A 144179-nucleotide genomic window follows, 5' to 3' on the forward strand; every position below is an offset into this window, starting at 1 on the left:
TTGTAATTGTCAACAGCAGTTAGTATTTTATTTGGATTTATTTTAAAATTTACCACGTAAGTTATCTACTAGCATGCCCGGTTATTCCACACATTTCGTTTATGGAATGACTTTCTCGTCTTCTACTTCACGCATTATGTTTTTCACGCTTGTTTTCGAATCAAATTCAATGAATTCAAAATTTCAAATGGATCGTCAGTTCTATCATAACATTAAAAACTGAATGAATAACGAATGCGTTCGGGCACAACGGTCAGACAGAAACATGACGAAGAGCAATTCGTCAAAAGCGGCTGGTGTCATTGCTCGGTGGCATGCCACTATTTGCAGGGGAAATGTATGAAATGAAAACAGGGATCGTGTTCATCGATCTAGAAAAATCATACAATAATGTCAAAACAAAAACCCTGATTGGAAAAATGATAGAATCAAATGTCCCATCAGAAATTACAAATTGGACAAACGCTTTCCTAAAAAACAGAACCACAACATTAGAATGCAACAACACAATCCTCAAAAAACTTATCACAGACGGACTACCACAAGGTGACGTCATGTCCCCAGCGCTTTTCAATATATATATATGTATACCAAAGTCATACACTACCAAATTAACAACCACAACACAACTTAGGTTAGTAAAATGTTGCAACCATTCGACGAGGCACCTTCGGCTTGCTCTTTTTTACGACGGAACACTTGAAGGTCGCTCATTTCGCTCATGGGTAAACCCGTCTCTGATTGTGAATTTTTATGTGTGCTGTTGCATCTGAATATTTGTGGTTAGTACTAGTTGAAGACACGACAAATTCAGAACATATTGGTCATACATCATACATATTGGTCATATGTAACTGTTGAATAAAAAATAAACATATTTTATTCGTAAAGAACGGCCTGATCGCGTTGCTAAATATACATTCTATGTTATGTTATTATTTTCCAACATAATCTATAATTTAGTTTTTATCGGTAAAAATGTTCGACAAACATTTCCTAAGCCGTTTTTCTCCATTGAACAACCACAAAGTTCCGTAAAGTACCATGTGCTGCTTAAGAAACCTTACAGTTCCATTAAGTACCATGCTTCGTTTATAAACAAGCCTCATAGTTCCATCGAATTCTAAGTGCAAGTAGAAAAGCTTCATAGTTCCATCGGGTTCCACGCTTTTTTTTAAACAAGCTTCAAAGTTCAACCGTAGTTCGATTTTTCCTGAAGCAGCCTACAAACAGCTAGAAGGCTCGAATCGAAGATGTGAACACATATAAATATTTAGGTACAATAATAGACAATAAAAAGCATATAGAACACATTAAAATCAATGCAAGCAAAAGACTACACGTACTCAAAATACGATGCGCCAGAAAAAATAACACATATTCTCCATAAGCCCCAACCATCTACAGAGCAAACATTAGAGAAGCATCATAGAAGCTGGAAGCTCGTTTATAAACAACAGCAATAAAAAAAACTTCAAATTCAAGTTTATTTTACAGCTACTGGCCGTAGTGAAATGAACGGAGTGAAATGAACAAAGGTTTCATTCAACCATAATCGAAATGTATCGTATCACGAAGTTCGAACAACTGCACCTACCCGTTCCTGACCTAATCCAAGCTTTAGTACATAAATATAATTCACCCATTCATTCCTCTATCAAATATACTCCGTACGAAGTGATCCTACCATCCACTCGTTCCTCCACAATCTGCGAACAAGTCTACAAAAATTTCAAATAAAAACAAGCAAATGATCTTTTGGCCTACAGCAAGGGAATAAAGTAGAAAACAATTCCAACAGACAGAAAAAAATTTGAAAAAAAAACGAGAGCTAGATTAAAATACAAACCAAGATACAAGAAAATGAAAATCAAGCAGATTAATAGAAGTACCGTAATTACTGACAACACTCGAAAAATCCATAAAAATGATTTGAAAATCCGATAAAAATACTATGAATAAAACTAATTACAAAAAAAAACATTTTCCTCGTTACAGTCTGTTAGGGTTTAGTATGTTCGATGAACGGCCAAAGGACAACCATACAAATTAGCCTCAACACCTGAGTTGGCAGATTTGGTCAATAGGATGCACATGGCCGATAATTCAACCGAAGAGCTACCAACCAAGCGGCAGACAATCGTAAATGTCAAATGAAATAAGACGTTTTAAAATACATCAAACTCGATTATTCAAGGTTAACCCTTAAATAGGCAACAAAAAAACTCGTGTATTTTTTTCAACATAAAACTACAATAAGTTTTGATTCATTACTTGTATTGATATTGAATTTTCAAAAGTCACCCAACTTTTTTATTTCCAAGTTTTTGGAGCAATTGTGGATTGTAATTGTCAACAGCAGTTAGTATTTTATTTGGATTTATTTTAAAATTTACCACGTAAGTTATCTACTAGCATGCCCGGTTATTCCACACATTTCGTTTATGGAATGACTTTCCCGTCTTCTACTTCACGCATTATGTTTTTCACGCTTGTTTTCGAATCAAATTCAATGAATTCAAAATTTCAAATGGATCGTCAGTTCTATCATAACATTAAAAACTGAATGAATAACGAATGCGTTCGGGCACAACGGTCAGACAGAAACATGACGAAGAGCAATTCGTCAAAAGCGGCTGGTGTCATTGCTCGGTGGCATGCCACTAGTTGCAGGGGAAATGTATGAAATGAAAACAGCGATCGTGTTCATCGATTTAGAAAAATCATACAATAATGTCAAAACAAAAACCCTGATTGGAAAAATGATAGAATCAAATGTCCCATCAGAAATTACAAATTGGACAAACGCTTTCCTAAAAAACAGAACCACAACATTAGAATGCAACAACACAATCCTCAAAAAACTTATCACAGACGGACTACCACAAGGTGACGTCATGTCCCCAGCCCTTTTCAATATATATATACCAAAGTCATACACTACCAAATTAATAACCACAACACAACTTAGGTTAGTAAAATGTTGCAACCATTCGACGAGGCACCTTCGGCTTGCTCTTTTTTACGACGGAACACTTGAAGGTCGCTCATTTCGCTCATGGGTAAACCCGTCTCTGATTGTGAATTTTTATGTGTGCTGTTGCATCTGAATATTTGTGGTTAGCACTAGTTGAAGACACGACAAATTCAGAACATATTGGTCATACATCATACATATTGGTCATATGTAACTGTTGAATAAAAAATAAACATATTTTATTCGTAAGGAACGGCCTGATCGCGTTGCTAAATATACATTCTATGTTATGTTATTATTTTCCAACATAATCTATAATTTAGTTTTTATCGGTAAAAATGTTCGACAAACATTTCCTAAGCCGTTTTTCTCCATTGAACAATCAAAAAGTTCCGTAAAGTACCATGTGCTGCTTAAGAAACCTTACAGTTCCATTAAGTACCATGCTTCGTTTATAAACAAGCCTCATAGTTCCATCGAATTCTAAGTGCAAGTAGAAAAGCTTCATAGTTCCATCGGGTTCCACGCTTTTTTTTTAACAAGCTTCAAAGTTCAACCGTAGTTCGATTTTTCCTGAAGCAGCCTACAAACAGCTAGAAGGCTCGAATCGAAGATGTGAACACATATAAATATTTAGGTACAATAATAGACAATAAAAAGCATATAGAACACATTAAAATCAATGCAAGCAAAAGACTAAACGTACTCAAAATACGATGCGCCAGAAAAAATAACACATATTCTCCATAAGCCCCAACCATCTACAGAGCAAACATTAGAGAAGCATCATAGAAGCTGGAAGCTCGTTTATAAACAACAGCAATAACAAAAACTTCAAATTCAAGTTTATTTTACAGCTACTGGCCGTAGTGAAATGAACGGAGTGATACAAAGGTTTCATTCAACCATAATCGAAATGTATCGTATCACGAAGTTCGAACAACTGCACCTACCCGTTCCTGACCTAATCCAAGCTTTAGTACATAAATATAATTCACCCATTCATTCCTCTATCAAATATACTCCGTACGAAGTGATCCTACCATCCACTCGTTCCTCCACAATCTGCGAACAAGTCTACAAAAATTTCAAATAAAAACAAGCAAATGATCTTTTGGCCTACAGCAAGGGAATAAAGGAGAAAACAATTCCAACAGACAGAAACAAATTTGAAAAAAAACGAGAGCTAGATTAAAATACAAACCAAGATACAAGAAAATGAAAATCAAGCAGATTAATAGAAGTACCGTAATTACTGACAACACTCGAAAAATCCATAAAAATGATTTGAAAATCCGATAAAAATACTATGAATAAAACTAATTACAAAAAAAAAAAAAAAACATTTTCCTCGTTACAGTCTGTTAGGGTTTAGTATGTTCGATGAACGGCCAAAGGACAACCATAGACAGGGTACCACCAATAGTAGGTATCGATTTAGGCCCAGCTAGGATCGACAGTTACAATTACATCTATCATTATAATATTACAGCATACAAAATTTAAACGGAATCGATAAGAATCGATTTAAAAAAAAAAAATAGAAACCAATCAGCTGATCATCATTATACAAAATCAGTTACAACATTTAAATTCATTGTTTAGGAAACTTCTGCCCAATAAACGTTTCAAACGTTGGGACTCAGAAGGAATTGGTTGGATATATTTAGTAGGAATTTCCTAAGCTAACGACCTACGACTAATCAATAGCTTGCTTATCGGCTTAGTTGATAATAATAATAAACAAATAACCATCAATACACGGATCAATATTAAAATAACAGATTTAGCTTCCAGTACATCCAAAGTAATGAAACAATTCCGATCAGAATCAGTTGAAATTTTTCCTATTAACATTTACATACGCCTGGAAAAAATCAACAGAGTGATAGTTTTGCTGATTAAGATCCCGAAGCTTGACCTCAGAATATTGAGAAAAATCTGACTCCATCCTGTGTTGGGAACCAAGGGAAAGTTCATTTGGCTCACAACACATGTATAGTCCACAAGAACAATAGTTACAGGGTTGGCAATCTGATCCCATACATTTTCCCGAATAGCTCCATAGAGTTGGACGAGTCTGAGTGTCTACCCAAGTAAGCATTTGTTGCCGTATCGCCGCTCACCACCGTCGTCAGCAGTTCGGGTCAATGCATGAAATTGCCCCAATTATTCCAGTCGGTTCAATGTCTGCGGTTCAAAGTAACAGAAATAAAGCAATTTGGCAATCGATCGTCTAACACCTTCTTTCCTACAAGAAAGAAAAGGTTAACTCGCGTAACACGAACAGCATTAGGAACCAATCACACGATCTAATGGGTATTCTTCTCGATTACATTCTTAAACATTACATACTCACTGTGCGATACTGTGCCATAGCTTCCTAGCACATACTCCATTTATCGATATTACCATAACCTGCAAAATATAATGATGGTAAGTTAATGCAAGCAAATGATGATACTTCGAACGTACCAAGCAACTTACGCCCCGGTATTTTCTTACTTCATATCACTACTGAGCTTCCAAGCCAGTTGCAATGTTCTATTTTGCATCCTCAAAAGAACAAATGAAAATAGTGACAATCTGCGTAATAAAAGCTTCGACACAAAACGACTTGATTCTCATTAGGCACAACACAAACTCAAAACCACACAAAAACACACCACAATACCGAACGAATTTCCATACACATAGCACAAGCACAACGATTGGTAATTGATTTTTCACATTCACTTCACTACAATGCACCAATTTGCTCAAATTGCTTATCCGATATAATATACCGGTGCAACACTGTCGTCCAAAACCTGGCTCTAGCAAAATGGCTGCCTTTTGTTCTCTCTTCTATGAGCGTTTAGATAAATACCCTGTTGACAAAATCGCCTTAACAACCACTAATAAGGGAGTTTTCGATACAAATTAGCCTCAACACCTGAGTTGGCAGATTTGGTCAATAGGATGCACATGGCCGATAATTCAACCGAAGAGCTACCAACCAAGCGGCAGACAATCGTAAACGTCAAATGAAATAAGACGTTTTAAAATACATCAAACTCGATTATTCAAGGTTAACCCTTAAATAGGCAACAAAAAAACTCGTGTATTTTTTTCAACATAAAACTACAATAAGTTTTGATTCATTACTTGTATTGATATTGAATTTTCAAAAGTCACCAAACTTTTTTATTTCCAAGTTTTTGGAGCAATTGTGGATTGTAATTGTCAACAGCAGTTAGTATTTTATTTGGATTTATTTTAAAATTTACCACGTAAGTTATCTACTAGCATGCTCGGTTATTCCACACATTTCGTTTATGGAATGACTTTCTCGTCTTCTACTTCACGCATTATGTTTTTCACGCTTGTTTTCGAATCAAATTCAATGAATTCAAAATTTCAAATGAATCGTCAGTTCTATCATAACATTAAAAACTGAATGAATAACGAATGCGTTCGGGCACAACGGTCAGACAGAAACATGACGAAGAGCAATTCGTCAAAAGCGGCTGGTGTCATTGCTCGGTGGCATGCCACTATTTGCAGGGGAAATGTATGAAATGAAAACAGGGATCGTGTTCATCGATCTAGAAAAATCATACAATAATGTCAAAACAAAAACCCTGATTGGAAAAATGATAGAATCAAATGTCCCATCAGAAATTACAAATTGGACAAACGCTTTCCTAAAAAACAGAACCACAACATTAGAATGCAACAACACAATCCTCAAAAAACTTATCACAGACGGACTACCACAAGGTGACGTCATGTCCCCAGCGCTTTTCAGTATATATATATATATATATATATATATATATATATATATATATATATATATATATATATATATATATATATATATATATATATATATATACAAAAGTCATACACTACCAAATTAACAACCACAACACAACTTAGGTTAGTAAAATGTTGCAACCATTCGACGAGGCACCTTCGGCTTGCTCTTTTTTACGACGGAACACTTGAAGGTCGCTCATTTCGCTCATGGGTAAACCCGTCTCTGATTGTGAATTTTTATGTGTGCTGTTGCATCTGAATATTTGTGGTTAGCACTAGTTGAAGACACGACAAATTCAGAACATATTGGTCATACATCATACATATTGGTCATATGTAACTGTTGAATAAAAAATAAACATATTTTATTCGTAAGGAACGGCCTGATCGCGTTGCTAAATATACATTCTATGTTATGTTATTATTTTCCAACATAATCTATAATTTAGTTTTTACCGGTAAAAATGTTCGACAAACATTTCCTAAGCCGTTTTTCTCCATTGAACAATCAAAAAGTTCCGTAAAGTACCATGTGCTGCTTAAGAAACCTTACAGTTCCATTAAGTACCATGCTTCGTTTATAAACAAGCCTCATAGTTCCATCGAATTCTAAGTGCAAGTAGAAAAGCTTCATAGTTCCATCGGGTTCCACGCTTTTTTTTTAACAAGCTTCAAAGTTCAACCGTAGTTCGATTTTTCCTGAAGCAGCCTACAAACAGCTAGAAGGCTCGAATCGAAGATGTGAACACATATAAATATTTAGGTACAATAATAGACAATAAAAAGCATATAGAACACATTAAAATCAATGCAAGCAAAAGACTAAACATACTCAGAATACGATGCGCCAGAAAAAATAACACATATCCTCCATAAGCCCCAACCATCTACAGAGCAAACATTAGAGAAGCATCATAGAAGCTGGAAGCTCGTTTATAAACAACAGCAATAAAAAAACTTCAAATTCAAGTTTATTTTACAGCTACTGGCCGTAGTGAAATGAACGGAGTGATACAAAGGTTTCATTCAACCATAATCGAAATGTATCGTATCACGAAGTTCGAACAACTGCACCTACCCGTTCCTGACCTAATCCAAGCTTTAGTACATAAATATAATTCACCCATTCATTCCTCTATCAAATATACTCCGTACAAAGTGATCCTACCATCCACTCGTTCCTCCACAATCTGCGAACAAGTCTACAAAAATTTCAAATAAAAACAAGCAAATGATCTTTTGGCCTACAGCAAGGGAATAAAGGAGAAAACAATTCCAACAGACAGAAAAAAATTTGAAAAAAAAACGAGAGCTAGATTAAAATACAAACCAAGATACAAGAAAATTAAAATCAAGCAGATTAATAGAAGTACCGTAATTACTGACAACACTCGAAAAATCCATAAAAATGATTTGAAAATCCGATAAAAATACTATGAATAAAACTAATTACAAAAAAAAAAAACATTTTCCTCGTTACAGTCTGTTAGGGTTTAGTATGTTCGATGAACGGCCAAAGGACAACCATACAAATTAGCCTCAACACCTGAGTTGGCAGATTTGGTCAATAGGATGCACATGGCCGATAATTCAACCGAAGAGCTACCAACCAAGCGGCAGACAATCGTAAACGTCAAATGAAATAAGACGTTTTAAAATACATCAAACTCGATTATTCAAGGTTAACCCTTAAATAGGCAACAAAAAAACTCGTGTATTTTTTTCAACATAAAACTACAATAAGTTTTGATTCATTACTTGTATTGATATTGAATTTTCAAAAGTCACCCAACTTTTTTATTTCCAAGTTTTTGGAGCAATTGTGGATTGTAATTGTCAACAGCAGTTAGTATTTGATTTGGATTTATTTTAAAATTTACCACGTAAGTTATCTACTAGCATGCCCGGTTATTCCACACATTTCGTTTATGGAATGACTTTCCCGTCTTCTACTTCACGCATTATGTTTTTCACGCTTGTTTTCGAATCAAATTCAATGAATTCAAAATTTCAAATGGATCGTCAGTTCTATCATAACATTAAAAACTGAATGAATAACGAATGCGTTCGGGCACAACGGTCAGACAGAAACATGACGAAGAGCAATTCGTCAAAAGCGGCTGGTGTCATTGCTCGGTGGCATGCCACTAGTTGCAGGGGAAATGTATGAAATGAAAACAGGGATCGTGTTCATCGATTTAGAAAAATCATACAATAATGTCAAAACAAAAACCCTGATTGGAAAAATGATAGAATCAAATGTCCCATCAGAAATTACAAATTGGACAAACGCTTTCCTAAAAAACAGAACCACAACATTAGAATGCAACAACACAATCCTCAAAAAACTTATCACAGACGGACTACCACAAGGTGACGTCATGTCCCCAGCCCTTTTCAATATATATATATACCAAAGTCATACACTACCAAATTAATAACCACAACACAACTTAGGTTAGTAAAATGTTGCAACCATTCGACGAGGCACCTTCGGCTTGCTCTTTTTTACGACGGAACACTTGAAGGTCGCTCATTTCGCTCATGGGTAAACCCGTCTCTGATTGTGAATTTTTATGTGTGCTGTTGCATCTGAATATTTGTGGTTAGCACTAGTTGAAGACACGACAAATTCAGAACATATTGGTCATACATCATACATATTGGTCATATGTAACTGTTGAATAAAAAATAAACATATTTTATTCGTAAGGAACGGCCTGATCGCGTTGCTAAATATACATTCTATGTTATGTTATTATTTTCCAACATAATCTATAATTTAGTTTTTATCGGTAAAAATGTTCGACAAACATTTCCTAAGCCGTTTTTCTCCATTGAACAACCACAAAGTTCCGTAAAGTACCATGTGCTGCTTAAGAAACCTTACAGTTCCATTAAGTACCATGCTTCGTTTATAAACAAGCCTCATAGTTCCATCGAATTCTAAGTGCAAGTAGAAAAGCTTCATAGTTCCATCGGGTTCCACGCTTTTTTTTAAACAAGCTTCAAAGTTCAACCGTAGTTCGATTTTTCCTGTAGCAGCCTACAAACAGCTAGAAGGCTCGAATCGAAGATGTGAACACATATAAATATTTAGGTACAATAATAGACAATAAAAAGCATATAGAACACATTAAAATCAATGCAAGCAAAAGACTACACGTACTCAAAATACGATGCGCCAGAAAAAATAACACATATCCTCCATAAGCCCCAACCATCTACAGAGCAAACATTAGAGAAGCATCATAGAAGCTGGAAGCTCGTTTATAAACAACAGCAATAAAAAAAACTTCAAATTCAAGTTTATTTTACAGCTACTGGCCGTAGTGAAATGAACGGAGTGATACAAAGGATTCATTCAACCATAATCGAAATGTATCGTATCACGAAGTTCGAACAACTGCACCTACCCGTTCCTGACCTAATCCAAGCTTTAGTACATAAATATAATTCACCCATTCATTCCTCTATCAAATATACTCCGTACGAAGTGATCCTACCATCCACTCGTTCCTCCACAATCTGCGAACAAGTCTACAAAAATTTCAAATAAAAACAAGCAAATGATCTTTTGGCCTACAGCAAGGGAATAAAGGAGAAAACAATTCCAACAGACAGAAAAAAATTTGAAAAAAAACGAGAGCTAGATTAAAATACAAACCAAGATACAAGAAAATGAAAATCAAGCAGATTAATAGAAGTACCGTAATTACTGACAACACTCGAAAAATCCATAAAAATGATTTGAAAATCCGATAAAAATACTATGAATAAAACTAATTACAAAAAAAAAAACATTTTCCTCGTTACAGTCTGTTAGGGTTTAGTATGTTCGATGAACGGCCAAAGGACAACCATACAAATTAGCCTCAACACCTGAGTTGGCAGATTTGGTCAATAGGATGCACATGGCCGATAATTCAACCGAAGAGCTACCAACCAAGCGGCAGACAATCGTAAACGTCAAATGAAATAAGACGTTTTAAAATACATCAAACTCGATTATTCAAGGTTAACCCTTAAATAGGCAACAAAAAAACTCGTGTATTTTTTTCAACATAAAACTACAATAAGTTTTGATTCATTACTTGTATTGATATTGAATTTTCAAAAGTCACCCAACTTTTTTATTTCCAAGTTTTTGGAGCAATTGTGGATTGTAATTGTCAACAGCAGTTAGTATTTGATTTGGATTTATTTTAAAATTTACCACGTAAGTTATCTACTAGCATGCCCGGTTATTCCACACATTTCGTTTATGGAATGACTTTCCCGTCTTCTACTTCACGCATTATGTTTTTCACGCTTGTTTTCGAATCAAATTCAATGAATTCAAAATTTCAAATGGATCGTCAGTTCTATCATAACATTAAAAACTGAATGAATAACGAATGCGTTCGGGCACAACGGTCAGACAGAAACATGACGAAGAGCAATTCGTCAAAAGCGGCTGGTGTCATTGCTCGGTGGCATGCCACTAGTTGCAGGGGAAATGTATGAAATGAAAACAGGGATCGTGTTCATCGATTTAGAAAAATCATACAATAATGTCAAAACAAAAACCCTGATTGGAAAAATGATAGAATCAAATGTCCCATCAGAAATTACAAATTGGACAAACGCTTTCCTAAAAAACAGAACCACAACATTAGAATGCAACAACACAATCCTCAAAAAACTTATCACAGACGGACTACCACAAGGTGACGTCATGTCCCCAGCCCTTTTCAATATATATATATACCAAAGTCATACACTACCAAATTAATAACCACAACACAACTTAGGTTAGTAAAATGTTGCAACCATTCGACGAGGCACCTTCGGCTTGCTCTTTTTTACGACGGAACACTTGAAGGTCGCTCATTTCGCTCATGGGTAAACCCGTCTCTGATTGTGAATTTTTATGTGTGCTGTTGCATCTGAATATTTGTGGTTAGCACTAGTTGAAGACACGACAAATTCAGAACATATTGGTCATACATCATACATATTGGTCATATGTAACTGTTGAATAAAAAATAAACATATTTTATTCGTAAGGAACGGCCTGATCGCGTTGCTAAATATACATTCTATGTTATGTTATTATTTTCCAACATAATCTATAATTTAGTTTTTATCGGTAAAAATGTTCGACAAACATTTCCTAAGCCGTTTTTCTCCATTGAACAATCAAAAAGTTCCGTAAAGTACCATGTGCTGCTTAAGAAACCTTACAGTTCCATTAAGTACCATGCTTCGTTTATAAACAAGCCTCATAGTTCCATCGAATTCTAAGTGCAAGTAGAAAAGCTTCATAGTTCCATCGGGTTCCACGCTTTTTTTTAACAAGCTTCAAAGTTCAACCGTAGTTCGATTTTTCCTGAAGCAGCCTACAAACAGCTAGAAGGCTCGAATCGAAGATGTGAACACATATAAATATTTAGGTACAATAATAGACAATAAAAAGCATATAGAACACATTAAAATCAATGCAAGCAAAAGACTACACGTACTCAAAATACGATGCGCCAGAAAAAATAACACATATCATCCATAAGCCCCAACCATCTACAGAGCAAACATTAGAGAAGCATCATAGAAGCTGGAAGCTCGTTTATAAACAACAGCAATAAAAAAAACTTCAAATTCAAGTTTATTTTACAGCTACTGGCCGTAGTGAAATGAACGGAGTGATACAAAGGTTTCATTCAACCATAATCGAAATGTATCGTATCACGAAGTTCGAACAACTGCACCTACCCGTTCCTGACCTAATCCAAGCTTTAGTACATAAATATAATTCACCCATTCATTCCTCTATCAAATATACTCCGTACGAAGTGATCCTACCATCCACTCGTTCCTCCACAATCTGCGAACAAGTCTACAAAAATTTCAAATAAAAACAAGCAAATGATCTTTTGGCCTACAGCAAGGGAATAAAGGAGAAAACAATTCCAACAGACAGAAAAAAATTTGAAAAAAAAACGAGAGCTAGATTAAAATACAAACCAAGATACAAGAAAATGAAAATCAAGCAGATTAATAGAAGTACCGTAATTACTGACAACACTCGAAAAATCCATAAAAATGATTTGAAAATCCGATAAAAATACTATGAATAAAACTAATTACAAAAAAAAAAAAAACATTTTCCTCGTTACAGTCTGTTAGGGTTTAGTATGTTCGATGAACGGCCAAAGGACAACCATAGACAGGGTACCACCAATAGTAGGTATCGATTTAGGCCCAGCTAGGATCGACAGTTACAATTACATCTATCATTATAATATTACAGCATACAAAATTTAAACGGCATCGATAAGAATCGATTTAAAAAAAAAATAGAAACCAATCAGCTGATCATCATTATACAAAATCAGTTAGAACATTTAAATTCATTGTTTAGGAAACTTCTGCCCAATAAACGTTTCAAACGTTGGGACTCAGAAGGAATTTCTTGGATATATTTAGTAGGAATTTCCTAAGCTAACGACCTACGACTAATCAATAGCTTGCTTATCGGCTTAGTTGATAATAATAATAAACAAATAACCATCAATACACGGATCAATATTAAAATAACAGATTTAGCTTCCAGTACATCCAAAGTAATGAAACAATTCCGATCAGAATCAGTTGAAATTTTTCCTATTAACATTTACATACGCCTGGAAAAAATCAACAGAGTGATAGTTTTGCTGATTAAGATCCCGAAGCTTGACCTCAGAATATTGAGAAAAATCTGACTCCATCCTGTGTTGGGAACCAAGGGAAAGTTCATTTGGCTCACAACACATGTATAGTCCACAAGAACAATAGTTACAGGGTTGGCAATCTGATCCCATACATTTTCCCGATTAGCTCCATAGAGTTGGACGAGTCTGAGTGTCTACCCAAGTAAGCATTTGTTGCCGTATCGCCGCTCACCACCGTCGTCAGCAGTTCGGGTCAATGCATGAAATTGCCCCAATTATTCCAGTCGGTTCAATGTCTGCGGTTCAAAGTAACAGAAATAAAGCAATTTGGCAATCGATCGTCTAACACCTTCTTTCCTACAAGAAAGAAAAGGTTAACTCGCGTAACACGAACAGCATTAGGAACCAATCACACGATCTAATGGGTATTCTTCTCGATTACATTCTTAACCATTACATACTCACTGTGCGATACTGTGTCATAGCTTCCTAGCACATACTCCATTTATCGATATTACCATAACCTGCAAAATATAATGATGGTAAGTTAATGCAAGCAAATGATGATACTTCGAACGTACCAAGCAACTTACGCCCCGGTATTTGCTTACTCCATGATATCACTACTGAGCTTCCAAGCCAGTTGGAATGTTCTATTTTGCATCCTCAAAAGAACAAATGAAAATAGTGACAATCTGCGTAATAAAAGCTTCGACACAAAACGACTTGATTCTCATTTGGCACAACACAAACTCAAAACCACACAAAAACACACCACAATACCGAACGAATTTCCATACACATATCACAAGCACAACGATTGGTAATTGATTTTTCACATTCACTTCACTACAATGCACCAATTTGCTCAAATTGCTTATCCGATATAATATACCGGTGCAACACTGTCGTCCAAAACCTGGCTCTAGCAAAATGGCTGCCTTTTGTTCTCTCTTCTATGAGCGTCTAGATAAATACCCTGTTGACAAAATCGCCTTAACAACCACTAATAAGGGAGTTTTCGATACAAATTAGCCTCAACACCTGAGTTGGCAGATTTGGTCAATAGGATGCACATGGCCGATAATTCAACCGAAGAGCTACCAACCAAGCGGCAGACAATCGTAAACGTCAAATGAAATAAGACGTTTTAAAATACATCAAACTCGATTATTCAAGGTTAACCCTTAAATAGGCAACAAAAAAACTCGTGTATTTTTTTCAACATAAAACTACAATAAGTTTTGATTCATTACTTGTATTTATATTGAATTTTCAAAAGTCACCCAACTTTTTTATTTCCAAGTTTTTGGAGCAATTGTGGATTGTAATTGTCAACAGCAGTTAGTATTTTATTTGGATTTATTTTAAAATTTACCACGTAAGTTATCTACTAGCATGCTCGGTTATTCCACACGTTTCGTTTATGGAATGACTTTCTCGTCTTCTACTTCACGCATTATGTTTTTCACGCTTGTTTTCGAATCAAATTCAATGAATTCAAAATTTCAAATGGATCGTCAGTTCTATCATAACATTAAAAACTGAATGAATAACGAATGCGTTCGGGCACAACGGTCAGACAGAAACATGACGAAGAGCAATTCGTCAAAAGCGGCTGGTGTCATTGCTCGGTGGCATGCCACTATTTGCAGGGGAAATGTATGAAATGAAAACAGGGATCGTGTTCATCGATCTAGAAAAATCATACAATAATGTCAAAACAAAAACCCTGATTGGAAAAATGATAGAATCAAATGTCCCATCAGAAATTACAAATTGGACAAACGCTTTCCTAAAAAACAGAACCACAACATTAGAATGCAACAACACAATCCTCAAAAAACTTATCACAGACGGACTACCACAAGGTGACGTCATGTCCCCAGCCCTTTTCAATATATATATATACCAAAGTCATACACTACCAAATTAATAACCACAACACAACTTAGGTTAGTAAAATGTTGCAACGATTCGACGAGGCACCTTCGGCTTGCTCTTTTTTACGACGGAACACTTGAAGGTCGCTCATTTCGCTCATGGGTAAACCCGTCTCTGATTGTGAATTTTTATGTGTGCTGTTGCATCTGAATATTTGTGGTTAGCACTAGTTGAAGACACGACAAATTCAGAACATATTGGTCATACATCATACATATTGGTCATATGTAACTGTTGAATAAAAAATAAACATATTTTATTCGTAAGGAACGGCCTGATCGCGTTGCTAAATATACATTCTATGTTATGTTATTATTTTCCAACATAATCTATAATTTAGTTTTTATCGGTAAAAATGTTCGACAAACATTTCCTAAGCCGTTTTTCTCCATTGAACAATCAAAAAGTTCCGTAAAGTACCATGTGCTGCTTAAGAAACCTTACAGTTCCATTAAGTACCATGCTTCGTTTATAAACAAGCCTCAAAGTTCCATCGAATTCTAAGTGCAAGTAGAAAAGCTTCATAGTTCCATCGGGTTCCACGCTTTTTTTTAACAAGCTTCAAAGTTCAACCGTAGTTCGATTTTTCCTGAAGCAGCCTACAAACAGCTAGAAGGCTCGAATCGAAGATGTGAACACATATAAATATTTAGGTACAATAATAGACAATAAAAAGCATATAGAACACATTAAAATCAATGCAAGCAAAAGACTAAACGTACTCAAAATACGATGCGCCAGAAAAAATAACACATATTCTCCATAAGCCCCAACCATCTACAGAGCAAACATTAGAGAAGCATCATAGAAGCTGGAAGCTCGTTTATAAACAACAGCAATAACAAAAACTTCAAATTCAAGTTTATTTTACAGCTACTGGCCGTAGTGAAATGAACGGAGTGATACAAAGGTTTCATTCAACCATAATCGAAATGTATCGTATCACGAAGTTCGAACAACTGCACCTACCCGTTCCTGACCTAATCCAAGCTTTAGTACATAAATATAATTCACCCATTCATTCCTCTATCAAATATACTCCGTACGAAGTGATCCTACCATCCACTCGTTCCTCCACAATCTGCGAACAAGTCTACAAAAATTTCAAATAAAAACAAGCAAATGATCTTTTGGCCTACAGCAAGGGAATAAAGGAGAAAACAATTCCAACAGACAGAAACAAATTTGAAAAAAAACGAGAGCTAGATTAAAATACAAACCAAGATACAAGAAAATGAAAATCAAGCAGATTAATAGAAGTACCGTAATTACTGACAACACTCGAAAAATCCATAAAAATGATTTGAAAATCCGATAAAAATACTATGAATAAAACTAATTACAAAAAAAAAAAAACATTTTCCTCGTTACAGTCTGTTAGGGTTTAGTATGTTCGATGAACGGCCAAAGGACAACCATAGACAGGGTACCACCAATAGTAGGTATCGATTTAGGCCCAGCTAGGATCGACAGTTACAATTACATCTATCATTATAATATTACAGCATACAAAATTTAAACGGAATCGATAAGAATCGATTTAAAAAAAAAATAGAAACCAATCAGCTGATCATCATTATACAAAATCAGTTAGAACATTTAAATTCATTGTTTAGGAAACTTCTGCCCAATAAACGTTTCAAACGTTGGGACTCAGAAGGAATTTCTTGGATATATTTAGTAGGAATTTCCTAAGCTAACGACCTACGACTAATCAATAGCTTGCTTATCGGCTTAGTTGATAATAATAATAAACAAATAACCATCAATACACGGATCAATATTAAAATAACAGATTTAGCTTCCAGTACATCCAAAGTAATGAAACAATTCCGATCAGAATCAGTTGAAATTTTTCCTATTAACATTTACATACGCCTGGAAAAAATCAACAGAGTGATAGTTTTGCTGATTAAGATCCCGAAGCTTGACCTCAGAATATTGAGAAAAATCTGACTCCATCCTGTGTTGGGAACCAAGGGAAAGTTCATTTGGCTCACAACACATGTATAGTCCACAAGAACAATAGTTACAGGGTTGGCAATCTGATCCCATACATTTTCCCGAATAGCTCCATAGAGTTGGACGAGTCTGAGTGTCTACCCAAGTAAGCATTTGTTGCCGTATCGCCGCTCACCACCGTCGTCAGCAGTTCGGGTCAATGCATGAAATTGCCCCAATTATTCCAGTCGGTTCAATGTCTGCGGTTCAAAGTAACAGAAATAAAGCAATTTGGCAATCGATCGTCTAACACCTTCTTTCCTACAAGAAAGAAAAGGTTAACTCGCGTAACACGAACAGCATTAGGAACCAATCACACGATCTAATGGGTATTCTTCTCGATTACATTCTTAACCATTACATACTCACTGTGCGATACTGTGTCATAGCTTCCTAGCACATACTCCATTTATCGATATTACCATAACCTGCAAAATATAATGATGGTAAGTTAATGCAAGCAAATGATGATACTTCGAACGTACCAAGCAACTTACGCCCCGGTATTTTCTTACTTGATATCACTACTGAGCTTCCAAGCCAGTTGCAATGTTCTATTTTGCATCCTCAAAAGAACAAATGAAAATAGTGACAATCTGCGTAATAAAAGCTTCGACACAAAACGACTTGATTCTCATTTGGCACAACACAAACTCAAAACCACACAAAAACACACCACAATACCGAACGAATTTCCATACACATATCACAAGCACAACGATTGGTAATTGATTTTTCACATTCACTTCACTACAATGCACCAATTTGCTCAAATTGCTTATCCGATATAATATACCGGTGCAACACTGTCGTCCAAAACCTGGCTCTAGCAAAATGGCTGCCTTTTGTTCTCTCTTCTATGAGCGTTTAGATAAATACCCTGTTGACAAAATCGCCTTAACAACCACTAATAAGGGAGTTTTCGATACAAATTAGCCTCAACACCTGAGTTGGCAGATTTGGTCAATAGGATGCACATGGCCGATAATTCAACCGAAGAGCTACCAACCAAGCGGCAGACAATCGTAAACGTCAAATGAAATAAGACGTTTTAAAATACATCAAACTCGATTATTCAAGGTTAACCCTTAAATAGGCAACAAAAAAACTCGTGTATTTTTTTCAACATAAAACTACAATAAGTTTTGATTCATTACTTGTATTGATATTGAATTTTCAAAAGTCACCCAACTTTTTTATTTCCAAGTTTTTGGAGCAATTGTGGATTGTAATTGTCAACAGCAGTTAGTATTTTATTTGGATTTATTTTAAAATTTACCACGTAAGTTATCTACTAGCATGCTCGGTTATTCCACACATTTCGTTTATGGAATGACTTTCTCGTCTTCTACTTCACGCATTATGTTTTTCACGCTTGTTTTCGAATCAAATTCAATGAATTCAAAATTTCAAATGGATCGTCAGTTCTATCATAACATTAAAAACTGAATGAATAACGAATGCGTTCGGGCACAACGGTCAGACAGAAACATGACGAAGAGCAATTCGTCAAAAGCGGCTGGTGTCATTGCTCGGTGGCATGCCACTATTTGCAGGGGAAATGTATGAAATGAAAACAGGGATCGTGTTCATCGATCTAGAAAAATCATACAATAATGTCAAAACAAAAACCCTGATTGGAAAAATGATAGAATCAAATGTCCCATCAGAAATTACAAATTGGACAAACGCTTTCCTAAAAAACAGAACCACAACATTAGAATGCAACAACACAATCCTCAAAAAACTTATCACAGACGGACTACCACAAGGTGACGTCATGTCCCCAGCGCTTTTCAATATATATATATATATATATATATATATATATATATATATATATATATATATATATATATATATAAATATATATATATATATATATAAATATATATATATATATATATATATATATATATATATATATATATATATATATATATATATATATATATATATATATATATATATATATATATATATATATATATATATATATATATATATATATATATATATATATATATATATATATATATATATATATATATATACCAAAGTCATACACTACCAAATTAACAACCACAACACAACTTAGGTTAGTAAAATGTTGCAACCATTCGACGAGGCACCTTCGGCTTGCTCTTTTTTACGACGGAACACTTGAAGGTCGCTCATTTCGCTCATGGGTAAACCCGTCTCTGATTGTGAATTTTTATGTGTGCTGTTGCATCTGAATATTTGTGGTTAGCACTAGTTGAAGACACGACAAATTCAGAACATATTGGTCATACATCATACATATTGGTCATATGTAACTGTTGAATAAAAAATAAACATATTTTATTCGTAAGGAACGGCCTGATCGCGTTGCTAAATATACATTCTATGTTATGTTATTATTTTCCAACATAATCTATAATTTAGTTTTTATCGGTAAAAATGTTCGACAAACATTTCCTAAGCCGTTTTTCTCCATTGAACAATCAAAAAGTTCCGTAAAGTACCATGTGCTGCTTAAGAAACCTTACAGTTCCATTAAGTACCATGCTTCGTTTATAAACAAGCCTCATAGTTCCATCGAATTCTAAGTGCAAGTAGAAAAGCTTCATAGTTCCATCGGGTTCCACGCTTTTTTTTTAACAAGCTTCAAAGTTAAACCGTAGTTCGATTTTTCCTGAAGCAGCCTACAAACAGCTAGAAGGCTCGAATCGAAGATGTGAACACATATAAATATTTAGGTACAATAATAGACAATAAAAAGCATATAGAACACATTAAAATCAATGCAAGCAAAAGACTAAACATACTCAAAATACGATGCGCCAGAAAAAATAACACATATCCTCCATAAGCCCCAACCATCTACAGAGCAAACATTAGAGAAGCATCATAGAAGCTGGAAGCTCGTTTATAAACAACAGCAATAAAAAAACTTCAAATTCAAGTTTATTTTACAGCTACTGGCCGTAGTGAAATGAACGGAGTGATACAAAGGTTTCATTCAACCATAATCGAAATGTATCGTATCACGAAGTTCGAACAACTGCACCTACCCGTTCCTGACCTAATCCAAGCTTTAGTACATAAATATAATTCACCCATTCATTCCTCTATCAAATATACTCCGTACGAAGTGATCCTACCATCCACTCGTTCCTCCACAATTTGCGAACAAGTCTACAAAAATTTCAAATAAAAACAAGCAAATGATCTTTTGGCCTACAGCAAGGGAATAAAGGAGAAAACAATTCCAACAGACAGAAAAAAAATTGAAAAAAAAACGAGAGCTAGATTAAAATACAAACCAAGATACAAGAAAATGAAAATCAAGCAGATTAATAGAAGTACCGTAATTACTGACAACACTCGAAAAATCCATAAAAATTATTTGAAAATCCGATAAAAATACTATGAATAAAACTAATTACAAAAAAAAAAAACATTTTCCTCGTTACAGTCTGTTAGGGTTTAGTATGTTCGATGAACGGCCAAAGGACAACCATACAAATTAGCCTCAACACCTGAGTTGGCAGATTTGGTCAATAGGATGCACATGGCCGATAATTCAACCGAAGAGCTACCAACCAAGCGGCAGACAATCGTAAACGTCAAATGAAATAAGACGTTTTAAAATACATCAAACTCGATTATTCAAGGTTAACCCTTAAATAGGCAACAAAAAAACTCGTGTATTTTTTTCAACATAAAACTACAATAAGTTTTGATTCATTACTTGTATTGATATTGAATTTTCAAAAGTCACCCAACTTTTTTATTTCCAAGTTTTTGGAGCAATTGTGGATTGTAATTGTCAACAGCAGTTAGTATTTTATTTGGATTTATTTTAAAATTTACCACGTAAGTTATCTACTAGCATGCCCGGTTATTCCACACATTTCGTTTATGGAATGACTTTCCCGTCTTCTACTTCACGCATTATGTTTTTCACGCTTGTTTTCGAATCAAATTCAATGAATTCAAAATTTCAAATGGATCGTCAGTTCTATCATAACATTAAAAACTGAATGAATAACGAATGCGTTCGGGCACAACGGTCAGACAGAAACATGACGAAGAGCAATTCGTCAAAAGCGGCTGGTGTCATTGCTCGGTGGCATGCCACTAGTTGCAGGGGAAATGTATGAAATGAAAACAGCGATCGTGTTCATCGATTTAGAAAAATCATACAATAATGTCAAAACAAAAACCCTGATTGGAAAAATGATAGAATCAAATGTCCCATCAGAAATTACAAATTGGACAAACGCTTTCCTAAAAAACAGAACCACAACATTAGAATGCAACAACACAATCCTCAAAAAACTTATCACAGACGGACTACCACAAGGTGACGTCATGTCCCCAGCCCTTTTCAATATATATATATACCAAAGTCATACACTACCAAATTAATAACCACAACACAACTTAGGTTAGTAAAATGTTGCAACGATTCGACGAGGCACCTTCGGCTTGCTCTTTTTTACGACGGAACACTTGAAGGTCGCTCATTTCGCTCATGGGTAAACCCGTCTCTGATTGTGAATTTTTATGTGTGCTGTTGCATCTGAATATTTGTGGTTAGCACTAGTTGAAGACACGACAAATTCAGAACATATTGGTCATACATCATACATATTGGTCATATGTAACTGTTGAATAAAAAATAAACATATTTTATTCGTAAGGAACGGCCTGATCGCGTTGCTAAATATACATTCTATGTTATGTTATTATTTTCCAACATAATCTATAATTTAGTTTTTATCGGTAAAAATGTTCGACAAACATTTCCTAAGCCGTTTTTCTCCATTGAACAATCAAAAAGTTCCGTAAAGTACCATGTGCTGCTTAAGAAACCTTACAGTTCCATTAAGTACCATGCTTCGTTTATAAACAAGCCTCAAAGTTCCATCGAATTCTAAGTGCAAGTAGAAAAGCTTCATAGTTCCATCGGGTTCCACGCTTTTTTTTAACAAGCTTCAAAGTTCAACCGTAGTTCGATTTTTCCTGAAGCAGCCTACAAACAGCTAGAAGGCTCGAATCGAAGATGTGAACACATATAAATATTTAGGTACAATAATAGACAATAAAAAGCATATAGAACACATTAAAATCAATGCAAGCAAAAGACTAAACGTACTCAAAATACGATGCGCCAGAAAAAATAACACATATTCTCCATAAGCCCCAACCATCTACAGAGCAAACATTAGAGAAGCATCATAGAAGCTGGAAGCTCGTTTATAAACAACAGCAATAACAAAAACTTCAAATTCAAGTTTATTTTACAGCTACTGGCCGTAGTGAAATGAACGGAGTGATACAAAGGTTTCATTCAACCATAATCGAAATGTATCGTATCACGAAGTTCGAACAACTGCACCTACCCGTTCCTGACCTAATCCAAGCTTTAGTACATAAATATAATTCACCCATTCATTCCTCTATCAAATATACTCCGTACGAAGTGATCCTACCATCCACTCGTTCCTCCACAATCTGCGAACAAGTCTACAAAAATTTCAAATAAAAACAAGCAAATGATCTTTTGGCCTACAGCAAGGGAATAAAGGAGAAAACAATTCCAACAGACAGAAACAAATTTGAAAAAAAACGAGAGCTAGATTAAAATACAAACCAAGATACAAGAAAATGAAAATCAAGCAGATTAATAGAAGTACCGTAATTACTGACAACACTCGAAAAATCCATAAAAATGATTTGAAAATCCGATAAAAATACTATGAATAAAACTAATTACAAAAAAAAAAAAAACATTTTCCTCGTTACAGTCTGTTAGGGTTTAGTATGTTCGATGAACGGCCAAAGGACAACCATAGACAGGGTACCACCAATAGTAGGTATCGATTTAGGCCCAGCTAGGATCGACAGTTACAATTACATCTATCATTATAATATTACAGCATACAAAATTTAAACGGAATCGATAAGAATCGATTTAAAAAAAAAATAGAAACCAATCAGCTGATCATCATTATACAAAATCAGTTAGAACATTTAAATTCATTGTTTAGGAAACTTCTGCCCAATAAACGTTTCAAACGTTGGGACTCAGAAGGAATTTCTTGGATATATTTAGTAGGAATTTCCTAAGCTAACGACCTACGACTAATCAATAGCTTGCTTATCGGCTTAGTTGATAATAATAATAAACAAATAACCATCAATACACGGATCAATATTAAAATAACAGATTTAGCTTCCAGTACATCCAAAGTAATGAAACAATTCCGATCAGAATCAGTTGAAATTTTTCCTATTAACATTTACATACGCCTGGAAAAAATCAACAGAGTGATAGTTTTGCTGATTAAGATCCCGAAGCTTGACCTCAGAATATTGAGAAAAATCTGACTCCATCCTGTGTTGGGAACCAAGGGAAAGTTCATTTGGCTCACAACACATGTATAGTCCACAAGAACAATAGTTACAGGGTTGGCAATCTGATCCCATACATTTTCCCGAATAGCTCCATAGAGTTGGACGAGTCTGAGTGTCTACCCAAGTAAGCATTTGTTGCCGTATCGCCGCTCACCACCGTCGTCAGCAGTTCGGGTCAATGCATGAAATTGCCCCAATTATTCCAGTCGGTTCAATGTCTGCGGTTCAAAGTAACAGAAATAAAGCAATTTGGCAATCGATCGTCTAACACCTTCTTTCCTACAAGAAAGAAAAGGTTAACTCGCGTAACACGAACAGCATTAGGAACCAATCACACGATCTAATGGGTATTCTTCTCGATTACATTCTTAACCATTACATACTCACTGTGCGATACTGTGTCATAGCTTCCTAGCACATACTCCATTTATCGATATTACCATAACCTGCAAAATATAATGATGGTAAGTTAATGCAAGCAAATGATGATACTTCGAACGTACCAAGCAACTTACGCCCCGGTATTTTCTTACTTCATATCACTACTGAGCTTCCAAGCCAGTTGCAATGTTCTATTTTGCATCCTCAAAAGAACAAATGAAAATAGTGACAATCTGCGTAATAAAAGCTTCGACACAAAACGACTTGATTCTCATTTGGCACAACACAAACTCAAAACCACACAAAAACACACCACAATACCGAACGAATTTCCATACACATATCACAAGCACAACGATTGGTAATTGATTTTTCACATTCACTTCACTACAATGCACCAATTTGCTCAAATTGCTTATCCGATATAATATACCGGTGCAACACTGTCGTCCAAAACCTGGCTCTAGCAAAATGGCTGCCTTTTGTTCTCTCTTCTATGAGCGTTTAGATAAATACCCTGTTGACAAAATCGCCTTAACAACCACTAATAAGGGAGTTTTCGATACAAATTAGCCTCAACACCTGAGTTGGCAGATTTGGTCAATAGGATGCACATGGCCGATAATTCAACCGAAGAGCTACCAACCAAGCGGCAGACAATCGTAAACGTCAAATGAAATAAGACGTTTTAAAATACATCAAACTCGATTATTCAAGGTTAACCCTTAAATAGGCAACAAAAAAACTCGTGTATTTTTTTCAACATAAAACTACAATAAGTTTTGATTCATTACTTGTATTGATATTGAATTTTCAAAAGTCACCCAACTTTTTTATTTCCAAGTTTTTGGAGCAATTGTGGATTGTAATTGTCAACAGCAGTTAGTATTTTATTTGGATTTATTTTAAAATTTACCACGTAAGTTATCTACTAGCATGCTCGGTTATTCCACACATTTCGTTTATGGAATGACTTTCTCGTCTTCTACTTCACGCATTATGTTTTTCACGCTTGTTTTCGAATCAAATTCAATGAATTCAAAATTTCAAATGGATCGTCAGTTCTATCATAACATTAAAAACTGAATGAATAACGAATGCGTTCGGGCACAACGGTCAGACAGAAACATGACGAAGAGCAATTCGTCAAAAGCGGCTGGTGTCATTGCTCGGTGGCATGCCACTATTTGCAGGGGAAATGTATGAAATGAAAACAGGGATCGTGTTCATCGATCTAGAAAAATCATACAATAATGTCAAAACAAAAACCCTGATTGGAAAAATGATAGAATCAAATGTCCCATCAGAAATTACAAATTGGACAAACGCTTTCCTAAAAAACAGAACCACAACATTAGAATGCAACAACACAATCCTCAAAAAACTTATCACAGACGGACTACCACAAGGTGACGTCATGTCCCCAGCGCTTTTCAATATATATATATATATATATATATATATATATATATATATATATATATATATATATATATATATATATATATATATATATATATATATATATATATATATATATATATATATATATATATATATATATATATATATATATATATATACCAAAGTCATACACTACCAAATTAACAACCACAACACAACTTAGGTTAGTAAAATGTTGCAACCATTCGACGAGGCACCTTCGGCTTGCTCTTTTTTACGACGGAACACTTGAAGGTCGCTCATTTCGCTCATGGGTAAACCCGTCTCTGATTGTGAATTTTTATGTGTGCTGTTGCATCTGAATATTTGTGGTTAGCACTAGTTGAAGACACGACAAATTCAGAACATATTGGTCATACATCATACATATTGGTCATATGTAACTGTTGAATAAAAAATAAACATATTTTATTCGTAAGGAACGGCCTGATCGCGTTGCTAAATATACATTCTATGTTATGTTATTATTTTCCAACATAATCTATAATTTAGTTTTTATCGGTAAAAATGTTCGACAAACATTTCCTAAGCCGTTTTTCTCCATTGAACAATCAAAAAGTTCCGTAAAGTACCATGTGCTGCTTAAGAAACCTTACAGTTCCATTAAGTACCATGCTTCGTTTATAAACAAGCCTCATAGTTCCATCGAATTCTAAGTGCAAGTAGAAAAGCTTCATAGTTCCATCGGGTTCCACGCTTTTTTTTTAACAAGCTTCAAAGTTAAACCGTAGTTCGATTTTTCCTGAAGCAGCCTACAAACAGCTAGAAGGCTCGAATCGAAGATGTGAACACATATAAATATTTAGGTACAATAATAGACAATAAAAAGCATATAGAACACATTAAAATCAATGCAAGCAAAAGACTAAACATACTCAAAATACGATGCGCCAGAAAAAATAACACATATCCTCCATAAGCCCCAACCATCTACAGAGCAAACATTAGAGAAGCATCATAGAAGCTGGAAGCTCGTTTATAAACAACAGCAATAAAAAAACTTCAAATTCAAGTTTATTTTACAGCTACTGGCCGTAGTGAAATGAACGGAGTGATACAAAGGTTTCATTCAACCATAATCGAAATGTATCGTATCACGAAGTTCGAACAACTGCACCTACCCGTTCCTGACCTAATCCAAGCTTTAGTACATAAATATAATTCACCCATTCATTCCTCTATCAAATATACTCCGTACGAAGTGATCCTACCATCCACTCGTTCCTCCACAATTTGCGAACAAGTCTACAAAAATTTCAAATAAAAACAAGCAAATGATCTTTTGGCCTACAGCAAGGGAATAAAGGAGAAAACAATTCCAACAGACAGAAAAAAAATTGAAAAAAAAACGAGAGCTAGATTAAAATACAAACCAAGATACAAGAAAATGAAAATCAAGCAGATTAATAGAAGTACCGTAATTACTGACAACACTCGAAAAATCCATAAAAATGATTTGAAAATCCGATAAAAATACTATGAATAAAACTAATTACAAAAAAAAAAACATTTTCCTCGTTTCAGTCTGTTAGGGTTTAGTATGTTCGATGAACGGCCAAAGGACAACCATACAAATTAGCCTCAACACCTGAGTTGGCAGATTTGGTCAATAGGATGCACATGGCCGATAATTCAACCGAAGAGCTACCAACCAAGCGGCAGACAATCGTAAACGTCAAATGAAATAAGACGTTTTAAAATACATCAAACTCGATTATTCAAGGTTAACCCTTAAATAGGCAACAAAAAAACTCGTGTATTTTTTTCAACATAAAACTACAATAAGTTTTGATTCATTACTTGTATTGATATTGAATTTTCAAAAGTCACCCAACTTTTTTATTTCCAAGTTTTTGGAGCAATTGTGGATTGTAATTGTCAACAGCAGTTAGTATTTTATTTGGATTTATTTTAAAATTTACCACGTAAGTTATCTACTAGCATGCCCGGTTATTCCACACATTTCGTTTATGGAATGACTTTCCCGTCTTCTACTTCACGCATTATGTTTTTCACGCTTGTTTTCGAATCAAATTCAATGAATTCAAAATTTCAAATGGATCGTCAGTTCTATCATAACATTAAAAACTGAATGAATAACGAATGCGTTCGGGCACAACGGTCAGACAGAAACATGACGAAGAGCAATTCGTCAAAAGCGGCTGGTGTCATTGCTCGGTGGCATGCCACTAGTTGCAGGGGAAATGTATGAAATGAAAACAGCGATCGTGTTCATCGATTTAGAAAAATCATACAATAATGTCAAAACAAAAACCCTGATTGGAAAAATGATAGAATCAAATGTCCCATCAGAAATTACAAATTGGACAAACGCTTTCCTAAAAAACAGAACCACAACATTAGAATGCAACAACACAATCCTCAAAAAACTTATCACAGACGGACTACCACAAGGTGACGTCATGTCCCCAGCCCTTTTCAATATATATATATACCAAAGTCATACACTACCAAATTAATAACCACAACACAACTTAGGTTAGTAAAATGTTGCAACGATTCGACGAGGCACCTTCGGCTTGCTCTTTTTTACGACGGAACACTTGAAGGTCGCTCATTTCGCTCATGGGTAAACCCGTCTCTGATTGTGAATTTTTATGTGTGCTGTTGCATCTGAATATTTGTGGTTAGTACTAGTTGAAGACACGACAAATTCAGAACATATTGGTCATACATCATACATATTGGTCATATGTAACTGTTGAATAAAAAATAAACATATTTTATTCGTAAGGAACGGCCTGATCGCGTTGCTAAATATACATTCTATGTTATGTTATTATTTTCCAACATAATCTATAATTTAGTTTTTATCGGTAAAAATGTTCGACAAACATTTCCTAAGCCGTTTTTCTCCATTGAACAATCAAAAAGTTCCGTAAAGTACCATGTGCTGCTTAAGAAACCTTACAGTTCCATTAAGTACCATGCTTCGTTTATAAACAAGCCTCAAAGTTCCATCGAATTCTAAGTGCAAGTAGAAAAGCTTCATAGTTCCATCGGGTTCCACGCTTTTTTTTAACAAGCTTCAAAGTTCAACCGTAGTTCGATTTTTCCTGAAGCAGCCTACAAACAGCTAGAAGGCTCGAATCGAAGATGTGAACACATATAAATATTTAGGTACAATAATAGACAATAAAAAGCATATAGAACACATTAAAATCAATGCAAGCAAAAGACTACACGTACTCAAAATACGATGCGCCAGAAAAAATAACACATATTCTCCATAAGCCCCAACCATCTACAGAGCAAACATTAGAGAAGCATCATAGAAGCTGGAAGCTCGTTTATAAACAACAGCAATAAAAAAACTTCAAATTCAAGTTTATTTTACAGCTACTGGCCGTAGTGAAATGAACGGAGTGATACAAAGGTTTCATTCAACCATAATCGAAATGTATCGTATCACGAAGTTCGAACAACTGCACCTACCCGTTCCTGACCTAATCCAAGCTTTAGTACATAAATATAATTCACCCATTCATTCCTCTATCAAATATACTCCGTACGAAGTGATCCTACCATCCACTCGTTCCTCCACAATCTGCGAACAAGTCTACAAAAATTTCAAATAAAAACAAGCAAATGATCTTTTGGCCTACAGCAAGGGAATAAAGGAGAAAACAATTCCAACAGACAGAAAAAAATTTGAAAAAAAAAAACGAGAGCTAGATTAAAATACAAACCAAGATACAAGAAAATGAAAATCAAGCAGATTAATAGAAGTACCGTAATTACTGACAACACTCGAAAAATCCATAAAAATGATTTGAAAATCCGATAAAAATACTATGAATAAAACTAATTACAAAAAAAAAAAAAAAACATTTTCCTCGTTACAGTCTGTTAGGGTTTAGTATGTTCGATGAACGGCCAAAGGACAACCATAGACAGGGTACCACCAATAGTAGGTATCGATTTAGGCCCAGCTAGGATCGACAGTTACAATTACATCTATCATTATAATATTACAGCATACAAAATTTAAACGGAATCGATAAGAATCGATTTAAAAAAAAAATAGAAACCAATCAGCTGATCATCATTATACAAAATCAGTTAGAACATTTAAATTCATTGTTTAGGAAACTTCTGCCCAATAAACGTTTCAAACGTTGGGACTCAGAAGGAATTTCTTGGATATATTTAGTAGGAATTTCCTAAGCTAACGACCTACGACTAATCAATAGCTTGCTTATCGGCTTAGTTGATAATAATAATAAACAAATAACCATCAATACACGGATCAATATTAAAATAACAGATTTAGCTTCCAGTACATCCAAAGTAATGAAACAATTCCGATCAGAATCAGTTGAAATTTTTCCTATTAACATTTACATACGCCTGGAAAAAATCAACAGAGTGATAGTTTTGCTGATTAAGATCCCGAAGCTTGACCTCAGAATATTGAGAAAAATCTGACTCCATCCTGTGTTGGGAACCAAGGGAAAGTTCATTTGGCTCACAACACATGTATAGTCCACAAGAACAATAGTTACAGGGTTGGCAATCTGATCCCATACATTTTCCCGAATAGCTCCATAGAGTTGGACGAGTCTGAGTGTCTACCCAAGTAAGCATTTGTTGCCGTATCGCCGCTCACCACCGTCGTCAGCAGTTCGGGTCAATGCATGAAATTGCCCCAATTATTCCAGTCGGTTCAATGTCTGCGGTTCAAAGTAACAGAAATAAAGCAATTTGGCAATCGATCGTCTAACACCTTCTTTCCTACAAGAAAGAAAAGGTTAACTCGCGTAACACGAACAGCATTAGGAACCAATCACACGATCTAATGGGTATTCTTCTCGATTACATTCTTAACCATTACATACTCACTGTGCGATACTGTGTCATAGCTTCCTAGCACATACTCCATTTATCGATATTACCATAACCTGCAAAATATAATGATGGTAAGTTAATGCAAGCAAATGATGATACTTCGAACGTACCAAGCAACTTACGCCCCGGTATTTTCTTACTTCATATCACTACTGAGCTTCCAAGCCAGTTGCAATGTTCTATTTTGCATCCTCAAAAGAACAAATGAAAATAGTGACAATCTGCGTAATAAAAGCTTCGACACAAAACGACTTGATTCTCATTTGGCACAACACAAACTCAAAACCACACAAAAACACACCACAATACCGAACGAATTTCCATACACATATCACAAGCACAACGATTGGTAATTGATTTTTCACATTCACTTCACTACAATGCACCAATTTGCTCAAATTGCTTATCCGATATAATATACCGGTGCAACACTGTCGTCCAAAACCTGGCTCTAGCAAAATGGCTGCCTTTTGTTCTCTCTTCTATGAGCGTTTAGATAAATACCCTGTTGACAAAATCGCCTTAACAACCACTAATAAGGGAGTTTTCGATACAAATTAGCCTCAACACCTGAGTTGGCAGATTTGGTCAATAGGATGCACATGGCCGATAATTCAACCGAAGAGCTACCAACCAAGCGGCAGACAATCGTAAACGTCAAATGAAATAAGACGTTTTAAAATACATCAAACTCGATTATTCAAGGTTAACCCTTAAATAGGCAACAAAAAAACTCGTGTATTTTTTTCAACATAAAACTACAATAAGTTTTGATTCATTACTTGTATTGATATTGAATTTTCAAAAGTCACCCAACTTTTTTATTTCCAAGTTTTTGGAGCAATTGTGGATTGTAATTGTCAACAGCAGTTAGTATTTTATTTGGATTTATTTTAAAATTTACCACGTAAGTTATCTACTAGCATGCTCGGTTATTCCACACATTTCGTTTATGGAATGACTTTCTCGTCTTCTACTTCACGCATTATGTTTTTCACGCTTGTTTTCGAATCAAATTCAATGAATTCAAAATTTCAAATGGATCGTCAGTTCTATCATAACATTAAAAACTGAATGAATAACGAATGCGTTCGGGCACAACGGTCAGACAGAAACATGACGAAGAGCAATTCGTCAAAAGCGGCTGGTGTCATTGCTCGGTGGCATGCCACTATTTGCAGGGGAAATGTATGAAATGAAAACAGGGATCGTGTTCATCGATCTAGAAAAATCATACAATAATGTCAAAACAAAAACCCTGATTGGAAAAATGATAGAATCAAATGTCCCATCAGAAATTACAAATTGGACAAACGCTTTCCTAAAAAACAGAACCACAACATTAGAATGCAACAACACAATCCTCAAAAAACTTATCACAGACGGACTACCACAAGGTGACGTCATGTCCCCAGCGCTTTTCAATATATATATATATATATATATATATATATATATATATATATATATATATATATATACCAAAGTCATACACTACCAAATTAACAACCACAACACAACTTAGGTTAGTAAAATGTTGCAACCATTCGACGAGGCACCTTCGGCTTGCTCTTTTTTACGACGGAACACTTGAAGGTCGCTCATTTCGCTCATGGGTAAACCCGTCTCTGATTGTGAATTTTTATGTGTGCTGTTGCATCTGAATATTTGTGGTTAGCACTAGTTGAAGACACGACAAATTCAGAACATATTGGTCATACATCATACATATTGGTCATATGTAACTGTTGAATAAAAAATAAACATATTTTATTCGTAAGGAACGGCCTGATCGCGTTGCTAAATATACATTCTATGTTATGTTATTATTTTCCAACATAATCTATAATTTAGTTTTTATCGGTAAAAATGTTCGACAAACATTTCCTAAGCCGTTTTTCTCCATTGAACAATCAAAAAGTTCCGTAAAGTACCATGTGCTGCTTAAGAAACCTTACAGTTCCATTAAGTACCATGCTTCGTTTATAAACAAGCCTCATAGTTCCATCGAATTCTAAGTGCAAGTAGAAAAGCTTCATAGTTCCATCGGGTTCCACGCTTTTTTTTTAACAAGCTTCAAAGTTAAACCGTAGTTCGATTTTTCCTGAAGCAGCCTACAAACAGCTAGAAGGCTCGAATCGAAGATGTGAACACATATAAATATTTAGGTACAATAATAGACAATAAAAAGCATATAGAACACATTAAAATCAATGCAAGCAAAAGACTAAACATACTCAAAATACGATGCGCCAGAAAAAATAACACATATCCTCCATAAGCCCCAACCATCTACAGAGCAAACATTAGAGAAGCATCATAGAAGCTGGAAGCTCGTTTATAAACAACAGCAATAAAAAAACTTCAAATTCAAGTTTATTTTACAGCTACTGGCCGTAGTGAAATGAACGGAGTGATACAAAGGTTTCATTCAACCATAATCGAAATGTATCGTATCACGAAGTTCGAACAACTGCACCTACCCGTTCCTGACCTAATCCAAGCTTTAGTACATAAATATAATTCACCCATTCATTCCTCTATCAAATATACTCCGTAAGAAGTGATCCTACCATCCACTCGTTCCTCCACAATTTGCGAACAAGTCTACAAAAATTTCAAATAAAAACAAGCAAATGATCTTTTGGCCTACAGCAAGGGAATAAAGGAGAAAACAATTCCAACAGACAGAAAAAAATTTGAAAAAAAAACGAGAGCTAGATTAAAATACAAACCAAGATACAAGAAAATGAAAATCAAGCAGATTAATAGAAGTACCGTAATTACTGACAACACTCGAAAAATCCATAAAAATGATTTGAAAATCCGATAAAAATACTATGAATAAAACTAATTACAAAAAAAAAACATTTTCCTCGTTACAGTCTGTTAGGGTTTAGTATGTTCGATGAACGGCCAAAGGACAACCATACAAATTAGCCTCAACACCTGAGTTGGCAGATTTGGTCAATAGGATGCACATGGCCGATAATTCAACCGAAGAGCTACCAACCAAGCGGCAGACAATCGTAAACGTCAAATGAAATAAGACGTTTTAAAATACATCAAACTCGATTATTCAAGGTTAACCCTTAAATAGGCAACAAAAAAACTCGTGTATTTTTTTCAACATAAAACTACAATAAGTTTTGATTCATTACTTGTATTGATATTGAATTTTCAAAAGTCACCCAACTTTTTTATTTCCAAGTTTTTGGAGCAATTGTGGATTGTAATTGTCAACAGCAGTTAGTATTTTATTTGGATTTATTTTAAAATTTACCACGTAAGTTATCTACTAGCATGCCCGGTTATTCCACACATTTCGTTTATGGAATGACTTTCCCGTCTTCTACTTCACGCATTATGTTTTTCACGCTTGTTTTCGAATCAAATTCAATGAATTCAAAATTTCAAATGGATCGTCAGTTCTATCATAACATTAAAAACTGAATGAATAACGAATGCGTTCGGGCACAACGGTCAGACAGAAACATGACGAAGAGCAATTCGTCAAAAGCGGCTGGTGTCATTGCTCGGTGGCATGCCACTAGTTGCAGGGGAAATGTATGAAATGAAAACAGCGATCGTGTTCATCGATTTAGAAAAATCATACAATAATGTCAAAACAAAAACCCTGATTGGAAAAATGATAGAATCAAATGTCCCATCAGAAATTACAAATTGGACAAACGCTTTCCTAAAAAACAGAACCACAACATTAGAATGCAACAACACAATCCTCAAAAAACTTATCACAGACGGACTACCACAAGGTGACGTCATGTCCCCAGCCCTTTTCAATATATATATACCAAAGTCATACACTACCAAATTAATAACCACAACACAACTTAGGTTAGTAAAATGTTGCAACCATTCGACGAGGCACCTTCGGCTTGCTCTTTTTTACGACGGAACACTTGAAGGTCGCTCATTTCGCTCATGGGTAAACCCGTCTCTGATTGTGAATTTTTATGTGTGCTGTTGCATCTGAATATTTGTGGTTAGCACTAGTTGAAGACACGACAAATTCAGAACATATTGGTCATACATCATACATATTGGTCATATGTAACTGTTGAATAAAAAATAAACATATTTTATTCGTAAGGAACGGCCTGATCGCGTTGCTAAATATACATTCTATGTTATGTTATTATTTTCCAACATAATCTATAATTTAGTTTTTATCGGTAAAAATGTTCGACAAACATTTCCTAAGCCGTTTTTCTCCATTGAACAATCAAAAAGTTCCGTAAAGTACCATGTGCTGCTTAAGAAACCTTACAGTTCCATTAAGTGCCATGCTTCGTTTATAAACAAGCCTCATAGTTCCATCGAATTCTAAGTGCAAGTAGAAAAGCTTCATAGTTCCATCGGGTTCCACGCTTTTTTTTTTAACAAGCTTCAAAGTTCAACCGTAGTTCGATTTTTCCTGAAGCAGCCTACAAACAGCTAGAAGGCTCGAATCGAAGATGTGAACACATATAAATATTTAGGTACAATAATAGACAATAAAAAGCATATAGAACACATTAAAATCAATGCAAGCAAAAGACTAAACGTACTCAAAATACGATGCGCCAGAAAAAATAACACATATTCTCCATAAGCCCCAACCATCTACAGAGCAAACATTAGAGAAGCATCATAGAAGCTGGAAGCTCGTTTATAAACAACAGCAATAAAAAAACTTCAAATTCAAGTTTATTTTACAGCTACTGGCCGTAGTGAAATGAACGGAGTGATACAAAGGTTTCATTCAACCATAATCGAAATGTATCGTATCACGAAGTTCGAACAACTGCACCTACCCGTTCCTGACCTAATCCAAGCTTTAGTACATAAATATAATTCACCCATTCATTCCTCTATCAAATATACTCCGTACGAAGTGATCCTACCATCCACTCGTTCCTCCACAATCTGCGAACAAGTCTACAAAAATTTTAAATAAAAACAAGCAAATGATCTTTTGGCCTACAGCAAGGGAATAAAGGAGAAAACAATTCCAACAGACAGAAACAAATTTGAAAAAAAACGAGAGCTAGATTAAAATACAAACCAAGATACAAGAAAATGAAAATCAAGCAGATTAATAGAAGTACCGTAATTACTGACAACACTCGAAAAATCCATAAAAATGATTTGAAAATCCGATAAAAATACTATGAATAAAACTAATTACAAAAAAAAAAAAACATTTTCCTCGTTACAGTCTGTTAGGGTTTAGTATGTTCGATGAACGGCCAAAGGACAACCATAGACAGGTTACCACCAATAGTAGGTATCGATTTAGGCCCAGCTAATATCGACAGTTACAATTACATCTATCATTATAATATTACAGCATACAAAATTTAAACGGAATCGATAAGAATCGATTTAAAAAAAAAATAGAAACCAATCAGCTGATCATCATTATACAAAATCAGTTAGAACATTTAAATTCATTGTTTAGGAAACTTCTGCCCAATAAACGTTTCAAACGTTGGGACTCAGAAGGAATTTCTTGGATATATTTAGTAGGAATTTCCTAAGCTAACGACCTACGACTAATCAATAGCTTGCTTATCGGCTTAGTTGATAATAATAATAAACAAATAACCATCAATACACGGATCAATATTAAAATAACAGATTTAGCTTCCAGTACATCCAAAGTAATGAAACAATTCCGATCAGAATCAGTTGAAATTTTTCCTTTTAACATTTACATACACCTGGAAAAAATCAACAGAGTGATAGTTTTGCTGATTAAGATCCCGAAGCTTGACCTCAGAATATTGAGAAAAATCTGACTCCATCCTGTGTTGGGAACCAAGGGAAAGTTCATTTGGCTCACAACACATGTATAGTCCACAAGAACAATAGTTACAGGGTTGGCAATCTGATCCCATACATTTTCCCGAATAGCTCCATAGAGTTGGACGAGTCTGAGTGTCTACCCAAGTAAGCATTTGTTGCCGTATCGCCGCTCACCACCGTCGTCAGCAGTTCGGGTCAATGCATGAAATTGCCCCAATTATTCCAGTCGGTTCAATGTCTGCGGTTCAAAGTAACAGAAATAAAGCAATTTGGCAATCGATCGTCTAACACCTTCTTTCCTACAAGAAAGAAAAGGTTAACTCGCGTAACACGAACAGCATTAGGAACCAATCACACGATCTAATGGGTATTCTTCTCGATTACATTCTTAACCATTACATACTCACTGTGCGATACTGTGTCATAGCTTCCTAGCACATACTCCATTTATCGATATTACCATAACCTGCAAAATATAATGATGGTAAGTTAATGCAAGCAAATGATGATACTTCGAACGTACCAAGCAACTTACGCCCCGGTATTTTCTTACTTCATATCACTACTGAGCTTCCAAGCCAGTTGCAATGTTCTATTTTGCATCCTCAAAAGAACAAATGAAAATAGTGACAATCTGCGTAATAAAAGCTTCGACACAAAACGACTTGATTCTCATTTGGCACAACACAAACTCAAAACCACACAAAAACACACCACAATACCGAACGAATTTCCATACACATATCACAAGCACAACGATTGGTAATTGATTTTTCACATTCACTTCACTACAATGCACCAATTTGCTCAAATTGCTTATCCGATATAATATACCGGTGCAACACTGTCGTCCAAAACCTGGCTCTAGCAAAATGGCTGCCTTTTGTTCTCTCTTCTATGAGCGTCTAGATAAATACCCTGTTGACAAAATCGCCTTAACAACCACTAATAAGGGAGTTTTCGATACAAATTAGCCTCAACACCTGAGTTGGCAGATTTGGTCAATAGGATGCACATGGCCGATAATTCAACCGAAGAGCTACCAACCAAGCGGCAGACAATCGTAAACGTCAAATGAAATAAGACGTTTTAAAATACATCAAACTCGATTATTCAAGGTTAACCCTTAAATAGGCAACAAAAAACTCGTGTATTTCTTTCAACATAAAACTACAATAAGTTTTGATTCATTGCTTGTATTGATATGGAATTTTCAAAAGTCACCCAACTGTTTTATTTCCAAGTTTTTGGAGCAAAGATTGTAATTGTCAACAGCAGTTAGTATTTTATTTGGATTTATTTTAAAATTTACCACGTAAGTTATCTACTAGCATGCCCGGTTATTCCACACATTTCGTTTATGGAATGACTTTCCCGTCTTCTACTTCACGCATTATGTTTTTCACGCTTGTTTTCGAATCAAATTCAATGAATTCAAAATTTCAAATGGATCGTCAGTTCTATCATAACATTAAAAACTGAATGAATAACGAATGCGTTCGGGCACAACGGTCAGACAGAAACATGACGAAGAGCAATTCGTCAAAAGCGGCTGGTGTCATTGCTCGGTGGCATGCCACTATTTGCAGGGGAAATGTATGAAATGAAAACAGGGATCGTGTTCATCGATCTAGAAAAATCATACAATAATGTCAAAACAAAAACCCTGATTGGAAAAATGATAGAATCAAATGTCCCATCAGAAATTACAAATTGGACAAACGCTTTCCTAAAAAACAGAACCACAACATTAGAATGCAACAACACAATCCTCAAAAAACTTATCACAGACGGACTACCACAAGGTGACGTCATGTCCCCAGCGCTTTTCAATATATATATATATATATATATATATATATATATATATATATATATATATATATATATATATATATATATATATATATATATATATATATATATATATATATATATATATATATATATATATATATATATATATATATATATATATATATATATATATACCAAAGTCATACACTACCAAATTAACAACCACAACACAACTTAGGTTAGTAAAATGTTGCAACCATTCGACGAGGCACCTTCGGCTTGCTCTTTTTTACGACGGAACACTTGAAGGTCGCTCATTTCGCTCATGGGTAAACCCGTCTCTGATTGTGAATTTTTATGTGTGCTGTTGCATCTGAATATTTGTGGTTAGCACTAGTTGAAGACACGACAAATTCAGAACATATTGGTCATACATCATACATATTGGTCATATGTAACTGTTGAATAAAAAATAAACATATTTTATTCGTAAGGAACGGCCTGATCGCGTTGCTAAATATACATTCTATGTTATGTTATTATTTTCCAACATAATCTATAATTTAGTTTTTATCGGTAAAAATGTTCGACAAACATTTCCTAAGCCGTTTTTCTCCATTGAACAATCAAAAAGTTCCGTAAAGTACCATGTGCTGCTTAAGAAACCTTACAGTTCCATTAAGTACCATGCTTCGTTTATAAACAAGCCTCATAGTTCCATCGAATTCTAAGTGCAAGTAGAAAAGCTTCATAGTTCCATCGGGTTCCACGCTTTTTTTTTAACAAGCTTCAAAGTTAAACCGTAGTTCGATTTTTCCTGAAGCAGCCTACAAACAGCTAGAAGGCTCGAATCGAAGATGTGAACACATATAAATATTTAGGTACAATAATAGACAATAAAAAGCATATAGAACACATTAAAATCAATGCAAGCAAAAGACTAAACATACTCAAAATACGATGCGCCAGAAAAAATAACACATATCCTCCATAAGCCCCAACCATCTACAGAGCAAACATTAGAGAAGCATCATAGAAGCTGGAAGCTCGTTTATAAACAACAGCAATAAAAAAACTTCAAATTCAAGTTTATTTTACAGCTACTGGCCGTAGTGAAATGAACGGAGTGATACAAAGGTTTCATTCAACCATAATCGAAATGTATCGTATCACGAAGTTCGAACAACTGCACCTACCCGTTCCTGACCTAATCCAAGCTTTAGTACATAAATATAATTCACCCATTCATTCCTCTATCAAATATACTCCGTACGAAGTGATCCTACCATCCACTCGTTCCTCCACAATTTGCGAACAAGTCTACAAAAATTTCAAATAAAAACAAGCAAATGATCTTTTGGCCTACAGCAAGGGAATAAAGGAGAAAACAATTCCAACAGACAGAAAAAAATTTGAAAAAAAAACGAGAGCTAGATTAAAATACAAACCAAGATACAAGAAAATGAAAATCAAGCAGATTAATAGAAGTACCGTAATTACTGACAACACTCGAAAAATCCATAAAAATGATTTGAAAATCCGATAAAAATACTATGAATAAAACTAATTACAAAAAAAAAAACATTTTCCTCGTTACAGTCTGTTAGGGTTTAGTATGTTCGATGAACGGCCAAAGGACAACCATACAAATTAGCCTCAACACCTGAGTTGGCAGATTTGGTCAATAGGATGCACATGGCCGATAATTCAACCGAAGAGCTACCAACCAAGCGGCAGACAATCGTAAACGTCAAATGAAATAAGACGTTTTAAAATACATCAAACTCGATTATTCAAGGTTAACCCTTAAATAGGCAACAAAAAAACTCGTGTATTTTTTTCAACATAAAACTACAATAAGTTTTGATTCATTACTTGTATTGATATTGAATTTTCAAAAGTCACCCAACTTTTTTATTTCCAAGTTTTTGGAGCAATTGTGGATTGTAATTGTCAACAGCAGTTAGTATTTTATTTGGATTTATTTTAAAATTTACCACGTAAGTTATCTACTAGCATGCCCGGTTATTCCACACATTTCGTTTATGGAATGACTTTCCCGTCTTCTACTTCACGCATTATGTTTTTCACGCTTGTTTTCGAATCAAATTCAATGAATTCAAAATTTCAAATGGATCGTCAGTTCTATCATAACATTAAAAACTGAATGAATAACGAATGCGTTCGGGCACAACGGTCAGACAGAAACATGACGAAGAGCAATTCGTCAAAAGCGGCTGGTGTCATTGCTCGGTGGCATGCCACTAGTTGCAGGGGAAATGTATGAAATGAAAACAGCGATCGTGTTCATCGATTTAGAAAAATCATACAATAATGTCAAAACAAAAACCCTGATTGGAAAAATGATAGAATCAAATGTCCCATCAGAAATTACAAATTGGACAAACGCTTTCCTAAAAAACAGAACCACAACATTAGAATGCAACAACACAATCCTCAAAAAACTTATCACAGACGGACTACCACAAGGTGACGTCATGTCCCCAGCCCTTTTCAATATATATATACCAAAGTCATACACTACCAAATTAATAACCACAACACAACTTAGGTTAGTAAAATGTTGCAACCATTCGACGAGGCACCTTCGGCTTGCTCTTTTTTACGACGGAACACTTGAAGGTCGCTCATTTCGCTCATGGGTAAACCCGTCTCTGATTGTGAATTTTTATGTGTGCTGTTGCATCTGAATATTTGTGGTTAGCACTAGTTGAAGACACGACAAATTCAGAACATATTGGTCATACATCATACATATTGGTCATATGTAACTGTTGAATAAAAAATAAACATATTTTATTCGTAAGGAACGGCCTGATCGCGTTGCTAAATATACATTCTATGTTATGTTATTATTTTCCAACATAATCTATAATTTAGTTTTTATCGGTAAAAATGTTCGACAAACATTTCCTAAGCCGTTTTTCTCCATTGAACAATCAAAAAGTTCCGTAAAGTACCATGTGCTGCTTAAGAAACCTTACAGTTCCATTAAGTACCATGCTTCGTTTATAAACAAGCCTCATAGTTCCATCGAATTCTAAGTGCAAGTAGAAAAGCTTCATAGTTCCATCGGGTTCCACGCTTTTTTTTAAACAAGCTTCAAAGTTCAACCGTAGTTCGATTTTTCCTGAAGCAGCCTACAAACAGCTAGAAGGCTCGAATCGAAGATGTGAACACATATAAATATTTAGGTACAATAATAGACAATAAAAAGCATATAGAACACATTAAAATCAATGCAAGCAAAAGACTAAACATACTCAAAATACGATGCGCCAGAAAAAATAACACATATCCTCCATAAGCCCCAACCATCTACAGAGCAAACATTAGAGAAGCATCATAGAAGCTGGAAGCTCGTTTATAAACAACAGCAATAAAAAAACTTCAAATTCAAGTTTATTTTACAGCTACTGGCCGTAGTGAAATGAACGGAGTGATACAAAGGTTTCATTCAACCATAATCGAAATGTATCGTATCACGAAGTTCGAACAACTGCACCTACCCGTTCCTGACCTAATCCAAGCTTTAGTACATAAATATAATTCACCCATTCATTCCTCTATCAAATATACTCCGTACGAAGTGATCCTACCATCCACTCGTTCCTCCACAATCTGCGAACAAGTCTACAAAAATTTCAAATAAAAACAATCAAATGATCTTTTGGCCTACAGCAAGGGAATAAAGGAGAAAACAATTCCAACAGACAGAAAAAAATTTGAAAAAAAAACGAGAGCTAGATTAAAATACAAACCAAGATACAAGAAAATTAAAATCAAGCAGATTAATAGAAGTACCGTAATTACTGACAACACTCGAAAAATCCATAAAAATGATTTGAAAATCCGATAAAAATACTATGAATAAAACTAATTACAAAAAAAAAAAACATTTTCCTCGTTACAGTCTGTTAGGGTTTAGTATGTTCGATGAACGGCCAAAGGACAACCATACAAATTAGCCTCAACACCTGAGTTGGCAGATTTGGTCAATAGGATGCACATGGCCGATAATTCAACCGAAGAGCTACCAACCAAGCGGCAGACAATCGTAAACGTCAAATGAAATAAGACGTTTTAAAATACATCAAACTCGATTATTCAAGGTTAACCCTTAAATAGGCAACAAAAAAACTCGTGTATTTTTTTCAACATAAAACTACAATAAGTTTTGATTCATTACTTGTATTGATATTGAATTTTCAAAAGTCACCCAACTTTTTTATTTCCAAGTTTTTGGAGCAATTGTGGATTGTAATTGTCAACAGCAGTTAGTATTTTATTTGGATTTATTTTAAAATTTACCACGTAAGTTATCTACTAGCATGCCCGGTTATTCCACACATTTCGTTTATGGAATGACTTTCCCGTCTTCTACTTCACGCATTATGTTTTTCACGCTTGTTTTCGAATCAAATTCAATGAATTCAAAATTTCAAATGGATCGTCAGTTCTATCATAACATTAAAAACTGAATGAATAACGAATGCGTTCGGGCACAACGGTCAGACAGAAACATGACGAAGAGCAATTCGTCAAAAGCGGCTGGTGTCATTGCTCGGTGGCATGCCACTAGTTGCAGGGGAAATGTATGAAATGAAAACAGGGATCGTGTTCATCGATTTAGAAAAATCATACAATAATGTCAAAACAAAAACCCTGATTGGAAAAATGATAGAATCAAATGTCCCATCAGAAATTACAAATTGGACAAACGCTTTCCTAAAAAACAGAACCACAACATTAGAATGCAACAACACAATCCTCAAAAAACTTATCACAGACGGACTACCACAAGGTGACGTCATGTCCCCAGCCCTTTTCAATATATATATACCAAAGTCATACACTACCAAATTAATAACCACAACACAACTTAGGTTAGTAAAATGTTGCAACCATTCGACGAGGCACCTTCGGCTTGCTCTTTTTTACGACGGAACACTTGAAGGTCGCTCATTTCGCTCATGGGTAAACCCGTCTCTGATTGTGAATTTTTATGTGTGCTGTTGCATCTGAATATTTGTGGTTAGCACTAGTTGAAGACACGACAAATTCAGAACATATTGGTCATACATCATACATATTGGTCATATGTAACTGTTGAATAAAAAATAAACATATTTTATTCGTAAGGAACGGCCTGATCGCGTTGCTAAATATACATTCTATGTTATGTTATTATTTTCCAACATAATCTATAATTTAGTTTTTATCGGTAAAAATGTTCGACAAACATTTCCTAAGCCGTTTTTCTCCATTGAACAATCAAAAAGTTCCGTAAAGTACCATGTGCTGCTTAAGAAACCTTACAGTTCCATTAAGTACCATGCTTCGTTTATAAACAAGCCTCATAGTTCCATCGAATTCTAAGTGCAAGTAGAAAAGCTTCATAGTTCCATCGGGTTCCACGCTTTTTTTTAACAAGCTTCAAAGTTCAACCGTAGTTCGATTTTTCCTGAAGCAGCCTACAAACAGCTAGAAGGCTCGAATCGAAGATGTGAACACATATAAATATTTAGGTACAATAATAGACAATAAAAAGCATATAGAACACATTAAAATCAATGCAAGCAAAAGACTAAACATACTCAAAATACGATGCGCCAGAAAAAATAACACATATCCTCCATAAGCCCCAACCATCTACAGAGCAAACATTAGAGAAGCATCATAGAAGCTGGAAGCTCGTTTATAAACAACAGCAATAAAAAAACTTCAAATTCAAGTTTATTTTACAGCTACTGGCCGTAGTGAAATGAACGGAGTGATACAAAGGTTTCATTCAACCATAATCGAAATGTATCGTATCACGAAGTTCGAACAACTGCACCTACCCGTTCCTGACCTAATCCAAGCTTTAGTACATAAATATAATTCACCCATTCATTCCTCTATCAAATATACTCCGTACGAAGTGATCCTACCATCCACTCGTTCCTCCACAATCTGCGAACAAGTCTACAAAAATTTCAAATAAAAACAAGCAAATGATCTTTTGGCCTACAGCAAGGGAATAAAGGAGAAAACAATTCCAACAGACAGAAAAAAATTTGAAAAAAAAACGAGAGCTAGATTAAAATACAAACCAAGATACAAGAAAATTAAAATCAAGCAGATTAATAGAAGTACCGTAATTACTGACAACACTCGAAAAATCCATAAAAATGATTTGAAAATCCGATAAAAATACTATGAATAAAACTAATTACAAAAAAAAAAACATTTTCCTCGTTACAGTCTGTTAGGGTTTAGTATGTTCGATGAACGGCCAAAGGACAACCATACAAATTAGCCTCAACACCTGAGTTGGCAGATTTGGTCAATAGGATGCACATGGCCGATAATTCAACCGAAGAGCTACCAACCAAGCGGCAGACAATCGTAAACGTCAAATGAAATAAGACGTTTTAAAATACATCAAACTCGATTATTCAAGGTTAACCCTTAAATAGGCAACAAAAAAACTCGTGTATTTTTTTCAACATAAAACTACAATAAGTTTTGATTCATTACTTGTATTGATATTGAATTTTCAAAAGTCACCCAACTTTTTTATTTCCAAGTTTTTGGAGCAATTGTGGATTGTAATTGTCAACAGCAGTTAGTATTTTATTTGGATTTATTTTAAAATTTACCACGTAAGTTATCTACTAGCATGCCCGGTTATTCCACACATTTCGTTTATGGAATGACTTTCCCGTCTTCTACTTCACGCATTATGTTTTTCACGCTTGTTTTCGAATCAAATTCAATGAATTCAAAATTTCAAATGGATCGTCAGTTCTATCATAACATTAAAAACTGAATGAATAACGAATGCGTTCGGGCACAACGGTCAGACAGAAACATGACGAAGAGCAATTCGTCAAAAGCGGCTGGTGTCATTGCTCGGTGGCATGCCACTAGTTGCAGGGGAAATGTATGAAATGAAAACAGGGATCGTGTTCATCGATTTAGAAAAATCATACAATAATGTCAAAACAAAAACCCTGATTGGAAAAATGATAGAATCAAATGTCCCATCAGAAATTACAAATTGGACAAACGCTTTCCTAAAAAACAGAACCACAACATTAGAATGCAACAACACAATCCTCAAAAAACTTATCACAGACGGACTACCACAAGGTGACGTCATGTCCCCAGCCCTTTTCAATATATATATACCAAAGTCATACACTACCAAATTAACAACCACAACACAACTTAGGTTAGTAAAATGTTGCAACCATTCGACGAGGCACCTTCGGCTTGCTCTTTTTTACGACGGAACACTTGAAGGTCGCTCATTTCGCTCATGGGTAAACCCGTCTCTGATTGTGAATTTTTATGTGTGCTGTTGCATCTGAATATTTGTGGTTAGCACTAGTTGAAGACACGACAAATTCAGAACATATTGGTCATACATCATACATATTGGACATATGTAACTGTTGAATAAAAAATAAACATATTTTATTCGTAAGGAACGGCCTGATCGCGTTGCTAAATATACATTCTATGTTATGTTATTATTTTCCAACATAATCTATAATTTAGTTTTTATCGGTAAAAATGTTCGACAAACATTTCCTAAGCCGTTTTTCTCCATTGAACAATCAAAAAGTTCCGTAAAGTACCATGTGCTGCTTAAGAAACCTTACAGTTCCATTAAGTACCATGCTTCGTTTATAAACAAGCCTCATAGTTCCATCGAATTCTAAGTGCAAGTAGAAAAGCTTCATAGTTCCATCGGGTTCCACGCTTTTTTTTAACAAGCTTCAAAGTTCAACCGTAGTTCGATTTTTCCTGAAGCAGCCTACAAACAGCTAGAAGGCTCGAATCGAAGATGTGAACACATATAAATATTTAGGTACAATAATAGACAATAAAAAGCATATAGAACACATTAAAATCAATGCAAGCAAAAGACTAAACGTACTCAAAATACGATGCGCCAGAAAAAATAACACATATTCTCCATAAGCCCCAACCATCTACAGAGCAAACATTAGAGAAGCATCATAGAAGCTGGAAGCTCGTTTATAAACAACAGCAATAACAAAAACTTCAAATTCAAGTTTATTTTACAGCTACTGGCCGTAGTGAAATGAACGGAGTGATACAAAGGTTTCTTTCAACCATAATCGAAATGTATCGTATCACGAAGTTCGAACAACTGCACCTACCCGTTCCTGACCTAATCCAAGCTTTAGTACATAAATATAATTCACCCATTCATTCCTCTATCAAATATACTCCGTACGAAGTGATCCTACCATCCACTCGTTCCTCCACAATCTGCGAACAAGTCTACAAAAATTTCAAATAAAAACAAGCAAATGATCTTTTGGCCTACAGCAAGGGAATAAAGGAGAAAACAATTCCAACAGACAGAAAAAAATTTGAAAAAAAAACGAGAGCTAGATTAAAATACAAACCAAGATACAAGAAAATGAAAATCAAGCAGATTAATAGAAGTACCGTAATTACTGACAACACTCGAAAAATCCATAAAAATGATTTGAAAATCCGATAAAAATACTATGAATAAAACTAATTACAAAAAAAAAACATTTTCCTCGTTACAGTCTGTTAGGGTTTAGTATGTTCGATGAACGGCCAAAGGACAACCATACAAATTAGCCTCAACACCTGAGTTGGCAGATTTGGTCAATAGGATGCACATGGCCGATAATTCAACCGAAGAGCTACCAACCAAGCGGCAGACAATCGTAAACGTCAAATGAAATAAGACGTTTTAAAATACATCAAACTCGATTATTCAAGGTTAACCCTTAAATAGGCAACAAAAAAACTCGTGTATTTTTTTCAACATAAAACTACAATAAGTTTTGATTCATTACTTGTATTGATATTGAATTTTCAAAAATCACCCAACTTTTTTATTTCCAAGTTTTTGGAGCAATTGTGGATTGTAATTGTCAACAGCAGTTAGTATTTTATTTGGATTTATTTTAAAATTTACCACGTAAGTTATCTACTAGCATGCCCGGTTATTCCACACATTTCGTTTATGGAATGACTTTCCCGTCTTCTACTTCACGCATTATGTTTTTCACGCTTGTTTTCGAATCAAATTCAATGAATTCAAAATTTCAAATGGATCGTCAGTTCTATCATAACATTAAAAACTGAATGAATAACGAATGCGTTCGGGCACAACGGTCAGACAGAAACATGACGAAGAGCAATTCGTCAAAAGCGGCTGGTGTCATTGCTCGGTGGCATGCCACTAGTTGCAGGGGAAATGTATGAAATGAAAACAGGGATCGTGTTCATCGATTTAGAAAAATCATACAATAATGTCAAAACAAAAACCCTGATTGGAAAAATGATAGAATCAAATGTCCCATCAGAAATTACAAATTGGACAAACGCTTTCCTAAAAAACAGAACCACAACATTAGAATGCAACAACACAATCCTCAAAAAACTTATCACAGACGGACTACCACAAGGTGACGTCATGTCCCCAGCCCTTTTCAATATATATATACCAAAGTCATACACTACCAAATTAATAACCACAACACAACTTAGGTTAGTAAAATGTTGCAACCATTCGACGAGGCACCTTCGGCTTGCTCTTTTTTACGACGGAACACTTGAAGGTCGCTCATTTCGCTCATGGGTAAACCCGTCTCTGATTGTGAATTTTTATGTGTGCTGTTGCATCTGAATATTTGTGGTTAGCACTAGTTGAAGACACGACAAATTCAGAACATATTGGTCATACATCATACATATTGGTCATATGTAACTGTTGAATAAAAAATAAACATATTTTATTCGTAAGGAACGGCCTGATCGCGTTGCTAAATATACATTCTATGTTATGTTATTATTTTCCAACATAATCTATAATTTAGTTTTTATCGGTAAAAATGTTCGACAAACATTTCCTAAGCCGTTTTTCTCCATTGAACAATCAAAAAGTTCCGTAAAGTACCATGTGCTGCTTAAGAAACCTTACAGTTCCATTAAGTACCATGCTTCGTTTATAAACAAGCCTCATAGTTCCATCGAATTCTAAGTGCAAGTAGAAAAGCTTCATAGTTCCATCGGGTTCCACGCTTTTTTTTTTAACAAGCTTCAAAGTTCAACCGTAGTTCGATTTTTCCTGAAGCAGCCTACAAACAGCTAGAAGGCTCGAATCGAAGATGTGAACACATATAAATATTTAGGTACAATAATAGACAATAAAAAGCATATAGAACACATTAAAATCAATGCAAGCAAAAGACTACACGTACTCAAAATACGATGCGCCAGAAAAAATAACACATATCCTCCATAAGCCCCAACCATCTACAGAGCAAACATTAGAGAAGCATCATAGAAGCTGGAAGCTCGTTTATAAACAACAGCAATAAAAAAACTTCAAATTCAAGTTTATTTTACAGCTACTGGCCGTAGTGAAATGAACGGAGTGATACAAAGGTTTCATTCAACCATAATCGAAATGTATCGTATCACGAAGTTCGAACAACTGCACCTACCCGTTCCTGACCTAATCCAAGCTTTAGTACATAAATATAATTCACCCATTCATTCCTCTATCAAATATACTCCGTACGAAGTGATCCTACCATCCACTCGTTCCTCCACAATCTGCGAACAAGTCTACAAAAATTTCAAATAAAAACAAGCAAATGATCTTTTGGCCTATAGCAAGGGAATAAAGGAGAAAACAATTCCAACAGACAGAAAAAAATTTGAAAAAAAAAAAAAACGAGAGCTAGATTAAAATACAAACCAAGATACAAGAAAATGAAAATCAAGCAGATTAATAGAAGTACCGTAATTACTGACAACACTCGAAAAATCCATAAAAATGATTTGAAAATCCGATAAAAATACTATGAATAAAACTAATTACAAAAAAAAAAAACATTTTCCTCGTTACAGTCTGTTAGGGTTTAGTATGTTCGATGAACGGCCAAAGGACAACCATACAAATTAGCCTCAACACCTGAGTTGGCAGATTTGGTCAATAGGATGCACATGGCCGATAATTCAACCGAAGAGCTACCAACCAAGCGGCAGACAATCGTAAACGTCAAATGAAATAAGACGTTTTAAAATACATCAAACTCGATTATTCAAGGTTAACCCTTAAATAGGCAACAAAAAAACTCGTGTATTTTTTTCAACATAAAACTACAATAAGTTTTGATTCATTACTTGTATTGATATTGAATTTTCAAAAGTCACCCAACTTTTTTATTTCCAAGTTTTTGGAGCAATTGTGGATTGTAATTGTCAACAGCAGTTAGTATTTTATTTGGATTTATTTTAAAATTTACCACGTAAGTTATCTACTAGCATGCCCGGTTATTCCACACATTTCGTTTATGGAATGACTTTCCCGTCTTCTACTTCACGCATTATGTTTTTCACGCTTGTTTTCGAATCAAATTCAATGAATTCAAAATTTCAAATGGATCGTCAGTTCTATCATAACATTAAAAACTGAATGAATAACGAATGCGTTCGGGCACAACGGTCAGACAGAAACATGACGAAGAGCAATTCGTCAAAAGCGGCTGGTGTCATTGCTCGGTGGCATGCCACTAGTTGCAGGGGAAATGTATGAAATGAAAACAGGGATCGTGTTCATCGATTTAGAAAAATCATACAATAATGTCAAAACAAAAACCCTGATTGGAAAAATGATAGAATCAAATGTCCCATCAGAAATTACAAATTGGACAAACGCTTTCCTAAAAAACAGAACCACAACATTAGAATGCAACAACACAATCCTCAAAAAACTTATCACAGACGGACTACCACAAGGTGACGTCATGTCCCCAGCCCTTTTCAATATATATATACCAAAGTCATACACTACCAAATTAATAACCACAACACAACTTAGGTTAGTAAAATGTTGCAACCATTCGACGAGGCACCTTCGGCTTGCTCTTTTTTACGACGGAACACTTGAAGGTCGCTCATTTCGCTCATGGGTAAACCCGTCTCTGATTGTGAATTTTTATGTGTGCTGTTGCATCTGAATATTTGTGGTTAGCACTAGTTGAAGACACGACAAATTCAGAACATATTGGTCATACATCATACATATTGGTCATATGTAACTGTTGAATAAAAAATAAACATATTTTATTCGTAAGGAACGGCCTGATCGCGTTGCTAAATATACATTCTATGTTATGTTATTATTTTCCAACATAATCTATAATTTAGTTTTTATCGGTAAAAATGTTCGACAAACATTTCCTAAGCCGTTTTTCTCCATTGAACAATCAAAAAGTTCCGTAAAGTACCATGTGCTGCTTAAGAAACCTTACAGTTCCATTAAGTACCATGCTTCGTTTATAAACAAGCCTCATAGTTCCATCGAATTCTAAGTGCAAGTAGAAAAGCTTCATAGTTCCATCGGGTTCCACGCTTTTTTTTAACAAGCTTCAAAGTTCAACCGTAGTTCGATTTTTCCTGAAGCAGCCTACAAACAGCTAGAAGGCTCGAATCGAAGATGTGAACACATATAAATATTTAGGTACAATAATAGACAATAAAAAGCATATAGAACACATTAAAATCAATGCAAGCAAAAGACTAAACGTACTCAAAATACGATGCGCCAGAAAAAATAACACATATTCTCCATAAGCCCCAACCATCTACAGAGCAAACATTAGAGAAGCATCATAGAAGCTGGAAGCTCGTTTATAAACAACAGCAATAAAAAAACTTCAAATTCAAGTTTATTTTACAGCTACTGGCCGTAGTGAAATGAACGGAGTGATACAAAGGTTTCATTCAACCATAATCGAAATGTATCGTATCACGAAGTTCGAACAACTGCACCTACCCGTTCCTGACCTAATCCAAGCTTTAGTACATAAATATAATTCACCCATTCATTCCTCTATCAAATATACTCCGTACGAAGTGATCCTACCATCCACTCGTTCCTCCACAATCTGCGAACAAGTCTACAAAAATTTCAAATAAAAACAAGCAAATGATCTTTTGGCCTATAGCAAGGGAATAAAGGAGAAAACAATTCCAACAGACAGAAAAAAATTTGAAAAAAAAAAAAAACGAGAGCTAGATTAAAATACAAACCAAGATACAAGAAAATGAAAATCAAGCAGATTAATAGAAGTACCGTAATTACTGACAACACTCGAAAAATCCATAAAAATGATTTGAAAATCCGATAAAAATACTATGAATAAAACTAATTACAAAAAAAAAAAACATTTTCCTCGTTACAGTCTGTTAGGGTTTAGTATGTTCGATGAACGGCCAAAGGACAACCATACAAATTAGCCTCAACACCTGAGTTGGCAGATTTGGTCAATAGGATGCACATGGCCGATAATTCAACCGAAGAGCTACCAACCAAGCGGCAGACAATCGTAAACGTCAAATGAAATAAGACGTTTTAAAATACATCAAACTCGATTATTCAAGGTTAACCCTTAAATAGGCAACAAAAAAACTCGTGTATTTTTTTCAACATAAAACTACAATAAGTTTTGATTCATTACTTGTATTGATATTGAATTTTCAAAAGTCACCCAACTTTTTTATTTCCAAGTTTTTGGAGCAATTGTGGATTGTAATTGTCAACAGCAGTTAGTATTTTATTTGGATTTATTTTAAAATTTACCACGTAAGTTATCTACTAGCATGCCCGGTTATTCCACACATTTCGTTTATGGAATGACTTTCCCGTCTTCTACTTCACGCATTATGTTTTTCACGCTTGTTTTCGAATCAAATTCAATGAATTCAAAATTTCAAATGGATCGTCAGTTCTATCATAACATTAAAAACTGAATGAATAACGAATGCGTTCGGGCACAACGGTCAGACAGAAACATGACGAAGAGCAATTCGTCAAAAGCGGCTGGTGTCATTGCTCGGTGGCATGCCACTAGTTGCAGGGGAAATGTATGAAATGAAAACAGGGATCGTGTTCATCGATTTAGAAAAATCATACAATAATGTCAAAACAAAAACCCTGATTGGAAAAATGATAGAATCAAATGTCCCATCAGAAATTACAAATTGGACAAACGCTTTCCTAAAAAACAGAACCACAACATTAGAATGCAACAACACAATCCTCAAAAAACTTATCACAGACGGACTACCACAAGGTGACGTCATGTCCCCAGCCCTTTTCAATATATATATACCAAAGTCATACACTACCAAATTAACAACCACAACACAACTTAGGTTAGTAAAATGTTGCAACCATTCGACGAGGCACCTTCGGCTTGCTCTTTTTTACGACGGAACACTTGAAGGTCGCTCATTTCGCTCATGGGTAAACCCGTCTCTGATTGTGAATTTTTATGTGTGCTGTTGCATCTGAATATTTGTGGTTAGCACTAGTTGAAGACACGACAAATTCAGAACATATTGGTCATACATCATACATATTGGACATATGTAACTGTTGAATAAAAAATAAACATATTTTATTCGTAAGGAACGGCCTGATCGCGTTGCTAAATATACATTCTATGTTATGTTATTATTTTCCAACATAATCTATAATTTAGTTTTTATCGGTAAAAATGTTCGACAAACATTTCCTAAGCCGTTTTTCTCCATTGAACAATCAAAAAGTTCCGTAAAGTACCATGTGCTGCTTAAGAAACCTTACAGTTCCATTAAGTACCATGCTTCGTTTATAAACAAGCCTCATAGTTCCATCGAATTCTAAGTGCAAGTAGAAAAGCTTCATAGTTCCATCGGGTTCCACGCTTTTTTTTAACAAGCTTCAAAGTTCAACCGTAGTTCGATTTTTCCTGAAGCAGCCTACAAACAGCTAGAAGGCTCGAATCGAAGATGTGAACACATATAAATATTTAGGTACAATAATAGACAATAAAAAGCATATAGAACACATTAAAATCAATGCAAGCAAAAGACTAAACGTACTCAAAATACGATGCGCCAGAAAAAATAACACATATTCTCCATAAGCCCCAACCATCTACAGAGCAAACATTAGAGAAGCATCATAGAAGCTGGAAGCTCGTTTATAAACAACAGCAATAACAAAAACTTCAAATTCAAGTTTATTTTACAGCTACTGGCCGTAGTGAAATGAACGGAGTGATACAAAGGTTTCTTTCAACCATAATCGAAATGTATCGTATCACGAAGTTCGAACAACTGCACCTACCCGTTCCTGACCTAATCCAAGCTTTAGTACATAAATATAATTCACCCATTCATTCCTCTATCAAATATACTCCGTACGAAGTGATCCTACCATCCACTCGTTCCTCCACAATCTGCGAACAAGTCTACAAAAATTTCAAATAAAAACAAGCAAATGATCTTTTGGCCTACAGCAAGGGGAATAAAGGAGAAAACAATTCCAACAGACAGAAAAAAATTTGAAAAAAAACGAGAGCTAGATTAAAATACAAACCAAGATACAAGAAAATGAAAATCAAGCAGATTAATAGAAGTACCGTAATTACTGACAACACTCGAAAAATCCATAAAAATGATTTGAAAATCCGATAAAAATACTATGAATAAAACTAATTACAAAAAAAAAAACATTTTCCTCGTTACAGTCTGTTAGGGTTTAGTATGTTCGATGAACGGCCAAAGGACAACCATACAAATTAGCCTCAACACCTGAGTTGGCAGATTTGGTCAATAGGATGCACATGGCCGATAATTCAACCGAAGAGCTACCAACCAAGCGGCAGACAATCGTAAACGTCAAATGAAATAAGACGTTTTAAAATACATCAAACTCGATTATTCAAGGTTAACCCTTAAATAGGCAACAAAAAAACTCGTGTATTTTTTTCAACATAAAACTACAATAAGTTTTGATTCATTACTTGTATTGATATTGAATTTTCAAAAGTCACCCAACTTTTTTATTTCCAAGTTTTTGGAGCAATTGTGGATTGTAATTGTCAACAGCAGTTAGTATTTTATTTGGATTTATTTTAAAATTTACCACGTAAGTTATCTACTAGCATGCCCGGTTATTCCACACATTTCGTTTATGGAATGACTTTCCCGTCTTCTACTTCACGCATTATGTTTTTCACGCTTGTTTTCGAATCAAATTCAATGAATTCAAAATTTCAAATGGATCGTCAGTTCTATCATAACATTAAAAACTGAATGAATAACGAATGCGTTCGGGCATAACGGTCAGACAGAAACATGACGAAGAGCAATTCGTCAAAAGCGGCTGGTGTCTTTGCTCGGTGGCATGCCACTAGTTGCAGGGGAAATGTATGAAATGAAAACAGGGATCGTGTTCATCGATTTAGAAAAATCATACAATAATGTCAAAACAAAAACCCTGATTGGAAAAATGATAGAATCAAATGTCCCATCAGAAATTACAAATTGGACAAACGCTTTCCTAAAAAACAGAACCACAACATTAGAATGCAACAACACAATCCTCAAAAAACTTATCACAGACGGACTACCACAAGGTGACGTCATGTCCCCAGCCCTTTTCAATATATATATACCAAAGTCATACACTACCAAATTAATAACCACAACACAACTTAGGTTAGTAAAATGTTGCAACCATTCGACGAGGCACCTTCGGCTTGCTCTTTTTTACGACGGAACACTTGAAGGTCGCTCATTTCGCTCATGGGTAAACCCGTCTCTGATTGTGAATTTTTATGTGTGCTGTTGCATCTGAATATTTGTGGTTAGCACTAGTTGAAGACACGACAAATTCAGAACATATTGGTCATACATCATACATATTGGTCATATGTAACTGTTGAATAAAAAATAAACATATTTTATTCGTAAGGAACGGCCTGATCGCGTTGCTAAATATACATTCTATGTTATGTTATTATTTTCCAACATAATCTATAATTTAGTTTTTATCGGTAAAAATGTTCGACAAACATTTCCTAAGCCGTTTTTCTCCATTGAACAATCAAAAAGTTCCGTAAAGTACCATGTGCTGCTTAAGAAACCTTACAGTTCCATTAAGTACCATGCTTCGTTTATAAACAAGCCTCATAGTTCCATCGAATTCTAAGTGCAAGTAGAAAAGCTTCATAGTTCCATCGGGTTCCACGCTTTTTTTTTAACAAGCTTCAAAGTTCAACCGTAGTTCGATTTTTCCTGAAGCAGCCTACAAACAGCTAGAAGGCTCGAATCGAAGATGTGAACACATATAAATATTTAGGTACAATAATAGACAATAAAAAGCATATAGAACACATTAAAATCAATGCAAGCAAAAGACTAAACATACTCAAAATACGATGCGCCAGAAAAAATAACACATATCCTCCATAAGCCCCAACCATCTACAGAGCAAACATTAGAGAAGCATCATAGAAGCTGGAAGCTCGTTTATAAACAACAGCAATAAAAAAACTTCAAATTCAAGTTTATTTTACAGCTACTGGCCGTAGTGAAATGAACGGAGTGATACAAAGGTTTCATTCAACCATAATCGAAATGTATCGTATCACGAAGTTCGAACAACTGCACCTACCCGTTCCTGACCTAATCCAAGCTTTAGTACATAAATATAATTCACCCATTCATTCCTCTATCAAATATACTCCGTACGAAGTGATCCTACCATCCACTCGTTCCTCCACAATCTGCGAACAAGTCTACAAAAATTTCAAATAAAAACAAGCAAATGATCTTTTGGCCTACAGCAAGGGAATAAAGGAGAAAACAATTCCAACAGACAGAAAAAAATTTGAAAAAAAAACGAGAGCTAGATTAAAATACAAACCAAGATACAAGAAAATTAAAATCAAGCAGATTAATAGAAGTACCGTAATTACTGACAACACTCGAAAAATCCATAAAAATGATTTGAAAATCCGATAAAAATACTATGAATAAAACTAATTACAAAAAAAAAAAACATTTTCCTCGTTACAGTCTGTTAGGGTTTAGTATGTTCGATGAACGGCCAAAGGACAACCATACAAATTAGCCTCAACACCTGAGTTGGCAGATTTGGTCAATAGGATGCACATGGCCGATAATTCAACCGAAGAGCTACCAACCAAGCGGCAGACAATCGTAAACGTCAAATGAAATAAGACGTTTTAAAATACATCAAACTCGATTATTCAAGGTTAACCCTTAAATAGGCAACAAAAAAACTCGTGTATTTTTTTCAACATAAAACTACAATAAGTTTTGATTCATTACTTGTATTGATATTGAATTTTCAAAAATCACCCAACTTTTTTATTTCCAAGTTTTTGGAGCAATTGTGGATTGTAATTGTCAACAGCAGTTAGTATTTTATTTGGATTTATTTTAAAATTTACCACGTAAGTTATCTACTAGCATGCCCGGTTATTCCACACATTTCGTTTATGGAATGACTTTCCCGTCTTCTACTTCACGCATTATGTTTTTCACGCTTGTTTTCGAATCAAATTCAATGAATTCAAAATTTCAAATGGATCGTCAGTTCTATCATAACATTAAAAACTGAATGAATAACGAATGCGTTCGGGCACAACGGTCAGACAGAAACATGACGAAGAGCAATTCGTCAAAAGCGGCTGGTGTCATTGCTCGGTGGCATGCCACTAGTTGCAGGGGAAATGTATGAAATGAAAACAGGGATCGTGTTCATCGATTTAGAAAAATCATACAATAATGTCAAAACAAAAACCCTGATTGGAAAAATGATAGAATCAAATGTCCCATCAGAAATTACAAATTGGACAAACGCTTTCCTAAAAAACAGAACCACAACATTAGAATGCAACAACACAATCCTCAAAAAACTTATCACAGACGGACTACCACAAGGTGACGTCATGTCCCCAGCCCTTTTCAATATATATATACCAAAGTCATACACTACCAAATTAATAACCACAACACAACTTAGGTTAGTAAAATGTTGCAACCATTCGACGAGGCACCTTCGGCTTGCTCTTTTTTACGACGGAACACTTGAAGGTCGCTCATTTCGCTCATGGGTAAACCCGTCTCTGATTGTGAATTTTTATGTGTGCTGTTGCATCTGAATATTTGTGGTTAGCACTAGTTGAAGACACGACAAATTCAGAACATATTGGTCATACATCATACATATTGGTCATATGTAACTGTTGAATAAAAAATAAACATATTTTATTCGTAAGGAACGGCCTGATCGCGTTGCTAAATATACATTCTATGTTATGTTATTATTTTCCAACATAATCTATAATTTAGTTTTTATCGGTAAAAATGTTCGACAAACATTTCCTAAGCCGTTTTTCTCCATTGAACAATCAAAAAGTTCCGTAAAGTACCATGTGCTGCTTAAGAAACCTTACAGTTCCATTAAGTACCATGCTTCGTTTATAAACAAGCCTCATAGTTCCATCGAATTCTAAGTGCAAGTAGAAAAGCTTCATAGTTCCATCGGGTTCCACGCTTTTTTTTTTAACAAGCTTCAAAGTTCAACCGTAGTTCGATTTTTCCTGAAGCAGCCTACAAACAGCTAGAAGGCTCGAATCGAAGATGTGAACACATATAAATATTTAGGTACAATAATAGACAATAAAAAGCATATAGAACACATTAAAATCAATGCAAGCAAAAGACTACACGTACTCAAAATACGATGCGCCAGAAAAAATAACACATATCCTCCATAAGCCCCAACCATCTACAGAGCAAACATTAGAGAAGCATCATAGAAGCTGGAAGCTCGTTTATAAACAACAGCAATAAAAAAACTTCAAATTCAAGTTTATTTTACAGCTACTGGCCGTAGTGAAATGAACGGAGTGATACAAAGGTTTCATTCAACCATAATCGAAATGTATCGTATCACGAAGTTCGAACAACTGCACCTACCCGTTCCTGACCTAATCCAAGCTTTAGTACATAAATATAATTCACCCATTCATTCCTCTATCAAATATACTCCGTACGAAGTGATCCTACCATCCACTCGTTCCTCCACAATCTGCGAACAAGTCTACAAAAATTTCAAATAAAAACAAGCAAATGATCTTTTGGCCTATAGCAAGGGAATAAAGGAGAAAACAATTCCAACAGACAGAAAAAAATTTGAAAAAAAAAAAAAACGAGAGCTAGATTAAAATACAAACCAAGATACAAGAAAATGAAAATCAAGCAGATTAATAGAAGTACCGTAATTACTGACAACACTCGAAAAATCCATAAAAATGATTTGAAAATCCGATAAAAATACTATGAATAAAACTAATTACAAAAAAAAAAAACATTTTCCTCGTTACAGTCTGTTAGGGTTTAGTATGTTCGATGAACGGCCAAAGGACAACCATACAAATTAGCCTCAACACCTGAGTTGGCAGATTTGGTCAATAGGATGCACATGGCCGATAATTCAACCGAAGAGCTACCAACCAAGCGGCAGACAATCGTAAACGTCAAATGAAATAAGACGTTTTAAAATACATCAAACTCGATTATTCAAGGTTAACCCTTAAATAGGCAACAAAAAAACTCGTGTATTTTTTTCAACATAAAACTACAATAAGTTTTGATTCATTACTTGTATTGATATTGAATTTTCAAAAGTCACCCAACTTTTTTATTTCCAAGTTTTTGGAGCAATTGTGGATTGTAATTGTCAACAGCAGTTAGTATTTTATTTGGATTTATTTTAAAATTTACCACGTAAGTTATCTACTAGCATGCCCGGTTATTCCACACATTTCGTTTATGGAATGACTTTCCCGTCTTCTACTTCACGCATTATGTTTTTCACGCTTGTTTTCGAATCAAATTCAATGAATTCAAAATTTCAAATGGATCGTCAGTTCTATCATAACATTAAAAACTGAATGAATAACGAATGCGTTCGGGCACAACGGTCAGACAGAAACATGACGAAGAGCAATTCGTCAAAAGCGGCTGGTGTCATTGCTCGGTGGCATGCCACTAGTTGCAGGGGAAATGTATGAAATGAAAACAGGGATCGTGTTCATCGATTTAGAAAAATCATACAATAATGTCAAAACAAAAACCCTGATTGGAAAAATGATAGAATCAAATGTCCCATCAGAAATTACAAATTGGACAAACGCTTTCCTAAAAAACAGAACCACAACATTAGAATGCAACAACACAATCCTCAAAAAACTTATCACAGACGGACTACCACAAGGTGACGTCATGTCCCCAGCCCTTTTCAATATATATATACCAAAGTCATACACTACCAAATTAATAACCACAACACAACTTAGGTTAGTAAAATGTTGCAACCATTCGACGAGGCACCTTCGGCTTGCTCTTTTTTACGACGGAACACTTGAAGGTCGCTCATTTCGCTCATGGGTAAACCCGTCTCTGATTGTGAATTTTTATGTGTGCTGTTGCATCTGAATATTTGTGGTTAGCACTAGTTGAAGACACGACAAATTCAGAACATATTGGTCATACATCATACATATTGGTCATATGTAACTGTTGAATAAAAAATAAACATATTTTATTCGTAAGGAACGGCCTGATCGCGTTGCTAAATATACATTCTATGTTATGTTATTATTTTCCAACATAATCTATAATTTAGTTTTTATCGGTAAAAATGTTCGACAAACATTTCCTAAGCCGTTTTTCTCCATTGAACAATCAAAAAGTTCCGTAAAGTACCATGTGCTGCTTAAGAAACCTTACAGTTCCATTAAGTACCATGCTTCGTTTATAAACAAGCCTCATAGTTCCATCGAATTCTAAGTGCAAGTAGAAAAGCTTCATAGTTCCATCGGGTTCCACGCTTTTTTTTTAACAAGCTTCAAAGTTCAACCGTAGTTCGATTTTTCCTGAAGCAGCCTACAAACAGCTAGAAGGCTCGAATCGAAGATGTGAACACATATAAATATTTAGGTACAATAATAGACAATAAAAAGCATATAGAACACATTAAAATCAATGCAAGCAAAAGACTAAACATACTCAAAATACGATGCGCCAGAAAAAATAACACATATCCTCCATAAGCCCCAACCATCTACAGAGCAAACATTAGAGAAGCATCATAGAAGCTGGAAGCTCGTTTATAAACAACAGCAATAACAAAAACTTCAAATTCAAGTTTATTTTACAGCTACTGGCCGTAGTGAAATGAACGGAGTGATACAAAGGTTTCATTCAACCATAATCGAAATGTATCGTATCACGAAGTTCGAACAACTGCACCTACCCGTTCCTGACCTAATCCAAGCTTTAGTACATAAATATAATTCACCCATTCATTCCTCTATCAAATATACTCCGTACGAAGTGATCCTACCATCCACTCGTTCCTCCACAATCTGCGAACAAGTCTACAAAAATTTCAAATAAAAACAAGCAAATGATCTTTTGGCCTACAGCAAGGGAATAAAGGAGAAAACAATTCCAACAGACAGAAACAAATTTGAAAAAAAAAACGAGAGCTAGATTAAAATACAAACCAAGATACAAGAAAATGAAAATCAAGCAGATTAATAGAAGTACCGTAATTACTGACAACACTCGAAAAATCCATAAAAATGATTTGAAAATCCGATAAAAATACTATGAATAAAACTAATTACAAAAAAAAAAACATTTTCCTCGTTACAGTCTGTTAGGGTTTAGTATGTTCGATGAACGGCCAAAGGACAACCATAGACAGGGTACCACCAATAGTAGGTATCGATTTAGGCCCAGCTAGGATCGACAGTTACAATTACATCTATCATTATAATATTACAGCATACAAAATTTAAACGGAATCAATAAGAATCGATTTAAAAAAAAAAATAGAAACCAATCAGCTGATCATCATTATACAAAATCAGTTAGAACATTTAAATTCATTGTTTAGGAAACTTCTGCCCAATAAACGTTTCAAACGTTGGGACTCAGAAGGAATTTCTTGGATATATTTAGTAGGAATTTCCTAAGCTAACGACCTACGACTAATCAATAGCTTGCTTATCGGCTTAGTTGATAATAATAATAAACAAATAACCATCAATACACGGATCAATATTAAAATAACAGATTTAGCTTCCAGTACATCCAAAGTAATGAAACAATTCCGATCAGAATCAGTTGAAATTTTTCCTATTAACATTTACATACGCCTGGAAAAAATCAACAGAGTGATAGTTTTGCTGATTAAGATCCCGAAGCTTAACCTCAGAATATTGAGAAAAATCTGACTCCATCCTGTGTTGGGAACCAAGGGAAAGTTCATTTGGCTCACAACACATGTATAGTCCACAAGAACAATAGTTACAGGGTTGGCAATCTGATCCCATACATTTTCCCGAATAGCTCCATAGAGTTGGACGAGTCTGAGTGTCTACCCAAGTAAGCATTTGTTGCCGTATCGCCGCTCACCACCGTCGTCAGCAGTTCGGGTCAATGCATGAAATTGCCCCAATTATTCCAGTCGGTTCAATGTCTGCGGTTCAAAGTAACAGAAATAAAGCAATTTGGCAATCGATCGTCTAACACCTTCTTTCCTACAAGAAAGAAAAGGTTAACTCGCGTAACACGAACAGCATTAGGAACCAATCACACGATCTAATGGGTATTCTTCTCGATTACATTCTTAACCATTACATACTCACTGTGCGATACTGTGTCATAGCTTCCTAGCACATACTCCATTTATCGATATTACCATAACCTGCAAAATATAATGATGGTAAGTTAATGCAAGCAAATGATGATACTTCGAACGTACCAAGCAACTTACTCCCCGGTATTTTCTTACTTCATATCACTACTGAGCTTCCAAGCCAGTTGCAATGTTCTATTTTGCATCCTCAAAAGAACAAATGAAAATAGTGACAATCTGCGTAATAAAAGCTTCGACACAAAACGACTTGATTCTCATTTGGCACAACACAAACTCAAAACCACACAAAAACACACCACAATACCGAACGAATTTCCATACACATATCACAAGCACAACGATTGGTAATTGATTTTTCACATTCACTTCACTACAATGCACCAATTTGCTCAAATTGCTTATCCGATATAATATACCGGTGCAACACTGTCGTCCAAAACCTGGCTCTAGCAAAATGGCTGCCTTTTGTTCTCTCTTCTATGAGCGTCTAGATAAATACCCTGTTGACAAAATCGCCTTAACAACCACTAATAAGGGAGTTTTCGATACAAATTAGCCTCAACACCTGAGTTGGCAGATTTGGTCAATAGGATGCACATGGCCGATAATTCAACCGAAGAGCTACCAACCAAGCGGCAGACAATCGTAAACGTCAAATGAAATAAGACGTTTTAAAATACATCAAACTCGATTATTCAAGGTTAACCCTTAAATAGGCAACAAAAAAACTCGTGTATTTTTTTCAACATAAAACTACAATAAGTTTTGATTCATTACTTGTATTGATATTGAATTTTCAAAAGTCACCCAACTTTTTTATTTCCAAGTTTTTGGAGCAATTGTGGATTGTAATTGTCAACAGCAGTTAGTATTTTATTTGGATTTATTTTAAAATTTACCACGTAAGTTATCTACTAGCATGCTCGGTTATTCCACACATTTCGTTTATGGAATGACTTTCTCGTCTTCTACTTCACGCATTATGTTTTTCACGCTTGTTTTCGAATCAAATTCAATGAATTCAAAATTTCAAATGGATCGTCAGTTCTATCATAACATTAAAAACTGAATGAATAACGAATGCGTTCGGGCACAACGGTCAGACAGAAACATGACGAAGAGCAATTCGTCAAAAGCGGCTGGTGTCATTGCTCGGTGGCATGCCACTATTTGCAGGGGAAATGTATGAAATGAAAACAGGGATCGTGTTCATCGATCTAGAAAAATCATACAATAATGTCAAAACAAAAACCCTGATTGGAAAAATGATAGAATCAAATGTCCCATCAGAAATTACAAATTGGACAAACGCTTTCCTAAAAAACAGAACCACAACATTAGAATGCAACAACACAATCCTCAAAAAACTTATCACAGACGGACTACCACAAGGTGACGTCATGTCCCCAGCGCTTTTCAATATATATATATATATATATATATATATATATATATATATATATATACCAAAGTCATACACTACCAAATTAACAACCACAACACAACTTAGGTTAGTAAAATGTTGCAACCATTCGACGAGGCACCTTCGGCTTGCTCTTTTTTACGACGGAACACTTGAAGGTCGCTCATTTCGCTCATGGGTAAACCCGTCTCTGATTGTGAATTTTTATGTGTGCTGTTGCATCTGAATATTTGTGGTTAGCACTAGTTGAAGACACGACAAATTCAGATATTGGTCATACATCATACATATTGGTCATATGTAACTGTTGAATAAAAAATAAACATATTTTATTCGTAAGGAACGGCCTGATCGCGTTGCTAAATATACATTCTATGTTATGTTATTATTTTCCAACATAATCTATAATTTAGTTTTTATCGGTAAAAATGTTCGACAAACATTTCCTAAGCCGTTTTTCTCCATTGAACAATCAAAAAGTTCCGTAAAGTACCATGTGCTGCTTAAGAAACCTTACAGTTCCATTAAGTACCATGCTTCGTTTATAAACAAGCCTCATAGTTCCATCGAATTCTAAGTGCAAGTAGAAAAGCTTCATAGTTCCATCGGGTTCCACGCTTTTTTTTTAACAAGCTTCAAAGTTAAACCGTAGTTCGATTTTTCCTGAAGCAGCCTACAAACAGCTAGAAGGCTCGAATCGAAGATGTGAACACATATAAATATTTAGGTACAATAATAGACAATAAAAAGCATATAGAACACATTAAAATCAATGCAAGCAAAAGACTAAACATACTCAAAATACGATGCGCCAGAAAAAATAACACATATCCTCCATAAGCCCCAACCATCTACAGAGCAAACATTAGAGAAGCATCATAGAAGCTGGAAGCTCGTTTATAAACAACAGCAATAAAAAAACTTCAAATTCAAGTTTATTTTACAGCTACTGGCCGTAGTGAAATGAACGGAGTGATACAAAGGTTTCATTCAACCATAATCGAAATGTATCGTATCACGAAGTTCGAACAACTGCACCTACCCGTTCCTGACCTAATCCAAGCTTTAGTACATAAATATAATTCACCCATTCATTCCTCTATCAAATATACTCCGTACGAAGTGATCCTACCATCCACTCGTTCCTCCACAATCTGCGAACAAGTCTACAAAAATTTCAAATAAAAACAAGCAAATGATCTTTTGGCCTACAGCAAGGGAATAAAGGAGAAAACAATTCCAACAGACAGAAAAAAATTTGAAAAAAAAACGAGAGCTAGATTAAAATACAAACCAAGATACAAGAAAATGAAAATCAAGCAGATTAATAGAAGTACCGTAATTACTGACAACACTCGAAAAATCCATAAAAATGATTTGAAAATCCGATAAAAATACTATGAATAAAACTAATTACAAAAAAAAAACATTTTCCTCGTTACAGTCTGTTAGGGTTTAGTATGTTCGATGAACGGCCAAAGGACAACCATACAAATTAGCCTCAACACCTGAGTTGGCAGATTTGGTCAATAGGATGCACATGGCCGATAATTCAACCGAAGAGCTACCAACCAAGCGGCAGACAATCGTAAACGTCAAATGAAATAAGACGTTTTAAAATACATCAAACTCGATTATTCAAGGTTAACCCTTAAATAGGCAACAAAAAAACTCGTGTATTTTTTTCAACATAAAACTACAATAAGTTTTGATTCATTACTTGTATTGATATTGAATTTTCAAAAGTCACCCAACTTTTTTATTTCCAAGTTTTTGGAGCAATTGTGGATTGTAATTGTCAACAGCAGTTAGTATTTTATTTGGATTTATTTTAAAATTTACCACGTAAGTTATCTACTAGCATGCTCGGTTATTCCACACATTTCGTTTATGGAATGACTTTCTCGTCTTCTACTTCACGCATTATGTTTTTCACGCTTGTTTTCGAATCAAATTCAATGAATTCAAAATTTCAAATGGATCGTCAGTTCTATCATAACATTAAAAACTGAATGAATAACGAATGCGTTCGGGCACAACGGTCAGACAGAAACATGACGAAGAGCAATTCGTCAAAAGCGGCTGGTGTCATTGCTCGGTGGCATGCCACTAGTTGCAGGGGAAATGTATGAAATGAAAACAGGGATCGTGTTCATCGATTTAGAAAAATCATACAATAATGTCAAAACAAAAACCCTGATTGGAAAAATGATAGAATCAAATGTCCCATCAGAAATTACAAATTGGACAAACGCTTTCCTAAAAAACAGAACCACAACATTAGAATGCAACAACACAATCCTCAAAAAACTTATCACAGACGGACTACCACAAGGTGACGTCATGTCCCCAGCCCTTTTCAATATATATATACCAAAGTCATACACTACCAAATTAATAACCACAACACAACTTAGGTTAGTAAAATGTTGCAACCATTCGACGAGGCACCTTCGGCTTGCTCTTTTTTACGACGGAACACTTGAAGGTCGCTCATTTCGCTCATGGGTAAACCCGTCTCTGATTGTGAATTTTTATGTGTGCTGTTGCATCTGAATATTTGTGGTTAGCACTAGTTGAAGACACGACAAATTCAGAACATATTGGTCATACATCATACATATTGGTCATATGTAACTGTTGAATAAAAAATAAACATATTTTATTCGTAAGGAACGGCCTGATCGCGTTGCTAAATATACATTCTATGTTATGTTATTATTTTCCAACATAATCTATAATTTAGTTTTTATCGGTAAAAATGTTCGACAAACATTTCCTAAGCCGTTTTTCTCCATTGAACAATCAAAAAGTTCCGTAAAGTACCATGTGCTGCTTAAGAAACCTTACAGTTCCATTAAGTACCATGCTTCGTTTATAAACAAGCCTCATAGTTCCATCGAATTCTAAGTGCAAGTAGAAAAGCTTCATAGTTCCATCGGGTTCCACGCTTTTTTTTAACAAGCTTCAAAGTTCAACCGTAGTTCGATTTTTCCTGAAGCAGCCTACAAACAGCTAGAAGGCTCGAATCGAAGATGTGAACACATATAAATATTTAGGTACAATAATAGACAATAAAAAGCATATAGAACACATTAAAATCAATGCAAGCAAAAGACTAAACGTACTCAAAATACGATGCGCCAGAAAAAATAACACATATTCTCCATAAGCCCCAACCATCTACAGAGCAAACATTAGAGAAGCATCATAGAAGCTGGAAGCTCGTTTATAAACAACAGCAATAACAAAAACTTCAAATTCAAGTTTATTTTACAGCTACTGGCCGTAGTGAAATGAACGGAGTGATACAAAGGTTTCATTCAACCATAATCGAAATGTATCGTATCACGAAGTTCGAACAACTGCACCTACCCGTTCCTGACCTAATCCAAGCTTTAGTACATAAATATAATTCACCCATTCATTCCTCTATCAAATATACTCCGTACGAAGTGATCCTACCATCCACTCGTTCCTCCACAATCTGCGAACAAGTCTACAAAAATTTCAAATAAAAACAAGCAAATGATCTTTTGGCCTACAGCAAGGGAATAAAGGAGAAAACAATTCCAACAGACAGAAACAAATTTGAAAAAAAAAACGAGAGCTAGATTAAAATACAAACCAAGATACAAGAAAATGAAAATCAAGCAGATTAATAGAAGTACCGTAATTACTGACAACACTCGAAAAATCCATAAAAATGATTTGAAAATCCGATAAAAATACTATGAATAAAACTAATTACAAAAAAAAAAACATTTTCCTCGTTACAGTCTGTTAGGGTTTAGTATGTTCGATGAACGGCCAAAGGACAACCATAGACAGGGTACCACCAATAGTAGGTATCGATTTAGGCCCAGCTAGGATCGACAGTTACAATTACATCTATCATTATAATATTACAGCATACAAAATTTAAACGGAATCAATAAGAATCGATTTAAAAAAAAAAATAGAAACCAATCAGCTGATCATCATTATACAAAATCAGTTAGAACATTTAAATTCATTGTTTAGGAAACTTCTGCCCAATAAACGTTTCAAACGTTGGGACTCAGAAGGAATTTCTTGGATATATTTAGTAGGAATTTCCTAAGCTAACGACCTACGACTAATCAATAGCTTGCTTATCGGCTTAGTTGATAATAATAATAAACAAATAACCATCAATACACGGATCAATATTAAAATAACAGATTTAGCTTCCAGTACATCCAAAGTAATGAAACAATTCCGATCAGAATCAGTTGAAATTTTTCCTATTAACATTTACATACGCCTGGAAAAAATCAACAGAGTGATAGTTTTGCTGATTAAGATCCCGAAGCTTAACCTCAGAATATTGAGAAAAATCTGACTCCATCCTGTGTTGGGAACCAAGGGAAAGTTCATTTGGCTCACAACACATGTATAGTCCACAAGAACAATAGTTACAGGGTTGGCAATCTGATCCCATACATTTTCCCGAATAGCTCCATAGAGTTGGACGAGTCTGAGTGTCTACCCAAGTAAGCATTTGTTGCCGTATCGCCGCTCACCACCGTCGTCAGCAGTTCGGGTCAATGCATGAAATTGCCCCAATTATTCCAGTCGGTTCAATGTCTGCGGTTCAAAGTAACAGAAATAAAGCAATTTGGCAATCGATCGTCTAACACCTTCTTTCCTACAAGAAAGAAAAGGTTAACTCGCGTAACACGAACAGCATTAGGAACCAATCACACGATCTAATGGGTATTCTTCTCGATTACATTCTTAACCATTACATACTCACTGTGCGATACTGTGTCATAGCTTCCTAGCACATACTCCATTTATCGATATTACCATAACCTGCAAAATATAATGATGGTAAGTTAATGCAAGCAAATGATGATACTTCGAACGTACCAAGCAACTTACTCCCCGGTATTTTCTTACTTCATATCACTACTGAGCTTCCAAGCCAGTTGCAATGTTCTATTTTGCATCCTCAAAAGAACAAATGAAAATAGTGACAATCTGCGTAATAAAAGCTTCGACACAAAACGACTTGATTCTCATTTGGCACAACACAAACTCAAAACCACACAAAAACACACCACAATACCGAACGAATTTCCATACACATATCACAAGCACAACGATTGGTAATTGATTTTTCACATTCACTTCACTACAATGCACCAATTTGCTCAAATTGCTTATCCGATATAATATACCGGTGCAACACTGTCGTCCAAAACCTGGCTCTAGCAAAATGGCTGCCTTTTGTTCTCTCTTCTATGAGCGTCTAGATAAATACCCTGTTGACAAAATCGCCTTAACAACCACTAATAAGGGAGTTTTCGATACAAATTAGCCTCAACACCTGAGTTGGCAGATTTGGTCAATAGGATGCACATGGCCGATAATTCAACCGAAGAGCTACCAACCAAGCGGCAGACAATCGTAAACGTCAAATGAAATAAGACGTTTTAAAATACATCAAACTCGATTATTCAAGGTTAACCCTTAAATAGGCAACAAAAAAACTCGTGTATTTTTTTCAACATAAAACTACAATAAGTTTTGATTCATTACTTGTATTGATATTGAATTTTCAAAAGTCACCCAACTTTTTTATTTCCAAGTTTTTGGAGCAATTGTGGATTGTAATTGTCAACAGCAGTTAGTATTTTATTTGGATTTATTTTAAAATTTACCACGTAAGTTATCTACTAGCATGCTCGGTTATTCCACACATTTCGTTTATGGAATGACTTTCTCGTCTTCTACTTCACGCATTATGTTTTTCACGCTTGTTTTCGAATCAAATTCAATGAATTCAAAATTTCAAATGGATCGTCAGTTCTATCATAACATTAAAAACTGAATGAATAACGAATGCGTTCGGGCACAACGGTCAGACAGAAACATGACGAAGAGCAATTCGTCAAAAGCGGCTGGTGTCATTGCTCGGTGGCATGCCACTATTTGCAGGGGAAATGTATGAAATGAAAACAGGGATCGTGTTCATCGATCTAGAAAAATCATACAATAATGTCAAAACAAAAACCCTGATTGGAAAAATGATAGAATCAAATGTCCCATCAGAAATTACAAATTGGACAAACGCTTTCCTAAAAAACAGAACCACAACATTAGAATGCAACAACACAATCCTCAAAAAACTTATCACAGACGGACTACCACAAGGTGACGTCATGTCCCCAGCGCTTTTCAATATATATATATATATATATATATATATATATATATATATATATATATATATATATATATATATATACCAAAGTCATACACTACCAAATTAACAACCACAACACAACTTAGGTTAGTAAAATGTTGCAACCATTCGACGAGGCACCTTCGGCTTGCTCTTTTTTACGACGGAACACTTGAAGGTCGCTCATTTCGCTCATGGGTAAACCCGTCTCTGATTGTGAATTTTTATGTGTGCTGTTGCATCTGAATATTTGTGGTTAGCACTAGTTGAAGACACGACAAATTCAGATATTGGTCATACATCATACATATTGGTCATATGTAACTGTTGAATAAAAAATAAACATATTTTATTCGTAAGGAACGGCCTGATCGCGTTGCTAAATATACATTCTATGTTATGTTATTATTTTCCAACATAATCTATAATTTAGTTTTTATCGGTAAAAATGTTCGACAAACATTTCCTAAGCCGTTTTTCTCCATTGAACAATCAAAAAGTTCCGTAAAGTACCATGTGCTGCTTAAGAAACCTTACAGTTCCATTAAGTACCATGCTTCGTTTATAAACAAGCCTCATAGTTCCATCGAATTCTAAGTGCAAGTAGAAAAGCTTCATAGTTCCATCGGGTTCCACGCTTTTTTTTTAACAAGCTTCAAAGTTCAACCGTAGTTCGATTTTTCCTGAAGCAGCCTACAAACAGCTAGAAGGCTCGAATCGAAGATGTGAACACATATAAATATTTAGGTACAATAATAGACAATAAAAAGCATATAGAACACATTAAAATCAATGCAAGCAAAAGACTAAACATACTCAAAATACGATGCGCCAGAAAAAATAACACATATCCTCCATAAGCCCCAACCATCTACAGAGCAAACATTAGAGAAGCATCATAGAAGCTGGAAGCTCGTTTATAAACAACAGCAATAAAAAAACTTCAAATTCAAGTTTATTTTACAGCTACTGGCCGTAGTGAAATGAACGGAGTGATACAAAGGTTTCATTCAACCATAATCGAAATGTATCGTATCACGAAGTTCGAACAACTGCACCTACCCGTTCCTGACCTAATCCAAGCTTTAGTACATAAATATAATTCACCCATTCATTCCTCTATCAAATATACTCCGTACGAAGTGATCCTACCATCCACTCGTTCCTCCACAATCTGCGAACAAGTCTACAAAAATTTCAAATAAAAACAAGCAAATGATCTTTTGGCCTACAGCAAGGGAATAAAGGAGAAAACAATTCCAACAGACAGAAAAAAATTTGAAAAAAAAAACGAGAGCTAGATTAAAATACAAACCAAGATACAAGAAAATGAAAATCAAGCAGATTAATAGAAGTACCGTAATTACTGACAACACTCGAAAAATCCATAAAAATGATTTGAAAATCCGATAAAAATACTATGAATAAAACTAATTACAAAAAAAAAACATTTTCCTCGTTACAGTCTGTTAGGGTTTAGTATGTTCGATGAACGGCCAAAGGACAACCATACAAATTAGCCTCAACACCTGAGTTGGCAGATTTGGTCAATAGGATGCACATGGCCGATAATTCAACCGAAGAGCTACCAACCAAGCGGCAGACAATCGTAAACGTCAAATGAAATAAGACGTTTTAAAATACATCAAACTCGATTATTCAAGGTTAACCCTTAAATAGGCAACAAAAAAACTCGTGTATTTTTTTCAACATAAAACTACAATAAGTTTTGATTCATTACTTGTATTGATATTGAATTTTCAAAAGTCACCCAACTTTTTTATTTCCAAGGTTTTGGAGCAATTGTGGATTGTAATTGTCAACAGCAGTTAGTATTTTATTTGGATTTATTTTAAAATTTACCACGTAAGTTATCTACTAGCATGCCCGGTTATTCCACACATTTCGTTTATGGAATGACTTTCCCGTCTTCTACTTCACGCATTATGTTTTTCACGCTTGTTTTCGAATCAAATTCAATGAATTCAAAATTTCAAATGGATCGTCAGTTCTATCATAACATTAAAAACTGAATGAATAACGAATGCGTTCGGGCACAACGGTCAGACAGAAACATGACGAAGAGCAATTCGTCAAAAGCGGCTGGTGTCATTGCTCGGTGGCATGCCACTAGTTGCAGGGGAAATGTATGAAATGAAAACAGGGATCGTGTTCATCGATTTAGAAAAATCATACAATAATGTCAAAACAAAAACCCTGATTGGAAAAATGATAGAATCAAATGTCCCATCAGAAATTACAAATTGGACAAACGCTTTCCTAAAAAACAGAACCACAACATTAGAATGCAACAACACAATCCTCAAAAAACTTATCACAGACGGACTACCACAAGGTGACGTCATGTCCCCAGCCCTTTTCAATATATATATACCAAAGTCATACACTACCAAATTAATAACCACAACACAACTTAGGTTAGTAAAATGTTGCAACCATTCGACGAGGCACCTTCGGCTTGCTCTTTTTTACGACGGAACACTTGAAGGTCGCTCATTTCGCTCATGGGTAAACCCGTCTCTGATTGTGAATTTTTATGTGTGCTGTTGCATCTGAATATTTGTGGTTAGCACTAGTTGAAGACACGACAAATTCAGAACATATTGGTCATACATCATACATATTGGTCATATGTAACTGTTGAATAAAAAATAAACATATTTTATTCGTAAGGAACGGCCTGATCGCGTTGCTAAATATACATTCTATGTTATGTTATTATTTTCCAACATAATCTATAATTTAGTTTTTATCGGTAAAAATGTTCGACAAACATTTCCTAAGCCGTTTTTCTCCATTGAACAATCAAAAAGTTCCGTAAAGTACCATGTGCTGCTTAAGAAACCTTACAGTTCCATTAAGTACCATGCTTCGTTTATAAACAAGCCTCATAGTTCCATCGAATTCTAAGTGCAAGTAGAAAAGCTTCATAGTTCCATCGGGTTCCACGCTTTTTTTTAACAAGCTTCAAAGTTCAACCGTAGTTCGATTTTTCCTGAAGCAGCCTACAAACAGCTAGAAGGCTCGAATCGAAGATGTGAACACATATAAATATTTAGGTACAATAATAGACAATAAAAAGCATATAGAACACATTAAAATCAATGCAAGCAAAAGACTAAACGTACTCAAAATACGATGCGCCAGAAAAAATAACACATATTCTCCATAAGCCCCAACCATCTACAGAGCAAACATTAGAGAAGCATCATAGAAGCTGGAAGCTCGTTTATAAACAACAGCAATAACAAAAACTTCAAATTCAAGTTTATTTTACAGCTACTGGCCGTAGTGAAATGAACGGAGTGATACAAAGGTTTCTTTCAACCATAATCGAAATGTATCGTATCACGAAGTTCGAACAACTGCACCTACCCGTTCCTGACCTAATCCAAGCTTTAGTACATAAATATAATTCACCCATTCATTCCTCTATCAAATATACTCCGTACGAAGTGATCCTACCATCCACTCGTTCCTCCACAATCTGCGAACAAGTCTACAAAAATTTCAAATAAAAACAAGCAAATGATCTTTTGGCCTACAGCAAGGGAATAAAGGAGAAAACAATTCCAACAGACAGAAACAAATTTGAAAAAAAAAACGAGAGCTAGATTAAAATACAAACCAAGATACAAGAAAATGAAAATCAAGCAGATTAATAGAAGTACCGTAATTACTGACAACACTCGAAAAATCCATAAAAATGATTTGAAAATCCGATAAAAATACTATGAATAAAACTAATTACAAAAAAAAAAACATTTTCCTCGTTACAGTCTGTTAGGGTTTAGTATGTTCGATGAACGGCCAAAGGACAACCATAGACAGGGTACCACCAATAGTAGGTATCGATTTAGGCCCAGCTAGGATCGACAGTTACAATTACATCTATCATTATAATATTACAGCATACAAAATTTAAACGGAATCAATAAGAATCGATTTAAAAAAAAAAATAGAAACCAATCAGCTGATCATCATTATACAAAATCAGTTAGAACATTTAAATTCATTGTTTAGGAAACTTCTGCCCAATAAACGTTTCAAACGTTGGGACTCAGAAGGAATTTCTTGGATATATTTAGTAGGAATTTCCTAAGCTAACGACCTACGACTAATCAATAGCTTGCTTATCGGCTTAGTTGATAATAATAATAAACAAATAACCATCAATACACGGATCAATATTAAAATAACAGATTTAGCTTCCAGTACATCCAAAGTAATGAAACAATTCCGATCAGAATCAGTTGAAATTTTTCCTATTAACATTTACATACGCCTGGAAAAAATCAACAGAGTGATAGTTTTGCTGATTAAGATCCCGAAGCTTAACCTCAGAATATTGAGAAAAATCTGACTCCATCCTGTGTTGGGAACCAAGGGAAAGTTCATTTGGCTCACAACACATGTATAGTCCACAAGAACAATAGTTACAGGGTTGGCAATCTGATCCCATACATTTTCCCGAATAGCTCCATAGAGTTGGACGAGTCTGAGTGTCTACCCAAGTAAGCATTTGTTGCCGTATCGCCGCTCACCACCGTCGTCAGCAGTTCGGGTCAATGCATGAAATTGCCCCAATTATTCCAGTCGGTTCAATGTCTGCGGTTCAAAGTAACAGAAATAAAGCAATTTGGCAATCGATCGTCTAACACCTTCTTTCCTACAAGAAAGAAAAGGTTAACTCGCGTAACACGAACAGCATTAGGAACCAATCACACGATCTAATGGGTATTCTTCTCGATTACATTCTTAACCATTACATACTCACTGTGCGATACTGTGTCATAGCTTCCTAGCACATACTCCATTTATCGATATTACCATAACCTGCAAAATATAATGATGGTAAGTTAATGCAAGCAAATGATGATACTTCGAACGTACCAAGCAACTTACTCCCCGGTATTTTCTTACTTCATATCACTACTGAGCTTCCAAGCCAGTTGCAATGTTCTATTTTGCATCCTCAAAAGAACAAATGAAAATAGTGACAATCTGCGTAATAAAAGCTTCGACACAAAACGACTTGATTCTCATTTGGCACAACACAAACTCAAAACCACACAAAAACACACCACAATACCGAACGAATTTCCATACACATATCACAAGCACAACGATTGGTAATTGATTTTTCACATTCACTTCACTACAATGCACCAATTTGCTCAAATTGCTTATCCGATATAATATACCGGTGCAACACTGTCGTCCAAAACCTGGCTCTAGCAAAATGGCTGCCTTTTGTTCTCTCTTCTATGAGCGTCTAGATAAATACCCTGTTGACAAAATCGCCTTAACAACCACTAATAAGGGAGTTTTCGATACAAATTAGCCTCAACACCTGAGTTGGCAGATTTGGTCAATAGGATGCACATGGCCGATAATTCAACCGAAGAGCTACCAACCAAGCGGCAGACAATCGTAAACGTCAAATGAAATAAGACGTTTTAAAATACATCAAACTCGATTATTCAAGGTTAACCCTTAAATAGGCAACAAAAAAACTCGTGTATTTTTTTCAACATAAAACTACAATAAGTTTTGATTCATTACTTGTATTGATATTGAATTTTCAAAAGTCACCCAACTTTTTTATTTCCAAGTTTTTGGAGCAATTGTGGATTGTAATTGTCAACAGCAGTTAGTATTTTATTTGGATTTATTTTAAAATTTACCACGTAAGTTATCTACTAGCATGCTCGGTTATTCCACACATTTCGTTTATGGAATGACTTTCTCGTCTTCTACTTCACGCATTATGTTTTTCACGCTTGTTTTCGAATCAAATTCAATGAATTCAAAATTTCAAATGGATCGTCAGTTCTATCATAACATTAAAAACTGAATGAATAACGAATGCGTTCGGGCACAACGGTCAGACAGAAACATGACGAAGAGCAATTCGTCAAAAGCGGCTGGTGTCATTGCTCGGTGGCATGCCACTATTTGCAGGGGAAATGTATGAAATGAAAACAGGGATCGTGTTCATCGATCTAGAAAAATCATACAATAATGTCAAAACAAAAACCCTGATTGGAAAAATGATAGAATCAAATGTCCCATCAGAAATTACAAATTGGACAAACGCTTTCCTAAAAAACAGAACCACAACATTAGAATGCAACAACACAATCCTCAAAAAACTTATCACAGACGGACTACCACAAGGTGACGTCATGTCCCCAGCGCTTTTCAATATATATATATATATATATATATATATATATATATATATATATATATATATATATATATACCAAAGTCATACACTACCAAATTAACAACCACAACACAACTTAGGTTAGTAAAATGTTGCAACCATTCGACGAGGCACCTTCGGCTTGCTCTTTTTTACGACGGAACACTTGAAGGTCGCTCATTTCGCTCATGGGTAAACCCGTCTCTGATTGTGAATTTTTATGTGTGCTGTTGCATCTGAATATTTGTGGTTAGCACTAGTTGAAGACACGACAAATTCAGATATTGGTCATACATCATACATATTGGTCATATGTAACTGTTGAATAAAAAATAAACATATTTTATTCGTAAGGAACGGCCTGATCGCGTTGCTAAATATACATTCTATGTTATGTTATTATTTTCCAACATAATCTATAATTTAGTTTTTATCGGTAAAAATGTTCGACAAACATTTCCTAAGCCGTTTTTCTCCATTGAACAATCAAAAAGTTCCGTAAAGTACCATGTGCTGCTTAAGAAACCTTACAGTTCCATTAAGTACCATGCTTCGTTTATAAACAAGCCTCATAGTTCCATCGAATTCTAAGTGCAAGTAGAAAAGCTTCATAGTTCCATCGGGTTCCACGCTTTTTTTTTAACAAGCTTCAAAGTTCAACCGTAGTTCGATTTTTCCTGAAGCAGCCTACAAACAGCTAGAAGGCTCGAATCGAAGATGTGAACACATATAAATATTTAGGTACAATAATAGACAATAAAAAGCATATAGAACACATTAAAATCAATGCAAGCAAAAGACTAAACATACTCAAAATACGATGCGCCAGAAAAAATAACACATATCCTCCATAAGCCCCAACCATCTACAGAGCAAACATTAGAGAAGCATCATAGAAGCTGGAAGCTCGTTTATAAACAACAGCAATAAAAAAACTTCAAATTCAAGTTTATTTTACAGCTACTGGCCGTAGTGAAATGAACGGAGTGATACAAAGGTTTCATTCAACCATAATCGAAATGTATCGTATCACGAAGTTCGAACAACTGCACCTACCCGTTCCTGACCTAATCCAAGCTTTAGTACATAAATATAATTCACCCATTCATTCCTCTATCAAATATACTCCGTACGAAGTGATCCTACCATCCACTCGTTCCTCCACAATCTGCGAACAAGTCTACAAAAATTTCAAATAAAAACAAGCAAATGATCTTTTGGCCTACAGCAAGGGAATAAAGGAGAAAACAATTCCAACAGACAGAAAAAAATTTGAAAAAAAAACGAGAGCTAGATTAAAATACAAACCAAGATACAAGAAAATGAAAATCAAGCAGATTAATAGAAGTACCGTAATTACTGACAACACTCGAAAAATCCATAAAAATGATTTGAAAATCCGATAAAAATACTATGAATAAAACTAATTACAAAAAAAAAACATTTTCCTCGTTACAGTCTGTTAGGGTTTAGTATGTTCGATGAACGGCCAAAGGACAACCATACAAATTAGCCTCAACACCTGAGTTGGCAGATTTGGTCAATAGGATGCACATGGCCGATAATTCAACCGAAGAGCTACCAACCAAGCGGCAGACAATCGTAAACGTCAAATGAAATAAGACGTTTTAAAATACATCAAACTCGATTATTCAAGGTTAACCCTTAAATAGGCAACAAAAAAACTCGTGTATTTTTTTCAACATAAAACTACAATAAGTTTTGATTCATTACTTGTATTGATATTGAATTTTCAAAAGTCACCCAACTTTTTTATTTCCAAGGTTTTGGAGCAATTGTGGATTGTAATTGTCAACAGCAGTTAGTATTTTATTTGGATTTATTTTAAAATTTACCACGTAAGTTATCTACTAGCATGCCCGGTTATTCCACACATTTCGTTTATGGAATGACTTTCCCGTCTTCTACTTCACGCATTATGTTTTTCACGCTTGTTTTCGAATCAAATTCAATGAATTCAAAATTTCAAATGGATCGTCAGTTCTATCATAACATTAAAAACTGAATGAATAACGAATGCGTTCGGGCACAACGGTCAGACAGAAACATGACGAAGAGCAATTCGTCAAAAGCGGCTGGTGTCATTGCTCGGTGGCATGCCACTAGTTGCAGGGGAAATGTATGAAATGAAAACAGGGATCGTGTTCATCGATTTAGAAAAATCATACAATAATGTCAAAACAAAAACCCTGATTGGAAAAATGATAGAATCAAATGTCCCATCAGAAATTACAAATTGGACAAACGCTTTCCTAAAAAACAGAACCACAACATTAGAATGCAACAACACAATCCTCAAAAAACTTATCACAGACGGACTACCACAAGGTGACGTCATGTCCCCAGCCCTTTTCAATATATATATACCAAAGTCATACACTACCAAATTAATAACCACAACACAACTTAGGTTAGTAAAATGTTGCAACCATTCGACGAGGCACCTTCGGCTTGCTCTTTTTTACGATGGAACACTTGAAGGTCGCTCATTTCGCTCATGGGTAAACCCGTCTCTGATTGTGAATTTTTATGTGTGCTGTTGCATCTGAATATTTGTGGTTAGCACTAGTTGAAGACACGACAAATTCAGAACATATTGGTCATACATCATACATATTGGTCATATGTAACTGTTGAATAAAAAATAAACATATTTTATTCGTAAGGAACGGCCTGATCGCGTTGCTAAATATACATTCTATGTTATGTTATTATTTTCCAACATAATCTATAATTTAGTTTTTATCGGTAAAAATGTTCGACAAACATTTCCTAAGCCGTTTTTCTCCATTGAACAATCAAAAAGTTCCGTAAAGTACCATGTGCTGCTTAAGAAACCTTACAGTTCCATTAAGTACCATGCTTCGTTAATAAACAAGCCTCATAGTTCCATCGAATTCTAAGTGCAAGTAGAAAAGCTTCATAGTTCCATCGGGTTCCACGCTTTTTTTTAACAAGCTTCAAAGTTCAACCGTAGTTCGATTTTTCCTGAAGCAGCCTACAAACAGCTAGAAGGCTCGAATCGAAGATGTGAACACATATAAATATTTAGGTACAATAATAGACAATAAAAAGCATATAGAACACATTAAAATCAATGCAAGCAAAAGACTAAACATACTCAAAATACGATGCGCCAGAAAAAGTAACACATATCCTCCATAAGCCCCAACCATCTACAGAGCAAACATTAGAGAAGCATCATAGAAGCTGGAAGCTCGTTTATAAACAACAGCAATAACAAAAACTTCAAATTCAAGTTTATTTTACAGCTACTGGCCGTAGTGAAATGAACGGAGTGATACAAAGGTTTCATTCAACCATAATCGAAATGTATCGTATCACGAAGTTCGAACAACTGCACCTACCCGTTCCTGACCTAATCCAAGCTTTAGTACATAAATATAATTCACCCATTCATTCCTCTATCAAATATACTCCGTACGAAGTGATCCTACCATCCACTCGTTCCTCCACAATCTGCGAACAAGTCTACAAAAATTTCAAATAAAAACAAGCAAATGATCTTTTGGCCTACAGCAAGGGAATAAAGGAGAAAACAATTCCAACAGACAGAAACAAATTTGAAAAAAAACGAGAGCTAGATTAAAATACAAACCAAGATACAAGAAAATGAAAATCAAGCAGATTAATAGAAGTACCGTAATTACTGACAACACTCGAAAAATCCATAAAAATGATTTGAAAATCCGATAAAAATACTATGAATAAAACTAATTACAAAAAAAAAAACATTTTCCTCGTTACAGTCTGTTAGGGTTTAGTATGTTCGATGAACGGCCAAAGGACAACCATACAAATTAGCCTCAACACCTGAGTTGGCAGATTTGGTCAATAGGATGCACATGGCCGATAATTCAACCGAAGAGCTACCAACCAAGCGGCAGACAATCGTAAACGTCAAATGAAATAAGACGTTTTAAAATACATCAAACTCGATTATTCAAGGTTAACCCTTAAATAGGCAACAAAAAAACTCGTGTATTTTTTTCAACATAAAACTACAATAAGTTTTGATTCATTACTTGTATTGATATTGAATTTTCAAAAGTCACCCATATTTTTTATTTCCAAGTTTTTGGAGCAATTGTGGATTGTAATTGTCAACAGCAGTTAGTATTTTATTTGGATTTATTTTAAAATTTACCACGTAAGTTATCTACTAGCATGCCCGGTTATTCCACACATTTCGTTTATGGAATGACTTTCCCGTCTTCTACTTCACGCATTATGTTTTTCACGCTTGTTTTCGAATCAAATTCAATGAATTCAAAATTTCAAATGGATCGTCAGTTCTATCATAACATTAAAAACTGAATGAATAACGAATGCGTTCGGGCACAACGGTCAGACAGAAACATGACGAAGAGCAATTCGTCAAAAGCGGCTGGTGTCATTGCTCGGTGGCATGCCACTAGTTGCAGGGGAAATGTATGAAATGAAAACAGGGATCGTGTTCATCGATTTAGAAAAATCATACAATAATGTCAAAACAAAAACCCTGATTGGAAAAATGATAGAATCAAATGTCCCATCAGAAATTACAAATTGGACAAACGCTTTCCTAAAAAACAGAACCACAACATTAGAATGCAACAACACAATCCTCAAAAAACTTATCACAGACGGACTACCACAAGGTGACGTCATGTCCCCAGCGCTTTTCAATATATATATACCAAAGTCATACACTACCAAATTAACAACCACAACACAACTTAGGTTAGTAAAATGTTGCAACCATTCGACGAGGCACCTTCGGCTTGCTCTTTTTTACGACGGAACACTTGAAGGTCGCTCATTTCGCTCATGGGTAAACCCGTCTCTGATTGTGAATTTTTATGTGTGCTGTTGCATCTGAATATTTGTGGTTAGCACTAGTTGAAGACACGACAAATTCAGAACATATTGGTCATACATCATACATATTGGTCATATGTAACTGTTGAATAAAAAATAAACATATTTTATTCGTAAGGAACGGCCTGATCGCGTTGCTAAATATACATTCTATGTTATGTTATTATTTTCCAACATAATCTATAATTTAGTTTTTATCGGTAAAAATGTTCGACAAACATTTCCTAAGCCGTTTTTCTCCATTGAACAATCAAAAAGTTCCGTAAAGTACCATGTGCTGCTTAAGAAACCTTACAGTTCCATTAAGTACCATGCTTCGTTTATAAACAAGCCTCATAGTTCCATCGAATTCTAAGTGCAAGTAGAAAAGCTTCATAGTTCCATCGGGTTCCACGCTTTTTTTTAACAAGCTTCAAAGTTCAACCGTAGTTCGATTTTTCCTGAAGCAGCCTACAAACAGCTAGAAGGCTCGAATCGAAGATGTGAACACATATAAATATTTAGGTACAATAATAGACAATAAAAAGCATATAGAACACATTAAAATCAATGCAAGCAAAAGACTAAACATACTCAAAATACGATGCGCCAGAAAAAGTAACACATATCCTCCATAAGCCCCAACCATCTACAGAGCAAACATTAGAGAAGCATCATAGAAGCTGGAAGCTCGTTTATAAACAACAGCAATAACAAAAACTTCAAATTCAAGTTTATTTTACAGCTACTGGCCGTAGTGAAATGAACGGAGTGATACAAAGGTTTCATTCAACCATAATCGAAATGTATCGTATCACGAAGTTCGAACAACTGCACCTACCCGTTCCTGACCTAATCCAAGCTTTAGTACATAAATATAATTCACCCATTCATTCCTCTATCAAATATACTCCGTACGAAGTGATCCTACCATCCACTCGTTCCTCCACAATCTGCGAACAAGTCTACAAAAATTTCAAATAAAAACAAGCAAATGATCTTTTGGCCTACAGCAAGGGAATAAAGGAGAAAACAATTCCAACAGACAGAAACAAATTTGAAAAAAAACGAGAGCTAGATTAAAATACAAACCAAGATACAAGAAAATGAAAATCAAGCAGATTAATAGAAGTACCGTAATTACTGACAACACTCGAAAAATCCATAAAAATGATTTGAAAATCCGATAAAAATACTATGAATAAAACTAATTACAAAAAAAAAAACATTTTCCTCGTTACAGTCTGTTAGGGTTTAGTATGTTCGATGAACGGCCAAAGGACAACCATAGACAGGGTACCACCAATAGTAGGTATCGATTTAGGCCCAGCTAGGATCGACAGTTACAATTACATCTATCATTATAATATTACAGCATACAAAATTTAAACGGAATCGATAAGAATCGATTTAAAAAAAAAAATAGAAACCAATCAGCTGATCATCATTATACAAAATCAGTTAGAACATTTAAATTCATTGTTTAGGAAACTTCTGCCCAATAAACGTTTCAAACGTTGGGACTCAGAAGGAATTGGTTGGATATATTTAGTAGGAATTTCCTAAGCTAACGACCTACGACTAATCAATAGCTTGCTTATCGACTTAGTTGATAATAATAATAAACAAATAACCATCAATACACGGATCAATATTAAAATAACAGATTTAGCTTCCAGTACATCCAAAGTAATGAAACAATTCCGATCAGAATCAGTTGAAATTTTTCCTATTAACATTTAAATACGCCTGGAAAAAATCAACAGAGTGATAGTTTTGCTGATTAAGATCCCGAAGCTTGACCTCAGAATATTGAGAAAAATCTGACTCCATCCTGTGTTGTATCACCAAGGGAAAGTTCATTTGGCTCACAACACATGTATAGTCCACAAGAACAATAGTTACAGGGTTGGCAATCTGATCCCATACATTTTCCCGAATAGCTCCATAGAGTTGGACGAGTCTGAGTGTCTACCCAAGTAAGCATTTGTTGCCGTATCGCCGCTCACCACCGTCGTCAGCAGTTCGGGTCAATGCATGAAATTGCCCCAATTATTCCAGTCGGTTCAATGTCTGCGGTTCAAAGTAACAGAAATAAAGCAATTTGGCAATCGATCGTCTAACACCTTCTTTCCTACAAGAAAGAAAAGGTTAACTCGCGTAACACGAACAGCATTAGGAACCAATCACACGATCTAATGGGTATTCTTCTCGATTACATTCTTAACCATTACATACTCACTGTGCGATACTGTGTCATAGCTTCCTAGCACATACTCCATTTATCGATATTACCATAACCTGCAAAATATAATGATGGTAAGTTAATGCAAGCAAATGATGATACTTCGAACGTACCAAGCAACTTACGCCCCGGTATTTTCTTACTTCATATCACTACTGAGCTTCCAAGCCAGTTGCAATGTTCTATTTTGCATCCTCAAAAGAACAAATGAAAATAGTGACAATCTGCGTAATAAAAGCTTCGACACAAAACGACTTGATTCTCATTTGGCACAACACAAACTCAAAACCACACAAAAACACACCACAATACCGAACGAATTTCCATACACATATCACAAGCACAACGATTGGTAATTGATTTTTCACATTCACTTCACTACAATGCACCAATTTGCTCAAATTGCTTATCCGATATAATATACCGGTGCAACACTGTCGTCCAAAACCTGGCTCTAGCAAAATGGCTGCCTTTTGTTCTCTCTTCTATGAGCGTCTAGATAAATACCCTGTTGACAAAATCGCCTTAACAACCACTAATAAGGGAGTTTTCGATACAAATTAGCCTCAACACCTGAGTTGGCAGATTTGGTCAATAGGATGCACATGGCCGATAATTCAACCGAAGAGCTACCAACCAAGCGGCAGACAATCGTAAACGTCAAATGAAATAAGACGTTTTAAAATACATCAAACTCGATTATTCAAGGTTAACCCTTAAATAGGCAACAAAAAAACTCGTGTATTTTTTTCAACATAAAACTACAATAAGTTTTGATTCATTACTTGTATTGATATTGAATTTTCAAAAGTCACCCAACTTTTTTATTTCCAAGTTTTTGGAGCAATTGTGGATTGTAATTGTCAACAGCAGTTAGTATTTTATTTGGATTTATTTTAAAATTTACCACGTAAGTTATCTACTAGCATGCTCGGTTATTCCACAAATTTCGTTTATGGAATGACTTTCTCGTCTTCTACTTCACGCATTATGTTTTTCACGCTTGTTTTCGAATCAAATTCAATGAATTCAAAATTTCAAATGGATCGTCAGTTCTATCATAACATTAAAAACTGAATGAATAACGAATGCGTTCGGGCACAACGGTCAGACAGAAACATGACGAAGAGCAATTCGTCAAAAGCGGCTGGTGTCATTGCTCGGTGGCATGCCACTAGTTGCAGGGGAAATGTATGAAATGAAAACAGGGATCGTGTTCATCGATCTAGAAAAATCATACAATAATGTCAAAACAAAAACCCTGATTGGAAAAATGATAGAATCAAATGTCCCATCAGAAATTACAAATTGGACAAACGCTTTCCTAAAAAACAGAACCACAACATTAGAATGCAACAACACAATCCTCAAAAAACTTATCACAGACGGACTACCACAAGGTGACGTCATGTCCCCAGCGCTTTTCAATATATATATATACCAAAGTCATACACTACCAAATTAATAACCACAACACAACTTAGGTTAGTAAAATGTTGCAACCATTCGACGAGGCACCTTCGGCTTGCTCTTTTTTACGACGGAACACTTGAAGGTCGCTCATTTCGCTCATGGGTAAACCCGTCTCTGATTGTGAATTTTTATGTGTGCTGTTGCATCTGAATATTTGTGGTTAGCACTAGTTGAAGACACGACAAATTCAGAACATATTGGTCATACATCATACATATTGGTCATATGTAACTGTTGAATAAAAAATAAACATATTTTATTCGTAAGGAACGGCCTGATCGCGTTGCTAAATATACATTCTATGTTATGTTATTATTTTCCAACATAATCTATAATTTAGTTTTTATCGGTAAAAATGTTCGACAAACATTTCCTAAGCCGTTTTTCTCCATTGAACAATCAAAAAGTTCCGTAAAGTACCATGTGCTGCTTAAGAAACCTTACAGTTCCATTAAGTACCATGCTTCGTTTATAAACAAGCCTCATAGTTCCATCGAATTCTAAGTGCAAGTAGAAAAGCTTCATAGTTCCATCGGGTTCCACGCTTTTTTTTAACAAGCTTCAAAGTTCAACCGTAGTTCGATTTTTCCTGAAGCAGCCTACAAACAGCTAGAAGGCTCGAATCGAAGATGTGAACACATATAAATATTTAGGTACAATAATAGACAATAAAAAGCATATAGAACACATTAAAATCAATGCAAGCAAAAGACTAAACGTACTCAAAATACGATGCGCCAGAAAAAATAACACATATTCTCCATAAGCCCCAACCATCTACAGAGCAAACATTAGAGAAGCATCATAGAAGCTGGAAGCTCGTTTATAAACAACAGCAATAACAAAAACTTCAAATTCAAGTTTATTTTACAGCTACTGGCCGTAGTGAAATGAACGGAGTGATACAAAGGTTTCATTCAACCATAATCGAAATGTATCGTATCACGAAGTTCGAACAACTGCACCTACCCGTTCCTGACCTAATCCAAGCTTTAGTACATAAATATAATTCACCCATTCATTCCTCTATCAAATATACTCCGTACGAAGTGATCCTACCATCCACTCGTTCCTCCACAATCTGCGAACAAGTCTACAAAAATTTCAAATAAAAACAAGCAAATGATCTTTTGGCCTACAGCAAGGGAATAAAGGAGAAAACAATTCCAACAGACAGAAAAAAATTTGAAAAAAAAAAACGAGAGCTAGATTAAAATACAAACCAAGATACAAGAAAATGAAAATCAAGCAGATTAATAGAAGTACCGTAATTACTGACAACACTCGAAAAATCCATAAAAATGATTTAAAAATCCGATAAAAATACTATGAATAAAACTAATTACAAAAAAAAAAAAACATTTTCCTCGTTACAGTCTGTTAGGGTTTAGTATGTTCGATGAACGGCCAAAGGACAACCATACAAATTAGCCTCAACACCTGAGTTGGCAGATTTGGTCAATAGGATGCACATGGCCGATAATTCAACCGAAGAGCTACCAACCAAGCGGCAGACAATCGTAAACGTCAAATGAAATAAGACGTTTTAAAATACATCAAACTCGATTATTCAAGGTTAACCCTTAAATAGGCAACAAAAAAACTCGTGTATTTTTTTCAACATAAAACTACAATAAGTTTTGATTCATTACTTGTATTGATATTGAATTTTCAAAAGTCACCCAACTTTTTTATTTCCAAGTTTTTGGAGCAATTGTGGATTGTAATTGTCAACAGCAGTTAGTATTTTATTTGGATTTATTTTAAAATTTACCACGTAAGTTATCTACTAGCATGCCCGGTTATTCCACACATTTCGTTTATGGAATGACTTTCTCGTCTTCTACTTCACGCATTATGTTTTTCACGCTTGTTTTCGAATCAAATTCAATGAATTCAAAATTTCAAATGGATCGTCAGTTCTATCATAACATTAAAAACTGAATGAATAACGAATGCGTTCGGGCACAACGGTCAGACAGAAACATGACGAAGAGCAATTCTTCAAAAGCGGCTGGTGTCATTGCTCGGTGGCATGCCACTAGTTGCAGGGGAAATGTATGAAATGAAAACAGGGATCGTGTTCATCGATTTAGAAAAATCATACAATAATGTCAAAACAAAAACCCTGATTGGAAAAATGATAGAATCAAATGTCCCATCAGAAATTACAAATTGGACAAACGCTTTCCTAAAAAACAGAACCACAACATTAGAATGCAACAACACAATCCTCAAAAAACTTATCACAGACGGACTACAAGGTGACGTCATGTCCCCAGCGCTTTTCAATATATATATACCAAAGTCAGACACTACCAAATTAACAACCACAACACAACTTAGGTTAGTAAAATGTTGCAACCATTCGACGAGGCACCTTCGGCTTGCTCTTTTTTACGACGGAACACTTGAAGGTCGCTCATTTCGCTCATGGGTAAACCCGTCTCTGATTGTGAATTTTTATGTGTGCTGTTGCATCTGAATATTTGTGGTTAGCACTAGTTGAAGACACGACAAATTCAGAACATATTGGTCATACATCATACATATTGGTCATATGTAACTGTTGAATAAAAAATAAACATATTTTATTCGTAAGGAACGGCCTGATCGCGTTGCTAAATATACATTCTATGTTATGTTATTATTTTCCAACATAATCTATAATTTAGTTTTTATCGGTAAAAATGTTCGACAAACATTTCCTAAGCCGTTTTTCTCCATTGAACAATCAAAAAGTTCCGTAAAGTACCATGTGCTGCTTAAGAAACCTTACAGTTCCATTAAGTACCATGCTTCGTTTATAAACAAGCCTCATAGTTCCATCGAATTCTAAGTGCAAGTAGAAAAGCTTCATAGTTCCATCGGGTTCCACGCTTTTTTTTTAACAAGCTTCAAAGTTCAACCGTAGTTCGATTTTTCCTGAAGCAGCCTACAAACAGCTAGAAGGCTCGAATCGAAGATGTGAACACATATAAATATTTAGGTACAATAATAGACAATAAAAAGCATATAGAACACATTAAAATCAATGCAAGCAAAAGACTAAACGTACTCAAAATACGATGCGCCAGAAAAAATAACACATATTCTCCATAAGCCCCAACCATCTACAGAGCAAACATTAGAGAAGCATCATAGAAGCTGGAAGCTCGTTTATAAACAACAGCAATAACAAAAACTTCAAATTCAAGTTTATTTTACAGCTACTGGCCGTAGTGAAATGAACGGAGTGATACAAAGGTTTCATTCAACCATAATCGAAATGTATCGTATCACGAAGTTCGAACAACTGCACCTACCCGTTCCTGACCTAATCCAAGCTTTAGTACATAAATATAATTCACCCATTCATTCCTCTATCAAATATACTCCGTACGAAGTGATCCTACCATCCACTCGTTCCTCCATAATCTGCGAACAAGTCTACAAAAAGTTCAAATCAAAACAATCAAATGATCTTTTGGCCTACAGCAAGGGAATAAAGGAGAAAACAATTCCAACAGACAGAAAAAATTTTGAAAAAAAAAATACGAGAGCTAGATTAAAATACAAACCAAGATACAAGAAAATGAAAATCAAGAAGATTAATAGAAGTACCGTAATTACTGACAACACTCGAAAAATCCATAAAAATGATTTGAAAATCCGATAAAAATACTATGAATAAAACTAATTACAAAAAAAAAAAAACATTTTCCTCGTTACAGTCTGTTAGGGTTTAGTATGTTCGATGAACGGCCAAAGGACAACCATAGACAGGGTACCACCAATAGTAGGTATCGATTTAGGCCCAGCTAGGATCGACAGTTACAATTACATCTATCATTATAATATTACAGCATACAAAATTTAAACGGAATCGATAAGAATCGATTTAAAAAAAAAATAGAAACCAATCAGCTGATCATCATTATACAAAATCAGTTAGAACATTTAAATTCATTGTTTAGGAAACTTCTGCCCAATAAACGTTTCAAACGTTGGGACTCAGAAGGAATTGGTTGGATATATTTAGTAGGAATTTCCTAAGCTAACGACCTACGACTAATCAATAGCTTGCTTATCGGCTTAGTTGATAATAATAATAAACAAATAACCATCAATACACGGATCAATATTAAAATAACAGATTTAGCTTCCAGTACATCCAAAGTAATGAAACAATTCCGATCAGAATCAGTTGAAATTTTTCCTATTAACATTTACATACGCCTGGAAAAAATCAACAGAGTGATAGTTTTGCTGATTAAGATCCCGAAGCTTGACCTCAGAATATTGAGAAAAATCTGACTCCATCCTGTGTTGTATCACCAAGGGAAAGTTCATTTGGCTCACAACACATGTATAGTCCACAAGAACAATAGTTACAGGGTTGGCAATCTGATCCCATACATTTTCCCGAATAGCTCCATAGAGTTGGACGAGTCTGAGTGTCTACCCAAGTAAGCATTTGTTGCCGTATCGCCGCTCACCACCGTCGTCAGCAGTTCGGGTCAATGCATGAAATTGCCCCAATTATTCCAGTCGGTTCAATGTCTGCGGTTCAAAGTAACAGAAATAAAGCAATTTGGCAATCGATCGTCTAACACCTTCTTTCCTACAAGAAAGAAAAGGTTAACTCGCGTAACACGAACAGCATTAGGAACCAATCACACGATCTAATGGGTATTCTTCTCGATTACATTCTTAAACATTACATACTCACTGTGCGATACTGTGCCATAGCTTCCTAGCACATACTCCATTTATCGATATTACCATAACCTGCAAAATATAATGATGGTAAGTTAATGCAAGCAAATGATGATACTTCGAACGTACCAAGCAACTTACGCCCCGGTATTTTCTTACTTCATATCACTACTGAGCTTCCAAGCCAGTTGCAATGTTCTATTTTGCATCCTCAAAAGAACAAATGAAAATAGTGACAATCTGCGTAATAAAAGCTTCGACACAAAACGACTTGATTCTCATTTGGCACAACACAAACTCAAAACCACACAAAAACACACCACAATACCGAACGAATTTCCATACACATATCACAAGCACAACGATTGGTAATTGATTTTTCACATTCACTTCACTACAATGCACCAATTTGCTCAAATTGCTTATCCGATATAATATACCGGTGCAACACTGTCGTCCAAAACCTGGCTCTAGCAAAATGGCTGCCTTTTGTTCTCTCTTCTATGAGCGTCTAGATAAATACCCTGTTGACAAAATCGCCTTAACAACCACTAATAAGGGAGTTTTCGATACAAATTAGCCTCAACACCTGAGTTGGCAGATTTGGTCAATAGGATGCACATGGCCGATAATTCAACCGAAGAGCTACCAACCAAGCGGCAGACAATCGTAAACGTCAAATGAAATAAGACGTTTTAAAATACATCAAACTCGATTATTCAAGGTTAACCCTTAAATAGGCAACAAAAAAACTCGTGTATTTTTTTCAACATAAAACTACAATAAGTTTTGATTCATTACTTGTATTGATATTGAATTTTCAAAAGTCACCCAACTTTTTTATTTCCAAGTTTTTGGAGCAATTGTGGATTGTAATTGTCAACAGCAGTTAGTATTTTATTTGGATTTATTTTAAAATTTACCACGTAAGTTATCTACTAGCATGCTCGGTTATTCCACACATTTCGTTTATGGAATGACTTTCTCGTCTTCTACTTCACGCATTATGTTTTTCACGCTTGTTTTCGAATCAAATTCAATGAATTCAAAATTTCAAATGGATCGTCAGTTCTATCATAACATTAAAAACTGAATGAATAACGAATGCGTTCGGGCACAACGGTCAGACAGAAACATGACGAAGAGCAATTCGTCAAAAGCGGCTGGTGTCATTGCTCGGTGGCATGCCACTATTTGCAGGGGAAATGTATGAAATGAAAACAGGGATCGTGTTCATCGATCTAGAAAAATCATACAATAATGTCAAAACAAAAACCCTGATTGGAAAAATGATAGAATCAAATGTCCCATCAGAAATTACAAATTGGACAAACGCTTTCCTAAAAAACAGAACCACAACATTAGAATGCAACAACACAATCCTCAAAAAACTTATCACAGACGGACTACCACAAGGTGACGTCATGTCCCCAGCGCTTTTCAAAATATATATATATATATATACCAAAGTCATACACTACCAAATTAACAACCACAACACAACTTAGGTTAGTAAAATGTTGCAACCATTCGACGAGGCACCTTCGGCTTGCTCTTTTTTACGATGGAACACTTGAAGGTCGCTCATTTCGCTCATGGGTAAACCCGTCTCTGATTGTGAATTTTTATGTGTGCTGTTGCATCTGAATATTTGTGGTTAGCACTAGTTGAAGACACGACAAATTCAGAACATATTGGTCATACATCATACATATTGGTCATATGTAACTGTTGAATAAAAAATAAACATATTTTATTCGTAAGGAACGGCCTGATCGCGTTGCTAAATATACATTCTATGTTACGTTATTACTTTCCAACATAATCTATAATTTAGTTTTTATCGGTAAAAATGTTCGACAAACATTTCCTAAGCCGTTTTTCTCCATTGAACAATCAAAAAGTTCCGTAAAGTACCATGTGCTGCTTAAGAAACCTTACAGTTCCATTAAGTACCATGCTTCGTTTATAAACAAGCCTCATAGTTCCATCGAATTCTAAGTGCAAGTAGAAAAGCTTCATAGTTCCATCGGGTTCCACGCTTTTTTTTAACAAGCTTCAAAGTTCAACCGTAGTTCGATTTTTCCTGAAGCAGCCTACAAACAGCTAGAAGGCTCGAATCGAAGATGTGAACACATATAAATATTTAGGTACAATAATAGACAATAAAAAGCATATAGAACACATTAAAATCAATGCAAGCAAAAGACTAAACGTACTCAAAATACGATGCGCCAGAAAAAATAACACATATCCTCCATAAGCCCCAACCATCTACAGAGCAAACATTAGAGAAGCATCATAGAAGCTGGAAGCTCGTTTATAAACAACAGCAATAAAAAAACTTCAAATTCAAGTTTATTTTACAGCTACTGGCCGTAGTGAAATGAACGGAGTGATACAAAGGTTTCATTCAACCATAATCGAAATGTATCGTATCACGAAGTTCGAACAACTGCACCTACCCGTTCCTGACCTAATCCAAGCTTTAGTACATAAATATAATTCACCCATTCATTCCTCTATCAAATATACTCCGTACGAAGTGATCCTACCATCCACTCGTTCCTCCACAATCTGCGAACAAGTCTACAAAAATTTCAAATAAAAACAAGCAAATGATCTTTTGGCCTACAGCAAGGGAATAAAGGAGAAAACAATTCCAACAGACAGAAAAAAATTTGAAAAAAAAACGAGAGCTAGATTAAAATACAAACCAAGATACAAGAAAATGAAAATCAAGCAGATTAATAGAAGTACCGTAATTACTGACAACACTCGAAAAATCCATAAAAATGATTTGAAAATCCGATAAAAATACTATGAATAAAACTAATTACAAAAAAAAAAACATTTTCCTCGTTACAGTCTGTTAGGGTTTAGTATGTTCGATGAACGGCCAAAGGACAACCATACAAATTAGCCTCAACACCTGAGTTGGCAGATTTGGTCAATAGGATGCACATGGCCGATAATTCAACCGAAGAGCTACCAACCAAGCGGCAGACAATCGTAAACATCAAATGAAATAAGACGTTTTAAAATACATCAAACTCGATTATTCAAGGTTAACCCTTAAATAGGCAACAAAAAAACTCGTGTATTTTTTTCAACATAAAACTACAATAAGTTTTGATTCATTACTTGTATTGATATGGAATTTTCAAAAGTCACCCAACTTTTTTATTTCCAAGTTTTTGGAGCAATTGTGGATTGTAATTGTCAACAGCAGTTAGTATTTTATTTGGATTTATTTTAAAATTTACCACGTAAGTTATCTACTAGCATGCCCGGTTATTCCACACATTTCGTTTATGGAATGACTTTCCCGTCTTCTACTTCACGCATTATGTTTTTCACGCTTGTTTTCGAATCAAATTCAATAAATTCAAAATTTCAAATGGATCGTCAGTTCTATCATAACATTAAAAACTGAATGAATAACGAATGCGTTCGGGCACAACGGTCAGACAGAAACATGACGAAGAGCAATTCGTCAAAAGCGGCTGGTGTCATTGCTCGGTGGCATGCCACTAGTTGCAGGGGAAATGTATGAAATGAAAACAGGGATCGTGTTCATCGATTTAGAAAAATCATACAATAATGTCAAAACAAAAACCCTGATTGGAAAAATGATAGAATCAAATGTCCCATCAGAAATTACAAATTGGACAAACGCTTTCCTAAAAAACAGAACCACAACATTAGAATGCAACAACACAATCCTCAAAAAACTTATCACAGACGGACTACCACAAGGTGACGTCATGTCCCCAGCGCTTTTCAATATATATATATATATATATATATATATATATACCAAAGTCATACACTACCAAATTAACAACCACAACACAACTTAGGTTAGTAAAATGTTGCAACCATTCGACGAGGCACCTTCGGCTTGCTCTTTTTTACGATGGAACACTTGAAGGTCGCTCATTTCGCTCATGGGTAAACCCGTCTCTGATTGTGAATTTTTATGTGTGCTGTTGCATCTGAATATTTGTGGTTAGCACTAGTTGAAGACACGACAAATTCAGAACATATTGGTCATACATCATACATATTGGTCATATGTAACTGTTGAATAAACAATAAACATATTTTATTCGTAAGGAACGGCCTGATCGCGTTGCTAAATATACATTCTATGTTATGTTATTATTTTCCAACATAATCTATAATTTAGTTTTTATCGGTAAAAATGTTCGACAAACATTTCCTAAGCCGTTTTTCTCCATTGAACAATCAAAAAGTTCCGTAAAGTACCATGTGCTGCTTAAGAAACCTTACAGTTCCATTAAGTACCATGCTTCGTTTATAAACAAGCCTCATAGTTCCATCGAATTCTAAGTGCAAGTAGAAAAGCTTCATAGTTCCATCGGGTTCCACGCTTTTTTTTTAACAAGCTTCAAAGTTCAACCGTAGTTCGATTTTTCCTGAAGCAGCCTACAAACAGCTAGAAGGCTCGAATCGAAGATGTGAACACATATAAATATTTAGGTACAATAATAGACAATAAAAAGCATATAGAACACATTAAAATCAATGCAAGCAAAAGACTAAACGTACTCAAAATACGATGCGCCAGAAAAAATAACACATATCCTCCATAAGCCCCAACCATCTACAGAGCAAACATTAGAGAAGCATCATAGAAGCTGGAAGCTCGTTTATAAACAACAGCAATAACAAAAACTTCAAATTCAAGTTTATTTTACAGCTACTGGCCGTAGTGAAATGAACGGAGTGATACAAAGGTTTCATTCAACCATAATCGAAATGTATCGTATCACGAAGTTCGAACAACTGCACCTACCCGTTCCTGACCTAATCCAAGCTTTAGTACATAAATATAATTCACCCATTCATTCCTCTATCAAATATACTCCGTACGAAGTGATCCTACCATCCACTCGTTCCTCCACAATCTGCGAACAAGTCTACAAAAATTTCAAATAAAAACAAGCAAATGATCTTTTGGCCTACAGCAAGGGAATAAAGGAGAAAACAATTCCAACAGACAGAAAAAAATTTGAAAAAAAAACGAGAGCTAGATTAAAATACAAACCAAGATACAAGAAAATGAAAATCAAGCAGATTAATAGAAGTACCGTAATTACTGACAACACTCGAAAAATCCATAAAAATGATTTGAAAATCCGATAAAAATACTATGAATAAAACTAATTACAAAAAAAAAAACATTTTCCTCGTTACAGTCTGTTAGGGTTTAGTATGTTCGATGAACGGCCAAAGGACAACCATACAAATTAGCCTCAACACCTGAGTTGGCAGATTTGGTCAATAGGATGCACATGGCCGATAATTCAACCGAAGAGCTACCAACCAAGCGGCAGACAATCGTAAACGTCAAATGAAATAAGACGTTTTAAAATACATCAAACTCGATTATTCAAGGTTAACCCTTAAATAGGCAACAAAAAAACTCGTGTATTTTTTTCAACATAAAACTACAATAAGTTTTGATTCATTACTTGTATTGATATTGAATTTTCAAAAGTCACCCAACTTTTTTATTTCCAAGTTTTTGGAGCAATTGTGGATTGTAATTGTCAACAGCAGTTAGTATTTTATTTGGATTTATTTTAAAATTTACCACGTAAGTTATCTACTAGCATGCCCGGTTATTCCACACATTTCGTTTATGGAATGACTTTCCCGTCTTCTACTTCACGCATTATGTTTTTCACGCTTGTTTTCGAATCAAATTCAATGAATTCAAAATTTCAAATGGATCGTCAGTTCTATCATAACATTAAAAACTGAATGAATAACGAATGCGTTCGGGCACAACGGTCAGACAGAAACATGACGAAGAGCAATTCGTCAAAAGCGGCTGGTGTCATTGCTCGGTGGCATGCCACTAGTTGCAGGGGAAATGTATGAAATGAAAACAGGGATCGTGTTCATCGATTTAGAAAAATCATACAATAATGTCAAAACAAAAACCCTGATTGGAAAAATGATAGAATCAAATGTCCCATCAGAAATTACAAATTGGACAAACGCTTTCCTAAAAAACAGAACCACAACATTAGAATGCAACAACACAATCCTCAAAAAACTTATCACAGACGGACTACCACAAGGTGACGTTATGTCCCCAGCCCTTTTCAATATATATATATACCAAAGTCATACACTACCAAATTAATAACCACAACACAACTTAGGTTAGTAAAATGTTGCAACCATTCGACGAGGCACCTTCGGCTTGCTCTTTTTTACGACGGAACACTTGAAGGTCGCTCATTTCGCTCATGGGTAAACCCGTCTCTGATTGTGAATTTTTATGTGTGCTGTTGCATCTGAATATTTGTGGTTAGCACTAGTTGAAGACACGACAAATTCAGAACATATTGGTCATACATCATACATATTGGTCATATGTAACTGTTGAATAAAAAATAAACATATTTTATTCGTAAGGAACGGCCTGATCGCGTTGCTAAATATACATTCTATGTTATGTTATTATTTTCCAACATAATCTATAATTTAGTTTTTATCGGTAAAAATGTTCGACAAACATTTCCTAAGCCGTTTTTCTCCATTGAACAATCAAAAAGTTCCGTAAAGTACCATGTGCTGCTTAAGAAACCTTACAGTTCCATTAAGTACCATGCTTCGTTTATAAACAAGCCTCATAGTTCCATCGAATTCTAAGTGCAAGTAGAAAAGCTTCATAGTTCCATCGGGTTCCACGCTTTTTTTTAACAAGCTTCAAAGTTCAACCGTAGTTCGATTTTTCCTGAAGCAGCCTACAAACAGCTAGAAGGCTCAAATCGAAGATGTGAACACATATAAATATTTAGGTACAATAATAGACAATAAAAAGCATATAGAACACATTAAAATCAATGCAAGCAAAAGACTAAACGTACTCAAAATACGATGCGCCAGAAAAAATAACACATATTCTCCATAAGCCCCAACCATCTACAGAGCAAACATTAGAGAAGCATCATAGAAGCTGGAAGCTCGTTTATAAACAACAGCAATAACAAAAACTTCAAATTCAAGTTTATTTTACAGCTACTGGCCGTAGTGAAATGAACGGAGTGATACAAAGGTTTCATTCAACCATAATCGAAATGTATCGTATCACGAAGTTCGAACAACTGCACCTACCCGTTCCTGACCTAATCCAAGCTTTAGTACATAAATATAATTCACCCATTCATTCCTCTATCAAATATACTCCGTACGAAGTGATCCTACCATCCACTCGTTCCTCCACAATCTGCGAACAAGTCTACAAAAATTTCAAATAAAAACAAGCAAATGATCTTTTGGCCTACAGCAAGGGAATAAAGGAGAAAACAATTCCAACAGACAGAAACAAATTTGAAAAAAAACGAGAGCTAGATTAAAATACAAACCAAGATACAAGAAAATGAAAATCAAGCAGATTAATAGAAGTACCGTAATTACTGACAACACTCGAAAAATCCATAAAAATGATTTGAAAATCCGATAAAAATACTATGAATAAAACTAATTACAAAAAAAAAAAACATTTTCCTCGTTACAGTCTGTTAGGGTTTAGTATGTTCGATGAACGGCCAAAGGACAACCATAGACAGGGTACCACCAATAGTAGGTATCGATTTAGGCCCAGCTAGGATCGACAGTTACAATTACATCTATCATTATAATATTACAGCATACAAAATTTAAACGGAATCGATAAGAATCGATTTAAAAAAAAAATAGAAACCAATCAGCTGATCATCATTATACAAAATCAGTTAGAACATTTAAATTCATTGTTTAGGAAACTTCTGCCCAATAAACGTTTCAAACGTTGGGACTCAGAAGGAATTTCTTGGATATATTTAGTAGGAATTTCCTAAGCTAACGACCTACGACTAATCAATAGCTTGCTTATCGGCTTAGTTGATAATAATAATAAACAAATAACCATCAATACACGGATCAATATTAAAATAACAGATTTAGCTTCCAGTACATCCAAAGTAATGAAACAATTCCGATCAGAATCAGTTGAAATTTTTCCTATTAACATTTACATACGCCTGGAAAAAATCAACAGAGTGATAGTTTTGCTGATTAAGATCCCGAAGCTTGACCTCAGAATATTGAGAAAAATCTGACTCCATCCTGTGTTGGGAACCAAGGGAAAGTTCATTTGGCTCACAACACATGTATAGTCCACAAGAACAATAGTTACAGGGTTGGCAATCTGATCCCATACATTTTCCCGAATAGCTCCATAGAGTTGGACGAGTCTGAGTGTCTACCCAAGTAAGCATTTGTTGCCGTATCGCCGCTCACCACCGTCGTCAGCAGTTCGGGTCAATGCATGAAATTGCCCCAATTATTCCAGTCGGTTCAATGTCTGCGGTTCAAAGTAACAGAAATAAAGCAATTTGGCAATCGATCGTCTAACACCTTCTTTCCTACAAGAAAGAAAAGGTTAACTCGCGTAACACGAACAGCATTAGGAACCAATCACACGATCTAATGGGTATTCTTCTCGATTACATTCTTAAACATTACATACTCACGGTGCGATACTGTGCCATAGCTTCCTAGCACATACTCCATTTATCGATATTACCATAACCTGCAAAATATAATGATGGTAAGTTAATGCAAGCAAATGATGATACTTCGAACGTACCAAGCAACTTACGCCCCGGTATTTTCTTACTTCATATCACTACTGAGCTTCCAAGCCAGTTGCAATGTTCTATTTTGCATCCTCAAAAGAACAAATGAAAATAGTGACAATCTGCGTAATAAAAGCTTCGACACAAAACGACTTGATTCTCATTTGGCACAACACAAACTCAAAACCACACAAAAACACACCACAATACCGAACGAATTTCCATACACATATCACAAGCACAACGATTGGTAATTGATTTTTCACATTCACTTCACTACAATGCACCAATTTGCTCAAATTGCTTATCCGATATAATATACCGGTGCAACACTGTCGTCCAAAACCTGGCTCTAGCAAAATGGCTGCCTTTTGTTCTCTCTTCTATGAGCGTCTAGATAAATACCCTGTTGACAAAATCGCCTTAACAACCACTAATAAGGGAGTTTTCGATACAAATTAGCCTCAACACCTGAGTTGGCAGATTTGGTCAATAGGATGCACATGGCCGATAATTCAACCGAAGAGCTACCAACCAAGCGGCAGACAATCGTAAACGTCAAATGAAATAAGACGTTTTAAAATACATCAAACTCGATTATTCAAGGTTAACCCTTAAATAGGCAACAAAAAAACTCGTGTATTTTTTTCAACATAAAACTACAATAAGTTTTGATTCATTACTTGTATTGATATTGAATTTTCAAAAGTCACCCAACTTTTTTATTTCCAAGTTTTTGGAGCAATTGTGGATTGTAATTGTCAACAGCAGTTAGTATTTTATTTGGATTTATTTTAAAATTTACCACGTAAGTTATCTACTAGCATGCTCGGTTATTCCACACATTTCGTTTATGGAATGACTTTCTCGTCTTCTACTTCACGCATTATGTTTTTCACGCTTGTTTTCGAATCAAATTCAATGAATTCAAAATTTCAAATGGATCGTCAGTTCTATCATAACATTAAAAACTGAATGAATAACGAATGCGTTCGGGCACAACGGTCAGACAGAAACATGACGAAGAGCAATTCGTCAAAAGCGGCTGGTGTCATTGCTCGGTGGCATGCCACTATTTGCAGGGGAAATGTATGAAATGAAAACAGGGATCGTGTTCATCGATCTAGAAAAATCATACAATAATGTCAAAACAAAAACCCTGATTGGAAAAATGATAGAATCAAATGTCCCATCAGAAATTACAAATTGGACAAACGCTTTCCTAAAAAACAGAACCACAACATTAGAATGCAACAACACAATCCTCAAAAAACTTATCACAGACGGACTACCACAAGGTGACGTCATGTCCCCAGCGCTTTTCAAAATATATATATATATATATACCAAAGTCATACACTACCAAATTAACAACCACAACACAACTTAGGTTAGTAAAATGTTGCAACCATTCGACGAGGCACCTTCGGCTTGCTCTTTTTTACGATGGAACACTTGAAGGTCGCTCATTTCGCTCATGGGTAAACCCGTCTCTGATTGTGAATTTTTATGTGTGCTGTTGCATCTGAATATTTGTGGTTAGCACTAGTTGAAGACACGACAAATTCAGAACATATTGGTCATACATCATACATATTGGTCATATGTAACTGTTGAATAAACAATAAACATATTTTATTCGTAAGGAACGGCCTGATCGCGTTGCTAAATATACATTCTATGTTATGTTATTATTTTCCAACATAATCTATAATTTAGTTTTTATCGGTAAAAATGTTCGACAAACATTTCCTAAGCCGTTTTTCTCCATTGAACAATCAAAAAGTTCCGTAAAGTACCATGTGCTGCTTAAGAAACCTTACAGTTCCATTAAGTACCATGCTTCGTTTATAAACAAGCCTCATAGTTCCATCGAATTCTAAGTGCAAGTAGAAAAGCTTCATAGTTCCATCGGCTTCCACGCTTTTTTTTTAACAAGCTTCAAAGTTCAACCGTAGTTCGATTTTTCCTGAAGCAGCCTACAAACAGCTAGAAGGCTCGAATCGAAGATGTGAACACATATAAATATTTAGGTACAATAATAGACAATAAAAAGCATATAGAACACATTAAAATCAATGCAAGCAAAAGACTAAACGTACTCAAAATACGATGCGCCAGAAAAAATAACACATATCCTCCATAAGCCCCAACCATCTACAGAGCAAACATTAGAGAAGCATCATAGAAGCTGGAAGCTCGTTTATAAACAACAGCAATAACAAAAACTTCAAATTCAAGTTTATTTTACAGCTACTGGCCGTAGTGAAATGAACGGAGTGATACAAAGGTTTCATTCAACCATAATCGAAATGTATCGTATCACGAAGTTCGAACAACTGCACCTACCCGTTCCTGACCTAATCCAAGCTTTAGTACATAAATATAATTCACCCATTCATTCCTCTATCAAATATACTCCGTACGAAGTGATCCTACCATCCACTCGTTCCTCCACAATCTGCGAACAAGTCTACAAAAATTTCAAATAAAAACAAGCAAATGATCTTTTGGCCTACAGCAAGGGAATAAAGGAGAAAACAATTCCAACAGACAGAAAAAAATTTGAAAAAAAAACGAGAGCTAGATTAAAATACAAACCAAGATACAAGAAAATGAAAATCAAGCAGATTAATAGAAGTACCGTAATTACTGACAACACTCGAAAAATCCATAAAAATGATTTGAAAATCCGATAAAAATACTATGAATAAAACTAATTACAAAAAAAAAACATTTTCCTCGTTACAGTCTGTTAGGGTTTAGTATGTTCGATGAACGGCCAAAGGACAACCATACAAATTAGCCTCAACACCTGAGTTGGCAGATTTGGTCAATAGGATGCACATGGCCGATAATTCAACCGAAGAGCTACCAACCAAGCGGCAGACAATCGTAAACGTCAAATGAAATAAGACGTTTTAAAATACATCAAACTCGATTATTCAAGGTTAACCCTTAAATAGGCAACAAAAAAACTCGTGTATTTTTTTCAACATAAAACTACAATAAGTTTTGATTCATTACTTGTATTGATATTGAATTTTCAAAAGTCACCCAACTTTTTTATTTCCAAGTTTTTGGAGCAATTGTGGATTGTAATTGTCAACAGCAGTTAGTATTTTATTTGGATTTATTTTAAAATTTACCACGTAAGTTATCTACTAGCATGCCCGGTTATTCCACACATTTCGTTTATGGAATGACTTTCCCGTCTTCTACTTCACGCATTATGTTTTTCACGCTTGTTTTCGAATCAAATTCAATGAATTCAAAATTTCAAATGGATCGTCAGTTCTATCATAACATTAAAAACTGAATGAATAACGAATGCGTTCGGGCACAACGGTCAGACAGAAACATGACGAAGAGCAATTCGTCAAAAGCGGCTGGTGTCATTGCTCGGTGGCATGCCACTAGTTGCAGGGGAAATGTATGAAATGAAAACAGGGATCGTGTTCATCGATTTAGAAAAATCATACAATAATGTCAAAACAAAAACCCTGATTGGAAAAATGATAGAATCAAATGTCCCATCAGAAATTACAAATTGGACAAACGCTTTCCTAAAAAACAGAACCACAACATTAGAATGCAACAACACAATCCTCAAAAAACTTATCACAGACGGACTACCACAAGGTGACGTCATGTCCCCAGCCCTTTTCAATATATATATATACCAAAGTCATACACTACCAAATTAATAACCACAACACAACTTAGGTTAGTAAAATGTTGCAACCATTCGACGAGGCACCTTCGGCTTGCTCTTTTTTACGACGGAACACTTGAAGGTCGCTCATTTCGCTCATGGGTAAACCCGTCTCTGATTGTGAATTTTTATGTGTGCTGTTGCATCTGAATATTTGTGGTTAGCACTAGTTGAAGACACGACAAATTCAGAACATATTGGTCATACATCATACATATTGGTCATATGTAACTGTTGAATAAAAAATAAACATATTTTATTCGTAAGGAACGGCCTGATCGCGTTGCTAAATATACATTCTATGTTATGTTATTATTTTCCAACATAATCTATAATTTAGTTTTTATCGGTAAAAATGTTCGACAAACATTTCCTAAGCCGTTTTTCTCCATTGAACAATCAAAAAGTTCCGTAAAGTACCATGTGCTGCTTAAGAAACCTTACAGTTCCATTAAGTACCATGCTTCGTTTATAAACAAGCCTCATAGTTCCATCGAATTCTAAGTGCAAGTAGAAAAGCTTCATAGTTCCATCGGGTTCCACGCTTTTTTTTAACAAGCTTCAAAGTTCAACCGTAGTTCGATTTTTCCTGAAGCAGCCTACAAACAGCTAGAAGGCTCGAATCGAAGATGTGAACACATATAAATATTTAGGTACAATAATAGACAATAAAAAGCATATAGAACACATTAAAATCAATGCAAGCAAAAGACTAAACGTACTCAAAATACGATGCGCCAGAAAAAATAACACATATTCTCCATAAGCCCCAACCATCTACAGAGCAAACATTAGAGAAGCATCATAGAAGCTGGAAGCTCGTTTATAAACAACAGCAATAACAAAAACTTCAAATTCAAGTTTATTTTACAGCTACTGGCCGTAGTGAAATGAACGGAGTGATACAAAGGTTTCATTCAACCATAATCGAAATGTATCGTATCACGAAGTTCGAACAACTGCACCTACCCGTTCCTGACCTAATCCAAGCTTTAGTACATAAATATAATTCACCCATTCATTCCTCTATCAAATATACTCCGTACGAAGTGATCCTACCATCCACTCGTTCCTCCACAATCTGCGAACAAGTCTACAAAAATTTCAAATAAAAACAAGCAAATGATCTTTTGGCCTACAGCAAGGGAATAAAGGAGAAAACAATTCCAACAGACAGAAACAAATTTGAAAAAAAACGAGAGCTAGATTAAAATACAAACCAAGATACAAGAAAATGAAAATCAAGCAGATTAATAGAAGTACCGTAATTACTGACAACACTCGAAAAATCCATAAAAATGATTTGAAAATCCGATAAAAATACTATGAATAAAACTAATTACAAAAAAAAAAACATTTTCCTCGTTACAGTCTGTTAGGGTTTAGTATGTTCGATGAACGGCCAAAGGACAACCATAGACAGGGTACCACCAATAGTAGGTATCGATTTAGGCCCAGCTAGGATCGACAGTTACAATTACATCTATCATTATAATATTACAGCATACAAAATTTAAACGGAATCGATAAGAATCGATTTAAAAAAAAAATAGAAACCAATCAGCTGATCATCATTATACAAAATCAGTTAGAACATTTAAATTCATTGTTTAGGAAACTTCTGCCCAATAAACGTTTCAAACGTTGGGACTCAGAAGGAATTTCTTGGATATATTTAGTAGGAATTTCCTAAGCTAACGACCTACGACTAATCAATAGCTTGCTTATCGGCTTAGTTGATAATAATAATAAACAAATAACCATCAATACACGGATCAATATTAAAATAACAGATTTAGCTTCCAGTACATCCAAAGTAATGAAACAATTCCGATCAGAATCAGTTGAAATTTTTCCTATTAACATTTACATACGCCTGGAAAAAATCAACAGAGTGATAGTTTTGCTGATTAAGATCCCGAAGCTTGACCTCAGAATATTGAGAAAAATCTGACTCCATCCTGTGTTGGGAACCAAGGGAAAGTTCATTTGGCTCACAACACATGTATAGTCCACAAGAACAATAGTTACAGGGTTGGCAATCTGATCCCATACATTTTCCCGAATAGCTCCATAGAGTTGGACGAGTCTGAGTGTCTACCCAAGTAAGCATTTGTTGCCGTATCGCCGCTCACCACCGTCGTCAGCAGTTCGGGTCAATGCATGAAATTGCCCCAATTATTCCAGTCGGTTCAATGTCTGCGGTTCAAAGTAACAGAAATAAAGCAATTTGGCAATCGATCGTCTAACACCTTCTTTCCTACAAGAAAGAAAAGGTTAACTCGCGTAACACGAACAGCATTAGGAACCAATCACACGATCTAATGGGTATTCTTCTCGATTACATTCTTAAACATTACATACTCACTGTGCGATACTGTGCCATAGCTTCCTAGCACATACTCCATTTATCGATATTACCATAACCTGCAAAATATAATGATGGTAAGTTAATGCAAGCAAATGATGATACTTCGAACGTACCAAGCAACTTACGCCCCGGTATTTTCTTACTTCATATCACTACTGAGCTTCCAAGCCAGTTGCAATGTTCTATTTTGCATCCTCAAAAGAACAAATGAAAATAGTGACAATCTGCGTAATAAAAGCTTCGACACAAAACGACTTGATTCTCATTTGGCACAACACAAACTCAAAACCACACAAAAACACACCACAATACCGAACGAATTTCCATACACATATCACAAGCACAACGATTGGTAATTGATTTTTCACATTCACTTCACTACAATGCACCAATTTGCTCAAATTGCTTATCCGATATAATATACCGGTGCAACACTGTCGTCCAAAACCTGGCTCTAGCAAAATGGCTGCCTTTTGTTCTCTCTTCTATGAGCGTCTAGATAAATACCCTGTTGACAAAATCGCCTTAACAACCACTAATAAGGGAGTTTTCGATACAAATTAGCCTCAACACCTGAGTTGGCAGATTTGGTCAATAGGATGCACATGGCCGATAATTCAACCGAAGAGCTACCAACCAAGCGGCAGACAATCGTAAACGTCAAATGAAATAAGACGTTTTAAAATACATCAAACTCGATTATTCAAGGTTAACCCTTAAATAGGCAACAAAAAAACTCGTGTATTTTTTTCAACATAAAACTACAATAAGTTTTGATTCATTACTTGTATTGATATTGAATTTTCAAAAGTCACCCAACTTTTTTATTTCCAAGTTTTTGGAGCAATTGTGGATTGTAATTGTCAACAGCAGTTAGTATTTTATTTGGATTTATTTTAAAATTTACCACGTAAGTTATCTACTAGCATGCCCGGTTATTCCACACATTTCGTTTATGGAATGACTTTCCCGTCTTCTACTTCACGCATTATGTTTTTCACGCTTGTTTTCGAATCAAATTCAATGAATTCAAAATTTCAAATGGATCGTCAGTTCTATCATAACATTAAAAACTGAATGAATAACGAATGCGTTCGGGCACAACGGTCAGACAGAAACATGACGAAGAGCAATTCGTCAAAAGCGGCTGGTGTCATTGCTCGGTGGCATGCCACTAGTTGCAGGGGAAATGTATGAAATGAAAACAGGGATCGTGTTCATCGATTTAGAAAAATCATACAATAATGTCAAAACAAAAACCCTGATTGGAAAAATGATAGAATCAAATGTCCCATCAGAAATTACAAATTGGACAAACGCTTTCCTAAAAAACAGAACCACAACATTAGAATGCAACAACACAATCCTCAAAAAACTTATCACAGACGGACTACCACAAGGTGACGTCATGTCCCCAGCGCTTTTCAATATATATATATATATATATATATATATATATATATATATATATATATATATATATATATATATATATATATATATATATATATATATATATATATATATATATATACCAAAGTCATACACTACCAAATTAACAACCACAACACAACTTAGGTTAGTAAAATGTTGCAACCATTCGACGAGGCACCTTCGGCTTGCTCTTTTTTACGATGGAACACTTGAAGGTCGCTCATTTCGCTCATGGGTAAACCCGTCTCTGATTGTGAATTTTTATGTGTGCTGTTGCATCTGAATATTTGTGGTTAGCACTAGTTGAAGACACGACAAATTCAGAACATATTGGTCATACATCATACATATTGGTCATATGTAACTGTTGAATAAACAATAAACATATTTTATTCGTAAGGAACGGCCTGATCGCGTTGCTAAATATACATTCTATGTTATGTTATTATTTTCCAACATAATCTATAATTTAGTTTTTATCGGTAAAAATGTTCGACAAACATTTCCTAAGCCGTTTTTCTCCATTGAACAATCAAAAAGTTCCGTAAAGTACCATGTGCTGCTTAAGAAACCTTACAGTTCCATTAAGTACCATGCTTCGTTTATAAACAAGCCTCATAGTTCCATCGAATTCTAAGTGCAAGTAGAAAAGCTTCATAGTTCCATCGGGTTCCACGCTTTTTTTTTAACAAGCTTCAAAGTTCAACCGTAGTTCGATTTTTCCTGAAGCAGCCTACAAACAGCTAGAAGGCTCGAATCGAAGATGTGAACACATATAAATATTTAGGTACAATAATAGACAATAAAAAGCATATAGAACACATTAAAATCAATGCAAGCAAAAGACTAAACGTACTCAAAATACGATGCGCCAGAAAAAATAACACATATTCTCCATAAGCCCCAACCATCTACAGAGCAAACATTAGAGAAGCATCATAGAAGCTGGAAGCTCGTTTATAAACAACAGCAATAACAAAAACTTCAAATTCAAGTTTATTTTACAGCTACTGGCCGTAGTGAAATGAACGGAGTGATACAAAGGTTTCATTCAACCATAATCGAAATGTATCGTATCACGAAGTTCGAACAACTGCACCTACCCGTTCCTGACCTAATCCAAGCTTTAGTACATAAATATAATTCACCCATTCATTCCTCTATCAAATATACTCCGTACGAAGTGATCCTACCATCCACTCGTTCCTCCACAATCTGCGAACAAGTCTACAAAAATTTCAAATAAAAACAAGCAAATGATCTTTTGGCCTACAGCAAGGGAATAAAGGAGAAAACAATTCCAACAGACAGAAAAAAATTTGAAAAAAAAACGAGAGCTAGATTAAAATACAAACCAAGATACAAGAAAATGAAAATCAAGCAGATTAATAGAAGTACCGTAATTACTGACAACACTCGAAAAATCCATAAAAATGATTTGAAAATCCGATAAAAATACTATGAATAAAACTAATTACAAAAAAAAAACATTTTCCTCGTTACAGTCTGTTAGGGTTTAGTATGTTCGATGAACGGCCAAAGGACAACCATACAAATTAGCCTCAACACCTGAGTTGGCAGATTTGGTCAATAGGATGCACATGGCCGATAATTCAACCGAAGAGCTACCAACCAAGCGGCAGACAATCGTAAACGTCAAATGAAATAAGACGTTTTAAAATACATCAAACTCGATTATTCAAGGTTAACCCTTAAATAGGCAACAAAAAAACTCGTGTATTTTTTTCAACATAAAACTACAATAAGTTTTGATTCATTACTTGTATTGATATTGAATTTTCAAAAGTCACCCAACTTTTTTATTTCCAAGTTTTTGGAGCAATTGTGGATTGTAATTGTCAACAGCAGTTAGTATTTTATTTGGATTTATTTTAAAATTTACCACGTAAGTTATCTACTAGCATGCCCGGTTATTCCACACATTTCGTTTATGGAATGACTTTCCCGTCTTCTACTTCACGCATTATGTTTTTCACGCTTGTTTTCGAATCAAATTCAATGAATTCAAAATTTCAAATGGATCGTCAGTTCTATCATAACATTAAAAACTGAATGAATAACGAATGCGTTCGGGCACAACGGTCAGACAGAAACATGACGAAGAGCAATTCGTCAAAAGCGGCTGGTGTCATTGCTCGGTGGCATGCCACTAGTTGCAGGGGAAATGTATGAAATGAAAACAGGGATCGTGTTCATCGATTTAGAAAAATCATACAATAATGTCAAAACAAAAACCCTGATTGGAAAAATGATAGAATCAAATGTCCCATCAGAAATTACAAATTGGACAAACGCTTTCCTAAAAAACAGAACCACAACATTAGAATGCAACAACACAATCCTCAAAAAACTTATCACAGACGGACTACCACAAGGTGACGTCATGTCCCCAGCCCTTTTCAATATATATATATATACCAAAGTCATACACTACCAAATTAATAACCACAACACAACTTAGGTTAGTAAAATGTTGCAACCATTCGACGAGGCACCTTCGGCTTGCTCTTTTTTACGACGGAACACTTGAAGGTCGCTCATTTCGCTCATGGGTAAACCCGTCTCTGATTGTGAATTTTTATGTGTGCTGTTGCATCTGAATATTTGTGGTTAGCACTAGTTGAAGACACGACAAATTCAGAACATATTGGTCATACATCATACATATTGGTCATATGTAACTGTTGAATAAAAAATAAACATATTTTATTCGTAAGGAACGGCCTGATCGCGTTGCTAAATATACATTCTATGTTATGTTATTATTTTCCAACATAATCTATAATTTAGTTTTTATCGGTAAAAATGTTCGACAAACATTTCCTAAGCCGTTTTTCTCCATTGAACAATCAAAAAGTTCCGTAAAGTACCATGTGCTGCTTAAGAAACCTTACAGTTCCATTAAGTACCATGCTTCGTTTATAAACAAGCCTCATAGTTCCATCGAATTCTAAGTGCAAGTAGAAAAGCTTCATAGTTCCATCGGGTTCCACGCTTTTTTTTAACAAGCTTCAAAGTTCAACCGTAGTTCGATTTTTCCTGAAGCAGCCTACAAACAGCTAGAAGGCTCGAATCGAAGATGTGAACACATATAAATATTTAGGTACAATAATAGACAATAAAAAGCATATAGAACACATTAAAATCAATGCAAGCAAAAGACTAAACGTACTCAAAATACGATGCGCCAGAAAAAATAACACATATTCTCCATAAGCCCCAACCATCTACAGAGCAAACATTAGAGAAGCATCATAGAAGCTGGAAGCTCGTTTATAAACAACAGCAATAACAAAAACTTCAAATTCAAGTTTATTTTACAGCTACTGGCCGTAGTGAAATGAACGGAGTGATACAAAGGTTTCATTCAACCATAATCGAAATGTATCGTATCACGAAGTTCGAACAACTGCACCTACCCGTTCCTGACCTAATCCAAGCTTTAGTACATAAATATAATTCACCCATTCATTCCTCTATCAAATATACTCCGTACGAAGTGATCCTACCATCCACTCGTTCCTCCACAATCTGCGAACAAGTCTACAAAAATTTCAAATAAAAACAAGCAAATGATCTTTTGGCCTACAGCAAGGGAATAAAGGAGAAAACAATTCCAACAGACAGAAACAAATTTGAAAAAAAACGAGAGCTAGATTAAAATACAAACCAAGATACAAGAAAATGAAAATCAAGCAGATTAATAGAAGTACCGTAATTACTGACAACACTCGAAAAATCCATAAAAATGATTTGAAAATCCGATAAAAATACTATGAATAAAACTAATTACAAAAAAAAAAACATTTTCCTCGTTACAGTCTGTTAGGGTTTAGTATGTTCGATGAACGGCCAAAGGACAACCATAGACAGGGTACCACCAATAGTAGGTATCGATTTAGGCCCAGCTAGGATCGACAGTTACAATTACATCTATCATTATAATATTACAGCATACAAAATTTAAACGGAATCGATAAGAATCGATTTAAAAAAAAAAAATAGAAACCAATCAGCTGATCATCATTATACAAAATCAGTTAGAACATTTAAATTCATTGTTTAGGAAACTTCTGCCCAATAAACGTTTCAAACGTTGGGACTCAGAAGGAATTTCTTGGATATATTTAGTAGGAATTTCCTAAGCTAACGACCTACGACTAATCAATAGCTTGCTTATCGGCTTAGTTGATAATAATAATAAACAAATAACCATCAATACACGGATCAATATTAAAATAACAGATTTAGCTTCCAGTACATCCAAAGTAATGAAACAATTCCGATCAGAATCAGTTGAAATTTTTCCTATTAACATTTACATACGCCTGGAAAAAATCAACAGAGTGATAGTTTTGCTGATTAAGATCCCGAAGCTTGACCTCAGAATATTGAGAAAAATCTGACTCCATCCTGTGTTGGGAACCAAGGGAAAGTTCATTTGGCTCACAACACATGTATAGTCCACAAGAACAATAGTTACAGGGTTGGCAATCTGATCCCATACATTTTCCCGAATAGCTCCATAGAGTTGGACGAGTCTGAGTGTCTACCCAAGTAAGCATTTGTTGCCGTATCGCCGCTCACCACCGTCGTCAGCAGTTCGGGTCAATGCATGAAATTGCCCCAATTATTCCAGTCGGTTCAATGTCTGCGGTTCAAAGTAACAGAAATAAAGCAATTTGGCAATCGATCGTCTAACACCTTCTTTCCTACAAGAAAGAAAAGGTTAACTCGCGTAACACGAACAGCATTAGGAACCAATCACACGATCTAATGGGTATTCTTCTCGATTACATTCTTAAACATTACATACTCACTGTGCGATACTGTGCCATAGCTTCCTAGCACATACTCCATTTATCGATATTACCATAACCTGCAAAATATAATGATGGTAAGTTAATGCAAGCAAATGATGATACTTCGAACGTACCAAGCAACTTACGCCCCGGTATTTTCTTACTTCATATCACTACTGAGCTTCCAAGCCAGTTGCAATGTTCTATTTTGCATCCTCAAAAGAACAAATGAAAATAGTGACAATCTGCGTAATAAAAGCTTCGACACAAAACGACTTGATTCTCATTTGGCACAACACAAACTCAAAACCACACAAAAACACACCACAATACCGAACGAATTTCCATACACATATCACAAGCACAACGATTGGTAATTGATTTTTCACATTCACTTCACTACAATGCACCAATTTGCTCAAATTGCTTATCCGATATAATATACCGGTGCAACACTGTCGTCCAAAACCTGGCTCTAGCAAAATGGCTGCCTTTTGTTCTCTCTTCTATGAGCGTCTAGATAAATACCCTGTTGACAAAATCGCCTTAACAACCACTAATAAGGGAGTTTTCGATACAAATTAGCCTCAACACCTGAGTTGGCAGATTTGGTCAATAGGATGCACATGGCCGATAATTCAACCGAAGAGCTACCAACCAAGCGGCAGACAATCGTAAACGTCAAATGAAATAAGACGTTTTAAAATACATCAAACTCGATTATTCAAGGTTAACCCTTAAATAGGCAACAAAAAAACTCGTGTATTTTTTTCAACATAAAACTACAATAAGTTTTGATTCATTACTTGTATTGATATTGAATTTTCAAAAGTCACCCAACTTTTTTATTTCCAAGTTTTTGGAGCAATTGTGGATTGTAATTGTCAACAGCAGTTAGTATTTTATTTGGATTTATTTTAAAATTTACCACGTAAGTTATCTACTAGCATGCTCGGTTATTCCACACATTTCGTTTATGGAATGACTTTCTCGTCTTCTACTTCACGCATTATGTTTTTCACGCTTGTTTTCGAATCAAATTCAATGAATTCAAAATTTCAAATGGATCGTCAGTTCTATCATAACATTAAAAACTGAATGAATAACGAATGCGTTCGGGCACAACGGTCAGACAGAAACATGACGAAGAGCAATTCGTCAAAAGCGGCTGGTGTCATTGCTCGGTGGCATGCCACTATTTGCAGGGGAAATGTATGAAATGAAAACAGGGATCGTGTTCATCGATCTAGAAAAATCATACAATAATGTCAAAACAAAAACCCTGATTGGAAAAATGATAGAATCAAATGTCCCATCAGAAATTACAAATTGGACAAACGCTTTCCTAAAAAACAGAACCACAACATTAGAATGCAACAACACAATCCTCAAAAAACTTATCACAGACGGACTACCACAAGGTGACGTCATGTCCCCAGCGCTTTTCAAAATATATATATATATATATATACCAAAGTCATACACTACCAAATTAACAACCACAACACAACTTAGGTTAGTAAAATGTTGCAACCATTCGACGAGGCACCTTCGGCTTGCTCTTTTTTACGATGGAACACTTGAAGGTCGCTCATTTCGCTCATGGGTAAACCCGTCTCTGATTGTGAATTTTTATGTGTGCTGTTGCATCTGAATATTTGTGGTTAGCACTAGTTGAAGACACGACAAATTCAGAACATATTGGTCATACATCATACATATTGGTCATATGTAACTGTTGAATAAACAATAAACATATTTTATTCGTAAGGAACGGCCTGATCGCGTTGCTAAATATACATTCTATGTTATGTTATTATTTTCCAACATAATCTATAATTTAGTTTTTATCGGTAAAAATGTTCGACAAACATTTCCTAAGCCGTTTTTCTCCATTGAACAATCAAAAAGTTCCGTAAAGTACCATGTGCTGCTTAAGAAACCTTACAGTTCCATTAAGTACCATGCTTCGTTTATAAACAAGCCTCATAGTTCCATCGAATTCTAAGTGCAAGTAGAAAAGCTTCATAGTTCCATCGGGTTCCACGCTTTTTTTTTAACAAGCTTCAAAGTTCAACCGTAGTTCGATTTTTCCTGAAGCAGCCTACAAACAGCTAGAAGGCTCGAATCGAAGATGTGAACACATATAAATATTTAGGTACAATAATAGACAATAAAAAGCATATAGAACACATTAAAATCAATGCAAGCAAAAGACTAAACGTACTCAAAATACGATGCGCCAGAAAAAATAACACATATCCTCCATAAGCCCCAACCATCTACAGAGCAAACATTAGAGAAGCATCATAGAAGCTGGAAGCTCGTTTATAAACAACAGCAATAACAAAAACTTCAAATTCAAGTTTATTTTACAGCTACTGGCCGTAGTGAAATGAACGGAGTGATACAAAGGTTTCATTCAACCATAATCGAAATGTATCGTATCACGAAGTTCGAACAACTGCACCTACCCGTTCCTGACCTAATCCAAGCTTTAGTACATAAATATAATTCACCCATTCATTCCTCTATCAAATATACTCCGTACGAAGTGATCCTACCATCCACTCGTTCCTCCACAATCTGCGAACAAGTCTACAAAAATTTCAAATAAAAACAAGCAAATGATCTTTTGGCCTACAGCAAGGGAATAAAGGAGAAAACAATTCCAACAGACAGAAAAAAATTTGAAAAAAAAACGAGAGCTAGATTAAAATACAAACCAAGATACAAGAAAATGAAAATCAAGCAGATTAATAGAAGTACCGTAATTACTGACAACACTCGAAAAATCCATAAAAATGATTTGAAAATCCGATAAAAATACTATGAATAAAACTAATTACAAAAAAAAAAACATTTTCCTCGTTACAGTCTGTTAGGGTTTAGTATGTTCGATGAACGGCCAAAGGACAACCATACAAATTAGCCTCAACACCTGAGTTGGCAGATTTGGTCAATAGGATGCACATGGCCGATAATTCAACCGAAGAGCTACCAACCAAGCGGCAGACAATCGTAAACGTCAAATGAAATAAGACGTTTTAAAATACATCAAACTCGATTATTCAAGGTTAACCCTTAAATAGGCAACAAAAAAACTCGTGTATTTTTTTCAACATAAAACTACAATAAGTTTTGATTCATTACTTGTATTGATATTGAATTTTCAAAAGTCACCCAACTTTTTTATTTCCAAGTTTTTGGAGCAATTGTGGATTGTAATTGTCAACAGCAGTTAGTATTTTATTTGGATTTATTTTAAAATTTACCACGTAAGTTATCTACTAGCATGCCCGGTTATTCCACACATTTCGTTTATGGAATGACTTTCCCGTCTTCTACTTCACGCATTATGTTTTTCACGCTTGTTTTCGAATCAAATTCAATGAATTCAAAATTTCAAATGGATCGTCAGTTCTATCATAACATTAAAAACTGAATGAATAACGAATGCGTTCGGGCACAACGGTCAGACAGAAACATGACGAAGAGCAATTCGTCAAAAGCGGCTGGTGTCATTGCTCGGTGGCATGCCACTAGTTGCAGGGGAAATGTATGAAATGAAAACAGGGATCGTGTTCATCGATTTAGAAAAATCATACAATAATGTCAAAACAAAAACCCTGATTGGAAAAATGATAGAATCAAATGTCCCATCAGAAATTACAAATTGGACAAACGCTTTCCTAAAAAACAGAACCACAACATTAGAATGCAACAACACAATCCTCAAAAAACTTATCACAGACGGACTACCACAAGGTGACGTCATGTCCCCAGCCCTTTTCAATATATATATATACCAAAGTCATACACTACCAAATTAATAACCACAACACAACTTAGGTTAGTAAAATGTTGCAACCATTCGACGAGGCACCTTCGGCTTGCTCTTTTTTACGACGGAACACTTGAAGGTCGCTCATTTCGCTCATGGGTAAACCCGTCTCTGATTGTGAATTTTTATGTGTGCTGTTGCATCTGAATATTTGTGGTTAGCACTAGTTGAAGACATGAAAAATTCAGAACATATTGGTCATACATCATACATATTGGTCATATGTAACTGTTGAATAAAAAATAAACATATTTTATTCGTAAGGAACGGCCTGATCGCGTTGCTAAATATACATTCTATGTTATGTTATTATTTTCCAACATAATCTATAATTTAGTTTTTATCGGTAAAAATGTTCGACAAACATTTCCTAAGCCGTTTTTCTCCATTGAACAATCAAAAAGTTCCGTAAAGTACCATGTGCTGCTTAAGAAACCTTACAGTTCCATTAAGTACCATGCTTCGTTTATAAACAAGCCTCATAGTTCCATCGAATTCTAAGTGCAAGTAGAAAAGCTTCATAGTTCCATCGGGTTCCACGCTTTTTTTTTAACAAGCTTCAAAGTTCAACCGTAGTTCGATTTTTCCTGAAGCAGCCTACAAACAGCTAGAAGGCTCGAATCGAAGATGTGAACACATATAAATATTTAGGTACAATAATAGACAATAAAAAGCATATAGAACACATTAAAATCAATGCAAGCAAAAGACTAAACGTACTCAAAATACGATGCGCCAGAAAAAATAACACATATTCTCCATAAGCCCCAACCATCTACAGAGCAAACATTAGAGAAGCATCATAGAAGCTGGAAGCTCGTTTATAAACAACAGCAATAACAAAAACTTCAAATTCAAGTTTATTTTACAGCTACTGGCCGTAGTGAAATGAACGGAGTGATACAAAGGTTTCATTCAACCATAATCGAAATGTATCGTATCACGAAGTTCGAACAACTGCACCTACCCGTTCCTGACCTAATCCAAGCTTTAGTACATAAATATAATTCACCCATTCATTCCTCTATCAAATATACTCCGTACGAAGTGATCCTACCATCCACTCGTTCCTCCACAATCTGCGAACAAGTCTACAAAAATTTCAAATAAAAACAAGCAAATGATCTTTTGGCCTACAGCAAGGGAATAAAGGAGAAAACAATTCCAACAGACAGAAACAAATTTGAAAAAAAACGAGAGCTAGATTAAAATACAAACCAAGATACAAGAAAATGAAAATCAAGCAGATTAATAGAAGTACCGTAATTACTGACAACACTCGAAAAATCCATAAAAATTATTTGAAAATCCGATAAAAATACTATGAATAAAACTAATTACAAAAAAAAAAAAAACATTTTCCTCGTTACAGTCTGTTAGGGTTTAGAATGTTCGATGAACGGCCAAAGGACAACCATAGACAGGGTACCACCAATAGTAGGTATCGATTTAGGCCCAGCTAGGATCGACAGTTACAATTACATCTATCATTATAATATTACAGCATACAAAATTTAAACGGAATCGATAAGAATCGATTTAAAAAAAAAATAGAAACCAATCAGCTGATCATCATTATACAAAATCAGTTAGAACATTTAAATTCATTGTTTAGGAAACTTCTGCCCAATAAACGTTTCAAACGTTGGGACTCAGAAGGAATTTCTTGGATATATTTAGTAGGAATTTCCTAAGCTAACGACCTACGACTAATCAATAGCTTGCTTATCGGCTTAGTTGATAATAATAATAAACAAATAACCATCAATACACGGATCAATATTAAAATAACAGATTTAGCTTCCAGTACATCCAAAGTAATGAAACAATTCCGATCAGAATCAGTTGAAATTTTTCCTATTAACATTTACATACGCCTGGAAAAAATCAACAGAGTGATAGTTTTGCTGATTAAGATCCCGAAGCTTGACCTCAGAATATTGAGAAAAATCTGACTCCATCCTGTGTTGTATCACCAAGGGAAAGTTCATTTGGCTCACAACACATGTATAGTCCACAAGAACAATAGTTACAGGGTTGGCAATCTGATCCCATACATTTTCCCGAATAGCTCCATAGAGTTGGACGAGTCTGAGTGTCTACCCAAGTAAGCATTTGTTGCCGTATCGCCGCTCACCACCGTCGTCAGCAGTTCGGGTCAATGCATGAAATTGCCCCAATTATTCCAGTCGGTTCAATGTCTGCGGTTCAAAGTAACAGAAATAAAGCAATTTGGCAATCGATCGTCTAACACCTTCTTTCCTACAAGAAAGAAAAGGTTAACTCGCGTAACACGAACAGCATTAGGAACCAATCACACGATCTAATGGGTATTCTTCTCGATTACATTCTTAAACATTACATACTCACTGTGCGATACTGTGCCATAGCTTCCTAGCACATACTCCATTTATCGATATTACCATAACCTGCAAAATATAATGATGGTAAGTTAATGCAAGCAAATGATGATACTTCGAACGTACCAAGCAACTTACGCCCCGGTATTTTCTTACTTCATATCACTACTGAGCTTCCAAGCCAGTTGCAATGTTCTATTTTGCATCCTCAAAAGAACAAATGAAAATAGTGACAATCTGCGTAATAAAAGCTTCGACACAAAACGACTTGATTCTCATTTGGCACAACACAAACTCAAAACCACACAAAAACACACCACAATACCGAACGAATTTCCATACACATATCACAAGCACAACGATTGGTAATTGATTTTTCACATTCACTTCACTACAATGCACCAATTTGCTCAAATTGCTTATCCGATATAACATACCGGTGCAACACTGTCGTCCAAAACCTGGCTCTAGCAAAATGGCTGCCTTTTGTTCTCTCTTCTATGAGCGTCTAGATAAATACCCTGTTGACAAAATCGCCTTAACAACCACTAATAAGGGAGTTTTCGATACAAATTAGCCCGTCTACAAATTACAAATACAAATACAAATTACAGATACAAATAAACCCGTCTCTGATTGTGAATTTTTATGTGTGCTGTTGCATCTGAATATTTGTGGTTAGCACTAGTTGAAGACACGACAAATTCAGAACATATTGGTCATACATCATACATATTGGTCATATGTAACTGTTGAATAAACAATAAACATATTTTATTCGTAAGGAACGGCCTGATCGCGTAAATATACATTCTATGTTATGTTATTATTTTCCAACATAATCTATAATTTAGTTTTTATCGGTAAAAATGTTCGACAAACATTTCCTAAGCCGTTTTTCTCCATTGAACAATCAAAAAGTTCCGTAAAGTACCATGTGCTGCTTAAGAAACCTTACAGTTCCATTAAGTACCATGCTTCGTTTATAAACAAGCCTCATAGTTCCATCGAATTCTAAGTGCAAGTAGAAAAGCTTCATAGTTCCATCGGGTTCCACGCTTTTTTTTTAACAAGCTTCAAAGTTCAACCGTAGTTCGATTTTTCCTGAAGCAGCCTACAAACAGCTAGAAGGCTCGAATCGAAGATGTGAACACATATAAATATTTAGGTACAATAATAGACAATAAAAAGCATATAGAACACATTAAAATCAACGCAAGCAAAAGACTAAACATACTCAAAATACGATGCGCCAGAAAAAATAACACATATCCTCCATAAGCCCCAACCATCTACAGAGCAAACATTAGAGAAGCATCATAGAAGCTGGAAGCTCGTTTATAAACAACAGCAATAAAAAAACTTCAAATTCAAGTTTATTTTACAGCTACTGGCCGTAGTGAAATGAACGGAGTGATACAAAGGTTTCATTCAACCATAATCGAAATGTATCGTATCACGAAGTTCGAACAACTGCACCTACCCGTTCCTGACCTAATCCAAGCTTTAGTACATAAATATAATTCACCCATTCATTCCTCTATCAAATATACTCCGTACGAAGTGATCCTACCATCCACTCGTTCCTCCACAATCTGCGAACAAGTCTACAAAAATTTCAAATAAAAACAAGCAAATGATCTTTTGGCCTACAGCAAGGGAATAAAGGAGAAAACAATTCCAACAGACAGAAAAAAATTTGAAAAAAAAACGAGAGCTAGATTAAAATACAAACCAAGATACAAGAAAATGAAAATCAAGCAGATTAATAGAAGTACCGTAATTACGGACAACACTCGAAAAATCCATAAAAATGATTTGAAAATCCGATAAAAATACTATGAATAAAACTAATTACAAAAAAAAAAAACATTTTCCTCGTTACAGTCTGTTAGGGTTTAGTATGTTCGATGAACGGCCAAAGGACAACCATACAAATTAGCCTCAACACCTGAGTTGGCAGATTTGGTCAATAGGATGCACATGGCCGATAATTCAACCGAAGAGCTACCAACCAAGCGGCAGACAATCGTAAACGTCAAATGAAATAAGACGTTTTAAAATACATCAAACTCGATTATTCAAGGTTAACCCTTAAATAGGCAACAAAAAAACTCGTGTATTTTTTTCAACATAAAACTACAATAAGTTTTGATTCATTACTTGTATTGATATTGAATTTTCAAAAGTCACCCAACTTTTTTATTTCCAAGTTTTTGGAGCAATTGTGGATTGTAATTGTCAACAGCAGTTAGTATTTTATTTGGATTTATTTTAAAATTTACCACGTAAGTTATCTACTAGCATGCTCGGTTATTCCACACATTTCGTTTATGGAATGACTTTCTCGTCTTCTACTTCACGCATTATGTTTTTCACGCTTGTTTTCGAATCAAATTCAATGAATTCAAAATTTCAAATGGATCGTCAGTTCTATCATAACATTAAAAACTGAATGAATAACGAATGCGTTCGGGCACAACGGTCAGACAGAAACATGACGAAGAGCAATTCGTCAAAAGCGGCTGGTGTCATTGCTCGGTGGCATGCCACTATTTGCAGGGGAAATGTATGAAATGAAAACAGGGATCGTGTTCATCGATCTAGAAAAATCATACAATAATGTCAAAACAAAAACCCTGATTGGAAAAATGATAGAATCAAATGTCCCATCAGAAATTACAAATTGGACAAACGCTTTCCTAAAAAACAGAACCACAACATTAGAATGCAACAACACAATCCTCAAAAAACTTATCACAGACGGACTACCACAAGGTGACGTCATGTCCCCAGCGCTTTTCAATATATATATACCAAAGTCATACACTACCAAATTAATAACCACAACACAACTTAGGTTAGTAAAATGTTGCAACCATTCGACGAGGCACCTTCGGCTTGCTCTTTTTTACGACGGAACACTTGAAGGTCGCTCATTTCGCTCATGGGTAAACCCGTCTCTGATTGTGAATTTTTATGTGTGCTGTTGCATCTGAATATTTGTGGTTAGCACTAGTTGAAGACACGACAAATTCAGAACATATTGGTCATACATCATACATATTGGTCATATGCAACTGTTGAATAAAAAATAAACATATTTTATTCGTAAGGAACGGCCTGATCGCGTTGCTAAATATACATTCTATGTTATGTTATTATTTTCCAACATAATCTATAATTTAGTTTTTATCGGTAAAAATGTTCGACAAACATTTCCTAAGCCGTTTTTCTCCATTGAACAATCAAAAAGTTCCGTAAAGTACCATGTGCTGCTTAAGAAACCTTACAGTTCCATTAAGTACCATGCTTCGTTTATAAACAAGCCTCATAGTTCCATCGAATTCTAAGTGCAAGTAGAAAAGCTTCATAGTTCCATCGGGTTCCACGCTTTTTTTTTAACAAGCTTCAAAGTTCAACCGTAGTTCGATTTTTCCTGAAGCAGCCTACAAACAGCTAGAAGGCTCGAATCGAAGATGTGAACACATATAAATATTTAGGTACAATAATAGACAATAAAAAGCATATAGAACACATTAAAATCAATGCAAGCAAAAGACTAAACGTACTCAAAATACGATGCGCCAGAAAAAATAACACATATTCTCCATAAGCCCCAACCATCTACAGAGCAAACATTAGAGAAGCATCATAGAAGCTGGAAGCTCGTTTATAAACAACAGCAATAACAAAAACTTCAAATTCAAGTTTATTTTACAGCTACTGGCCGTAGTGAAATGAACGGAGTGATACAAAGGTTTCATTCAACCATAATCGAAATGTATCGTATCACGAAGTTCGAACAACTGCACCTACCCGTTCCTGACCTAATCCAAGCTTTAGTACATAAATATAATTCACCCATTCATTCCTCTATCAAATATACTCCGTACGAAGTGATCCTACCATCCACTCGTTCCTCCACAATCTGCGAACAAGTCTACAAAAATTTCAAATAAAAACAAGCAAATGATCTTTTGGCCTACAGCAAGGGAATAAAGGAGAAAACAATTCCAACAGACAGAAACAAATTTGAAAAAAAACGAGAGCTAGATTAAAATACAAACCAAGATACAAGAAAATGAAAATCAAGCAGATTAATAGAAGTACCGTAATTACTGACAACACTCGAAAAATCCATAAAAATTATTTGAAAATCCGATAAAAATACTATGAATAAAACTAATTACAAAAAAAAAAAAAAAAACATTTTCCTCGTTACAGTCTGTTAGGGTTTAGTATGTTCGATGAACGGCCAAAGGACAACCATAGACAGGGTACCACCAATAGTAGGTATCGATTTAGGCCCAGCTAGGATCGACAGTTACAATTACATCTATCATTATAATATTACAGCATACAAAATTTAAACGGAATCGATAAGAATCGATTTAAAAAAAAAATAGAAACCAATCAGCTGATCATCATTATACAAAATCAGTTAGAACATTTAAATTCATTGTTTAGGAAACTTCTGCCCAATAAACGTTTCAAACGTTGGGAATTTCTTGGATATATTTAGTAGGAATTTCCTAAGCTAACGACCTACGACTAATCAATAGCTTGCTTATCGGCTTAGTTGATAATAATAATAAACAAATAACCATCAATACACGGATCAATATTAAAATAACAGATTTAGCTTCCAGTACATCCAAAGTAATGAAACAATTCCGATCAGAATCAGTTGAAATTTTTCCTATTAACATTTACATACGCCTGGAAAAAATCAACAGAGTGATAGTTTTGCTGATTAAGATCCCGAAGCTTGACCTCAGAATATTGAGAAAAATCTGACTCCATCCTGTGTTGGGAACCAAGGGAAAGTTCATTTGGCTCACAACACATGTATAGTCCACAAGAACAATAGTTACAGGGTTGGCAATCTGATCCCATACATTTTCCCGAATAGCTCCATAGAGTTGGACGAGTCTGAGTGTCTACCCAAGTAAGCATTTGTTGCCGTATCGCCGCTCACCACCGTCGTCAGCAGTTCGGGTCAATGCATGAAATTGCCCCAATTATTCCAGTCGGTTCAATGTCTGCGGTTCAAAGTAACAGAAATAAAGCAATTTGGCAATCGATCGTCTAACACCTTCTTTCCTACAAGAAAGAAAAGGTTAACTCGCGTAACACGAACAGCATTAGGAACCAATCACACGATCTAATGGGTATTCTTCTCGATTACATTCTTAACCATTACATACTCACTGTGCGATACTGTGTCATAGCTTCCTAGCACATACTCCATTTATCGATATTACCATAACCTGCAAAATATAATGATGGTAAGTTAATGCAAGCAAATGATGATACTTCGAACGTACCAAGCAACTTACGCCCCGGTATTTTCTTACTTCATATCACTACTGAGCTTCCAAGCCAGTTGCAATGTTCTATTTTGCATCCTCAAAAGAACAAATGAAAATAGTGACAATCTGCGTAATAAAAGCTTTGAGCACCAATTTGCTCAAATTGCTTATCCGATATAATATACCGGTGCAACACTGTCGTCCAAAACCTGGCTCTAGCAAAATGGCTGCCTTTTGTTCTCTCTTCTATGAGCGTTTAGATAAATACCCTGTTGACAAAATCGCCTTAACAACCACTAATAAGGGAGTTTTCGATACAAATTAGCCTCAACACCTGAGTTGGCAGATTTGGTCAATAGGATGCACATGGCCGATAATTCAACCGAAGAGCTACCAACCAAGCGGCAGACAATCGTAAACGTCAAATGAAATAAGACGTTTTAAAATACATCAAACTCGATTATTCAAGGTTAACCCTTAAATAGGCAACAAAAAAACTCGTGTATTTTTTTCAACATAAAACTACAATAAGTTTTGATTCATTACTTGTATTGATATTGAATTTTCAAAAGTCACCCAACTTTTTTATTTCCAAGTTTTTGGAGCAATTGTGGATTGTAATTGTCAACAGCAGTTAGTATTTTATTTGGATTTATTTTAAAATTTACCACGTAAGTTATCTACTAGCATGCTCGGTTATTCCACACATTTCGTTTATGGAATGACTTTCTCGTCTTCTACTTCACGCATTATGTTTTTCACGCTTGTTTTCGAATCAAATTCAATGAATTCAAAATTTCAAATGGATCGTCAGTTCTATCATAACATTAAAAACTGAATGAATAACGAATGCGTTCGGGCACAACGGTCAGACAGAAACATGACGAAGAGCAATTCGTCAAAAGCGGCTGGTGTCATTGCTCGGTGGCATGCCACTATTTGCAGGGGAAATGTATGAAATGAAAACAGGGATCGTGTTCATCGATCTAGAAAAATCATACAATAATGTCAAAACAAAAACCCTGATTGGAAAAATGATAGAATCAAATGTCCCATCAGAAATTACAAATTGGACAAACGCTTTCCTAAAAAACAGAACCACAACATTAGAATGCAACAACACAATCCTCAAAAAACTTATCACAGACGGACTACCACAAGGTGACGTCATGTCCCCAGCGCTTTTCAATATATATATATATATATATATATATATATATATATATATATATATATATATATATATATATATATATATATATATATAGATATATATATATATATATATATATATATATATATATATATATATATATATATATATATATATATATATATATATATATATATATATATATATACCAAAGTCATACACTACCAAATTAACAACCACAACACAACTTAGGTTAGTAAAATGTTGCAACCATTCGACGAGGCACCTTCGGCTTGCTCTTTTTTACGACGGAACACTTGAAGGTCGCTCATTTCGCTCATGGGTAAACCCGTCTCTGATTGTGAATTTTTATGTGTGCTGTTGCATCTGAATATTTGTGGTTAGCACTAGCTGAAGACACGACAAATTCAGAACATATTGGTCATACATCATACATATTGGTCATATGTAACTGTTGAATAAAAAATAAACATATTTTATTCGTAAGGAACGGCCTGATCGCGTTGCTAAATATACATTCTATGTTATGTTATTATTTTCCAACATAATCTATAATTTAGTTTTTATCGGTAAAAATGTTCGACAAACATTTCCTAAGCCGTTTTTCTCCATTGAACAATCAAAAAGTTCCGTAAAGTACCATGTGCTGCTTAAGAAACCTTACAGTTCCATTAAGTACCATGCTTCGTTTATAAACAAGCCTCATAGTTCCATCGAATTCTAAGTGCAAGTAGAAAAGCTTCATAGTTCCATCGGGTTCCACGCTTTTTTTTAACAAGCTTCAAAGTTCAACCGTAGTTCGATTTTTCCTGAAGCAGCCTACAAACAGCTAGAAGGCTCGAATCGAAGATGTGAACACATATAAATATTTAGGTACAATAATAGACAATAAAAAGCATATAGAACACATTAAAATCAATGCAAGCAAAAGACTAAACATACTCAAAATACGATGCGCCAGAAAAAATAACACATATCCTCCATAAGCCCCAACCATCTACAGAGCAAACATTAGAGAAGCATCATAGAAGCTGGAAGCTCGTTTATAAACAACAGCAATAACAAAAACTTCAAATTCAAGTTTATTTTACAGCTACTGGCCGTAGTGAAATGAACGGAGTGATACAAAGGTTTCATTCAACCATAATCGAAATGTATCGTATCACGAAGTTCGAACAACTGCACCTACCCGTTCCTGACCTAATCCAAGCTTTAGTACATAAATATAATTCACCCATTCATTCCTCTATCAAATATACTCCGTACGAAGTGATCCTACCATCCACTCGTTCCTCCACAATCTGCGAACAAGTCTACAAAAATTTCAAATAAAAACAAGCAAATGATCTTTTGGCCTACAGCAAGGGAATAAAGGAGAAAACAATTCCAACAGACAGAAAAAAATTTGAAAAAAAAACGAGAGCTAGATTAAAATACAAACCAAGATACAAGAAAATGAAAATCAAGCAGATTAATAGAAGTACCGTAATTACTGACAACACTCGAAAAATCCATAAAAATGATTTGAAAATCCGATAAAAATACTATGAATAAAACTAATTACAAAAAAAAAAACATTTTCCTCGTTACAGTCTGTTAGGGTTTAGTATGTTCGATGAACGGCCAAAGGACAACCATAGACAGGGTACCACCAATAGTAGGTATCGATTTAGGCCCAGCTAGGATCGACAGTTACAATTACATCTATCATTATAATATTACAGCATACAAAATTTAAACGGAATCGATAAGAATCGATTTAAAAAAAAATAGAAACCAATCAGCTGATCATCATTATACAAAATCAGTTAGAACATTTAAATTCATTGTTTAGGAAACTTCTGCCCAATAAACGTTTCAAACGTTGGGACTCAGAAGGAATTTCTTGGATATATTTAGTAGGAATTTCCTAAGCTAACGACCTACGACTAATCAATAGCTTGCTTATCGGCTTAGTTGATAATAATAATAAACAAATAACCATCAATACACGGATCAATATTAAAATAACAGATTTAGCTTCCAGTACATCCAAAGTAATGAAACAATTCCGATCAGAATCAGTTGAAATTTTTCCTATTAACATTTACATACGCCTGGAAAAAATCAACAGAGTGATAGTTTTGCTGATTAAGATCCCGAAGCTTGACCTCAGAATATTGAGAAAAATCTGACTCCATCCTGTGTTGTATCACCAAGGGAAAGTTCATTTGGCTCACAACACATGTATAGTCCACAAGAACAATAGTTACAGGGTTGGCAATCTGATCCCATACATTTTCCCGAATAGCTCCATAGAGTTGGACGAGTCTGAGTGTCTACCCAAGTAAGCATTTGTTGCCGTATCGCCGCTCACCACCGTCGTCAGCAGTTCGGGTCAATGCATGAAATTGCCCCAATTATTCCAGTCGGTTCAATGTCTGCGGTTCAAAGTAACAGAAATAAAGCAATTTGGCAATCGATCGTCTAACACCTTCTTTCCTACAAGAAAGAAAAGGTTAACTCGCGTAACAGGAACAGCATTAGGAACCAATCACACGATCTAATGGGTATTCTTCTCGATTACATTCTTAAACATTACATACTCACTGTGCGATACTGTGCCATAGCTTCCTAGCACATACTCCATTTATCGATATTACCATAACCTGCAAAATATAATGATGGTAAGTTAATGCAAGCAAATGATGATACTTCGAACGTACCAAGCAACTTACGCCCCGGTATTTTCTTACTTCATATCACTACTGAGCTTCCAAGCCAGTTGCAATGTTCTATTTTGCATCCTCAAAAGAACAAATGAAAATAGTGACAATCTGCGTAATAAAAGCTTCGACACAAAACGACTTGATTCTCATTTGGCACAACACAAACTCAAAACCACACAAAAACACACCACAATACCGAACGAATTTCCATACACATATCACAAGCACAACGATTGGTAATTGATTTTTCACATTCACTTCACTACAATGCACCAATTTGCTCAAATTGCTTATCCGATATAATATACCGGTGCAACACTGTCGTCCAAAACCTGGCTCTAGCAAAATGGCTGCCTTTTGTTCTCTCTTCTATGAGCGTCTAGATAAATACCCTGTTGACAAAATCGCCTTAACAACCACTAATAAGGGAGTTTTCGATACAAATTAGCCTCAACACCTGAGTTGGCAGATTTGGTCAATAGGATGCACATGGCCGATAATTCAACCGAAGAGCTACCAACCAAGCGGCAGACAATCGTAAACGTCAAATGAAATAAGACGTTTTAAAATACATCAAACTCGATTATTCAAGGTTAACCCTTAAAAAGGCAACAAAAAAACTCGTGTATTTTTTTCAACATAAAACTACAATAAGTTTTGATTCATTACTTGTATTGATATTGAATTTTCAAAAGTCACCCAACTTTTTTATTTCCAAGTTTTTGGAGCAATTGTGGATTGTAATTGTCAACAGCAGTTAGTATTTTATTTGGATTTATTTTAAAATTTACCACGTAAGTTATCTACTAGCATGCTCGGTTATTCCACACATTTCGTTTATGGAATGACTTTCTCGTCTTCTACTTCACGCATTATGTTTTTCACGCTTGTTTTCGAATCAAATTCAATGAATTCAAAATTTCAAATGGATCGTCAGTTCTATCATAACATTAAAAACTGAATGAATAACGAATGCGTTCGGGCACAACGGTCAGACAGAAACATGACGAAGAGCAATTCGTCAAAAGCGGCTGGTGTCATTGCTCGGTGGCATGCCACTATTTGCAGGGGAAATGTATGAAATGAAAACAGGGATCGTGTTCATCGATCTAGAAAAATCATACAATAATGTCAAAACAAAAACCCTGATTGGAAAAATGATAGAATCAAATGTCCCATCAGAAATTACAAATTGGACAAACGCTTTCCTAAAAAACAGAACCACAACATTAGAATGCAACAACACAATCCTCAAAAAACTTATCACAGACGGACTACCACAAGGTGACGTCATGTCCCCAGCGCTTTTCAATATATATATACCAAAGTCATACACTACCAAATTAACAACCACAACACAACTTAGGTTAGTAAAATGTTGCAACCATTCGACGAGGCACCTTCGGCTTGCTCTTTTTTACGATGGAACACTTGAAGGTCGCTCATTTCGCTCATGGGTAAACCCGTCTCTGATTGTGAATTTTTATGTGTGCTGTTGCATCTGAATATTTGTGGTTAGCACTAGTTGAAGACACGACAAATTCAGAACATATTGGTCATACATCATACATATTGGTCATATGTAACTGTTGAATAAACAATAAACATATTTTATTCGTAAGGAACGGCCTGATCGCGTTGCTAAATATACATTCTATGTTATGTTATTATTTTCCAACATAATCTATAATTTAGTTTTTATCGGTAAAAATGTTCGACAAACATTTCCTAAGCCGTTTTTCTCCATTGAACAATCAAAAAGTTCCGTAAAGTACCATGTGCTGCTTAAGAAACCTTACAGTTCCATTAAGTACCATGCTTCGTTAATAAACAAGCCTCATAGTTCCATCGAATTCTAAGTGCAATTAGAAAAGCTTCATAGTTCCATCGGGTTCCACGCTTTTTTTTTAACAAGCTTCAAAGTTCAACCGTAGTTCGATTTTTCCTGAAGCAGCCTACAAACAGCTAGAAGGCTCGAATCGAAGATGTGAACACATATAAATATTTAGGTACAATAATAGACAATAAAAAGCATATAGAACACATTAAAATCAATGCAAGCAAAAGACTAAACATACTCAAAATACGATGCGCCAGAAAAAATAACACATATCCTCCATAAGCCCCAACCATCTACAGAGCAAACATTAGAGAAGCATCATAGAAGCTGGAAGCTCGTTTATAAACAACAGCAATAAAAAAACTTCAAATTCAAGTTTATTTTACAGCTACTGGCCGTAGTGAAATGAACGGAGTGATACAAAGGTTTCATTCAACCATAATCGAAATGTATCGTATCACGAAGTTCGAACAACTGCACCTACCCGTTCCTGACCTAATCCAAGCTTTAGTACATAAATATAATTCACCCATTCATTCCTCTATCAAATATACTCCGTACGAAGTGATCCTACCATCCACTCGTTCCTCCACAATCTGCGAACAAGTCTACAAAAATTTCAAATAAAAACAAGCAAATGATCTTTTGGCCTACAGCAAGGGAATAAAGGAGAAAACAATTCCAACAGACAGAAAAAAATTTGAAAAAAAACGAGAGCTAGATTAAAATACAAACCAAGATACAAGAAAATGAAAATCAAGCAGATTAATAGAAGTACCGTAATTGCTGACAACACTCGAAAAATCCATAAAAATGATTTGAAAATCCGATAAAAATACTATGAATAAAACTAATTACAAAAAAAAAAACATTTTCCTCGTTACAGTCTGTTAGGGTTTAGTATGTTCGATGAACGGCCAAAGGACAACCATACAAATGAGCCTCAACACCTGAGTTGGCAGATTTGGTCAATAGGATGCACATGGCCGATAATTCAACCGAAGAGCTACCAACCAAGCGGCAGACAATCGTAAACGTCAAATGAAATAAGACGTTTTAAAATACATCAAACTCGATTATTCAAGGTTAACCCTTAAATAGGCAACAAAAAAACTCGTGTATTTTTTTCAACATAAAACTACAATAAGTTTTGATTCATTACTTGTATTGATATTGAATTTTCAAAAGTCACCCAACTTTTTTATTTCCAAGTTTTTGGAGCAATTGTGGATTGTAATTGTCAACAGCAGTTAGTATTTTATTTGGATTTATTTTAAAATTTACCACGTAAGTTATCTACTAGCATGCCCGGTTATTCCACACATTTCGTTTATGGAATGACTTTCCCGTCTTCTACTTCACGCATTATGTTTTTCACGCTTGTTTTCGAATCAAATTCAATGAATTCAAAATTTCAAATGGATCGTCAGTTCTATCATAACATTAAAAACTGAATGAATAACGAATGCGTTCGGGCACAACGGTCAGACAGAAACATGACGAAGAGCAATTCGTCAAAAGCGGCTGGTGTCATTGCTCGGTGGCATGCCACTAGTTGCAGGGGAAATGTATGAAATGAAAACAGGGATCGTGTTCATCGATTTAGAAAAATCATACAATAATGTCAAAACAAAAACTCTGATTGGAAAAATGATAGAATCAAATGTCCCATCAGAAATTACAAATTGGACAAACGCTTTCCTAAAAAACAGAACCACAACATTAGAATGCAACAACACAATCCTCAAAAAACTTATCACAGACGGACTACCACAAGGTGACGTCATGTCCCCAGCCCTTTTCAATATATATATACCAAAGTCATACACTACCAAATTAATAACCACAACACAACTTAGGTTAGTAAAATGTTGCAACCATTCGACGAGGCACCTTCGGCTTGCTCTTTTTTACGACGGAACACTTGAAGGTCGCTCATTTCGCTCATGGGTAAACCCGTCTCTGATTGTGAATTTTTATGTGTGCTGTTGCATCTGAATATTTGTGGTTAGCACTAGTTGAAGACACGACAAATTCAGAACATATTGGTCATACATCATACATATTGGTCATATGTAACTGTTGAATAAAAAATAAACATATTTTATTCGTAAGGAACGGCCTGATCGCGTTGCTAAATATACATTCTATGTTATGTTATTATTTTCCAACATAATCTATAATTTAGTTTTTATCGGTAAAAATGTTCGACAAACATTTCCTAAGCCGTTTTTCTCCATTGAACAATCAAAAAGTTCCGTAAAGTACCATGTGCTGCTTAAGAAACCTTACAGTTCCATTAAGTACCATGCTTCGTTTATAAACAAGCCTCATAGTTCCATCGAATTCTAAGTGCAAGTAGAAAAGCTTCATAGTTCCATCGGGTTCCACGCTTTTTTTTAACAAGCTTCAAAGTTCAACCGTAGTTCGATTTTTCCTGAAGCAGCCTACAAACAGCTAGAAGGCTCGAATCGAAGATGTGAACACATATAAATATTTAGGTACAATAATAGACAATAAAAAGCATATAGAACACATTAAAATCAATGCAAGCAAAAGACTAAACATACTCAAAATACGATGCGCCAGAAAAAATAACACATATCCTCCATAAGCCCCAACCATCTACAGAGCAAACATTAGAGAAGCATCATAGAAGCTGGAAGCTCGTTTATAAACAACAGCAATAACAAAAACTTCAAATTCAAGTTTATTTTACAGCTACTGGCCGTAGTGAAATGAACGGAGTGATACAAAGGTTTCATTCAACCATAATCGAAATGTATCGTATCACGAAGTTCGAACAACTGCACCTACCCGTTCCTGACCTAATCCAAGCTTTAGTACATAAATATAATTCACCCATTCATTCCTCTATCAAATATACTCCGTACGAAGTGATCCTACCATCCACTCGTTCCTCCACAATCTGCGAACAAGTCTACAAAAATTTCAAATAAAAACAAGCAAATGATCTTTTGGCCTACAGCAAGGGAATAAAGGAGAAAACAATTCCAACAGACAGAAAAAAATTTGAAAAAAAAACGAGAGCTAGATTAAAATACAAACCAAGATACAAGAAAATGAAAATCAAGCAGATTAATAGAAGTACCGTAATTACTGACAACACTCGAAAAATCCATAAAAATGATTTGAAAATCCGATAAAAATACTATGAATAAAACTAATTACAAAAAAAAAAAAAACATTTTCCTCGTTACAGTCTGTTAGGGTTTAGTATGTTCGATGAACGGCCAAAGGACAACCATAGACAGGGTACCACCAATAGTAGGTATCGATTTAGGCCCAGCTAGGATCGAAAGTTACAATTACATCTATCATTATAATATTACAGTATACAAAATTTAAACGGAATCGATAAGAATCGATTTAAAAAAAAATAGAAACCAATCAGCTGATCATCATTATACAAAATCAGTTAGAACATTTAAATTCATTGTTTAGGAAACTTCTGCCCAATAAACGTTTCAAACGTTGGGACTCAGAAGGAATTGGTTGGATATATTTAGTAGGAATTTCCTAAGCTAACGACCTACGACTAATCAATAGCTTGCTTATCGACTTAGTTGATAATAATAATAAACAAATAACCATCAATACACGGATCAATATTAAAATAACAGATTTAGCTTCCAGTACATCTAAAGTAATGAAACAATTCCGATCAGAATCAGTTGAAATTTTTCCTATTAACATTTACATACGCCTGGAAAAAATCAACAGAGTGATAGTTTTGCTGATTAAGATCCCGAAGCTTGACCTCAGAATATTGAGAAAAATCTGACTCCATCCTGTGTTGTATCACCAAGGGAAAGTTCATTTGGCTCACAACACATGTATAGTCCACAAGAACAATAGTTACAGGGTTGGCAATCTGATCCCATACATTTTCCCGATTAGCTCCATAGAGTTGGACGAGTCTGAGTGTCTACCCAAGTAAGCATTTGTTGCCGTATCGCCGCTCACCACCGTCGTCAGCAGTTCGGGTCAATGCATGAAATTGCCCCAATTATTCCAGTCGGTTCAATGTCTGCGGTTCAAAGTAACAGAAATAAAGCAATTTGGCAATCGATCGTCTAACACCTTCTTTCCTACAAGAAAGAAAAGGTTAACTCGCGTAACACGAACAGCATTAGGAACCAATCACACGATCTAATGGGTATTCTTCTCGATTACATTCTTAAACATTACATACTCACTGTGCGATACTGTGCCATAGCTTCCTAGCACATACTCCATTTATCGATATTACCATAACCTGCAAAATATAATGATGGTAAGTTAATGCAAGCAAATGATGATACTTCGAACGTACCAAGCAACTTACGCCCCGGTATTTTCTTACTTCATATCACTACTGAGCTTCCAAGCCAGTTGCAATGTTCTATTTTGCATCCTCAAAAGAACAAATGAAAATAGTGACAATCTGCGTAATAAAAGCTTCGACACAAAACGACTTGATTCTCATTTGGCACAACACAAACTCAAAACCACACAAAAACACACCACAATACCGAACGAATTTCCATACACATATCACAAGCACAACGATTGGTAATTGATTTTTCACATTCACTTCACTACAATGCACCAATTTGCTCAAATTGCTTATCCGATATAATATACCGGTGCAACACTGTCGTCCAAAACCTGGCTCTAGCAAAATGGCTTCCTTTTGTTCTCTCTTCTATGAGCGTCTAGATAAATACCCTGTTGACAAAATCGCCTTAACAACCACTAATAAGGGAGTTTTCGATACAAATTAGCCTCAACACCTGAGTTGGCAGATTTGGTCAATAGGATGCACATGGCCGATAATTCAACCGAAGAGCTACCAACCAAGCGGCAGACAATCGTAAACGTCAAATGAAATAAGACGTTTTAAAATACATCAAACTCGATTATTCAAGGTTAACCCTTAAATAGGCAACAAAAAAACTCGTGTATTTTTGTCAACATAAAACTACAATAAGCTTTGATTCATTACTTGTATTGATATTGAATTTTCAAAAGTCACCCAACTTTTTTATTTCCAAGTTTTTGGAGCAATTGTGGATTGTAATTGTCAACAGCAGTTAGTATTTTATTTGGATTTATTTTAAAATTTACCACGTAAGTTATCTACTAGCATGCCCGGTTATTCCACACATTTCGTTTATGGAATGACTTTCTCGTCTTCTACTTCACGCATTATGTTTTTCACGCTTGTTTTCGAATCAAATTCAATGAATTCAAAATTTCAAATGGATCGTCAGTTCTATCATAACATTAAAAACTGCATGAATAACGAATGCGTTCGGGCACAACGGTCAGACAGAAACATGACGAAGAGCAATTCTTCAAAAGCGGCTGGTGTCATTGCTCGGTGGCATGCCACTAGTTGCAGGGGAAATGTATGAAATGAAAACAGGGATCGTGTTCATCGATCTAGAAAAATCATACAATAATGTCAAAACAAAAACCCTGATTGGAAAAATGATAGAATCAAATGTCCCATCAGAAATTACAAATTGGACAAACGCTTTCCTAAAAAACAGAACCACAACATTAGAATGCAACAACACAATCCTCAAAAAACTTATCACAGACGGACTACCACAAGGTGACGTCATGTCCCCAGCGCTTTTCAATATATATATACCAAAGTCATACACTACCAAATTAACAACCACAACACAACTTAGGTTAGTAAAATGTTGCAACCATTCGACGAGGCACCTTCGGCTTGCTCTTTTTTACGACGGAACACTTGAAGGTCGCTCATTTCGCTCATGGGTAAACCCGTCTCTGATTGTGAATTTTTATGTGTGCTGTTGCATCTGAATATTTGTGGTTAGCACTAGTTGAAGACACGACAAATTCAGAACATATTGGTCATACATCATACATATTGGTCATATGTAACTGTTGAATAAACAATAAACATATTTTATTCGTAAGGAACGGCCTGATCGCGTTGCTAAATATACATTCTATGTTATGTTATTATTTTCCAACATAATCTATAATTTAGTTTTATCGGTAAAAATGTTCGACAAACATTTCCTAAGCCGTTTTTCTCCATTGAACAACCACAAAGTTCCGTAAAGTACCATGTGCTGCTTAAGAAACCTTACAGTTCCATTAAGTACCATGCTTCGTTTATAAACAAGCCTCATAGTTCCATCGAATTCTAAGTGCAAGTAGAAAAGCTTCATAGTTCCATCGGGTTCCACGCTTTTTTTTAACAAGCTTCAAAGTTCAACCGTAGTTCGATTTTTCCTGAAGCAGCCTACAAACAGCTAGAAGGCTCGAATCGAAGATGTGAACACATATAAATATTTAGGTACAATAATAGACAATAAAAAGCATATAGAACACATTAAAATCAATGCAAGCAAAAGACTAAACATACTCAAAATACGATGCGCCAGAAAAAATAACACATATCCTCCATAAGCCCCAACCATCTACAGAGCAAACATTAGAGAAGCATCATAGAAGCTGGAAGCTCGTTTATAAACAACAGCAATAAAAAAAACTTCAAATTCAAGTTTATTTTACAGCTACTGGCCGTAGTGAAATGAACGGAGTGATACAAAGGTTTCATTCAACCATAATCGAAATGTATCGTATCACGAAGTTCGAACAACTGCACCTACCCGTTCCTGACCTAATCCAAGCTTTAGTACATAAATATAATTCACCCATTCATTCCTCTATCAAATATACTCCGTACGAAGTGATCCTACCATCCACTCGTTCCTCCACAATCTGCGAACAAGTCTACAAAAATTTCAAATAAAAACAAGCAAATGATCTTTTGGCCTACAGCAAGGGAATAAAGGAGAAAACAATTCCAACAGACAGAAAAAAATTTGAAAAAAAAACGAGAGCTAGATTAAAATACAAACCAAGATACAAGAAAATGAAAATCAAGCAGATTAATAGAAGTACCGTAATTACTGACAACACTCGAAAAATCCATAAAAATGATTTGAAAATCCCATAAAAATACTATGAATAAAACTAATTACAAAAAAAAAACATTTTCCTCGTTACAGTCTGTTAGGGTTTAGTATGTTCGATGAACGGCCAAAGGACAACCATAGACAGGGTACCACCAATAGTAGGTATCGATTTAGGCCCAGCTAGGATCGAAAGTTACAATTACATCTATCATTATAATATTACAGCATACAAAATTTAAACAGAATCGATAAGAATCGATTTAAAAAAAAATAGAAACCAATCAGCTGATCATCATTATACAAAATCAGTTAGAACATTTAAATTCATTGTTTAGGAAACTTCTGCCCAATAAACGTTTCAAACGTTGGGACTCAGAAGGAATTGGTTGGATATATTTAGTAGGAATTTCCTAAGCTAACGACCTACGACTAATCAATAGCTTGCTTATCGACTTAGTTGATAATAATAATAAACAAATAACCATCAATACACGGATCAATATTAAAATAACAGATTTAGCTTCCAGTACATCCAAAGTAATGAAACAATTCCGATCAGAATCAGTTGAAATTTTTCCTTTTAACATTTACATACGCCTGGAAAAAATCAACAGAGTGATAGTTTTGCTGATTAAGATCCCGAAGCTTGACCTCAGAATATTGATAAAAATCTGACTCCATCCTGTGTTGTATCACCAAGGGAAAGTTCATTTGGCTCACAACACATGTATAGTCCACAAGAACAATAGTTACAGGGTTGGCAATCTGATCCCATACATTTTCCCGATTAGCTCCATAGAGTTGGACGAGTCTGAGTGTCTACCCAAGTAAGTATTTGTTGCCGTATCGCCGCTCACCACCGTCGTCAGCAGTTCGGGTCAATGCATGAAATTGCCCCAATTATTCCAGTCGGTTCAATGTCTGCGGTTCAAAGTAACAGAAATAAAGCAATTTGGCAATCGATCGTCTAACACCTTCTTTCCTACAAGAAAGAAAAGGTTAACTCGCGTAACACGAACAGCATTAGGAACCAATCACACGATCTAATGGGTATTCTTCTCGATTACATTCTTAACCATTACATACTCACTGTGCGATACTGTGCCATAGCTTCCTAGCACATACTCCATTTATCGATATTATCATAACCTGCAAAATATAATGATGGTAAGTTAATGCAAGCAAATGATGATACTTCGAACGTACCAAGCAACTTACGCCCCGGTATTTTCTTACTTCATATCACTACTGAGCTTCCAAGCCAGTTGCAATGTTCTATTTTGCATCCTCAAAAGAACAAATGAAATTAGTGACAATCTGCGTAATAAAAGCTTCGACACAAAACGACTTGATTCTCATTTGGCACAACACAAACTCAAAACCACACAAAAACACACCACAATACCGAACGAATTTCCATACACATAGCACAAGCACAACGATTGGTAATTGATTTTTCACATTCACTTCACTACAATGCACCAATTTGCTCAAATTGCTTATCCGATATAATATACCGGTGCAACACTGTCGTCCAAAACCTGGCTCTAGCAAAATGGCTTCCTTTTGTTCTCTCTTCTATGAGCGTCTAGATAAATACCCTGTTGACAAAATCGCCTTAACAACCACTAATAAGGGAGTTTTCGATACAAATTAGCCTCAACACCTGAGTTGGCAGATTTGGTCAATAGGATGCACATGGCCGATAATTCAACCGAAGAGCTACCAACCAAGCGGCAGACAATCGTAAACGTCAAATGAAATAAGACGTTTTAAAATACATCAAACTCGATTATTCAAGGTAAACCCTTAAATAGACAACAAAAAAACTCGTGTATTTTTTTCAACATAAAACTACAATAAGTTTTGATTCATTACTTGTATTGATATTGAATTTTCAAAAATCACCCAACTTTTTTATTTCCAAGTTTTTGGAGCAATTGTGGATTGTAATTGTCAACAGCAGTTAGTATTTTATTTGGATTTATTTTAAAATTTACCACGTAAGTTATCTACTAGCATGCCCGGTTATTCCACACATTTCGTTTATGGAATGACTTTCTCGTCTTCTACTTCACGCATTATGTTTTTCACGCTTGTTTTCGAATCAAATTCAATGAATTCAAAATTTCAAATGGATCGTCAGTTCTATCATAACATTAAAAACTGAATGAATAACGAATGCGTTCGGGCACAACGGTCAGACAGAAACATGACGAAGAGCAATTCGTCAAAAGCGGCTGGTGTCATTGCTCGGTGGCATGCCACTAGTTGCAGGGGAAATGTATGAAATGAAAACAGGGATCGTGTTCATCGATCTAGAAAAATCATACAATAATGTCAAAACAAAAACCCTGATTGGAAAAATGATAGAATCAAATGTCCCATCAGAAATTACAAATTGGACAAACGCTTTCCTAAAAAACAGAACCACAACATTAGAATGCAACAACACAATCCTCGAAAAACTTATCACAGACGGACTACAAGGTGACGTCATGTCCCCAGCGCTTTTCAATATATATATATACCAAAGTCATACACTACCAAATTAACAACCACAACACAACTTAGGTTAGTAAAATGTTGCAACCATTCGACGAGGCACCTTCGGCTTGCTCTTTTTTACGACGGAACACTTGAAGGTCGCTCATTTCGCTCATGGGTAAACCCGTCTCTGATTGTGAATTTTTATGTGTGCTGTTGCATCTGAATATTTGTGGTTAGCACTAGTTGAAGACACGACAAATTCAGAACATATTGGTCATACATCATACATATTGGACATATGTAACTGTTGAATAAAAAATAAACATATTTTATTCGTAAGGAACGGCCTGATCGCGTTGCTAAATATACATTCTATGTTATGTTATTATTTTCCAACATAATCTATAATTTAGTTTTTATCGGTAAAAATGTTCGACAAACATTTCCTAAGCCGTTTTTCTCCATTGAACAACCACAAAGTTCCGTAAAGTACCATGTGCTGCTTAAGAAACCTTACAGTTCCATTAAGTACCATGCTTCGTTTATAAACAAGCCTCATAGTTCCATCGAATTCTAAGTGCAAGTAGAAAAGCTTCATAGTTCCATCGGGTTCCACGCTTTTTTTTAACAAGCTTCAAAGTTCAACCGTAGTTCGATTTTTCCTGAAGCAGCCTACAAACAGCTAGAAGGCTCGAATCGAAGATGTGAACACATATAAATATTTAGGTACAATAATAGACAATAAAAAGCATATAGAACACATTAAAATCAATGCAAGCAAAAGACTAAACGTACTCAAAATACGATGCGCCAGAAAAAATAACACATATCCTCCATAAGCCCCAACCATCTACAGAGCAAACATTAGAGAAGCATCATAGAAGCTGGAAGCTCGTTTATAAACAACAGCAATAAAAAAAACTTCAAATTTAAGTTTATTTTACAGCTACTGGCCGTAGTGAAATGAACGGAGTGATACAAAGGTTTCATTCAACCATAATCGAAATGTATCGTATCACGAAGTTCGAACAACTGCACCTACCCGTTCCTGACCTAATCCAAGCTTTAGTACATAAATATAATTCACCCATTCATTCCTCTATCAAATATACTCCGTACGAAGTGATCCTACCATCCACTCGTTCCTCCACAATCTGCGAACAAGTCTACAAACATTTCAAATAAAAACAAGCAAATGATCTTTTGGCCTACAGCAAGGGAATAAAGGAGAAAACAATTCCAACAGACAGAAAAAAATTTGAAAAAAAAACGAGAGCTAGATTAAAATACAAACCAAGATACAAGAAAATGAAAATCAAGCAGATTAATAGAAGTACCGTAATTGCTGACAACACTCGAAAAATCCATAAAAATGATTTGAAAATCCGATAAAAATACTATGAATAAAACTAATTACAAAAAAAAAAACATTTTCCTCGTTACAGTCTGTTAGGGTTTAGTATGTTCGATGAACGGCCAAAGGACAACCATACAAATTAGCCTCAACACCTGAGTTGGCAGATTTGGTCAATAGGATGCACATGGCCGATAATTCAACCGAAGAGCTACCAACCAAGCGGCAGACAATCGTAAACGTCAAATGAAATAAGACGTTTTAAAATACATCAAACTCGATTATTCAAAGTTAACCCTTAAATAGGCAACAAAAAAACTCGTGTATTTTTTTCAACATAAAACTACAATAAGTTTTGATTCATTACTTGTATTGATATTGAATTTTCAAAAGTCACCCAACTTTTTTATTTCCAAGTTTTTGGAGCAATTGTGGATTGTAATTGTCAACAGCAGTTAGTATTTTATTTGGATTTATTTTAAAATTTACCACGTAAGTTATCTACTAGCATGCCCGGTTATTCCACACATTTCGTTTATGGAATGACTTTCTCGTCTTCTACTTCACGCATTATGCTTGTTTTCGAATCAAATTCAATGAATTCAAAATTTCAAATGGATCGTCAGTTCTATCATAACATTAAAAACTGAATGAATAACGAATGCGTTCGGGCACAACGGTCAGACAGAAACATGACGAAGAGCAATTCGTCAAAAGCGGCTGGTGTCATTGCTCGGTGGCATGCCACTAGTTGCAGGGGAAATGTATGAAATGAAAACAGGGATCGTGTTCATCGATCTAGAAAAATCATACAATAATGTCAAAACAAAAACCCTGATTGGAAAAATGATAGAATCAAATGTCCCATCAGAAATTACAAATTGGACAAACGCTTTCCTAAAAAACAGAACCACAACATTAGAATGCAACAACACAATCCTCAAAAAACTTATCACAGACGGACTACAAGGTGACGTCATGTCCCCAGCGCTTTTCAATATATATATATACCAAAGTCATACACTACCAAATTAACAACCACAACACAACTTAGGTTAGTAAAATGTTGCAACCATTCGACGAGGCACCTTCGGCTTGCTCTTTTTTACGACGGAACACTTGAAGGTCGCTCATTTCGCTCATGGGTAAACCCGTCTCTGATTGTGAATTTTTATGTGTGCTGTTGCATCTGAATATTTGTGGTTAGCACTAGTTGAAGACACGACAAATTCAGAACATATTGGTCATACATCATACATATTGGACATATGTAACTGTTGAATAAAAAATAAACATATTTTATTCGTAAGGAACGGCCTGATCGCGTTGCTAAATATACATTCTATGTTATGTTATTATTTTCCAACATAATCTATAATTTAGTTTTTATCGGTAAAAATGTTCGACAAACATTTCCTAAGCCGTTTTTCTCCATTGAACAACCACAAAGTTCCGTAAAGTACCATGTGCTGCTTAAGAAACCTTACAGTTCCATTAAGTACCATGCTTCGTTTATAAACAAGCCTCATAGTTCCATCGAATTCTAAGTGCAAGTAGAAAAGCTTCATAGTTCCATCGGGTTCCACGCTTTTTTTTAACAAGCTTCAAAGTTCAACCGTAGTTCGATTTTTCCTGAAGCAGCCTACAAACAGCTAGAAGGCTCGAATCGAAGATGTGAACACATATAAATATTTAGGTACAATAATAGACAATAAAAAGCATATAGAACACATTAAAATCAATGCAAGCAAAAGACTAAACGTACTCAAAATACGATGCGCCAGAAAAAATAACACATATCCTCCATAAGCCCCAACCATCTACAGAGCAAACATTAGAGAAGCATCATAGAAGCTGGAAGCTCGTTTATAAACAACAGCAATAAAAAAAACTTCAAATTTAAGTTTATTTTACAGCTACTGGCCGTAGTGAAATGAACGGAGTGATACAAAGGTTTCATTCAACCATAATCGAAATGTATCGTATCACGAAGTTCGAACAACTGCACCTACCCGTTCCTGACCTAATCCAAGCTTTAGTACATAAATATAATTCACCCATTCATTCCTCTATCAAATATACTCCGTACGAAGTGATCCTACCATCCACTCGTTCCTCCACAATCTGCGAACAAGTCTACAAAAATTTCAAATAAAAACAAGCAAATGATCTTTTGGCCTATAGCAAGGGAATAAAGGAGAAAACAATTCCAACAGACAGAAAAAAATTTGAAAAAAAAAAACGAGAGCTAGATTAAAATACAAACCAAGATACAAGAAAATGAAAATCAAGCAGATTAATAGAAGTACCGTAATTACTGACAACACTCGAAAAATCCATAAAAATGATTTGAAAATCCCATAAAAATACTATGAATAAAACTAATTACAAAAAAAAAAACATTTTCCTCGTTACAGTCTGTTAGGGTTTAGTATGTTCGATGAACGGCCAAAGGACAACCATAGACAGGGTACCACCAATAGTAGGTATCGATTTAGGCCCAGCTAGGATCGAAAGTTACAATTACATCTATCATTATAATATTACAGCATACAAAATTTAAACGGAATCGATAAGAATCGATTTAAAAAAAAATAGAAACCAATCAGCTGATCATCATTATACAAAATCAGTTAGAACATTTAAATTCATTGTTTAGGAAACTTCTGCCCAATAAACGTTTCAAACGTTGGGACTCAGAAGGAATTTCTTGGATATATTTAGTAGGAATTTCCTAAGCTAACGACCTACGACTAATCAATAGCTTGCTAATCGACTTAGTTGATAATAATAATAAACAAATAACCATCAATACACGGATCAATATTAAAATAACAGATTTAGCTTCCAGTACATCCAAAGTAATGAAACAATTCCGATCAGAATCAGTTGAAATTTTTCCTTTTAACATTTACATACGCCTGGAAAAAATCAACAGAGTGATAGTTTTGCTGATTAAGATCCCGAAGCTTGACCTCAGAATATTGAGAAAAATCTGACTCCATCCTGTGTTGTATCACCAAGGGAAAGTTCATTTGGCTCACAACACATGTATAGTCCACAAGAACAATAGTTACAGGGTTGGCAATCTGATCCCATACATTTTCCCGATTAGCTCCATAGAGTTGGACGAGTCTGAGTGTCTACCCAAGTAAGCATTTGTTGCCGTATCGCCGCTCACCAGCGTCGTCAGCAGTTCGGGTCAATGCATGGAATTGACCCAATTAATTCAAGTTGGTTCAATGTCTGCGGTTCAAAGTAACAGAAATAAAGCAATTTGGCAATCGATCGTCTAACACCTTCTTTCCTACAAGAAAGAAAAGGTTAACTCGCGTAACACGAACAGCATTAGGAACCAATCACACGATCTAATGGGTATTCTTCTCGATTACATTCTTAACCATTACATACTCACTGTGCGATACTGTGCCATAGCTTCCTAGCACATACTCCATTTATCGATATTATCATAACCTGCAAAATATAATGATGGTAAGTTAATGCAAGCAAATGATGATACTTCGAACGTACCAAGCAACTTACGCCCCGGTATTTTCTTACTTCATATCACTACTGAGCTTCCAAGCCAGTTGCAATGTTCTATTTTGCATCCTCAAAAGAACAAATGAAATTAGTGACAATCTGCGTAATAAAAGCTTCGACACAAAACGACTTGATTCTCATTTGGCACAACACAAACTCAAAACCACACAAAAACACACCACAATACCGAACGAATTTCCATACACATAGCACAAGCACAACGATTGGTAATTGATTTTTCACATTCACTTCACTACAATGCACCAATTTGCTCAAATTGCTTATCCGATATAATATACCGGTGCAACACTGTCGTCCAAAACCTGGCTCTAGCAAAATGGCTTCCTTTTGTTCTCTCTTCTATGAGCGTCTAGATAAATACCCTGTTGACAAAATCGCCTTAACAACCACTAATAAGGGAGTTTTCGATACAAATTAGCCTCAACACCTGAGTTGGCAGATTTGGTCAATAGGATGCACATGGCCGATAATTCAACCGAAGAGCTACCAACCAAGCGGCAGACAATCGTAAACGTCAAATGAAATAAGACGTTTTAAAATACATCAAACTCGATTATTCAAGGTAAACCCTTAAATAGACAACAAAAAAACTCGTGTATTTTTTTCAACATAAAACTACAATAAGTTTTGATTCATTACTTGTATTGATATTGAATTTTCAAAAATCACCCAACTTTTTTATTTCCAAGTTTTTGGACCAATTGTGGATTGTAATTGTCAACAGCAGTTAGTATTTTATTTGGATTTATTTTAAAATTTACCACGTAAGTTATCTACTAGCATGCCCGGTTATTCCACACATTTCGTTTATGGAATGACTTTCTCGTCTTCTACTTCACGCATTATGTTTTTCACGCTTGTTTTCGAATCAAATTCAATGAATTAAAAATTTCAAATGGATCGTCAGTTCTATCATAACATTAAAAACTGAATGAATAACGAATGCGTTCGGGCACAACGGTCAGACAGAAACATGACGAAGAGCAATTCGTCAAAAGCGGCTGGTGTCATTGCTCGGTGGCATGCCACTAGTTGCAGGGGAAATGTATGAAATGAAAACAGGGATCGTGTTCATCGATCTAGAAAAATCATACAATAATGTCAAAACAAAAACCCTGATTGGAAAAATGATAGAATCAAATGTCCCATCAGAAATTACAAATTGGACAAACGCTTTCCTAAAAAACAGAACCACAACATTAGAATGCAACAACACAATCCTCAAAAAACTTATCACAGACGGACTACAAGGTGACGTCATGTCCCCAGCGCTTTTCAATATATATATATATATATATACCAAAGTCATACACTACCAAATTAACAACCACAACACAACTTAGGTTAGTAAAATGTTGCAACCATTCGACGAGGCACCTTCGGCTTGCTCTTTTTTACGACGGAACACTTGAAGGTCGCTCATTTCGCTCATGGGTAAACCCGTCTCTGATTGTGAATTTTTATGTGTGCTGTTGCATCTGAATATTTGTGGTTAGCACTAGTTGAAGACACGACAAATTCAGAACATATTGGTCATACATCATACATATTGGACATATGTAACTGTTGAATAAAAAATAAACATATTTTATTCGTAAGGAACGGCCTGATCGCGTTGCTAAATATACATTCTATGTTATGTTATTATTTTCCAACATAATCTATAATTTAGTTTTTATCGGTAAAAATGTTCGACAAACATTTCCTAAGCCGTTTTTCTCCATTGAACAACCACAAAGTTCCGTAAAGTACCATGTGCTGCTTAAGAAACCTTACAGTTCCATTAAGTACCATGCTTCGTTTATAAACAAGCCTCATAGTTCCATCGAATTCTAAGTGCAAGTAGAAAAGCTTCATAGTTCCATCGGGTTCCACGCTTTTTTTTAACAAGCTTCAAAGTTCAACCGTAGTTCGATTTTTCCTGAAGCAGCCTACAAACAGCTAGAAGGCTCGAATCGAAGATGTGAACACATATAAATATTTAGGTACAATAATAGACAATAAAAAGCATATAGAACACATTAAAATCAATGCAAGCAAAAGACTAAACGTACTCAAAATACGATGCGCCAGAAAAAATAACACATATCCTCCATAAGCCCCAACCATCTACAGAGCAAACATTAGAGAAGCATCATAGAAGCTGGAAGCTCGTTTATAAACAACAGCAATAAAAAAAACTTCAAATTCAAGTTTATTTTACAGCTACTGGCCGTAGTGAAATGAACGGAGTGATACAAAGGTTTCATTCAACCATAATCGAAATGTATCGTATCACGAAGTTCGAACAACTGCACCTACCCGTTCCTGACCTAATCCAAGCTTTAGTACATAAATATAATTCACCCATTCATTCCTCTATCAAATATACTCCGTACGAAGTGATCCTACCATCCACTCGTTCCTCCACAATCTGCGAACAAGTCTACAAAAATTTCAAATCAAAACAAGCAAATGATCTTTTGGCCTATAGCAAGGGAATAAAGGAGAAAACAATTCCAACAGACAGAAAAAAATTTGAAAAAAAAAAACGAGAGCTAGATTAAAATACAAACCAAGATACAAGAAAATGAAAATCAAGCAGATTAATAGAAGTACCGTAATTACTGA

Source organism: Anopheles maculipalpis, chromosome X, assembly GCF_943734695.1.
Source record: "Anopheles maculipalpis chromosome X, idAnoMacuDA_375_x, whole genome shotgun sequence".
NCBI lineage: Eukaryota > Metazoa > Arthropoda > Insecta > Diptera > Culicidae > Anopheles > Anopheles maculipalpis.